Source organism: Xenopus laevis, chromosome 2L, assembly GCF_017654675.1.
Source record: "Xenopus laevis strain J_2021 chromosome 2L, Xenopus_laevis_v10.1, whole genome shotgun sequence".
In the NCBI taxonomy this organism is placed as follows: Eukaryota; Metazoa; Chordata; class Amphibia; order Anura; family Pipidae; genus Xenopus; species Xenopus laevis.
In genome coordinates, this window is record NC_054373.1 from 114,741,503 (window position 1) to 114,885,681 (window position 144,179).

Consider the following 144,179-nt stretch of genomic DNA (forward strand, 5'->3'; position numbering starts at 1 on the left):
CTTTCCAGCTTTCAAATGGGGGTCAACTGACCCCATCTAAAAAAACAAAATGCTCTGTAAAACTACAAATCTATTGTTATAGCTACTTTTTATTACTCATCTTTCTATTCAGGTCCTCTTAGGCTTGCCATGCCACCTGTTCGTTTTTTACCTGAATAGTTTGGTTTTTGTAAGGCCTGTTCGAGTCTGAACTTTCTGTTCGTTTTTCAACCTTATGAAACCCAAACAATAATCTGCCCGATACTGTACATGAAAAGCATTTAAATACTAAGATATTGACCTTTCTTATTATTACAGAAAAAAAAGCAAATCAATCAAAAATAAGAATGTTTTTTTCTAAATTAGCATTGCTATATTTCAGAGCTTTCTGGATAACTGATTTCTGTATAAAAGATCTCATATATGTAATTCAAGGATTGGGCTTAATCATCAAGCAGAATATAGATAGAGAACTGGGCACCAACACTTTAAAACATTGCGAAAACTGGATAGAAATGTAGCCAGTTGCATCTAAGTGATTCAATAACCTCGCCCTGGTGTCATAACTCCACGAAAATCATTGTAACCACCTCTGATGTCATCATGCCTGTTCCTACATCACTGCCATACCCCCAGTGTTATTTTCCCCGCCCCCCATGTTCAGGTTTAGCCATCAGCAAAGGTGGCAACTCTACGTCCTCTCCTATACATATTCCAGTCTCTTATTCACATCAATGCATGGTTACTAGGGTAATTTGGACCCTAGAAACCAGATTTCTGAGATTACAACCTGGAGAGCATCTAAAGAAAAAGCTAAATAACTAAAATAAACATAAATAGAGAATGAAAAACAATTGTAAATTGTCTCAGAATATCACTCTCTATATCACATAATTTAAAGGTGGACAATTTGCAGAGGTAACGTTTTTCCACTATTACACAAAAGCCCCAACCACTCTGTATTATAGACCCTGGATGTATTTATTTTGGGAGAGTTCTGCTCCACTTATCCACTCACTTGTGGCTTTGCTGTCATTCGAAAACAGTAGTGACTAGTTCCTATCCCTGGAAAGAACCGTCCCTAGTGAATAGGAAATAGATTATTCCTATGGGAGTGAGCTAGGTACCAGGAAAATATAGGAATTAGTCCAGTCTATAATGACAAAGCTAAATGCCATCCAGTACAAGGACCTTCAAAGTAAGGTCACAAATAAGGATAGAATCTAGTCTGTTTTAATAGAGCTGGCTATTTCCCATCCTTATAAAGGCCCTCACAATATATTAACCTTTTGGTATTTTAAATAGATAGAAAACTAATTCGCAACTCATTAAAGGACATATTTCTGCTATTTTTAGAGATAGTACTTAGTTATTCATATATAAGATGTGTGAAATACATCATCTGTGTTAGACTGTTTTACTGTTACTTCATATGAGGTCCAGTAAAGGGATAGAAACTAGTCTGTTCATATAAGAACAAGCTAATTCCCATCCTGTCTAAGGACCGTCTCTAACAGTACAGGAACCATCTGTATTAGGAAAATAATTGACAGGTCCAGTAAAGGGATAGAAACTAGTCCATTCATATACAAACAAGCTAATTCCCATCCTGTCTAAGGACCTTCTCTAACAGTACAGGAACCATCTGTATTAGGAAAATACTTGACAGGTCCAGTAAAGGGATAGAAACTAGTCAGTTCAAAAAAGAACAAACTAATTCCTATCCTGTCTAAGGACCTTCTCTAACAGTACAGGAACCATTTGTATTAGGCAATTACCTGATAGGTCCAGTAAAGGGATAGAAACTAGTCAGTTCATATATGAACAAGGAATTTCCTATCCTGGCTAACGGAGCAATTGACAGACATCATAGGACTGCTCCTCAATACCAGGGTTTAGCAGTCTACTAAAAATATCCAATTCCAGGTTCCCTCTGCCCAGTTACGACCTAAGTCTATTGGTCCATACAAAAAAGTCCTGTCAAGGTTCGTTTAGAGCTGCCAAGGGATAGATACTAGCTATTCCAAGACACCAACTATAGGGTCCAGAGGCAGCCCTTTGGGGGTAACGTAAAAACCTGCCTATGATCTGGTGTTTTTATGTTGTTTCCATTACCACTACTCTATATGAGCAGACAGCTATGGTACTGGTTCACTTATATTGCTATCCAGTGGCAGAACTACCGGGGGAGCAGGGGGTTCGAGCGGGCCAGGGCCCACACCCCCTCAGGGCCCCCGACAGCCCGCACGCCACTAAAATGCAGTCCGAAAATTGCGTATGGAGGGGGATGGGGGGCACGGCTGCGCGTCATGTACCAGGGCCCGCCCCCTCTATTTACGTTACTGTTGCTATCCCTGAATTTGCAAGTAGGTATGGCCTGTTTCCCCTGTTCCTTACCTGGCCACACAGTGGAAGCCATTAGTCTGGCTATTTAATTTTTACATGATTTTCTAGTAGACTTAAGGTATGAAGATCCAAATTACAGAAAGATCCATTATCCAGAAAACCCTAGGTCCCGAGCATTCTGGATAACAGGTCCCATACCTGTACTATCAACTAAGGCTTACTTTGACAAGTGTAACATTGTGCAGGGTCTATTTCAAGCCAAGTAGATAAAGTTAAATTTATCTGTTATCCAGTACAGGTATGGGAACTGTTATCCAGAATGCTCAGGACCTGGGATTTTATGGATAACAGATCTTTCCGTAATTTGGATCTGCATATCTTAAGTCTACCAGAAAATCATGTAAACATTAAATAAAGCCAATAGTCTGGCCTTGGATCAAGTACAAGGTACTTTAACTGCACGCTGTATGCAAATTAGCCAATGCTAGCGTAACTTCGAACTGCTGATCGTATTTTCGCTAGCGCAACTTCACAAGTGTTCGGTACCCTGTGCACAACTTCAGATCTTCGTGAATTAGCGTTGTCCAGGCGAATTTACTCCTGGTGAAGTGTTGCGATGTGCGTGAAGCCAGCGCTGGAGAATTTTTGCAGGTAAATAAATTTGCCCCTATGTAGGTAGAACTTGAAAGCCCTGACAGGGTCCAGAGAGTGCAGTGCTACTTCTTTGGGATTAGCCAGAGATGGGCATAACATTGGAATAGTAATTTGCTGGTTTAGATGGAAAGTTGAAACTACCTTTGGTAGAAATTAAGGTACTGTGCAAAGGACTGCTCTATCATGGTGGAAAGTGAGGAAGGGTGATCTGAAGGATAGAGCACTGAACCCCCCTTTGATGAAGCGATTGCCAGTAGGAAAACTGTCTTCTTACTGATCCATTGAAGTGGGATTGAAGCCATCGGTTCAAATGGAGAATGTTGTGGTGCTCTTAAAGCAGGAGATTAAAATGGTGGCCTATGACGCGCAGGGACCCTCACTCACTGTCAGACTACTGTGAAGAAGGATCCCCGAGTCCATAGCAGGACCTCACCTCTTCCGCCCCAAATGAGATGAAATGTGCTCTGCTCCACATTAAAGCACATTATTCTGACCATTTTATAGATTTAGGCAATAATACATGTTTTATGGGCCAGTTTCATGTCTGAGAGACGACCATAAATCCCGCACCCGAGAGCTGCTGTGTGCTAAAGGTAAAACATAGATATTCTGTTTCATATGAGTTTTCTGATGAGTCTCTTATCAGATTGGTTATGGGATCCGTTATCTGGAAACCCATTCTCCAGAAAGTTTTGAATTATGGAAAGACTGTTTCCCATAGACTCCATTTTATACAAATAATCCAGATTTTTTTAATGGATTACTTTTCTCTGTAAAAATAAAACCTTGTACTTGATCCAAACTAAGATATAATTAATCCTTATTGGAAGCAAAACCAGCCTACTGGATTTATTTAATGTTTACATGGTTTTCTAGTAGGTATTAAGATTCAAATTGTTATCCAGTACAGGAATGGGACCTGTTATCCAGTACAGGTATGGGAACTGTTATCCAGAATGCTCAGGACCTGGGATTTTATGGATAACAGATCTTTCCGTAATTTGGATCTGCATATCTTAAGTCTACCAGAAAATCATGTAAACATTAAATAAAGCCAATAGTCTGGCCTTGGATCAAGTACAAGGTACTGTTTTATTACTACAGACAAAAAGCAAATTATTTTTTAAAATGTGCATTATTTAAATAAAATTGAGTCTATGGGAGATGCCCTTGCTATAATTCAAAGCTTTCTGGATAATTCTGAATACATTTCTCTCTGCAAAATGGAAATTTAAAAGATATCGTAAGATTTGCTTGAAGGTACTTTCTCTGCTGGTTTATTTCGAAATTATCTGTGATGCCAACTAATGGGCTAGCAAGGGGTTATTCTCGTTACTATGTTTTTCAGTATTTTTATTGGATTTGCAACATATTAAGTTACAATCCTTTTGATTAAAGTGCGTTAACATAAGAATTGTTATCAGTGTAAGATGTTGCAATAAGTTCAGTGTTGGCTAAAAGAAATGGCTGTAATCTAAACAAAATAAAATGTAACAAAATGAGTAAATCAAAATACCATAATAATGCTAACAGTAGGAAACTATAGGCATGGGCCTGGGGTTTTCTGGATAACTGATCTTTCTGTAATTTGGATCTTCAAACCTTAAGGCTACTAAAAAAGCATGTAAACATTAAATAAACCCAACAGGCTGGTTTTGCTTCCAATAAGGATTAATTATTTGTTATTCGGGATCAAGTACAAGGTACTGTTTTATTATTACAGAGAAAAAGGTACGCATTTTAAAAATTTGGATTATTTGGATAAAATTGAGTCTATGGGAGATGGCCTTTCCATAATTTGGAGCTTTCTAGATGATAGGTTTCCAGATAACAGATCCCATACTTGTATTTAAAAGTAGCAATAACAATACATTTGTAGCCTTACAGAGCATTTGATTTTAGATGGGGGTCAGTGACCCACATTTGAAAGCTGTGAGAAGGCAAATAAGTCTGGGCCTAGGGCGGCAGAATTTTAGGGGGGCAGCATGCAGCCCAACCAAACCCACATTGGTTCAGAAGGAAGCACTGGGAATTTGCAGGAGATACAATAGTTTTTAAAATGCCATGTGCACCAATCACCAGTACTCCAGACCCGATGCTAAAAATTTCTGCATGTGCACAAAGGAAGGGGATAGGGGTGATGAGCGGCAGTGGGCCCAGGGGCACCTGCTTTGTAAATCCGGCCCTGGCAGTTCTTACTGTGCTATATACAGTGACACAATGCTGGTGCCCCTCCAGCAGTTTGTATTAGGTGTAGGGATGGGCGAATTTGACCCGTTTCGTCAAAAATTTGCCGCCAGTGAAATGTCGCAGACGCCCATTAAAGTCTATGGGTGTCAAAAAATTTTTGTCGCACGGCGAAATTGTGTTGGAATGGAAATAATATTTCTTGTGCTAGGGGTGATGTTACCAGTTCAGATACACAGCAGCCCTAATGCAGTAAAGGTCCATGTTTCCTTGTGAAGCTCCATATGTCTTATCTTGACCAGCCTTTTCCTTGGTTCCTTGGTGCAACCCGAGCTCCACATTCTCCACTTGTACAGGGCCGCTGGTGCTTTCTGTGAAACGTGTCAATCATGTGCATGAAGGCTTATGTCTTGAGTTGGGAGAGGGTTAGAGACTACTTTGGAGTCTTAAAATATAATAACATGTATTGAAAATGTTTACTGAAACTCATGTTTCTGCATTCCAGGTATTTCAGATCTTGGAGGACCATCACCTGGAGTTAGTATCCTTCTTTCGTGAGACTGGCTTTCATGAACTAATTGCTCATGACTCCGAGTAAGCCCTCTAAAACATCCCTTCATACTACAGCTCCCATGCCCTCAAACTCAGTTGGAATGGGAAGAATTTGACCACCAATTAGTTTCTAATACAGGAAGTTGCCAAGCAGCTTGGCCTAAAAGATGAGCCACTTCCAATTTTTGCAGCACTCTTAGGTAAGTAGATGAAGTAGCAGCAGTGTGAAGAACACGTCTGGTAGTGCTCTAGACCACAAGCTTCCAATTTAAGTCAATGGGAAATTGCAACAAATTCTTCAGCCTTTCGATTAGCCTAAATAATGAAATAGATCCTATACACATACTAGCCTATTTTAATGGAACAGTCATTGATGTGTACCCTCTTTATGGACCCAGCATTTTGCCGCTTGAGTGTTTTCAGTGCTGTGAACATACACCAAACCATTCCAAATTGCCATCCCCACCCAATTAATTTCTTTAGAAATTGCTTGTGCCTGTAAATACATTATTGCATTAGCTAGCACTTGCAAGCTGTTCCCATAAGAATGAATTGACAAACATTTTGCTCAACAAAACCTTTGGTGTTCCATTACACTTATAGGAGGGAAAAGATATCATGTTATCTCACATACATTCACTTTATCCTTTCCCTTCAGTTTTCTTAGTCTATAATTTGCCTTCATCTCCCTTGTGCAGCTAAGTTTTACTAGGGATGCACCAAATCCACTATTTTGGATTCACGAAGGATTCGGCAGAATACCGAACCCGCATATGCAAATTAGGGGTGGGATGGGGAAAAATATTTTACTTCCTTGTTTTGTGACAAAAAGTCTAGGGCACCCTGTCGGCTTGGCCCGGCCCTGGGTACAGGGGGTTCTGCATTTAGCGTAGGAAGTGTAACTTTAGTACACATATGTCACATATAAAACAAAAAGTTTGATCCTGTTGTGGCACTTCCACATATTCCTGCACTAGCAGGGAGGATATGGTAGTTGTATGCTCCAGTATCTGAAATAACATTTTTTTCTATCATATTCTTGCATACCAGTTTAGTTATTACCACATTTGACTTTACATGTCTAGCGGCAGGCTGTGCCCTTACATATGTTGTCAGGGTCGGGCTGGAGGTCCGGGGCCTATCGGGATTACTGTCTCAGTGCCCTGCCCCTGCCGTACCCCCCCCCTAGTGTTAGCAGCTGTCAATGAGCTTTTGTGAGACACATAGGTAGAGAGGTTTTTCTGCTCACAGTGAAAGCTGCAGGGGTCTGTTCTGAAGCACTCACTGAAGCACTTAGTTACTCATGTCCAGAGAGAGCCGCTGACTAAAGGTGGCCGTACAGTATAAGAGGTCGCCAAACGAGCGGATCTTAACCCGATATGCCCACTAACAGCTGGGCTATATCAGGTTAATCCAAACATTCAGCCCTGGGGCCAAACGATCAGATTACAATGCTGTGAATGAGCGCTGATGGGTCACAGGACCGCATCAACTAGCTCGATCTATATCTGCCCGATTTTTGGCCTATCGATTGGGGGGACCCGTTGGGAGCCCCCACACACGGGCAGATAAAATGCCGAATCGGTCTAAAGGATCCATATCAGAAGGTTTAATCTGGCCGTGTTTGGCCACCTTAACTCAGAGTTGGAGAACTGAAAAGCAGGAAGTTGGGTTCTGTTCTATTCTGTACGACATCCAATCAATCCAGCCTTTATACATTACATTTTGGGCTAACTATATTGAAAACATTTTTTTATTTTGCACAGTCTATCTATTTTCCCAGTGTTTTAATTTCACACAGAACTGTTCCTTTAATATATTTGCTCACAATATTACCCCAAAGCTGTCTGAAGAAAAAAAAAACACACATTTGAACTGCAGATGCTTAAAAAAAAAAAAAGCTTAGGTGCTTTAGGTGATCCATGTGAAGCGGACTTCTGGTTCAGCACACAGAGGAATTCAAGCGGCCGTCACCTTTTCACATTCTGTTATGAAGCACTTTGGAAGTCACATTGAAGCTCAAGATTTAAAAAGAAAACCAAAGGGGAGAGTAAGCCTGACTTATATAGAAGTTTGGGGGAAATTAAGTGTTAAGATAACTTGGTGTTACCTGGTGTAGGGGCAATGATCCTCTCCTTAAATAGAAGTCCCTCTCCCATGTTCTATTACTTGACTGGGCACTCCACATTTTCCGTCAGCTCACGAAACACCAAGGCAACAGTTTCTATACCATTTATTGTTCCCAAGTTGTCCATTACATGATTCTCCATTAAGGGAGACTTTCAGTGCATGGCAGAAAAGCAAAGCTGTTTATGGTTAATGAATATAATATTATTATATCTGCGTCAGTATGTCTTGCACCGTAATTGTGTGAGAGTAATGGTAAAAAAAAAAAAAAAGCTCAGCTCCAACAACAATCTTGTAGCTGCATCTGGGTGTCTAAATATTGAATACAGTCTACCTGACATTAATTCACTGTGATCCCCCCTCACCCCACAGAAATTCAGAGGCAGTGATCCCTTCAATCATCCAGCGATACAATGAACTGCCCTACAACCTGAGGTAGACGTTACAACCTGTACTAAACCTACAATACAAGTTGGCAAACCCGGGGATTAAGTTGCAGGTCCTCTCAAGAGTCGGCGGCCATCCACTAGACCCCATTAGCACTTTCCCATGTTTGAATTTGCCGCTTCCTAATCCGCAGTGGAGTGGTCACATGGTAGGATCACATGGTCATGACGTCAGGTCCTTTCCGAGAATAGGAACTAGCCGCTACCATTCCAAAACTAGCTATGAACAGAACGCTCGTCACTTCCTGCTCTCTGTGTGCGTCTCTAAAACTATCCCCTGTCTATTTGGGAAATCCTCTAAGTCTATTCAATGATATTTATCTCAGCTGGGGAGCACAGAGGAATATTACACAGAGAACATCCATCCATAAGAAATACAAAACTTTATTGACAAGCGTTTGAAGGAACAGTGACAGGCCGGCTGCTGGTGTAGGCCGTCATACATGTAATAAGACGGGAGAAGGCGCGGGCTGTGTTGGCCGCCGGAGACGGCAGTGGCGTTCCTCTCGCAAGTTATCCGTGTTCCCGCCAAGATGAGCCTGTGTGGGAAGGAACTGTCCAACCTACTGGGTATAATGACGGAGGAGGCGTGCAGTAACACATTCGAGGGCCTTTCAGCCGCCTTCCATCACTACTTCTCCAAAGCAGACCATTTCCGTGTGGGTTCCGTGCTAGTCATGCTTCTGCAGCAGCCAGACCTACTGCCCAGTGTCCCGCAGCGCCTCACCGCGCTTTACCTGCTCTGGGAGATGTACCGCACCGAGCCGCTTGCCGCAAACCCCTTCGCTGCAGTCTTCGCCCACCTGCTCAACCCACCGCCTCCTTCTGTAGAGGAGATAGAGAGACCCCTGTCAGGTAATTGTTGCAGGAAGGTGTTGGGAGCTGTAGTTGAACCCCAAGCTGGAGGCCAGTGTATCCGCTTTACCTCAGTGTAGCTGTCATTGGCCAGTGAGACAATTGTTAGTTACACAGTGATATTCGGAGGCAAGTTGTTAGTGCTCTTCCTGTTCTGTTTTTTTTTTTTTTGTTTTATTTGTAGCTATTTAGCTTTTTGTTCAGTGGCTCTCCAGTTTGGAATTTCAGCAGCTCTCTGGTTGCTAGGGTCCAATTTAGCCTAGCAACCAGGCAGTGGTGTGACCAGGAGAAGGGCCAATTTATACAGAAGAAACACCTTGCTGAATTCAGAGGCCCCAACAACTAGATAGTATTTTAAGTTGTAAGATACTCATAGGCAGACGAAGAGAACTTAAAAAAGAAAAGAAAGCTAAATGAAAAGTTACAGACAATAGGTTATTCTATAGCAAAAGTTAGATAAGGGTCAGGGGTGTCATATAGGAACATGTACAGCTGGAAAGATGGAAGGCATCCCTAGTCCAGAATTTGGCTAACAGACAGGCTTGGGACATAGGTAGGGTTGCCACCTGGCCTGTATTTTACCGGCCTGGCCGGTAAAAATGATTGCTGATCCCAATCTTATTAATAGGGAAAAAAAGATAAATCTATAGGAAGGCCAGTATTTTTTTCCAGAAAAGGTGGCAACCCTAGACATAGGTAATCTACCCACCTCTAGTTTCTACTATCAGAACATTCCGTGGTCACTATAGGCACACACAGCCTGCAAACACTTTTGTAGATGGGCTAATACATCCATGTTGTACCCTATAAGGGAGCTAGCACACTGGCAGATTTGGGGAGATTTAGTTGCCTGGTGACTAATCGCCTCTTCTGCGGGGCGACAATCTATAATGAGAAAACAGCAGCACCAATGCATTCACGGTGCTTCGATTTCCGAATCGCCCGAAGTTGCCTCACGAGGCAACTAAATCTCCCTGTATCTGCCCGTGTGCTAGCTCCCTAATAAAAGACAGCCTTGCATTAATTCCGCTTCATTATACAATAATAAACCCATTGTATTATATTGTGCAATGAAGCCGCATGAATCGCTTAAATTCATTTAAATCTGTTTAACAACATATCTAATTATTGAAGCTAAGGAGACTGGGAGATGTGTTGATACTTACCAGGAACAACAACAACATCATACATTGATATAGAGCATCTCAAGTTACTCAGAACTTTACATTAATTTGTAACATGCAAGGGTCTTAAAATAATTAAGAGTAAAAATAGGTTCAGAGGGCCCAACTGGAAATAAATAACCTAAGAAGCACATTTCTGTGTGTATCCTGCTTTACTTTTTTTGTCATCCTTTTTGTTTATAAAGTTCTTTGGTGGGGTTGTTACTTTTGTAACATTTGACATTCGTATGAATGAATGTGTTATTGTGGTCATTTATTATGGCGCTGTCTCCCTGGTGGACTCAAAGAAATCGATGATGGTTGAGCCTGTGAAATTGGTCTATTGAATTGTCTATCGATTTCCTTCAGATAAAATTTTACCATTATATTTAGGGAACATGGAATTGGAATTTGCATTGTGCAGTTTGTTACATCATTGATGTATACCTATGTACTGGAGGTTGGCTGAATATTGAACAAATAGCTGCACCTTGCATTTTTAATATAATTTTACTGTTTAGATTTCATATTGCTTTTTTTTGCATTAATGATTAAGGGTGCAAATAATTGTGGAGATCAGTATACAAAATACGTGTTTATACATACATCTATATATATATTTATTTGTTTTACAGGATTTCTGCCGCCAATTACTCCACCAGAAAAATTTTTCCTCTCACAGTTGATGTTGGCACCTCCAAGGGAGCTATTTAAAAAGACACCCCGCCAGATTGCTGTGATGGATGTGACCAGTTTGGCTCAGCCAGTGGACATCAGTGGACTACAGCTAGCTCTTGCCGGTAAGGCATTCGAGAACATTCAAAATTAACATATCGAGGTTGAAACTGTCTTATGACAGCTCAACGTGTTAAATGCGGAGTATTAAACAAAAAATGGGATGTTCTTTTCTTTAGCACTGGAAATAAGTTTCATGCCAGTGATGATAACTTCTGAAATTAAAAAAATCTAGTAAACGTTGTCACTCGATGGAGCAGTTAAAATGACACTTGAGCCTAGTACTGCCCTGTGCTTTTTTTTTTTGTCTTTATTGTTTTGCAGCCATCTGTCATGTTCTGAAATTACCATTTTTTGGGGATTAACTCATTTGCAGCTTAATCGATGCAGACATATCTAATTAAGAAGAGACTTAAAGGGGATAAAAACATTAAAGCAAAAACTGTTAAAGCACTTTCCAACTGTCTAATACTTCTAAAAACCTCTTTTTTTAAAATCATGTTTAATTTTGGTACAGGTAAGAACTCTCTCTCCTTAGTGTCTTTGAGGCCTATTTATTATGCTGTGTAAAAGGAATCTCCCCCCAAAAAACAGTGTAAAAACCTGTGTAACATAAACTGTGAATATTTCAAGGTTTGTCTGTTGTCCGAACACGACACCATTTTGCTACACCGCTTCAGATCTCGTGTAATCCGTTAAAATCAGTGGGGAAATTCAAGCACCAAACAAGTTCCGGCAGAAGATGCAATGGAAGCCGCTGTATTTTGCCATAGTTTTTTGAAGCAGCTGCTTACAGTTACAACTGGATTTGTACACAGTCGTTGAAATTTACAAGAAAACTCGATAGTAAGCCATTTTTTTACATGGTGATATGTGGCAGTTTTGACACTTGTTTTTACACAGCATAATAAATTAGCAACTTAGTGTGTCATCATCATCATCGGTAGCAGGAAGTAGCCATTTCTTATGACTGACAAGTGATCTGCCCAAATATTTGGGGTTTCTCATCTAGTAGGAAAGCTGTGGCTAGTTGCTATGGAGGTATTCAAGTTCACTAACTGACCGATTTTCCCATCTACATGTTGATGCAGTCCTTGTTCTGATGGCCAGCATAGCAGCAATTATAATCCAATCTTGGCCCTTGGACCAATTGTTTGGATCAGCCTGAAATTGCCCCGCTCAAGGTGGGAATATCTGTGAAAGATCCGCTCAGTTGGTGACTTCACTATACAAGTGGATCTTGTAATGTATGGCCAGCATATGACAGAAGCAAGCTATTTACCATTCTGCATATTAATTGTGATGGTTGCTTTTGTGCTTTCCATGTTAAAAGGACAGCATACACATATTTTCAACCTTGCTGAAAATGAATTCGGACTTCTGCCTGTTCTCCACTCTCCTCTATAAAAGTGTCATTTGTTCAAAGGAAGATGATAAAACTGTACAGGTATAAGATGTGATTATGCAGGGACCAGGGGTTTCTGAATAAGGGATATATCAGTAGTTGCCATCACTTTAAGGCTGATAAAAATCCATTAAATAAACTCAATAGGATTGTTTTGCCACCAATCTGGATTTTTGCAACTTGTTGCATTGCAACATATTCTCTTTGTAATGTTATATTGGACATATAAAAATACCTAATTATGTTCTAAGTAAATGTTGATTACAGGTTTTCAATGGAGATAGGTTCAATCTCATGTTCTAGTAAAACCACTAGAAAAATGATTTGACAAATATTTTTTTTTTCTTTCCCTCCAGAGCGCCAGTCTGAGCTCCCAACACAAAGCAAAGCCAGCTTCCCCAGTATTCTAAGTGATCCGGACCCAGATTCTTCCAATTCTGGCTTTGACAGTTCTGTTGCATCACAAATAATAGAAGCTTTAGTCAGTGGTCCAAAACCGCCAATTGAAAGTAAGGGTTTTGTTTTTTAAGTTTGTATTTGTGCCCAAAAACAAGGTTTTGATATTTAGTAAAGTAGAGTAATAATTGGTGAAAAATGTATCTACATTTTGAAAAACAAGTGTAATCAGATGGATTGTCTCCTAAGCTTCTCTCATAAAGTGGCAGGTCTCTCATGCATTATGTCCATGATTCAAGATATCTGTATAAAAGAGCATTTTGATCAAAGATATCACAGATCCTATCCAATATCTATAGTTTTATACCACTGCAGAATCTGCAGGAAATTCTAGTTTTTTGAGGGTAGTTTCAGTAAAAATAGGCCCAGTTATTTACAACAGTAAAGGGGGAATTTAAATACACCCCACTGAAGAATATATCTACATAGATAGTGGCTGAGAAGTTATCAGCTCACTTCTCTCCCCCAATCTTGTCCACTTATGTGTTTTTAAGTTGTATGTTATTTTATGGATATGATCCAGCTTCATTGAAGTGGATTCTCAATGATGTGTCTTTGTGGCGAAAATGTTTTTAGTGGGACTAATAAAAGTTGAGTTTTAAATTATTTAACACTACGGCACCTGAACTAGTTAACTGGAGGGCTGCAGGAGAGATACAAAGGTTACTACGTACTTCTCTTTGCAACTCCTCAATTGATACATTTATTAGTTTCAGTAAAAACTAAAAAATTTTGGGATAACAAAAACGCAAATTTCTAGAGATCTATTATGTCCAGAAGCTGAAAATAGCTCAAATCTGAAAATGCTCCAGCTAATATCTGCCAAGGTCATGTAGAAGTCAATGGCAGAGGTAACTTCAACCATTTGAAGATGTTTTTAGCCTTCATGATTTTCAGGGTTTTTTTTCCGGTGGTTTGCGCTTAAAAACTTCAATCAATGCAAGCTTTTTTTCGCCGATAACTTGAGCAATATGATTCTTTGAGTTTCCCCCCCGATTGCATTGATTCAAGTTTTTTACATTTTGTTTTTTTCATAAATAAGAAAACATTTGAGTTGTGAGTTTGTTTGAGGTAGAAAAAACCTCACAAACTCGACCTTTGATACATAACCCCCTTAATATAGCAGCATAAAACTGGACATTGCTATTTAGAAGTGTGCATAAATACAATAGAATAGAATAATGGGGGGAAAAAAGTAAACCCAGTATATCAAATCCCTTAATAGAGATTTTAAAGTTGTTTCTATAAGCAATTTGTATGAATTCACAAACAAATGTATATATACTTGTCTTTAATTGATGTTTCTAGGCCACTTTCGTCCAGAGTTTATCCGTCCCCCACCTCCACTTCATGTTTGTGAGGATGAGTTAGCTTGGCTCAATCTTATTGAACCAGATCATGCTGTTAAATGGGACCGATCCATGTGCGTGAAGAACAGCACTGGAGTGGAAATTAAGAGGATTATGGCTAAGGCTTTTAAAAGCCCACTTTCTTCCCCTCAGCAAACTCAGGTAAAGAGTTATAAAATAAAGATAATAACATAAACAGTGTAAGATAATATGTAGTTGTATTTTGCAGCTGTATGTGTTCTAATGGGGTACTGCCAAAAATAACAAAACATCAGTGTCTAAATAGAAGAGTGGGATTGACAGGAGACTTTACAGACAGGGGCATGCAGCTTGTTTCAACTGGTAGTCCGTACTGGTCTATAATCCAGAAGGATAGAGTGAGAGATTTTACCAATTAAAAATAAGAAATAAGACTGTTAAATACAAGAATGGCAGTGAATGGTAGAAGAACATGCTTTCAGTCTAAATTTCATATAGAAATGTCCACCAGCTACCTGTAGGTGGGATTCTTTAACGTCCACTTTAAAGCAATATAAGAGAGAGAGACGAGAGACTCGAGTCTAAGAGCCGAAACGTTGAATAAACCCATTTTTTTCATCACAAAAGACCTATGAGTGCGTATTTCTTTGATATATGTTCCAGCACCTAGGCATTTCCATTGTTTTCTGAGTGCACCTATCCAGTAGTTTGTATATCAGTGAAAAATATATGTGGAATAATATACTCCATACTGTAAAATTCCATGAGTGTGTTCATATGAAGACATATGGTTGTAGTTAGATAGTTAGAGTGCATTTATATATATATATATATATATATATATATATATATATATATATATATATATATATATATATATATATATATATATATATATATATATATATATATACACACACACAGGTTATGAAATGGGGTATTTATCACATGACTTAAGACCAGAAGTTTTCTCCCTGTGATTTGCTACTTTGTATATGCAAATAATGGTCCTAATTTGTCCATATATTTTGTGGTAAATTTGGTATTCGGCCAAATCCTAAAATTGTGGATTCAATGCATCCCCCTAAACTGTTTAACTTTGGGGGTTATTTAATAAATACATTTAAAATAAAAAAGCTTGACCAAACTCCCATGCCTGATTTTGCCTTATTTATTAATTAAAAACTCAAATAAATCGGGAAAAAAACGGATAAAATCGCATGAAAACCCGAATTGTATTCTTTCTCAGACTTTTTTTCCCGAGTCGCTTGTTTTTTGGGGGGATTTGCCCAAAAACCCTGAACTTATCACATTATTGGGCTAAACCCAGTGAAAATCACGATATGTTCAAATTGGGATAGGCAAATACAAGAGTCCTCTGCACTCAACCCATTATCAATATATTTAAGACAGAGACATTTTGTGCATACTGCTACTGAAAAATGCCTTACCCTTTAAACAAAACAGGGATTGTTTGTCCATATATTGCAATATATTTAAGCTGGCCAACTACGTCAAAGTCATCCCATATCTGGCCAGTCCTACGCTTAATTTTCATCTGATTCATTAAGAATTCAATTGCTTATACATTTTGCAAAGGGACTAAGTTTTACCTGCAACTTACTAGCTGCTTTCAAAGTAAAACTCCCAAACTTGGCTGCCCTTTTATTAGACACCAGTGGGATCACCTGACTATAGCTGGGAAGGGTGGGATAGGGACATCTCCCATTGACTTATACGTGACCTCGACAGGTCTGAGATGGCGGATTTTCGGATTCGGGCTTTTTGCACCATCGGTGTATAATAAATCTTGAAAAAAAAAAATTCCCCCCACAAAAAATTTTTTTTTTGTTTTTTTTTTTTTATTGCCCCAAAAAACCTGACCAGATTCATGTTTAGTAAATAACCCCCTTGATGTTAACATAGGGGTCTTATCTTGCTAATATATGTCAGACTAGTATATTTCAGTTAAATAAGTCTGTTTTGTACAGTATGTTGTCTTTCTGGCATTTGACAGGGGTCCTGTCATATATTATCTAAGTGACATTTTGTTTGCCATATACTCCCTCATACTTTTATATATATTTTGTTAAATTCTGTTAATTTTTTTTCTTTACATTCCTTCTACTAGCTTCTCGGGGAAATAGAAAAAGACCCTAAGTTGGTGTATCACATTGGCCTCACTCCTGCCAAGCTTCCAGATTTGGTAGAAAACAATCCATTGGTTGCTATTGAAATGCTGCTCAAGTTAATGCAATCAAGTCAAATAACTGAATACTTCTCAGTGCTTGTCAACATGGATATGTCTTTACATTCCATGGAAGTTGTCAATAGGTGAGTCCTTGCAGATTTCTCCTCCTGATGAAACACACATAACATGGTGAATGGAATATAGTGAGCCTGCAAGCAAAACTACATATTGAGGGGCCTGATTTATCCAAAGCTTGGTGGAAAAAATGTAATATTTTGTGCCTGAAAAGATGCAATTTTTTTTTTTACCAAGTTAAATTTCCCATAGACACGCACAAACACATAGACGCAGGCTAAAGTGCATGTTGCTTCTCTATAACAAAGTTTGAGTGTCCCAAACTATTTTACTCTGCTATGTAAGCCTTAAACTAAAAACCTTAATGAAGTAACAAAGTATTTTACTTATGAATCATTCTTGTCATTGATTAGTTCATTAGTTGATTAAAGAGCAATTTAAGACCCAGGATGGTAATAGATCATTGTGTTACTGTGCAGCCAGTGCTGTTTAGTCTCATGTGCACCCAGAACTTTTGGCTCCCTGTAGTCAGGGGTGCTTCGCCAATGAGGCAAGTTGAGGCTGTCGCCTCAGGCGGCAGCGCCCCACTAGGCACCAGGGGCAGCAAAAATGCTGCTCCTGGTACTTTAAGAGCGAATTTCCAGGGGAGGGGGGGGCAGCAGCAACTGCTGCCTCAGGCGGCGGATGGGCCAAGATCGCCCCTGCCTGTAGTGTGGCCTCTCCACCTCTTGTTCTTTTTTCAATGAGGTGGCACACAATGTAGCCCCCCCCCCCCCCGATGAAGTCGGGGAAAGCTGAGGAGAAACCCGTTAGTATTAGGGAAGCAGCATATCACCTATATCGTCTTGTTCCTTCATCTATTTGATCTTCTATAAACAAATTAATATTTTTTTTCTTTTAAGACTAACAACAGCAGTGGATCTTCCTCCTGAGTTCATTCACCTTTACATCTCAAACTGTATATCCACATGTGAGCAGATTAAGGACAAGTATATGCAGGTAAGGAACATGCAAAACACAACATACGGTCCGTCCAGTTAAAGGTCCCTTCAGTTCTGATGTTGAAGAGGGCGGAATGGTTTAATACATTTTTAATAATGACAAGCCCATGCAAAGGTCCCAGCAGCTATAGTTCTGGGGTGAGTACTGTATTGAGGGAATGGTTTTTCTGCAAGTGACAATAAGTGACTTGTGGACACTACCATAATAAATGGAAAAAGGAGGCATCCAGCTATGGATATGGTTTTTTTCCTTCCCAGTTTTTTTCTATTTGTGGGTAACTGTGGTATCTTGGAGTTGTTGTGGAATTTTTACAGTTTAGCCCCTAATGGAGTAAAAAAGAAAGTAGATACTATCTATTGTCTAATCCCAGTCCAATAGGGCCAGTGTTGATGGGGGTGTATGTAAAAGCTGTCGGATTTATGCTCCTATAGTCCTCCAGGGATATAAAATTCTCAGCCACGATGAGTAAGTCCCTCTTGGATTTAAATAAATACTTACTCAAATCGAGCCTGGCCCCGAAGTTCCCCCTGGGCCTGACTTGAACCAAACAGATTCTCTCAGGAAATTAACCAGGCAGCTTTATTTGAGGTATACATTAATACAGAGTATTACAATACAGAGTATTAAATAATAGCTCACACGCCCTGAAAGCTCGTGAGGACGTTGGGGGACAATAAGCAATACAACAGATGACTATTTAACCATTTCTTCTTCCATGGGGCTGATCCAGAGGCATCCAATCATCATTCTTGGTTTAACATAACTATGTCACTATTTCCATCTAGGGACAGACTCACAGTCTCAGTACAATAGCCAAATAAGGTGTAACTACTGTGTCAGCACAGTGTCCAGAATGGTATCTATGCTGTAGTTTCTGAGACGATGTGTCTTGCTTGGCCTTGCACTATACTTGTGACATGAGACAACAGATGTATTCCTTGTTCTGTGCAAACATTCTACATTCTAATAAAAGAATGGCCTTTAACCTTGTGCTTCTTCTACAACACAGCAATTCTGTAACTAGTGTTGTGTTCTATAATCTTTGTTCTTTGATAATAACCACTTAAGGCTTAAATCTAAAATCCTGATATCTACAAAAGCGTCTCTCTCATTGAGTGCTGTGCATATATGTTTCCCCTAACATACCCACATGCACCAACAGTGGGCTCCCAGTGTGGGGGGCACAGCACATGATGGGGGTAAATCCAGGGTTTGGAACATATACTGCTATGTATAAGATTCTCAGTTGTTATTCCCTCTCTTTAGATCAGATAGATTAAGTCAGATGATCTAGCACTGGCACTCTTATCTCTTCATATATTAAAGTGGCCCCGTCACCCAGACATAAAAAGCTGTATAATAAAACTCCTTTTCAAATTAAATAAGAACCCCAATTTCTTTTTTTTTTTTATTAATACCTTCATAGCTGTTGTAAACTCATTTAAAAATCTCAGCATTCAATCAAATATTGCCTGCCCCTCTTCTGTGCCTTAGGCATAGAGGCGGGGCAGTCAATTACTTTCACTTTCCATTCAGCACTTCCTAGATGTCACTGCTCTCCCCATATTCCCCCCTCGCTCATAACCATTTAATTGTGTAGCCAGGGCATGGGGATGGACATCAGGTCCCCCATTCTGGTGCACAAACAAGATTTTGAGATGATACAAGGCTTGCCTTAATAGCAGTGTCCACAAAATGGCTCCTGCCTCCATGCTATAATTATGAATTCCCAGACAGAAGGAAACAAGATTCAAATAATTTTTACAGTGTAATTAAAGTTCATTTTGCTTGACTAATGTGATTAAAAAGGATTTGGAATATTTTTTTTGGGTGACGGGTTCCCTTTAACCCTTTAAGTGCCAAGAACGTAGCTCCTACGTTCTTTTAAAAAAGGCTTTAAGTGCCAAGAACGTAGGAGCTACGTTCTTTACTAAGTCAGCGCTCCCTCTGCACGCGCAGCAAAAACAGCGTGCAGAGAGGAGCGATCAGCGCCACAACCCCCTAGGCAACGAGCTTACCTGCAGCAGATCGCCGATCCTCGCCGACACCCTTCTCCAGGAGCGACACAGACGCAGCAACAGCTTCCTTGTCGCAGGACCCGGACCTCACGTGTTCCAGCGCCGCCCACGCACTTCCTGCTGCTCTGACTCATCGATCCTGGACCCTACAGCTCTGAAAAGGACCCCCTTCATCTAGATTCGGTAAGTGCCCCCTTTTTTTTACTTATTTAGTACATTTACAAGCATTTACATGTACACAATGCACATATTAGTAAAAGTAGGTTTTTTTTTTTTTTTTTACTTTTCTGATTTTTTTGATTTTTCACACTTTGGCACTTATTTACACACTCACATACACATATGCACAAATGTATACACTTTTTAGAGCTGTAAATCCATGCATACACAAACACACACTTATAGGGGTTTTTTGTACTTTTTTTTTTTTTAGCTCTTCATTTTCAAGTTTCCCTCTTGTTATTTCCCCAAAAAACGTTAGATTTCATAGCGTGACTACTGGATCAAGCATTCTGACCACTAACCACGCTGTCATTTTGTTATTTCGTTGATTTTCCTAATTGTATTTGATTTTTTGTGATTTTTATTGCAGTTTTATGCTTGCATTGTTTTTCCTTGTGTCATTTTTTAGCATCGCTTACACTTTGATCATTTGGGGTAGAAACACATTTTTAGCAATTCTGTGTTCGTCAGAATGTGTACTTTCCAAAAATATATGGTTTTGGGGGGTCTTTGTACTGTTAGGGGGTCTTACGGCACATTATATGCAGTCAGTATGCTATGTTCACAGAAGGCGAATTGACAGCCGAGAAAATTCTTATGCACTATTTTCATTTGGCCCACCTGCTTTGGTATATCTATGCATAATGGGCATCAAACTGTTCAGTAGACCCTTGGCGTCAATATTTATGGTGTTTTCTAATTGTATGTAAGAAATTGGGTGAGATAAATGCGACCAACTGCAATATTTTTAGGCGATTTTCAGAAATATCATAAAAACTGCTGCCTTTAGCGTTGCTTTGCAGTATGTACGTTTGGAGTAGAAAGACAGTTTTAGCAAATTTTTATTCGGCAGAATGTGTACTTTCCAAAAATATATGGTTTTGGGGGGTCTTTGTACTGTTAGGGGGTCTTACGGCACATTATATGCAGTCAGTGTGCTATGTTCACAGAAGGCGAATTGACAGCCGAGAAAATTCTTATGCACTGTTTTCATTTGGGGTCCGCACGTGCCCACCTGCTTTGGTATATCTATGCATATTGGGCATCATACTGTTCAGTAGACCCTTGGCGTCAATATTTATGGTGTTTTCTAATTGTATGTAAGAAATTGGGTGAGATAAATGCGACCAACTGCAATATTTTTAGGCGATTTTCAGAAATATCATAAAAACTGCTGCCTTTAGCGTTGCTTTGCAGTATGTACGTTTGGAGTAGAAAGACAGTTTTAGCTAATTTTTATTCGGCACAATGTGTACTTTCCAAAAATATATGGTTTTGGGGGGTCTTTGTACTGTTAGGGGGTCTTACAGCACATTATATGCAGTCAGTGTGCTATGTTCACAGAAGGCGAATTGACAGCCGAGAAAATTCTTATGCACTGTTTTCATTTGGGGTCCGCACATGCCCACCTGCTTTGGTATATCTATGCATATTGGGCATCATACTGTTCAGTAGACCCTTGACATCAATATTTAGGGTGTTTTCCATTTGTATGTAAGAAATTGGGTGAGATAAGTGCGACCAACTGCAATATTTATAGGCGATTTTCAGAAATATCATAAAAACCGCTGCCTTTAGCGTTGCTTTGCAGTATGTACGTTTGGAGTAGAAAGACAGTTTTAGCAAATTTTTATCTGGCAGGATGTGTACTTTCCAAAAATATATTGTTTTGGGGGTCTTTGTACTGTATGGGGGTCTTACAGCACATTATATGCAGTCAGAGTGCTATGTTCACAGAAGGCGAATTGACAGCCGAGGAAATTCTTATGCACTGTTTTCATTTGGGGTCCGCACGTGCCCACCTGCTTTGGTATATCTATGCATATTGGGCATCATACTGTTCAGTAGACCCTTGGCGTCAATATTTATGGTATTTTCTAATTGTATGTAAGAAATTGGGTGAGATAAATGCAACCAACTGCAATATTTTTAGGCAATTTTCAGAAATATCATAAAAACCGCTGCCTTTAACGTTGCTTTGCAGTATGTACGTTTGGAGTAGAAAGACAGTTTTAGCAAATTTTTATTCGGCAGAATGTGTACTTTCCAAAAATATATAGTTTTGGGGGGTTTTTGTACTGTTAGGGGGTCTTACAGCAAATTATATGCAGTCAGTGTGCTATGTTCACAGAAGGCGAATTGACAGCCGAGAAAGTTCTTATGCACTGTTTTCATTTGGGGTCCGCACGTGCCCACCTGCTTTGGTATATCTATGCATATTGGGCATCAAACTGTTCAGTAGACTCTTGAAGTCAATATTTAGGGTGTTTTCCATTTGTATGTAAGAAATTGGGTTGGATAAGTGCGACCAACTGCAATATTTTTAGGCGATTTTCAGAAATATCATAAAAACCACTGCATTTAGCATTGCTTTGCAGTATGTACGTTTGGAGTAGAAAGACAGTTTTAGCAAATTTTTATTCGGTAGAATGTGTACTTTCCAAAAATATATGGTTTTCTGGGGTGAACGTAATTTTTTGTACCTTTGCCTGTCACAAAATCCTGTATATGTGCTGATTTTGCAGTATCTGGAATTACAGAACTCGTACGGGGTGTCTTCTTTCTGGGGCCCCTATATGCCACATACTTAGGTGTACCTATGCATATTGGGTATCATACTGTTCAGCGGACCCAGACTTTCAAGTTTAGGGAGTTTTATCTTGGTATATAATGATATGTAGGAGATACAATGCTTTAGAGTTGGAGTATTGAGGAGATTTTTGTAAATGTCATAAAAACTGCGAAATGTAGGAAAGCTTTGCTGCTTGGTAATTTGGAGTAGAAAGACATGCATACCCATTTTAGATTCGTCAGAATGTGTACTTTCCAAAAGTATATGGTTTTCTGGGGTGAACATGCATTTTTGTACTTTTGCCCCTCATAAAATGCTGTAAATGTGCTGATTTTGCAGTATTTGGAATTACAGAACTGTCTTCGTTCTGGGACCCCTATACGCTACATACTTAGGTGTACTTATGCATATTGGGCATCAAACTATTCAGCGGACCCTGGCTTTCATATTTAGTGTGTTTTATATTGGTATATAATGATATGTGGGAGATACGATGCTTCAGAGTTGCAATATTGAGATGATTTTTGGTAATGTCATAAAAATTGCCAAATGTAGGAACGCTTTACGGCTTGGTACTTTGGAGTAGAAAGACATGCATACCCATATTAGATTCGTCAGAATGTGTACTTTCCAAAAATATATGGTTTTCTGGGGTGAACATGCATTTTTGTATTTTTGCCCCTTGAGAAATGCTGTAAATGTGCTGATTTTGCAGTATTTGGAATTCCAGAACTGATAACTTGTATGGGGTGTCTTCGTTTTGGGGCCCCGATACGCCACATACTTGAGTGTACCTATGCATATTGGGCATCAAACTGTTCAGCGAACCCTGGGCTTTCATATTTAGTGTGTTTTATCTTGGTATATAATGATGTGTGGGAGATACGATGCTTCAGAGTTGCAATATCGAGATGATATTCGGTAATGTCATAAAAATTGCCAAATGTAGGAACGCTTTACGGCTTGGTACTTTGGAGTAGAAAGACATGTATACCCATATTAGATTCGTCAGAATGTGTACTTTCCAAAAATATATGGTTTTCTGGGGTGAACATGCATTTTTGTATTTTTGCCCCTTGAGAAATGCTGTAAATGTGCTGATTTTGCAGTATTTGGAATTCCAGAACTGATAACTCATATGGGGTGTCTTCGTTCTGGGGCCCCTATACGCCACATACTTAGGTGTACCTATGCATATTGGGCATCAAACTGTTCAGCGAACCCTGGGCTTTCATATTTAGTGTGTTTTATCTTGGTATATAATGATATGTGGGAGATACGATGCTTCAGAATTGCAATATTGAGATGATTTTCAGTAATGTCATAAAAATTGGCAAATGTAGGAGCGCTTTACGGCTTGGTACTTTGGAGTAGAAAGACATGCATACCCATATTAGATTCGTCAGAATGTGTACTTTCCAAAAATATATGGTTTTCTGGGGTGAACATGCATTTTTGTATTTTTGCCCCTTGAGAAATGCTGTAAATGTGCTGATTTTGCAGTATTTGGAATTCCAGAACTGATAACTCATATGGGGTGTCTTCGTTTTGGGGCCCCGATACGCCACATACTTAGGTGTACCTATGCATATTGGGCATCAAACTGTTCAGCGAACCCTGGGCTTTCATATTTAGTGTGTTTTATCTTGGTATATAATGATATGTGGAAGATACGATGCTTCAGAGTTGCAATATTGAGATGATTTTCGGTAATGTCATAAAAATTGGCAAATGTAGGAGCGCTTTACGGCTTGGTACTTTGGAGTAGAAAGACATGCATACCCATATTAGATTCGTCAGAATGTGTACTTTCCAAAAATATATGGTTTTCTGGGGTGAACATGCATTTTTGTACTTTTGCCCCTTGAGAAATGCTGTAAATGTGCTGATTTTGCAGTATTTGGAATTCCAGAACTGATAACTCATATGGGGTGTCTTCGTTTTGGGGCCCCGATACGCCATATACTTAGGTGTACCTATGCATATTGGGCATCAAACTGTTCAGTGAACCCTGGGCTTTCATATTTAGTGTGTTTTATCTTGGTATATAATGATATGTGGGAGATACGATGCTTCAGAGTTGCAATATTGAGATGATATTCGGTAATGTCATAAAAATTGCCAAATGTAGGAACGCTTTACGGCTTGGTACTTTGGAGTAGAAACACATGCATACCCATATTAGATTCGTCAGAATGTGTACTTTCCAAAAATATATGGTTTTCTGGGGTGAACATGCATTTTTGTATTTTTGCCCCTTGAGAAATGCTGTAAATGTGCTGATTTTGCAGTATTTGGAATTCCAGAACTGATAACTCATATGGGGTGTCTTCGTTCTGGGGCCCCTATACGCCACATACTTAGGTGTACCTATGCATATTGGGCATCAAACTGTTCAGCGAACCCTGGGCTTTCATATTTAGTGTGTTTTATCTTGGTATATAATGATATGTGGGAGATACGATGCTTCAGAGTTGCAATATTGAGATGATTTTCGGTAATGTCATAAAAATTGGCAAATGTAGGAGCGCTTTACGGCTTGGTACTTTGGAGTAGAAAGACATGCATACCCATATTAGATTCGTCAGAATGTGTACTTTCCAAAATTATATGGTTTTCTGGGGTGAACATGCATTTTTGTATTTTTGCCCCTTGAGAAATGCTGTAAATGTGCTGATTTTGCAGTATTTGGAATTCCAGAACTGATAACTCATATGGGGTGTCTTCGTTCTGGGGCCCCTATACGCCACATACTTAGGTGTACCTATGCATATTGGGCATCAAACTGTTCAGCGAACCCTGGGCTTTCATATTTAGTGTGTTTTATCTTGGTATATAATGATATGTGGGAGATACGATGCTTCAGAGTTGCAATATTGAGATGATTTTCGGTAATGTCATAAAAATTGGCAAATGTAGGAGCGCTTTACGGCTTGGTACTTTGGAGTAGAAAGACATGCATACCCATATTAGATTCGTCAGAATGTGTACTTTCCAAAAATATATGGTTTTCTGGGGTGAACATGCATTTTTGTACTTTTGCCCCTTGAGAAATGCTGTAAATGTGCTGATTTTGCAGTATTTGGAATTCCAGAACTGATAACTCATATGGGGTGTCTTCATTCTGGGGCCCCTATACGCCACATACTTAGGTGTACCTATGCATATTGGGCATCAAACTGTTCAGCGAACCCTGGGCTTTCATATTTAGTGTGTTTTATCTTGGTATATAATGATATGTGGGAGATACGATGCTTCAGAGTTGCAATATTGAGATGATTTTCGGTAATGTCATAAAAATTGGCAAATGTAGGAGCGCTTTACGGCTTGGTACTTTGGAGTAGAAAGACATGCATACCCATATTAGATTCGTCAGAATGTGTACTTTCCAAAAATATATGGTTTTCTGGGGTGAACATGCATTTTTGTACTTTTGCCCCTTGAGAAATGCTGTAAATGTGCTGATTTTGCAGTATTTGGAATTCCAGAACTGATAACTCATATGGGGTGTCTTCGTTTTGGGGCCCCTATACGCCACATACTTAGGTGTACCTATGCATATTGGGCATCAAACTGTTCAGCGAACCCTGGGCTTTCATATTTAGGGTGTTGTATCTTGGTATATAATGATATGTGGTAGATACGATGCTGTAGACTGGACACTTTGAGGTAATTTTTCAAAAATGTAACACATTTTTATAAAAACTGCTAACTTTAGGAAAGAATTGCAACTTGGTAGTTTGGAGTACAAATATATATTTACCCATTTTGAACTCGTTAGAATCTGTTCTTTCTAATAAGGGGTAGTTTTTTAGGGTAAACCTACTGTTAGTGGAATGTTTGGTCTTGAAATCAGATGTATGCAGTTTTGTAGAGCAGTGCTTTGGAAATTTGGTAGTTTACTGCTTCGAAGTTTTTGATCTATAGAAGTAAGAAATCTCCATAAAACTATATATATTTGGTATTGGCGCGTTCAGGAGACACAGAACTTTCCAAATCTGCCATGTTCTCATGCATAAAATAAATTATGCTTCTGATATATGTGTTTTTATCATGTGAAACTGTTTTTTTTTTTTGTTTTTTTTTTATACATTTAGAACCCCATATCTTTTTACTGGAGTGGAATGACAACAAAATACTAGCATATTTTGAAAGCTTAGGTTGTCCTGAGAAAAACGATACCTTGTTTTCGTGGGTAAACTAAAAGACCCCCCCAGGCAAGTCCCCTAAAGTGAAAGAGCAAAAAATGTTCAAAAACGGTCTGGCAATAGAAGTTTCAACTAGGCCAAATTGGCTGGCAGCGAAAGGGTTAAAATAGGTCCAAATTTGATCAAATAAGAGTTTATGGTCGCTGATGGTGACTGACCCAGGGTTGCTTACAATTGATGCAATTCAATTTGATTGTGTAGCTCAAAAGATTCATTAAATATTGTTCAGTCTCCTAGGATTAGTTACCCAAAACAGTAGTGCTTTGGGTTGCTGAATCTCCATTATCTTTCTCATTTGGAAACCCACTTATTTTGGAGTTATAGCAAGTTGAAGGCTACCCTTTCCTGGATATCATGCATAGCCACTAAAACCTACAGAAAAGGCAGAGGCAAGCAGTTTATTTGCAGGGAATGAGAAAAGAGTGCGTCATTAAAGGGACTTGGTCATGATTCTGCATCTAAAGAAGAGGGAAATTGTTATACAGTATGGTTACAGAAGGAAGGGGGGGGATCCATCATGGTTGTTTTGCCTCTGACTTTTGTAAAGTAAATGTTCTGTGGATCCCTTAGTTGAAAAGCTTCATCTTAATCCCCTTGCTTTGGGAATGGTATGTTTAGCAGGCAAGTGCCCACCTACCTTTGCTCATACACTATAGGAATGGTTTCCCATAAATATTATCATGATTTCCTTTCCTTTTTTTTTTTTGCAACATTTTGCTTTCAAAGCTCTAGAAAGACTTACCTTCTGTGCTGACTTTCCAAGTAAATATATTTGATGCGGATGGTACTTTGTTTTTAATGATTTCCTTTGCTGTAACCTCCAGATGTATAGTAAATATTTGTGTGAGTAGAGCTACAATTCACCTGCCCTGCTTATAATAGCTGTTCATGTATGAGTATGCCGATTTCTTTATTTCTGTGTGTATCTTTTACAGAATCGGTTGGTGCGACTAGTTTGTGTTTTCCTCCAGTCGTTGATTCGAAACAAGATAATCAACGTGCAGGACTTGTTCATAGAGGTGCAGGCTTTCTGTATAGAGTTCAGCAGAATCCGGGAAGCAGCCGGCTTGTTCAGGTTGTTGAAAACATTGGACACTGGAGAAAACCCTTCAGAGGCAAAGCCTTCAAAATAAGATGTTGCATTCTCGTTACCTTTGTAAAGGAACTGCTTTCTGTAGCTGGAGTCTTGTAAATTACAGTTTTTTTAATTTTTAGTTGTACGCATTTTGATGTACTGTCCTCAGGGCATGGTGTATTGCTACAGCATAGAAGCATTTTATGCCCATTAAATAGTTTTTTCAATTGTATACACGTTAGCACAATCCCAAAAATACTTCTAAATATTTAAATTTGTAAATATTCTGTGACTATTTGTTGGCTGGTTTGATCTACATTTCCATAACTAATAAGTGTTGGAATAAAAGATGATCTTCTGATGCCCTTACAGAACTATGGAAGTGCTCTCCTGCCAGAAAGGAACAATGTTATTTGCAGGCAAATCATTGCACTTCTTAAAGCTATGCTCAAAGTTTTGACTTTTTTTTTTTTTTTTTCTTTAATGGATACTTGCTTGAAGGTATCCGGCCATTGCTGATTTTACATTTGCTGGACTGTTTGGGGCACAATAGGTATGAAGGGCCATGCCTGAATCTTGTAGGCTGCTGTCATTTCACTCTGCGAGCTGACGCCCTATTGTACAGGTATTGAAAAGATTGTTTAAAAAAAGAAAATTACGAGCTGAAAAAAAGTTTATTCATGTGGTATGACATTGGTCTGTTTTCTTTTGCCCCACTAGGAATTTTTCTCATGGGTAAGTGGATCCATTCTGCCCCAAGTACTTACCCACAGACACAGTTTCATGGGAGTTATATGTAGCAGTCACAGTTTGTACTACAGGTGAACAGTGACTGCTGCCTGCCAATTGGTTGCCACAGGCTATAAGACCTCCTTGGAAAATGACTTAATTCTCCTAATTTCTGCTCCCAAGCTGTTCTCTTCAGTGTTCTTACATAGAGGTACATTTATACTGTGCTGATTGTGTGCGTGGTGTAAATCCGTATCAATAATAAATCTGTCGTTTAGGGTCTGCAAGTAGAAACTGATAACTCACCACACAAGGGAAGAGGCCCAGCTGCACTGCCCTGAGCACTTAGATGTGTAAGACTGTGGACACAAACTCTTCACTTTGATTTTATCTGCCTGGTGGAAGATTGCTTTCATTGAGTGCCTGCTCCAAAAGTTTTTTATGGTGGTGTAAAACAGGGTCGAAAGAGCTTTGGCCACTAGGGGAAGCTATTGCTCCACAAACTGCTTGTGCAGGCTTCTAGTCTAGTAGCCATACATATCAAGATTTATTGGGCTGAATTTGACCCTACTACATTGTGGGTATATTTATTTCAGCATGAGTAGTGGGTGGTAGATTTGTCCTGCAAATCACAATTTGTCTGTGTTACAAATGAGCTTATGGGCCCAGAAGCACACTGCAGTGTTGGGTTAACAATCTGAGTGCTTTCTTCAAGAAAGCAATTCCCTGTCTGGCTTCTGGCTGCCAACGTACCAGATAAGGATTGGTTGGCATTATACCCCCAATATGTAATAAAAGCAAGCAATAGCTTTTGATTATAACAGTCCTTTTCAGCCTGGCAATACTTTGCTTTTTAGGGAGGAGACTTTTTCCCAAATCCAACCCGGATCAATGTAATATTTCTCCATTGCTCTTTCTAGGACTTCAGGTTCACACTATGCTGGATCTTTTCCTTCCTATATACAGGTATGGGATCTGTTATTTGGAAACCCATTATCCCTAAATATATAAATTACATGATGGCCATCTCCATTGACTATTTCAAGCAAATCATTTTAAGCAAATTCACATTTTGAAAAATGTCCTTTTTAATAATAAAACAGAACATTGTAGTCAACCTCAACTCAGATATAATTAATCCTTATTGGAAACAAAACAATCCGATTGGGTTTATTTAATATTTAAAAACCTTTTTTTTTTTTTAGTAGACTTAATGTATGAAGATCCAAATTACAGAAAGGCCCCTTACCTGGAAAACCCCTGGTGTCGAGCATTCTGGATAACAGGTCCTATATCTGTACTATCTCTGCTAAATTCATTTTAGCACTTCTCTTCTCCAATCTGCATCAATCATGGGCTTTTAACCCATATTAACCCCTTCAAAGCCCTAGTCTTCTGCATTCTAATCCTCTTCTCTCCCAGTCAACCCATCTGAGAACTGCTGGTTATCTTTTGTATGAAATATAGATGAAATCTTCAGTAGCTTCTCTCCTAGAATGTACCAGAGTGAGGGAAAGAGTTGATTCAAAATTCTGGGAAGAGACCTATGCAGCATATCTGGAGGTAGCAATGGTTTGCAGGTCAGCAAACTGCACATATACATGCCATTGTGAATAACACAAACCTCACATCATCAACCACTACAACAAGTGAAATCTAAATATATGCCAGCCAACTCAGGGGAATATTTGTTTTCAGTTTTTAAACCATGACCACATTACTACGGCTATTTTATGAATCTTATGCCAAAAGAGGACAATGGCACACAGGCATTTTTGAGCAATTTGTTGCTCCATGGGTGTAGCACAAACATAGGGCGGCCATCAGAATTCAAGTGACCCCATACTACTATTAAGGACCCAGTTATTACTCCAATGCCAAGGTGCACAGGGTGGGGTGAATTTAAGCATTTTAAAAAATGTGTTTTTTTGAAATCACCCATTTATTTTTAATGGAGTCCGGAAATATTTAACTGATTGACGCTTATCAAAGTAGATGAATGTATCAATTTGTTAGAATGTGACCGCTTTGAGCAGCTAAACCAGCCTAAAACAAAGGACCAGTAAACCATCTGAAACAATATACCAGCACAGAGGTGCCTGTGCGTTCCCAGCTGGCTGACAAGCTTACATTTTGCAAAACTGTCCGACTGCATTCATCAGATGACCAAAATCCAAAGAATCCTTTAACCATATACACAAAATCTCTCACCTTCTGTAATGTTATGTATTCCATGAATCCAGCTGCTTACAATTTGCTGCATATACTTTTTGTAGCTCGCTCCTATAACACAGAAGCTATAGGACAAATAGGGTCACAAAGGCACCCTACGCATTTCAAGGGGAACTTTTAAGACAACTGCGGCTTAATAGCTGCTTGTTGCTTTAAAATTAAAACAGAGAATAATAACAGTATGACAACCAGTCATCAATCTCAGTCCTGTAACATTGTTGTTAAAGGACCAGTAACACCAAAAACTGAAAGTGTTTTAAAGTACTGAAAATATCATGTAGTGTTGCCCTGCGCTGGTAAAACTGATGTGTTTGCTTCAGAAACACTATTATAGTTCATATCAACAAGCTGCTGAGTAGCAATGGCGGAAATTGAAATACGGCTATATGGCACAGGATAAATAATGGATAACAGATAACATTATGTTCTACATAGCTTATCTGCTATCTGCTGTGTAACTTGAGCCTTTTCTCCTTTGAATAGCTGCCCCCATTGCTACACAGCAGCTTATTTATAGAAACAATAGTAGTGGTTCTGAAGCAAAAACAGCAGTTTTACTAGTGCAGGGCAACATTACATTATATTTATTACTTTAAAAGAATTTCATTTTTTGATATTACTGGTCCTTTAAGTCCACCATACTGCCACTCTATACATTTTAAGCTTGGTTGGAAAATCAGCACTGCTGGCAACAAACGGCCAATCAGAGCAATTGGTGATCTTACTGCAACAGAGCTGATCAGATGATACTTGGACAATTTGATTTGCTCCAGTTAATACATGGTTTACTCGATTTGGGTTAAATACCTTCCAATATAACATAACAGAAACATATGTCCTACTAGTATTAGTGATAATTTTATTGATACATAAATAATAGTTTTATAAGAAAACGTCATGTAAAAGCATCTTGATTGAGTATGAGCTAAAGCCTTTGGAATGTGACCACCTGTCAGTGAAAGACAACACTAATGTTAAAGGGATGCTCTCTTAAAGATCAACTCATATGTTGTAGACAATCGCAGAATGATTTGACTTTTACAGCTTCTCTTGCTACATGGTATTTAATGGGATGATAGGCTACAGATCAATGCAACCATATAAATATATGTATATAGCATTTCTTTTGCTAATTAGCTACCATCCTTTATGTCATTTTCACCTTATGAAAAGTGCCAAATAGAACAGCCAATTTGCAGCATAATTACATCACTATTGTCTACAGCATACCAAGGGTTAATTTTAAGGCCAAGTGTCCCTTGCACAAGTCAAATTATTTTTACATTTCGGAAGTGAAACTAAAGATTGAAATCATCCACGTCCTATTGTCAATGAAACACAGATGGAGCTGTGAAGAGGCTCCTAAGAACAGCACTGCAGTCATTTAACTGAAAGGCAAGACCTGGGCTGACTGGGTTCACAAGATTGAGACAGTTCCTGCTTCCAGTTACATGGAACATCAATTCCAGCTAGGGGTACCCCAAATCCATCCATATATCAAATGCTCCACAAATGATTCTGCCCAAATACACACTACAAAACATATAATCCAAACCAATTTTGTAGATTCTCATGAGAGAAATCAAAATATTGCATCCTATGCAATATTCTGCCATGCTATTTATTATACAGTGCTGCCAAGTATGTTAATGCTTTATAAACACATTTATAATAAGAATAATGTGACGCTAAAGGTCAGATTTATCAAGGGTCAAATAATAGATTAGAATTCGAAGTTTCAAAATTCACACATTCGAATTTTAATCCTTTATTCGAACATTTGAATGTATGAGTTATCACACCTCGACAATGCAAAGAATCCTAATTCGTATATTCGGCACCTAAAACTTGCCAGGTTCATGTACAAGTGAATGGCAGAGTTCCATTTGGAGATGTTAATAGCCTTCCTCACAAAGTTATTATTTTGGGAGAAAAATTAATTCGAATTTTCGGGTCGGAACCATTCGATCGAATATTAGACATTCAAATTTTTTCTTAAATTACCTCCCAGATGAATTGTGATTATATTTGAATTAATACATTATATTCGAAATCCGACCTTTGATAAATGAGCCTCTAAGGGTTTGCTTTCAGTTTGGCCATATGCTGGATTCGGGGCATCCCTGGTTCCATTTGTTGCGATAAAAGTAAAACAAATAATGAATAGGTCATTACAGGTGTACATATTTTTATAACTAATAACTATAAGTGTGGTAATATGAAGGATACGGATGATTTTTTTTTTTCTTTATGAAGCCGACCATTAAAAGCCCAACAAGAAGATTAAAAATGTGACATTTAAACAGAAGGATACTCAAAGCAACCATTACATTTGCTTTAGAATTGTGCTTTCTCCTTTGTATTACTATCTTTGCCCTCATCCAGAATACAGACTTTAACTGTAAATGGGAAATAAAAAAAGATTCAGCAGCTTTTGGTAAAATGGTAAGAGTAAACAGTGAGCCCATTGCAGTTAGTAATGCATATCCTCTTAACAGCTGTGAAATCGTGCAACTTCTGCTGAGTTTTAGCCTAGAAAATAAATGTGCTGTTACACGGATTCCTGAGCCAGATCCCAGAGAAAGGAACTTGTTCATCACTGCTCTTGTACAGGTTCCTGAGCCAGACTGAAGAAGGTTGAACTTGTTCATCGCTGCTGTCGTACGGATTCCTGAGCTGGACACAAGCCAATGTCTAGTGCTGCCATACAGATACCTGAGATGGAATTTCCAGTCATAGAAAATGTTATGTACCATATCCCTGTAAAGCGAAATCCATCGATGATCATCTCCCTTTTTCATTATCTGTACCCCTTCTCTAATAAGTGCCCACTTTTCTTGCGTCTCATAGAGTAAAGTGAGAGAAGTTCAAATCCATAATGAAGAATGGAAGATAAACAAAACAGAGATTTGCTTTACTGACATGAAGTGGAGAACAAAGCGTAAAGAGATCCACTATGATCCATTTACGTCTGTGTTTGGGCCTGTCGGCATGAAACGTCACATGACCCAATCAGAACTTGTGTTGACCAGTTTCCTATTAAAGGTCAAGATTCCAATTCTGCACAAGAAAAGGGCCTTAATCTTGTAAACGGCAGCAGACTAGGATCTCCTCAATTTTAAATTAAGACCTAATGGTTTAAATAAACCTCTGACATAAAAGAGTTCCAACAGTCGGTTGGTGTGTCCTCCAAAGGGCAAGCTAATGAGAGTCTTGCGTGTGTGTTGCTGCTGCATTGTCATTGCCCGGATCATCTGCAGGAAGAAAGACATGGAGAACCGATTTATGGTCATTCAAAATAAACTTACAGTTTACATACAGTTATGCCCATAAATCTTTGGACGGAGACAACTTTTTTCTAATTTCCGTACATTACCACAATGAATTTTAAATGAAACAACTCAGATGCAGTTGAACTGCAGACTTTCAGCTTTAATTCAGTGGGTTGGAAAAAAGGCTTTAGTTCCTCACATTTTTATGCAATCACTTCATTTCAGGGGCTCAAAAGAAATTGGACAATTGACTCAAAGGCTATTTCATGGGCAGGTGTGGGCAATTCCTTCATGATGTCATAATCAATGAAGCAGATAAAAGCCCTGGAGTTGATTTGGGGGGGGTGCTTGTATGTGTGACAACATGCGGTCAAAGGAGCTCTCCATGCAGGTGAAACAAGCCATCCTTAAGATGCAAAAACAGAAAAAACCCATCCAAGAAATTGCAAAATCTACAGTTTGCTCCTGAGAAAGAAAGAAAAAGACCTGGACGTCCACAGAAGACAACGGTGGTAGATGATTGCAGAATCAGTTCCATGGTGAAGAGAAACCCCTTCACAACAGCCAAACAAGTAAACACCACTCTCCAGGAGATAGGTGTATCGATATTCTAGTCTACCATAAAGAGAAGACTGCATGAAAGTAAATACAGAGGGTGCACTGCAAGGTGCAACCACTCATATGCATCAAGAATAGAAAGGCTAGATTGGACTTTAAAAAAAAAACATCTAAAAAAGGCAGCACAGTTCTGGAAAACATTCTTTGGACAGATGAAACCAAGATCAACCTCTACCAGAATGATGGCAAGAAAAAAGTATGGAGAAGGCGTGGAACAGCTCATAATCCAAAGCATACCACATCATCTGTAAACCATGGTGGAGGCAGTGTGATGGCTTGGGCGTGCATGGCTGCCAGTGGCACTGGGACACTAGTGTTTATCCATGATGTGACACAGGACAGAAGCAGCCAAATGAATTCTGAGGTGTTCAGAGACACTGTCTGCTCAAATCCAGCTAAATGCAGTCAAATTGATTGGGAGGTGTTTCATAATACAGATGGCAATGACCCAAAACATACAGCCAAAGCAACCCAGGAGTTTATTAAAACAAAGAAGTGAAATATTATTGAAGTCAGTCACCTGATCTGAACCCAATTGAGCTGCATTTCACTTGTTGAAGACTAAACTTCAGATAGAAAGTCCCACAAACAAACAGCAACTGAAAGCCGCTGCAGTAAAGGCCTGGCAGAGAATTAAAAAGGAGGAAACCCAGAATCCAACTATTAGAAATTAACATTTTATTTTCAGTTTTTTAATTTGTCCAATTACTTTTAAGCCCCTGAAATGAAGCAATTGTTTTAAAAAAAAGGCTTTAGTCCCTCGCATTTTTTATGCAATCTTTTTGTTCAACCCACCGAATTAAAGCTGAAAGTCTGCAGTTCAACTGCATCTGAGTTGTTTCATTTAAAATTCATTGTGGTACAGAAACAAAATTAGAAAAAAGTTGTCTCTGTCCATAGATTTATGCACCTAACTGTATATTAACAACCCCCATTACTTATAGGTATATTTTTTTTTAGAATACTTCAGTCACTGAGTGTTTACATTTTTATAGTTCCTATCCATGTGCACAGAGGTTCTAAAAAAACCCCATAGACCTTTGGCATAGTCACCTAGCAATGCTGTTGTTTCCCCAGCATCATCCTTCACACTGTTACTTTGTTGTAATGAGCTGCCTGTTGAAGAGGAAGGCAGGTTGTTTCCTTCACTCCTGCTCTCCTCTTGGGTAATGCTCACAGTCCCAATGGAAAGGCTGCTGCCAGCAATGGAGTCAGGCACATGAATATCCAGAGTCTCTTCAGGCTCCACCTTTTAGGAAAGATTGGAGAAAGGAATAGTCACTTCATCATATGTTGATTCAGTACATGCTAACAGCTCAGATATGAAATGTTCTATTTCAGATTGAAAAATCTAGCAAATTAGTCTCATGAAATAAAGGTATAACAAATGAGAGATCAAAGGCACTTTATTATATAATTATACAAATGGCCTCTCAGTGTAGGGATAAATCATAGGCATTCCTGTTAGAGGAAATTCTTACTGTACTACTTTACTATAGACGTACTAGTTTCCCATTTTATTACACTCTCTGTATGTCACTATAAATAAGGTAGCACTACTCTATGATCAATACTGCTTCTTCCAAATGACTCAACTACTCAACAAAAATCATGGTGACAGTACAGGAAATGAAAATGAATTCAGGCAGGGACATACAAGTATATTACTAATGCAAACTACTTCCCATTGGAGTGTTCTAATCACAGGTGACAACATAGTTGGCAGGCACTTAAAGGGAAATACTCCAGTCCAGGCTTGTAAATTCAAAATCTTTTTGTTGAAGCAAAGGCATACTCAGCATTATAAGTTTCTTGCTGTAACACATGATCCTATGACTAAGTGCTAGTTTCTGCTTGAAACGTATAAGGCATTTATTAGATTTTATCTGCTGTAGGATCAAGGCAGTGCTCCTGGGTCCTCCATTATGCTGGCGAGCTATACATTTATATACAGGATATCCCTGACACATTCCTTGTTCATATCTTCTAATTCATTGTGCCATAGTTATTCCAATGAAACTCCTACCATAGGTATCAGAAGGAGCATTGCATTTTGCCTGGAGAGAATGACGGTGGGATTAAGATGAGGATTTAAGACTTCACATAAGAATGGCACGTTATTCTAACAGCATTGTTGATGAATCAATATATACATAATGTTGATGAATCAATATACACATAATTCCTGTGTGTTGGGTGATGATAGATACATAGATAAAATACAGACATTATGAACACTCGGCTTACAGTGAGCGTTGTGTAATAGTTTTATCATCGTATTCCCTTACCCAAAACCCAAGAGCTTTGATGACATCTAGTTTACACATAGGACATGTTCTGTGTTCAATGAGCCATGGATCTATACAGAGCCTATGGAAAATATGCCTAGGAGGAAAAACAAGAAACAATGAAGTTAGTACTGTCCATATCCGGTGCTTTATGAAAGCATTCAAACCCTTGACCAATTTCCAGAATTTACTGAATGAAAATATCCTACCCTAATATTTTGTTCTCTGAGATATTTTTATTTCAAGAAGTAATCCCTTATATATGTAATAAAGGCACAAAATGTGCCAGAGGTGCAGTAACACGTAGAAACAAATTTATTGTTTTATTAAAGGGGTGGTTCACCTTTAAGTCAACTGTTAGTATGTTACAGAATGGACGATTTTACAAACCTTTTCAATTGATCTTCATTTTTATTTTTTATAGTTTTTTTAATTACTTGCGTTTTTCTTGTGGCTCTTTCCTGCTTTCAGATGGGGGTCACTGACCCCATCTAAAAAGCAAATGCTCTGTAAGGCTACAAATGTATTGTTATTGCTACATTTTAGTACTCATCTTTCTATTTAGGCATCTCCCATTCATATTCCAGTCTGTTGTTCAAATCAGGGCATGGTTGCTAGGGTGATTTGGACCCTAGCAATTAGCTTGCTGCAATTGCAGACTGGCTATCTGCTGAATAAAAAGCCAAATAACTCAAAAACCACAAATAATAAAAAATGAAAACCAACTGCAAATTGTCTCAGAATATCACTCTCTACAAAATACAAAAAGATAATTTAAAGGTGAACAACCCCTTTAACAGGTGGCCATTAATTGCTAAAAGCTATGATAGATAGATAGAAGTAGCAAACTCTAATGACTCTAATGAGCATATATTTGTGTGATTTCTCATATGCTAAAAGTAGCGTTTAGTCTGAAGCAATGTGTAAAGAGATGGAAACATATAGGAAAGGTCTAGTTCAATTCCTCAGTGGGTCCAGATTCCGTTCTCCCATGGATAGAACAGACACCAAATTATGAACCAGTGCTAAACAGCTTGAGGATAAACAATACAAAAACAAAATAACCTAATATAGTGCAGTAGTCCAAGCTCTATTGCACACCTTTCTGTGATTCACAATTAGGGGAAGTGCTCTTTTTCCTTCACCTTTTGGGTTTATTTACCCTTTACCAATCTTCTTAATTGAATTGTTGAGTGTAAAAATAAAAACTGGGTAAATAGATAGGCTGTGCAAAATAAAAAATGTTTTAAAATATAGTTAGCTTTTTAGTTCTCTTGGTTTCCACTGATTGGTTACCAGGCAGTAAAAAATCAGAGATTTGAGGGGGCACATGGGTCATGACTATTGCTTTTGAATCTGAGCTGAATGCTGAGGATCGATTGCAAAGTCACTGAACAGATATGTCCCATGTGCCCCCCCTTCAAGTTTCTGACTAACTCAGAGTTAAAGAGCTGAAAAGCAGGAAGAAGTGTTCTGGCTGTTATATTAGACATCCAGTCACTCCAGCCTTTATACATTTCATTTTTGGCTAACTATATCAGAATCATTTTTTATTTTGCACAAACTGTCTATTTACCCAGTTTTTATTTTTACACTGAACTGCTCCTTTAAACAGTCACACCTTATAGGGTTTGAGATTGGATACTCATTAAAGGGATACTGTCATGGGAAAAAACATTTTTTCAAAATGAATCAGTTAATAGTGCTGCTCCAGCAGAATTCTGCATTGAAATCCATTTCTCAAAAGAGCAAACAGATTTTTTTTATATTCAATTTTGAAATCTAACATGGGGATAGACATGTTGTCAATTTCCCAGCTTCCCCAAGTCTTGTGACTTGTGCTCAATAAAACTTCAATCACTCTTTACTGCTGTACTGCAAGTTGGAGTGATATCACCCCCCTCCCTTTCCCCCCCCAGCAGCCAAACAAAAGAACAATGGGAAGGTAACAAGAGAACAGCTGCCTGGTAGATCTAATAGTAAAAACTCAGGTCCCACTGAGACACATTCATTTACATTGAGAAGGAAAAACAGCAGCCTGCCAGAAAGCATTTCTCTCCTAAAGTGCAGGCACAAGTCACATGACCAGGGGCAGCTGGGAAATTGACAATATGTCTAGCCCCATGTCAGATTTCAAATTGAATATAAAAAAATCTGTTTGCTCTTTTGAGAAATGGATTTCTCTGCAGAATTCTGCTGGAGTAGCACTATTGAATGATGCGTTTTGAAAAAAACACGTTTTCCGATGACAGGATCCCTTTAAGATTTAAAATTCTGCAAGCCTTGATATATTTTTTTTCCTCCAATGTTCAGCCACCAGTTTCTGTCATTAGAAGCTTTGCACCTCTAATAACCGGCTGCCTCCCTCCCCCCTTTACTCGGCATGGAAGAAGCGGAGTGGGTATATCACTAATAAGGTTACGGATTCCTTTGCATTCTGTTCGCTTTGAGGCTTTGCGCACACACACACTAGAAAGAAACCACCGGGGGCTGCACATTGGAGAAAGAAAAATATATCAAGACTTGCAGAATTTTAAGCCTTTGTGAGTATCCAATCTCTAACCCTAGAAGGTGTCACTGTTTAAAAGGATTGATAAAAGGTATATAAACCCAAAAGGTGAAGGAAATAGAGCACTTCCCTTAATTGTGAATCACATAAAGGTGTGCAATAGAATACTATTCTAATATTAGGCTATTTTGGTTTTGTATAGTCTATCCTCAAGCGGTTTAGTGCTGGTTCATCACGTAATTTGGTTTAATGTGTAAAGAGAGTACAAACAGTAAATATCAAGCTACCTACTTGCATGGCAGAATGCGAACAAGGTCTTTGGTTTTGTAATTTTCAATGCACACGGCACAGTTCTCCGCATCAATGTCAATACCCTTGGATAAAGGAAGAAAAGGAAAACATTGTGTCAATATAGATTGCATCATCACTATCATTTCAGCCTTACTAATGGGATGAGTCGCATCCTGAGCCATTTAGCTGGCAATTCCATAAGCAGACAAGTTGGGAATGGTTCTGGCTGGAATGTGAGCAATCCTGAGGTGTCAGCACCAAACTCTCATTCTCACATCACAAAGCCAAATTTAAGGTTAAATTGTTTATTGCTAGTTTTAACGTCCCTGAGGAATGTATATTTTCAGCACATACAAATGTGACTTTTGGGAATCGGATGTTACTAGGCATTGGCATATAGAAGCTGTGTTAAGGGGTTTCAAAAGGCAGCAGATTAGCTGACCAATAAGCCCACAGAGAAATGGGCAGATGTGAGAGTAAAAAGATAGGAGAAAATGTAATTTTATGTCGGTATCAGAGATTATAACTGCTTTCACCTTTATACAGTGAAACCTCAATTTTACACACCCTTATTTTAAATGTTCCCTCATTATACATTTTTTTTCTTGTGATTTGACAAAAGACTGGGAGGGGGGAGGAAGTTCTATCGTATACATGTATGAACACAGCACAGAATCATGTTTATGTAAAAGAAAACTAAAGGTTTATAAAGAATTCAGTTAGACATCTATGATGTTTTGGGCTTCTGTATATATACAGCCATGTGAAAAAGTTTGGAAACCCCTCCCTGCATAATAATTTACTCCACTTTCAACAAAAAAAAGATATTTCATTTCCCAGGAACATCTGATGACTGGGGTGTTTTCTGAACAAAGATATTTAGTGAAGCATTATACAGTTGTATGAAATTAAATCAAATGTGAAAAACTGGCTGTGCAAAAATGTGGGTACCCTTGTAATTGTGCTAATTTGAATGCATGTAACTGTTCAGTACTGATTACTGGCAACACCAAATTGGTTGGATTATCTTGTTAAGCCTTGAACTTCATAGGCAGGTGTGTCCAATCATGAGAAAAGTTCTTTCAGGTGACCAATTGCAAGTTGTACTTCTGTTTGACTCTCCTCTGAAGAGTGACAGCATGGGATCCTCAAAGCAACACTCAAAAGATTGAGATAGATTTTTGTAGCCTTCCCCTAAACCATGATACTGAACAGAGGTTTAAAGTAGAAGTAAAACTTAACTAAAGAAGTAGCTAGAAATGTTGTACATTATATTATTGGGAAGATCTGTGTCTCCAAAGATGCCCCTTTTCTGCTGATTCACTGTGCTGCTGTCACTTACTGAACTTAGGGACCCACTCACAATATACAGTACACATAGAATAGACATGTCACAATATAAGGCTGATTAGTAATTAATACAGATAATTACTACATGGCAGCACAGAAACCAGTGCAATTAGCATCAGCATTTAATAATCAGCCCTGTACCATCAGCTTATATTACAGGCCAACATCATTTTCTGCTTGATAATTTGTGATGACCCCTAAGCTTAGCTTCTCAACAGCTGCTCAGAGCCGACTGAGCATGTGAGTGTCACAGACACTTTCCAAGATGGTGATCCTCTGTGACAAGTTTGAAGTCCTGGATCATTGCTGCTATTGAGAAGATGAAACTTTAGGGAGTATATAAAATATAGCATTTTTAGCCATATTCAATTTTAGGGTTTAGTTCTCCTAAACTATCCGTTTCAACTGTAAGGTATTTCACAGGCACAGTTACTGTAAAACCCATGTCTGGCAGGCCAAGAAAAATACAGGAGTGGCATATGCGGAGGATTGTTAGAATGGTTACAGACAACCCAAAGATCACATGCGAAGACCTGCAAGAACATCTTGCTGCAGATGGTGTATCTGTTCATCATTCTACAATTCAGTGCAATTTGCACTAAGAACATCTGTATGGCAGGGTGATGAGAAAGAAGCCCTTTCTGCACTTTTTTGAATGCAAAAGCTCATTTAGAAAAGCTGCAGTCATTTTGATACAAAGTGCTTTGGACTGATGAGACAAAAATTTAGTTATTTGGTCATAACAAAAAGTACTTTGCATGGCGGAAGAAGAACACCACATTCCAAGAAAAACACCTTCTACCTACTGTCAAATTTGGTGGAGGTTCCATCATGCTCTGGGGCTGTGTGTCTAGTTCAGGTACTGGGGCCCTTGTTTAAAGTCAAGGGTCGGATGAATTCAACCCAATATTCTTCAGTATAATGTTCAAGCATCAGTCACAAAGTTGACGTTACGCAGGGGTTGGATATTCCAACAAGACAATGACCCTAAACACACTTGGAAATCTACAATGGCATTTATGCAGAGGGAGAAGTACAATATTCTAGAATGGCTGCCACAGTCCCTCGACTTGAATATCATTGATATTCTATGGGATGATTTAAAGCAGGCTGTCCATGCTCGGCAGCCATCAAATTTAACTGAACTGGAGAGATTTTGTATGGACTAATGGTCAAAAATACCACCATCCAGAATCCACACACTCATGAAAGGCTATAGGAGGCGTCTAGTGGCTGTAACATTTGCAAAGGGAGGCTCAACTAAGTATTGATGTAATATCTCTGTTGGGGTGCCGAAATTTATGCACCTGTCTAATTTTGTTATGATGCATATTGCAATTTTTCTATTAATCCAATAAACTTTATGTCACTGCTGAAATACTACTGTTTACATAAAGCATATTATATATTAAAAGGAAGTTGCTACTTTGAAAGCTCAGCCAATGATAAACAAAACTCCAAATAATTAAGAGGGGTTCCCAAAAAAAATATAAAAAAGCTACGAATTATGGAAAGGCTGTCTACATGGCTGTCTACATAGACTCCATTATAATCAAATAATCCAAATTTTAAAAAATTATTTACTTTTTCCTCTGTACTTTTTTCCCAAGTACCTTGTACTTGATCCAAACTAAGATATAATTAATCCTTACTGGAGCCAACCCAGCCTATTAGGTTAACATGATTTTCTAGTAGACTTAAGGTGTAAAGATCCAAATTACAGAAAGATCTGTTAACCCGAAAAACCCCAGGTCCCGAGCATTCTGGATAACTGGTCCCATACCTGTATATATATCAGACTAGTCAACCCAAGAACAAATGATTAGCCAAATTTAAACAGCTAAACAACAAGGCTCATTCTTCCATTGGGTCAAACAAGCAGAACAGAAGATAGGAGATTGGTGCCACCTACATGTGCCAATAGGAGACACCACCACACTAGCTCCCACTGTCAGCAAAACAACTGACCTGACCTTGTAAAAGTGGAATTCCACCTGGATTGCCTTTATCTAGATCCCCTGCAGGCTTAGTCAGAATGAGTGAGAACCAACTAATTCAGCTTGCCTGGCTTTGGAACGTTCAAAGTATCAATAGCAAGTACACCCTTGTTTAGGCTAGGGCCACACGGCGCGATTTTGCCGCGATTCTGCGCTGGGCGAGTTGCGAGTCGCTGCGGTTTTTAAGCCGAAATAGCTTTGTTAACTTTGGCGCTGGCGTCAATGCAAATCGCGGCGAAATCGCTGCGCTAATTCACACGCGGCGATTCTTTTTCTACTGTCGCCCGGAAACGCCCAGCGAGGCAACTTCGGGCGACAATAGAAAACGAATCGCCGCGTGTGAATTAGCGCAGCGATTTCGCCGCGATTTGCATTGACGCCAGCGCCAAAGTTAACAAAGCTATTTCGGCTTAAAAACCGCAGCGACTCGCAACTCGCAACTCGCCCAGCGCAGAATCGCGGCAAAATCGCGCCGTGTGGCCCTAGCCTTACACAACATGACGTTTTGTTTTGTCCATAATGCACCATGTGGTGCCCTGAGGCTTTGCAGTGCTGCCTGCATGGCTCAGCTATGCACAATAAGTTGGTAGGAAAGTGCAGCATCCAAGTCCAAAAGGAAGTACAGTGTACAGCAGATGGCTCTCTAAGGTGACCTAGCAGACACTTTGTAGGATCTAAAGAGGAGCCAAATACACCAGTTAAGACTTTTACCTGTTTAAAAGGGAACCATTGTGAAAATGAAAATTTAATATAAGCTTCCTCGTACTAAAATAAGAAACTTTCTAAATACCATCTATTAAATATTTTGCATTGCTTCTGAAATAATCAAGTTTATATTCACTTTTCCTCTCTCAGCATCTGTTTCTCCTCATTCTGTTTTCATTGGGTTTTTTTTTTTTACACAGCATAATAAATATGCCCTTATATGTATCGTCTGCGCACTTCCTGGATTCAGTTAACTAATAACTCTCAATTGAGCCAACAGTCTGAAATTATCAGATTAAACTTTAAATATCTCAGAAACCTCTTAAAATAGAAAATGAACGTAAATGGCAAAAATGCTCGAAGAAGCAATTGAGTAAGCTTACATCAATTCATTTTTTGGCTTTAAAGGGTCTTGTCTGGAACAAAAAAAGAATTTGTCTTAAATGTTGGATCACCAATTAATTTACATCGGGGATAAACAATTCGGAGGCTTGTTACAGCTGAACTGCACTTTTCAAAGACAGCACCAGACCAATGGAAATTTTCTTTAAAAGCCTTTATTTGAAGGGCTTTATTCAGACGCAATACAGCAACGTTTCAGGCTTACATTATCCTTTCCTCAAGCTCTGTAAGCCTGAAACATTGCTGGATTGAGTCTGAATAAAGCCTTTCAAATAAAGGCTTTTTAAGAAAATTTCCATTGGTCTGGTGCTGTCTATTTGAAAAGTGTTCCTGAATTTTGGCTGCAAGTGGCTGCCTGGAACGCGCACCTAACAAGACTATCTCTGGATGGTGAGTGCTGACTTCTTATCCTGTGTACAGCTGAACTGCACCCCAAAGAACACATTCTGCTGAACAGGCACATTCATCTGCTTTCCTAAATGCACTAAAACCTCCCTACACAGTTAGCAACAACACAAAGCTTTTTAACGCGCATAAATTTTACCCTCATAGTGGCTCAGGCTAAACTATAGGGGCTTCAGATGCAAAGGGTACCAACGTGAAGACATTTTAAAACAAACTGAAAAGCAGGATGAACAAGAAAACAATATAAACGTGTTGTTACCTTTTCGCCTTTCTTCACCCTGTGAAGCTGCAATTGGCTGATGGCTTTTTTTGTCTCTTTTCTGTTGCTCTTTAACAAAAAGGGTAAAAAAGGAAATGATCAACTAATTTCAGCGTGTTACCTTACATAAGCACATGTATTAGCCTCTGACTAAACATCATTTTAAGCAAAGTTTTACTTACAAATACAGTAGACCCCCCATTTTACATCCCCTGATTTTAAGTTCTCTCATTTTACATTATTGTTTTGTGGTCCCACCTATATATTATGCATAATACATTTCCCTAATTTTACATTTTCCTGGATTTCACATATTTTTTTCTGGTCCCCTGAAAAATGTAAAATGTGGGTTCTACTGTACACATTTCTGAGTGGGTTTCAAACATAAGTGTTTAAGGGGTTGTTTACCTAAAAGGAGGCAGTATACCTCTCCTGTCTCTACACTGGTTCAGTGAATAAGAGCTTGTTCTGAACATGCTCTTTGCACATTGTTTTACTTTGGAAATACTTGCTACACAGCTTATTTATATAAACAATAATAGTGTTTCTGAAGCAAACACAGCAGTTTTACCAGTGCACGGCAACACTGCATTATATTTGTATTACTTTAAAGGGGTGGTTCACCTTTAAGTTATAGAATGTCAAAGTCTACGCAACTTTTCAATTAGCCTCCGTTATTTATTTGTTATAGTTTTTTTAATTATATGACTTCTTCTTCTGACTTATTTCAGCTTTCAAATGTGGGTCACTGATCCCATCTAAAACAAATGCTCTGCAAGGCTACAAATGTATTGCTATATTTTATTATTCATCTTTCTATTAAGGCCTCTCCTATTTATATTCCAGTCTCTTAATCAAATGTGCATGGTTGATAAAAAATGAAAACCAAATTGAAAATTGTCTCAGAGCATCACTTTCTACGTCATACTAAAAACAGGTGAACAAATTTAAGGACTTGGAGAATGAAAGTAAAGAATGTTTCAAACAGGGTTTTGAAATACATGAGGCACGGGCAAACCTCCTCACATGTTTTAAATGAAAACCCAAGCAGTCTAGTGGTGTGCGGGTCGAGACATTATTAACATGCACCAACCCTAACCTGCCCTCTCCAAACCCACAGCCAGCCCAGCCGGCCATTGCCCCTCTATTTATAGACCCATACCTGCCCCGCAGTGACGTCACAAAAGGGGCAGGGGCTGGAGCAAGTCTATAAATTTTGGTTCTGGAAGCCACCAGTGTTAGGTCGCGGGCGGGAGAGCAGGAGATGAGCTCAATTTGTGACCCGAAGGTTTTGTGCAGCAGCCAGCCGGAGCCCGACTTGAGGTCCGCTAGGGTTACCACCTGGCCGGTATTTAACCGGCATTGCCGGTAAAACACCTGCCAAGGCCGGTATTACAAATTTACCGGCAATGTAGCTGCCGGTAAATTTGTAATACCCCTAAAAAAGGCCCTTGGCCCACCCCCAGTCCGATCAAAAGGTACCTTTTTCACTGCCTTCTGCCCATCGTGTGCCGTGGCTCCACCCCCTTTCACAACATGGCCCGCCCTTTTTGTTCCCACCACCGGCCCACTGCGTGCCGTGGCTCCATCCCCTTTGACGTTACAGTGCGCCCCTTTTGTTCCCGCCCCCACCACTGGCCGGTGAAAATTTTGTAAAAAGGTGGCAACCCTAAGGCCTGCCCTTTTTGTTCCCACCACTGGCCCACTGCGTGCCGTGGCTCCATCCCCTTTGACGTTATAGTGCGCCCCTTTTGTTCCCGCCCCCACCACTGGCCGATGAAAATTTTGTAAAAAGGTGGCAACCCTAAAGCCCGCACATCACGAAAGCAGTCCTAGCATTCAGCTGTTTTGTATTACTGTTGTCAATTGTAAACTTGTTAAAAAGTAGAAGACTGAAGGAACCAGTAATGTAAAAATAATGACCAGGTGTTCATCAACCTGGCCGAGCTTTCCTCCCTTAAAATTGCAGTTATATTCCAGCTGCAGGACTACTTCAACTGATCATCTGGTACTACCACACAACCACCAACACTGCAAACCAAGAGAAATGTATGGTCCCAGCCAGTACAATAACCAATTATAACCAACTTCTTTACAAAACATCAGAATTTTAATATAATCTGTCTGCACACATGGAGTATATGAAATCCTCCTCAGCACCCTTGCTGCTAGAGGAAGAATACCGTATTTTACCTGATTGCCACACTGTGCACCAGTGTACAGGAACCTCTGGATGTAGTAAAAAATAAGCCAGGCCAACGAGATGATCATCATAGTTATGAATGCAATGGCAACAAATACCACTGACTGCCCACTGATGAATTCCTGGACATGGCGGGTACCCACTGTTATAACCATTTTTACTGGTATATCTCTTCTCAAGGGTTCCATGATCTCCATTCCTTTTGGATAGCTCACCATAATCACCACTGTATTCCCTGTTCCTGGAGGAAGAGAACAGACATATATACGCTTTAGTTTACAGCATTTTCAGTTCACTGTTTACTAGGCACACTTTTTGAGGAGCAGTCCAATCTCCAGGTAATTTTATTTTAAAAAGCACTTACGTATCCCGTTACAGATAGGCATCTCATTATATATACATTCTTTGTGAGTGGTTTGTCTTCTAATGTAGCCCTCTGAAAATGCTGATGCATCTTGTTCATCTGAGCTTAATGTAAGCAGAGCAATTCATGCACCCAGCACTAACAGCTAATTCTAGCAACCAGTTTCTGGATTACAACATCTATCCAAACATTATATTCTCTACCTCATTTAATGAATTTATGACCTAATATCTAAACATTTCATAAGTTCTGCAATGAAGTTGCAAAGAAACTAAACCTAAAGGCATAGTATCTGTTTCTTATAGCATAGTGATTTCTAGTATGCAAAACATGCCATCTATTGCAGAAAAAAACATAAAATTCTGCTTGCTGATGCTTGGTTCCCAGTGTGACATCACAAAAATGAATGTAGAGGTGGAGCTCTATTCCCTCAGCTAAACATGTGACATATTTGCATTCCTGCATCACAGCCCGCATCTTTTGCTGGGCCTGACCAAATGTTGGACCGCAAATAGGTCTTGAACAAGGCATTTAAAGACCTATACTAGGTGAGTCTGGGACCTCCCATAGCTTCTTAACCTTAAAGGGAATTTGGCACAGGTATGGGACCTGTTATCCAGAATGCTCAGGACCTGGGGTTGTTCATATAATGGATCTTTCTGTAATATGAATGAATCTTCATACCTTAAGTCTACTAGAATGTCATGCAAATATTAAATAAACCCAATAGGCTGGTTTTGCTTCCAATAAGGATTAATAATATCTTAGTTTGGATCAAGTACAAGGTACTGTTTAAAAATTTCGATTATTTTGATAAAAAGGAGTCTATGGGCGATGAGCTTTCTGTAATTTGGAGCTCTCCAGATAACAGATCCCATACCCGTAGTTAACAGCTAGATAGCTGAAGGTTTAAATTGTATAACCCTGAGAGAGAAGCATAATCCACTGCCAAAATATTCTACCTGCAAGCACTGGGAATAAGAGCAAGCAAAACCCATCAGAAGTTGGATTATTTGTGCCTGGTTATTTTCAGCTTGTGTGCTAGAAGCATTTTCATGTTAATACAGCAGATAGAAACTACCAACTAGACAAAAGAAATCTAACCTATATTTCCGCTTTGAACAGGGCTGCTGACTGGCAGAAAATGGCAAAAAAAAAAAAAAGCTGAGCAATTGTTTCTGGTGTGTTGTCTGTAGTAAAAATGTGAAGAAAAAGAGAACCAGGCTTATAAGTCATAAGACAAAATCACAAACGATAATTATAAAGGATTCCACTTCTGAATTGCAGACATTCATATTTTACGATGCATAGAATGATATTCTGGAACAGTTTGCAGTTGGTCTTCATTTTTTATTAGTGTTTTTTTTTTTAATTATTTAGCTTTTTGTTCATCAGCTCTTCAGTTTGGAATTTAAGCAGCTATTTAGTTGCTAGGGTCCAAATAACCTTAGCAATCAGGCAGTGATTTCAACAAAAGACTGGAAGAGGAATAGGAGACGGCCTGAATAAAAAGATCAGTAACAAAAAGTAACAATAACAATAAAAGTGTATCCTCACAGAGCAATTGTTGGGTGCTGGGGCCAGTGACCACCATTTGCAAGCTGGAAAGAGCCAGAAAAATAAGGTAAATAATTCAAAAACTCAAAATTGAAGACTAACAAAGTTAACACAAAGGTGAACTACCTGTTTAGGGTTCAATATTTGTCTCAGTGTCCCAATTAAATTGTTACTTTCAGTCCACAGACAGTAGCGTTCTCCCTGCTATTTTCTACATTGTACATTCTGCTAGATAATATAAACAACTGAAACGTTGCTAAGAATAGGACATGCTATAACATACTAAAAGTTTACTTAAAGGGATCCTGTCATCGGAAAACATGTTTTTTTCAAAATAGTTAATAGTGCTACTCCAGCAGAATTCTGCACTGAAATCCATTTCTCAAAAGAGCAAACAGATTTTTTTTATATTCAATTTTGAAATCTGACATGGGGCTAGATATTTTGTCAATTTCCCAGTTGCCCCTGGTCATGTTACTTGTGCCTGCACTTTAGGAGAGAAATGCTTTCTGGCAGGCTGCTGTTTTTCCTTCTCAATGTAACTGAATGTGTCTCAGTGGGACATGGGTTTTTACTATTGAGTGTTGTTCTTAGATCTACCAGGCGGCTGTTATCTTGTGTTAGGGAGCTGCTATCTGGTTACCTTCCCATTGTTCTTTTGTTTGGCTGCTGGGGGGAAAAGGGAGGGGGTGATATCACTCCAACTTGCAGTACAGCAGTAAAGAGAGCACAAGTCACATGACTTGGGAAGCTGGGAAATTGACAATATGTCTAGGCCAATATCAGATTTCAAAACTGAATATAAAAAAATCTGTTTGCTCTTTTGAGAAATGGATTTCAGTGCAGAATTCTGCTGGAGCAGCACTATTAACTGATTCATTTTGAAAAAAATTTTTTTCCCCATGACAGTATCCCTTTAAAGCTGCACTATCCCATTAGATTAGGTGAGAATATATTGCAGATAGCAAGTGTGGTCTGTGTTTTCCATCTGAAAACAGAAAATTGCAGATGGTGGAAACTGATTTACAATCAGTCTTGCAAACTGTTTAGTAGAAAGTGATGCTGCCAAAACGGTGCAGTTAATTGCATGCAAGCTATTGGTGCATGAAAACAGTCGTTTGAAAATGTAAAGTTTACGTTAAAATGTCCCCCTATTTCAAGATAAAATAGATGGCCAACACTAAATTATACATAGAAAAATGTGTACCAGTGATATTTATGGTTACTAGTGATCCATCACTTAATTACCAGTTTTGACTTCAAAATATTAAACTGTAATCAGATGTCAGACTGGTGTACAGTTCTAACAAATATGTAGTTAATGTCTCCAGTTCCAGTTGTTGGAACACAGACCATGGAGCTATATTTACAGAGATCAGGTGAGCCTCTCACGGAAGAATGCTCTTGCATTCATTTGGCCTCTAGCCTTTGAGAGCTGGAGACAAGTTCCTTGTGCAATGCTGCTTTAATAATACAACCCTAGTGTTTCTAATACAGCTGCCAGCATTCTTTCACCACTGATGTATGTGTATGCTTTGTACCTGCACTACCTGTAAAGAAAAAATAGTAAATGTGAAAACAAAGCCAATCGATCTGCTATTACCTGATTTTATATATATATATATATATATATTTATATTTATATTTATATATATCTATATCAGGTAATAGCAGATCGATTGGCTTTGTTTATATATATATATATATATATATATATATATATATATATATATATATATATATATATATATATATAGATAGATAGATAGATAGATAGATAGATAGATAGATACACACATACCTCACAACATTTTGGAATTAGAAAGAGGGACAAAAAGATTTGCCACTTTGCACAGCCTTTTGTGGCCACATACCCCTAATTACCAATTTAACAAAATAACTGACTTTGGCACAAATCCTGCATGTAGAGAGACAGAATTTCTGGTTATTTTAAGAGTGAACTCTGTTCATTTTACTAAATTTAGCAAGTTATTAAAGTTTGAACACATTCCTGTGGTTTTATGTGTTATTACAGTTTTGCTAAAGAAGGTGAATTGCCCTTTAAGCTGCAAATCACAGTTTCCCCGAGACTTGCTTATCTTAAATAGTTACAATTGCTTCTTGGCTTTTCTTTCATTTTTACAAAAGTATCTATAAGTGCACCTGCTATGTATTGAAAAAAAACTGCAACAAATTATATTGAAATGTGACAAGATTACTATTTCATCTACAATGTAACAAGCCAACCAGTTCAGGAAATCTTTGTCTCAATGTTTCTAAAACTTAACTGTTAATCTAAGTGCCAATAAAACCTTTCTAGCGCAGCCATACACACACTCAAAGCATATTACCCTCATAGCTGTGTCGGACTATGTCCTTAAAATTACTAATAGTTAAAAACCAAGGCATAGAGTGGCCAGGTGGTGGATAGAGACCATCTTAGTATAATCTCTAATCGTTAGTGATTCGTATTCATAATGGCTACATTCGGGTTAACTTTCCCCAGTATATTTATCGGCAGTAACCTCCCTTCCCTCCGTGCTAATTCTGCCTGCCTAAAATGGGAAGAGTGGGAGCTATCCCCACCACCTTCCACCTACACCGCCCAACGCGTTTCGCTGTCAAGACAGCTTCATCAGGGGCATAAGTGAGGACCGTGCCGCTGTTCAGGGTTTAAATAGGTAGGGAACCGGTGTCTTTTTTCCTCCGCCCGAGGTTCAGAGTGCTTTGCTGAGGTCATTTCCGGTTTCTGCTACTCTTGTTTAACATTATTGGCCGAAGTTCGGAGATCTGGCTTCACTCCTATCTTGTTTAGGTGCGGTTTGCCCTTATTTTGATGATTTTAGTTGGACCGCTATTAGTTGTATGTATTCTCAATACGTCGGACAGTTTATCCAGCCTCTACTTCCGAATGTCTCGCAAGCACCTTCATTTATATATTTATTTTGCCTCTATTCGACCTCAATTAATGAATTATAAAATTTAAAAATGAACGTATCAAATTAAATTTTATAAAATAAATTAATTTTAAATTAATATTTATGTACTTTCTTATATTTATTGAAAATGAAATGTATGGTACCCCAAATTTACTTAAACTGAATATACATTCCTGTACATACTATGTAAAATGTATTATAAGAATGGTGTGAAGGTAAATCCTTCGTTTAGTCCAAAGGGGGCTTTACTTTTTAACCAATATATCCACTGCACTTCACATTGTAGCAGTTTATTAATGTCCCCTATTCTTGTGGTGGCTTTAATATGTTCCATGCCAATGAACTTCATCGCCAATGTATTGCCATTATGGAATTGATTAATATGATTAGCCACTGACGTGTTCCTTTTATGTAGTACATCACCCACCCTAGGACTCTACATCTGAGTTCCCTTTTGGTTTTTCCGACAGTTTTTGCCACACTCACATTTCATTAAATATATAACCCCTGCCGTTTATGTATTGTCTTATCTCATAATTTTTAATATCAGATCTACTTTCATCCATAACCCGTTTTATTGACCCAGGGGCATGCTTTACACGTTCCACATTTATAGCATCCCTTAATTTTATTGGAGAGCCAGGTAGATTTGCCTATATTGCTGTAGTGACTCCGAGTCAGTCTATCTTTCAGGGTTTTACTACGCCTGAAGGTGACTGCTGGACTTGTGCCGATCACTTTTTTAAAGTCATCATCTTGTTCTAGGATGTGCCAATGTTTGTTATGTTTGTTACTCTGATGACTTTTGAATGTTCCATACTTTTTTTCTCATCTCTGGTTTGGCTTCTTGGGATAAGTAATGTACTTCTATCCACTTCAAGGGCTTTTTTGTAAGCCTTTTTTAAGGAATTGTGGTTATAGCCTCTCTGTTTGAACCTGAGATATAGCTTTTTGGCTTCCCCTTTAAAGTCTTCTAGGGTACTGCACAATCTCCTTACTCTTAAATATTGACCTGTTGATATTCCTTTGATGGTATTTCGAGGGTCTTGACTTTTAGCATGTAAGAGATTGATATTGTTGTCATTGATTTTACTTACAAATTCATAGAATTTTTCTCTGGTACCAGACCATATCGGTATAATGTCGTCAATGTAGTTTAGCCACATTGGGATATTTTGCGTATATTCAGTGAGTCAGTGAGTTTCTTATCAGTTATATATATCTTACTAACGTGTGGGGAAAATATTTAAGACAAATTTTCTTGCTCTATATGTTATTTTGAAGGAGAAAAGGAGAACTAAAAGCAAACACAATAGATAAACATCAGTCATATGACAGTAAAGATTTGCACGTGTTGTTACTGAATACAAGATAACAATTCTTGCCTAATCCTTTGTAGAAGTTTAGTTTAGTTACTAAATCAAATAGAAAAAAACAGTTACAAAAGTTACAACCCTGCAAAGTGATTTTGCTACAAATTCCCCAGGTTCAGGGATTATTAGAATCCTAACAACATAATGGGCACATTTTTATATTTCTGAAATATTGCCCAAACAAGTAGATGAGTGATCCCTTGCTAGCTTGATCCTCGTGTAAACAGAATACAAAGTAAACTATTCATTCTGGGTGAAAATATGCTATGCTACCAGAACTTATTCTGATTCAGTTATGTAACACAAAGTAAACAGAATAACATCTCCAGCAATGGAAACATTAAAGGGACAGTAAAATGGTTTATAGATATGTTAATATAATCTATTGCATCATTATTTGGTGCCTATTGCATTTCTTTCACTTCAGAGTTCCATAACCTGTATAAAAACATTTGGTCTTTGGCCTCATACCTTCATATAGCCATGGAACTTCTTGGCTGTTATCCAGTAATCTGGATAAGGGATCTTTCAGTAATTTGGATCTTCATACCGTAGTCTACTAGGAAATCATTAAAAACTAAATAAACCAAATAGTCTGGTTTTGCTTCCAATAAGGATTATTATATCTTAGTTTGGATCAAATACAAGGTATTATTTTATTATTATGGAGAAAAGGGAAATCATTTTTAAAAAATTTGGATAAAATGGAGTCTGTGGAAGACTGCCTTTCTGGATAACAGGTTTCCGGATAACATCCTATACCCCCTCCTGGGGACCGAAACGTCGGATTGTGATGTGAGAAATAAAAGTCAGAGAGAGTCTCAGTCTCTCAGTCTCTCTCTCTCTCTCTCTCTCTCTCTCTCTCTCTCTCCTCTCTCTCTCTCTCTCTCTCTCTCTCTCTCTCTCTCTCTCTCTCTCTCTCTCTCTCTCTCTCTCTCTCTCTCTCTCTCTCTCTCTCTCTCTCTCTCTCTCTCTCTCTCTCTCTCTCTCTCTCTCTCTCTCTCTCTCTCTCTCTCTCTCTCTCTCTCTCTCTCTCTCTCTCTCTCTCTCTCTCTCTCTCTCGTAAAATATAAGGATATTATAAGTTACCGAGGACTTTTATGACCATATAAAAGTACGAGCCCGAAGGCTGAGTGTTTTTATACAGGTCACGGAACTCCGAGGTAACAAATAATATCCTTATATTTTGCAACAGGGGGTACTTTATTTATTATAATACACAAGTTTCAGTGAGTCATGTGACAGAAATGACATCAGAACTCACCGTTTATAAGGATATCATTTACTAGATATTCATGGATTTTGTGTATTATATGTGTATATATAAAATCACACACATACGGAAGCAATGCACTTGATGGATAGTCCTTTTTCCAAGCCAAATTAAATACGTATCTTTGATGTGAGACACGGAACCATGTAAATATTTGATCAAATGCCGGTTTGACCAGAAAGTAGTAGAGTTCACTGTGTGTGTCTGTGCAGCTGCAGTACAGAAATCTATCCATATCAGTAGCAAAGAAGTTGACATTCGGTTATCTAAAACTACCATTTAATACTGTGAAATGGCCCATCAAACAAATAAAGGCTTTGCACATGCTTAAGTCTGATCAGCTAAGATGCACACCATGATAATTGATACACGCATAAAGAATATGAGCAGGAACATTGCTTCACATTCCATTTATATAAACAGGTTGTTGCATATTTATTTTGCAGGAGAGATCTCTTTCACATTAGGACACTAAACCCAATTGTAATTTAAGTAAAGCTGACATGTAGACCCAGATAAATTAGAGCAGTGATCCCCAACCAGTAGCTCGCGAGCAACATGTTGCTCTCTAACCCCCTTGGATGTTGCTCCCAGTGGCCTCAAAGCAGGCCACTTTGAATTCCAGGCTTGGAAGTAAGTTTTGGTTGTATAAAAAACAGGTGTACTGCCAAATAGAGCCTCAATGTAGGTTGACAATCCACATAGGGACTACCAAATGGCCAATCACAGCACTTATTTGGCACCCCAAGAACATTTTTCATGCATGTTTTGCTCCCCAACTCCTTTTACTTCTGAATGTTGCTCACGGGTTCAAAAGGTTGGGGATTAGAGCAATATACTGCAATGGCAATGTGCAAATCATCAGCGTGGGTCTGCCATGTTACAAAGGTGGGTCACGGATTCATATCCTTAATAATTTCCATAGGAAGTACATTATCACACAAAAATATACATTTAACAGTCACACTCTAGGGTCAACTTTGTCAGGATGGAGCCAATTATACAGTTTATACGTTTTTGGAGCATGGGAGGAAACCGTAATGAACTGTTCCGTAGGCAGAAACCCAGACAGATATTGCACTACAAAGTCTTTAAATAATTAAATCTCCAGCCATAACTTTCATAATACAGGTACAGTATGGGACCTATTATCCAGAATCCTTGGGACCTGGGGTTTTCTGGATAACGGATCTTTCTATAATTTGGATCTTTATACCTTAAGTCTACTAGAAAATCATGTAAACATTAAATAAATCCAAAGGGCTTGTTTTGCTTACAATAATGATTAATTATATATTAGTTTGGATCAAGTGCAATGTACTGTTTTATTATTATAGAGAAATTATGTGATTATTTGATTATAATTCTGAACTTTCTGGATAATGGATCCCATACCTGTACTGAATGGCATATCAATATTTGATTTGAAATGCCAGGGGGCCAGATGGACAAACATTGAATGTGTGATCATGTGCATGCATAGTCATCTTCCCAATTGTTTTTGTTTGTTGGGCTTGATAGTCTGAACTGCAGGAAGTGGACAGTACTCCACTTCCTTATCTGTCAGTTCACCCACACTCACTATCATGTTGTATCAGCAGATGATATTTTCAGAGATCTCATAACATACCCTTGACCTGGCATACATGTCCAGGAGGTCAGTCTGAAGGTCAGTTTTGGTCAGATTCTGGCCATCTCTTTGCTGTCCTAAATATTTTGAGTCCTAAGCAAATGTGGGAGCTAAAGCGAGTACAAACAAAATGTCCAAAAAAAAAACAAAACAACTGCCTTATAGCAAACTGCTATGTTGAGATATCACGGTGACCTGAATGTTATTTACAGCAAACCAAAACAGCTTGATCGCATGATGAACAATGAGCATTAGGAAGAGATCACTGTAATTGGGCAGTGACCTTACAATGTCAGCAAAACACATGTGGAGTGTGTCCGCATCACTGCTTGTGCCTTTTGAGGGCAAAAACTACACAGTGAAAATTATAAGTGGGGTAGGGAGAGACTATGAACAAAGGAAATTGTGGCAAATTCATTTAAGCCTTTCATGTGCTAAACAACCCACAGTCACAGTCCTTGTAAAAAGTGATTTTCAGACAGTATGTGCAGTGTGACATTTGAGGTTCAATGAGGCACATAAGCAACAGCAGTAGTTGGCTGGTTTAACACACGCACACAAAAACCAGTTATAATCTTCCCCAGATTATTTCTAGTAAAACCAAAGGTTTAACTAGATTTGTTTTAACAATAAAAGCAAAATACTCCATGTTGCTCACAGCAGTATGCAGTTAGCTTTGAAGATAACCTCTCTCTGCCTATGAAAAGGCACAGAAATATAGAGACTATATATTTTTACATGTTAATTGGCCCTGAGACGTTCATTATCAAGCACCCTGGGTTTGTGCTCACACAGAATGGCCATAAACAATAAAAGCAATCAATTTCAGCACAAACAGACCAGCAGGAAATCAATTCCATTACTGGATATATTATGAATTAATTTATTATTGCAACAATTAATTGAAAAACACTCCAGCAGGGATTTCATAAAACACTCATTACAAAGGCTGATAAACGTACATTTGGGTTTCTGTTGTCGAATTCCATACTTGACTGGTGTTTAGCAGAGAGGCTAAATCTATAATAAATAGATGCCTCCACGGAAGGATTCCTCCTTTTTAATACTAATAAAAAAGAACATCAGTGCTATAAGTGATTTTCTGTGCTGTTATTTCATGACATATCTCTATATTGGAGTATCATTATTTCCCTATTTTAATTTATATATGGAAACAATGATAATTTTAAAGAGAGGAAGGTGGGATGAGAAGATTATATTGCTGTTGTTATATCTGAAATAATACTCGTAATAATATTCAGTAATTCTTCTTATACAATTACCCTTATGATATAGGCATATTTCATACCAGGTGTATTGCAAGTGGACTGTAACATTTCAGCCCAAAATAGATGGCACTTACTACACATATGGGATAGTTCCTCGTAGTGTGGCATTAGCCTTATAGTGTTTGGCATGGAAAAGGGACTTTGACATAAAGTGCCATAAACTAGTCTTCTTATCAATTTAATAAGGTGTTTCCATTAAGAAGGTTTCCACCAACTGCTAATGCAAATATAGGATGCAGAAATCCAAAACGAATTAGTTCACCAGCCACAACTAAAATTCCCTAGAATCTATTACACTTTTCCTTTCTTTGAGGACAAAGATAAAATAAATCAAACAAACTACAAAACTGCATTAATTTGCTTAAAATGAAGAAACCCTTGAGGCGGAATAACGAGGCTAAATGAGCTGTTGTGGTAGCATCTGTTACAAGCTCTCTACAAGGCAAGAAACATTAAGTGTTCCATTTTAAAGGAAGAGGAGAGGGAGGTCACATGATGTTCTGCAACAGTCAGAGAAAAAAGAAGTGCTAAACACAGGGACAGTACATACAACAAAAAATACAGAATCGTTTAATTTATCAGTTGCAAATCTGAGAATTGCTTTTATTTTTGTACCTGAAGCTGAATGAAAAGATACTAATCACTGATTGGTTGCCATGGGTTATTACCCATTTGCTCATTATTGATAAACTGCCCTTAAGGGGACATACACATTTACCTTCTTCAACAGGCTAGGTCACCAAAAGGTCTTTGCACAAATTTTGCCACCCAGTTTATTATAGATAAAAACCACTATTTTCAAAGAAAAAACTACCATACTCTTAGAATTGTAAGGGATCTTATGCGCATGAGTTTTTATGCCTTTACAGAGCATACAAAATTATATTTATTATATTTATATGCTTTTATTAACTCATCTTAGTGCATTTTTGGGCGTTCCAAATGTCTTTTAAACACAAGTCAAGCAAAGATGCCCCAGTAGCTCCCCCTCTTCTTTCCTAAAAAAACTGCAGCATGTTGCGTCTAAAAAAACCTGAATGCAATGAATCACAACACTAATGTTCATGAATACAGGAAGAATATAATGGAATGGAATCAATTAGCCCATGTGTTTATGTGTGCTCAAACCTGCATCTCAAAAGCGAGTCAATTACAAAAAAAAAAAAAAACACCCATGGTAAAAGCCTTTCTCGGCCTGCAGATAAACGCAGGGCAAAAATCAGCCCCTCCACTGGCATCAGCCTTCTGTGACTGCACCTAGAGTGCTTCTATGGGTGCTATAAGTGTCCACTACCATAAGTGCTCTTACACACGGGCGTATTTGTATGCATTTGATGTGTTTGAGTCCCAGGTTTGAGCACACTTAAAAGCATCAGCTAACTCATTCCATTATTTTCTGCCTGTTCTGCATTTGTGTTTTATCACATTTTTTAGATGCAACTTGCTGCATTTTCTTGCGCTTGATGTGTATGCTAAAGACAATGGAATAAAAGCTAGTGCTTAGAACTGACAAAAACATGATTGCTTCTAAAGAAAGAAAATATGCACATAAAACAAGTTACATGTTTTTCCAGCCTCAGCATATTTTTGTAAACATATAAAAATATGCCAATGGACCTTATTTATTGCAATTATATAAATGGGTCAAAACGAAACAACTGCAGGTGAACTGCACACTTTGCAATTTACTCCTTTTTTCTTTCTCTAAGGAGAAAAAAAGGTTTTACAGGAAAGTGCTTGCCATTAACATTTTCAAACCCCTGTCAATAAATACAGAAGAGTTTATTCAACAGGTATTCCCAGGTAGTTTGTTCAATTGATTTGTTGTTCTGCTGTACAGTGCTGGGTACACAGGTAATGCTATATATATATATATATATATATATATATATATATATATATATATATATATATATATATCTCAAATGCCCCCACGTTCATATTTCCAGCATAGGGTAAGAATAAGACTCTCAATCATTATGTCCCACAGGAAGATTAGTAGTTGCTACTTGTAGCTGGCTATAATAGGCTGCATTTTGTTTCCATAGGTATAATAGACAACTTTGGACCAAGAAAACAAAGAAAGCTATTTCTATCTTAACAGGTGCACATCTATCTCAAAAGCCAAGAATAGTAGACAACACCGACAAAAGAGAGCCCTATTGTCTCTAAAAAACATTAAATTACATCTTCGTCACTATCCAAGAATTTAGGTCAGACGCCTCCCAGATTCCAGATGTTTCCTCGGTCCTTTGTTCTCTGATATAAAATGCTTTGTTTACGGCCTCATGGAAGCAAGCCAAACACTTACTAAATGCCACACTGCAGATGAATATTCTCTCATTACAATGCCAAACAAACCAAGTAGAGAGAGCAAAATAAGCCAGAAAACAGTGGATGAAAAACCAGTAGGATGGTCATCTGGAATTTTGGGGGAAGATCTGCCCTATTAAACAGGGGCGTTTATACAAGCAGCCTTTTAAGATAAATGAGATAAACTGTCAAAACCAAAAGATCAAACAGACATCAGCCCCAAAAAAAACAAAAAAACAGGTCTGGGTAATGCAACCAGTAACAGGTTTGTTTATTTTGCTGCTTATCAGGGCAGAGCAAACGGCATCAAATAAACTAAAACAAGCATTAATGACAGGGATAAACTGACACTCGTTATGGCCCCTGGCAACAAACCCCCAAACAATAGGAGTGTTGTGCGTGACATTTGTTACCACAAGCAGATGAGACTAACCACTGAAATTTGTGTTGTAAAACAGAGGTACAAGAACACATCACATGACAACAGCCCCACTAAATACCTGTGGGATTGTAGCCATAAAATACATGGGCTCAACTGAATTTTCTCATAGATATTTTTTACAATAGATTACAGGAGAAATGCTTCAGTCTTATCACTCTCTGCTAGCACCTGATCTGATCAACAACCCAAAAAACGAATCTTTGTTTTAAAGCCAAAAGACATTTCCTACAAATATAATGTTGTCACTGCAACTTCTCCCAAGACAAACTACAGCAATTCAATTGCCACTAATCACACAGTCCCACAACTCTAAACCCTTAAAGGAGAACTAAAGAAATAGCTAGAAATGTTGTACATTATGTTTTGTGCTTCTGTGCCAGCCCAAGGGAACCACAGTTCTTTAGTAGAGAAGATCTGTGTCTCCAAAGATGCCCCAGTAGCTCCCCCTCTTCTTTCCTGCTGATTCACTGCACATGTTCTGTGTTACGGTCACTTACTTAGCTTAGGGACCACTCACAATATACAGTACACATAGAATAGAAATGTCACAATATAAGGCTTATTACTAATTAATACAGATAATAACTATGTGGCAGCACATAAACCAGTGCAATTAGCATCAGAATTTAATAATCAGCCTGTAGCATCAGCTTATATTAAAGACCAACCTCATTTTCTGTTGGGTAATTTGTGACGACCCCTAAGGTTAGCTTCTCAACAAATGCTCAGTGCCCACTGAGCATGTTAGTGTCACAGACACTTTCCAAGATGGTGACCCCCTGTGATGTCCTGGATCACTGCTGCTATTGAGAAGCTGAAACTTTAGGCTGGTGCAATAAGTTCAGTATGTAAAATATGGCATTTTTAACCACATTAATGGTTAGGGTTTAGTTGTCCATTAAGAACATTTCTCCTCTAGTAAAGGTGTGTGCAGGAAATGTATCTGATCATATTCTTCAGATAACCTGTTGTTGCACAAGCAGAAAATATGTGCGTGCTTTACATGGTGTAATACTGTTCTATTTAGAATGTCAGTGGCAGATGCCACTCAAACAACAAATCGAGTGTTCCTAATGAGCTATAAAGGCTTTTGTTCTTAGTCGGTCACAGACATACAACATGAATGTAGAGTTTTAAGAGAGTTACAACAAAAGGGGTAGCTCCCCACCTGCAACAATATGGTGTCTGTGCGACTCTTAAAACTCTACATTCATATTGCAATAACGAGTGCCGACCGTCTAGGGAGATCAGAACCACCAAAGCAGGGGAATCATAGGAGAGGTGAGAAGTGTGGCATCTACACATTCTGCACAGACATACAACAACCAGCATTACTTAAATACTGGGAGCTATACCTCCACAGGAGCTTGAAACGTACAGCTGTTAACATTTAAAAAATGTGCTTTCTTTTTGTAAAAAGACACACCAAGGATATTTGTGCCGGAAGATCTTACTACTTTTAATTTGGGGATTTCCAATATTTACATAAAATGTAAAAAATTACAAACACACAGTATACTAATACAGAAAACATAAACAGCAAAGCACCACTAGACATAAATATGGGATAAATTTGTTCTAGTCTCCTACAAAAGGGGGCACAAATATAATAAACCACAATATTCTTAATTAACAATAATCCAAGGTATATTGAGATATATATATATATATATACACACACACACACATTTTTTTTGTAGTTTCTGGGAATAGGGAGGCAACCATTTGGCTGTCACTCTGGATGACAGAGGAAAGTACATTATAATGAGACCTACCCATATGACTAATTCATATGGGTTCATATGATAAAACTGACTGTACCGTGCTGAATAATAGGTCATGATGGATATATTGTCCTTACTGGAGTTATGTTTGCTTAATGATTGCTATCAATACTTTGCCTGTATGTATGAAATACACGAAAAGGCAGCTTTGCTTTGCTTTACTTTTGTCCTTGGCATTCAATTCATTTAGAAGATGGATAACAGATGTGTGTTCATTTATATTAAACCCATGTTTATGTATTTTCTGCACTCTAAGCAAGTTACATGAAGTAGATTAAGCAAGTAATCTGTATTATGTAGAATTGTCTAACATGACAGCCTCCAGCATCCCTTGTTTTTTTTTTTTTTTTTGAAAGCTTGGAGCTGTATTTAAACAACAGATGGTTGTGGCTGGATTCCCTAGTGTAAAGTGACTGCTATACTACCCCATTCACATCTGTTAAAAAAGGGACAGTATTGGATTATATTAAACTCATATTAAACTCAATGTTAAAATCAGATTGCGTTACAACTGTAGGGAAACGGTTAGGTAAAACATGAGATTGCTTGGAAAAATGTGGTAAAAGTCGAAGTCAACATGGATAAATGGACAAGACCTTCACATAGAACCTCACTTGTTCTTACTAGAAAGTCCCTGGTCCCTCCACTCCCCCCATGGTGAATGTTGCGATTGTAACAGAAGTGGAACTCACCTGAAGACAATGGTATTTGTAATATGAAGACAAATATAAAAAAGAATAGCAACATTCTGGGATTAGAAGTAAAGAGTATACAGATTCAACATAGTTCCAGTTTCCTAACCTCTGTGTCTGGCCACCCTATAGTGCTAAATGTAATATCAACATGAGAGGTAGAATTGGGGTACATGCTGCTCTGTCTTAAATGGTCCTGGAACAACAGGCAGTTAGAATAACCATGGTTTCGCACACATACAACTTTTTGATGAGCTAACTATGGCTCCAGCAAAAACTTTTGTACAAAAAGTGCAAAAAGTATGAAAAGTTCTAGTATAGAACAAACAAACCATAACAAAAACAAGGGAATGGACAGGACAGGCCCTTTAGCTGGCTAGCAAGCTTTGACTTAAACAGAATCTTAAATAGAACTAAGTTGGTGTCTGCAAAATGGCAGTTTAAAAAATTGAATTCCGGAGAAGAAAGTTAGGAGTTAAGCGGTTCTAGAATCAATAATTCCAGAACTACAGCTGGGTTCTTAAATATGTGATCGTGCCATTAGATAGATAGATAGATAGATAGATGGCTGGTTCTGGTCCCTTTCTGCAGAATGGTGGAGTCAAGAGAAGCATGTAAAAGATTAGAAATGTGGAGGTGACCAGCAGAACAGCATGAGTAAAGGTGGCCATACACGGGCAGATAAAGCTGCCGATATTGGTCGTTTGGACCGATTTGACAGCTTATCTGCCCGTGTATGGGGGCTTCCGACGGGTCATCCCGATCGATATCTGGCCACGATATAGATCGGGAAGGTTGGATTTTTACCCGACGACCCGTCGGAGCCGCTTGGCGCATTGTAATTCGATCGTTCGGCCATACGGCCGAACACTCGAATTACCCCCGATATAGCCACGCAGTTTAGTGGCATATCGGGGAAAGATCCGCTCGTTTGGCAACTATGGCCACCTTAACACACAGAAGTGAACAGGAAGGAGGGAATGAGAGCTGTAAGGAAATAGATGTGAAAATGAGACTGTGAGATCTTAGGATCATTGTTCAGTGGCTGGAGAGTGGGGGTGACATGAATGACATGAGGGGACAGTGACCCTGGTATCAGATCACACACAGCAAAACAATTTCAGGCCTCTGTCAGTATAGTGCAGTACTTATCCCATCTGCCACTTACCCAGGTGAGACATGGACACGGTGGCATTGCCACTCTTAGCCTCATTGTAGATGACCACAGCTGATGCCCCCCTATTGGCTGCGTTAAACACTTTCTCCTTGAAGGTACAGCCGCCCCGAGCTACCAGCGCGATCCACGGTTGAGTCCACTCCGAGTCCGGCCCCGCGGCTGCTGCTGCTGACGTGCCTGGAACAATATACTGGGTGTCCGGGTGACAGCCTTCCAGTTGCCACGGATCCCGAGGGTATCCCACGAAGCCCTTCACGCTCTCCTTGGGTGAGCTGTCCCCATAGCGACCGCTCTCCGTGCTGCCCGTCACCGAGCTATTAGTCAGCGGCTCGGTATACTCGGTGCGCACCAGAGCAGTGAACCACTCCAGGGAGCGAGCCGAGGAGCCGTGGGTCAGAGCGCACAGCGCCGAGTATAGGCACAGCCATCGGAGCATCCCACCCTGGCGGCAGCCCTTTAAGAAGACGGATAAAACGATAGCAGCTAAACACCGCACAGTGACAGGCTGCCTGGGTAGTGTCGCGCCAGCAGATAATGCCCTCGGTATTGTCCCTGTCAGCTGGAAGCTCTATAGCAGTTTGGCACCAGCCGCTGCCTCCACTAATATCCTCGTTACAAGCTCTTGGCAGGCAGCTGCAGTGGTTTTGCCCAGTTTAACCTCTGTACCTTGTGGGTGACCCGGCAAGAAGAATGTACCCTGTGTGTGGGTATATATGTGTTGTCAGTGCCAGCTCTCTGTGCCCAGGAACATAGCCTCCCCCTCCCTCAGCTTCCCTTAACAGCGAGACTCCTCCCCTTCCTCCTTCTAAAAGCACAGCCTCTTCCTTCACAAGTGCCGGCATGGTAGCGGCTAGTTCCTATCCTAGGAAAGGACCTGACGTCACGGTCAAGTGATCCTACCATGTGACCCATCCACTGCGGCTTACCTATTCGTGAGCGGCAAATTCAAACATGGGAAAGTGCTAATGGGGTCTAGTGGATGGCCGCCGACTCTTGACAGGACCTGCAACTTAATCCCCGGGTTTGCCAACTTGTATTGTAGGTTTAGTACAGGTTGTAACCTCTACCTCAGGTTGTAGGGCAGTTCATTGTGTCGCTGGATGATTGAAGGGATCACTGCCTCTGAATTTCTGTGGGGTGAGGGGGGATCACAGTGAATTAATGTCAGGTAGACTCTATTCAATATTTAGACCCAAATGCAGCTACAAGATTGTTGTTGGAGCTGAGCTTTTTTTTTTACTGTTACTCTCGCACAATTACGGTGCAAGACATACTGACACAGCTATAATAATATTATATTCATTAACCACAAACAGCTTTGCTTTTCTGCCATGCACTGAAAGTCTCCCTTAATGGAGAATCATGTAATGGACAACTTGGGAACAATAAATGGTATAGAAACTGTTGCCTTGGTGTTTCGTGAGCTGACGGAAAATGTGGAGTGCCCAGTCAAGTAATAGAACATGGGATAACGGCCATGAGAGGGACTTCTATTTAAAGGGATACTGTCATGGGGAAAATAATTTTTTATCAAAATAAATCAGTTAATAGTGCTGCTCCAGCAGAATTCTGCACTGAAATCCATTTCTCAAAAGAGCAAACAGATTTTTTTATATTCAATTTTGAAATCTGACATGGGGCTAGACATATTGTCAATTTCCCAGCTGCCCCAAGTCATGTGACTTGTGCTCTGATAAACTTCAATCACTCTTTACTGCTGTACAGCAAATTGGAGTGATATCACCCCCCTCCCTTTCACCCCCAGCAGCCAAACAAAAGAACAATGGAAAGGTAACCAGATAGCTTCCTAACACAAGATAACAACTGCCTGGTAGATCTAAGAACAACACTCAATAGTTTAATACCCATGTCCCACTGAGACACATTCAGTTACATTGAGAAGGAAAAACAGCAGCCTGCCAGAAAGCATTTTTCTCCTAAAGTGCAGGCACAAGTCACATGACCAGGGGCAGCTGGGAAATTGACAAAATGTCTAGCCCCATCTCAGATTTCAAAATTGAATATAAAAAAATCTGTTTGCTCTTTTGAGAAATGGATTCAGTGCAGAATTCTGCTGGAGTAGCACTATTAACTGATGCGTTTTGAAAAAAACATGTTTTCTGATGACAGGATCCCTTTAAGGAGAGGATCATTGCCCCTAAACCTTTTTAAAGGACCAGTAACACCAAGTTATCTTAACACTTAATTCCCCCCAAACTGCTATATAAGTCAGGCTTACTCTCCCATTTGGTTTTCTTTTTAAAGCTTGTGCTTCAATCTGACTTCCAAAGTGCTTCATAACAGAATGTGAAAAGGTGACGGCCGCTTGAATTCCTCTGTGTGCTGAACCAGAAGTCCGCTTCACATGGATGACCTAAAGCGCCTAAGCTTTTTTTTTTTTTTTTAAGCATCTGCAGTTCATATATATATATATAATAAAGGAACAGTTCAGTGTGAAATTAAAACACTGGGTAAATGGATAAGACTGTGCAAAATAAAATAAAAAATTTCAATATAGTTAGCCCAAAATGTAATGTATAAAGGCTGGAGTGATTGGATGTCGAACAGAATAGAACAGAGCCCAACTTCCTGCTTTTCAGCTCTCCAACTCTGAATTAAGGTGGCCAAACACGGGCAGATTAAAGCTGCTGATACGGGTCCTTTAGACCGATTTGGCATCTTATCTGCCCGTGTGTGGGGGCTCCCAACGGGTCCCCCCAATCGATATCAGGCCAAAAATCAGCCTGATATAGATCGAGCAAGTTGATGCGGTCCTGTGACCCGTCAGCGCCCATTCACAGCATTGTAATCTGATCGCTTGGCCCCAGGGCCGAATGTTCTAATTAACCTGATATCGCCCAGCAGTTAGTGGGCATATCAGATTAAGATACGCTCATTTGGCGACCTCTAATAGTGTACGGTCACCTTTAGTCAGCGACTCTCTCTGGACATGATATGGTTCCTTAGACCGATTCGGTATCTTATCTGCCCGTGTGGGGGCTCCCAACGGGTCCCCCCAATCGATAGGCCAAAAATCGGGCAGATATAGATCGAGCTAGTTGATGCGGTCCTGTGACCCATCAGCGCCCATTCACAGCATTGTAATCTGATCATTTGGCCCCAGAGCCGAATGTTCAGATTAACCTTATATCGCCCAGCCGTTAGTGGGCATATCGGGTTAAGATCTGCTCGTTTGGCGACCTCTAATACTGTACGGCCACCTTTAGTCAGCGACTCTCTCTGGACATGAGTAACTAAGTGCTTCAGTGAGTGCTTCAGAACAGACCTCTGCAGCTTATGTGTCCCTATGTGTCTCTCAAAAGCTCACTGACAGCTGCTAACACTGGGGGGGGTACGGCAGGGGCAGGACCCTAAGAGTAATCCCGATGGGCCCCGGACTCCCAGCCCCACCCTGACAACATATGTAAGGGCACAGCCTGCCGCTATACATGTAAAGTCAAATGTGGTAATAACTAAGCTGGTATGCAAGAATATGATAGAAAAAAATGTTATTTCAGATACTGGAGCATACAACTACCAGCATCCTCCCTGCTAGTGCAGGAATATGTGGAAGTGCCACAACAGGATCAAACTTTTTGTTTTATATGTGACATTTGATACTAAAGTTACACTTCCTACGCTAAATGCAGAACCCCCTGTACCCACTCAGTGGGGCCCCCGTTACTGCCTCAGAGATCTCTGTATGTGTAGCCATTGCTAAACTACCCAGCAGTCCGCGTGGATTCAGAGGTAAGTGCAGCAGATCCATACACGGGGAACAGGGGGGCATATTTAGATGACACAAAGGGCAATTTCGGGTGTTTTGTCACCCATCATTTATAGTAGCTTGGGTAGTGGGGCTATCGCTCCCAAAATTGCCCCACTGCCTACCACTCTAATTGCTTTGGGAGCTGCTTGTCATGAAACTGTTCCAAATGACATCTGTGTGACAAGCAGGAATGGGGGGGGTAATTTTAGGCAACTTGGCATTACATTCCTACAATAAATACACTATGATTGTATAAGATACATTGTGCTCTCTGGGTATTACTTTCTAACGTGAAATTTCTGCAATTGTACACGGGGACTGCAGCCTGTTGAGAGGCACTGAACATATATTCAAATAAACTCAGTATTAATTGGATACAGATACCTAGATATTACACTTATACAGGGTATCACCTGAAAATGGGTTTCTGATGGCAGCCCTGACCCCCAATCAACTAACACATGTGGGTGTCAAAGTGCCTAAAATCTCCCCATATGCCATCTCTAATGGGAGTGAGACCATAAAAACTTATAGTTCTAAGGAAATTTTTTTCTGCCTCTGCTGTAAATGGCAATGGTCATTTGCCAACTGTCATTTTCTAACAGTCGCAATCATCCTAGCAAGAGTCAGAGGCCTCAGCACTAGAGTGGGTGACAGTTCAGAGCGGCTTAAGTAGAAAGACAAGTAGCACAAATCAGAAGGATAAATGTCTGCCCTTAGGATTCCTGGCATTAAGGGTGCAGGGGCACTGATCAGAACACAGCTGGTTATGGGAAGCAGGCACACTAGGTACATGCAGGGGGAAAGGGAAATCAATAGGAATATGGAGAATGACCCCTGTATTAATATAACCAATGATTGATAGAGCATGATGGGATCTGTAGTGCTGTTACAAGACCACCCTGATCATGACATTATAAGCAATACAAATGCTACCTACCTCTTATGGTCAACCTTATAGTGCATCATGGGAGATGATGAAGGCCCTTTCCACATGCCAGTGATAAAAGCCTACATCCTGATCGCCCAACATTTTTTGTTAGCTAAATAGCACACGCAATAGCAGGAAGGCTCCCTCACTTCCAATTACAGCCTTATAGTGAGTGCATTATGGGATCTGTAGTTTATGCATTGGCATACTATTTTTAATCCTAGTGTAGAAGGATAAAGAGCTGACTGCCATTTAGGGCATCTGGGGCTCTAGAAGTGTCAGGGTCCACAGCCCCAATTATGCTCCTGCTCACAATCTCTTATTATTTCTCCCCAAAAAGTGAAATATTCAATTTGCGAGAGACCGATTTGAGAGAGAAAGCGATTGTGAGAGAGACAGCAAAAGAAGAAGAAGAGAGAGAAGCAAAGAGAAGAGAAGACAAAGAAGACCTTGAGTGACCCCCGCCAGAGATTAATAACATCTTCTCATTTGGGATCCTCTGGACAAAGGTACTGGTCCTGTATTTCCCCCTCTATAATATGCGCTTGCAACAGTAAGGTTATCTTAACCCTTCGCTGTAGGAGTTGCCATGCTGCTCATTATAGATGTAGCTATAGCTGTTCTTCTTTAGTCTCACCTTTGTGAGTTGGGGGATTTATCTTTAGTCTGTCCCTGCAGTCCCCCTTGGTTGGTCCCAATCCACTATTGTCCCTGAAATTCAATGTACAGTCCCCACCCCAGCAATGTACTTTATCCCACTAGTATAAACTGGACTGTATGCTTTTCTATTCCAGGGCACCCATAACATGGGACTCCCTTGGAAAATTTCCAGGGTGGGGCAAATTATGTATTATGTAATTTAAGGCAGGTGAGCAGCCAATTGGAGCATTTGAATAGTTCCAGTTCAACAGGTTCAGTAGAAGCACAAAAAAAGGGGCATAATATCATGGCAGATAAATCATATTAGTAAACGTGCTTGTTCCTATGTGCTGTCCCTATACATACCTCTCCACATTAACTCTAACCTTCCCAAATCTCTATTTTATATTGCAGGGGTGTCGGAGATGGGCTTGTGTTCAAGCAAGTACCGCCTTTACATAAAAGGCTATCGCCAGGTAAGGCTGCTCTCTAAAGTGGCTGCTGACAAAATTACCCAAGGGGTTAAAGGGACTACTAACCCAATAGATATATATCAACATCATTTATTTATATAGCACTGTCAAGATACACAGTGCTTTATATAGAAATATAACAGGGTTTAGCTTAGTGTTTGCCCTGAGGGTTACATTTCCCATATTTAGTGTTAGAACTTATTAATGAGAGTTGCCATGTTATTTGCTCTTTCTATAGAGATCACTGTAACAGCTCCCCTAGTGGAAATAAATACATATTGTTTTGCTTATTGGCCTATGGGAAGAAATTGTCACTTTCATTATTACTGGGGATTAAACACAAACTGCTGGAAACCTTAATGTCTTCTTTTTTCTTACATTTCTCTAGGACTCACAGTGGATCTACAGGAAGGAGGAGGGGATCTGTGAGATGACGGATTTGGAGCGCATGATGAAGGAAATCATAGGCGAAATCAAATGGACAAGCTATGATTACTGTATGGCCAGAGACTGCCTGGAATTCACCAGGTGGTAGAAAATCAGATTGATGGCTGAGGTCCGGCAGGACAAGAGGAAGGCCAAAGCCCAACTGAAATCCCTCTACAAACAACTAGAGGAGATAAACCAGGCAATTTTCAGGAAGTTCATCGATACATATCCAGGTGCAGTATCTAATGAATATATTTGTTCAATTATTACTATTTTGTAATGAGGCTGATGTATTGAAAGCCAATGCTGCGATTTTGTGTAAAACAACCACAAAAAGAACATATAAAGCCTGCACAGCTGAACCACAAAAATAACATATAAATCCTGCACAGCTGAAACCTATTGAGATGCCATAGAAACTAATAGGAAGTGTATCTTCATCATTTTGGCAAGGAATTGTGATTGGGATCAAATGGCTTGAAAATGCAGAGAAACCTGCAATTTGAAACTTGTCTCATAATCACAGAGGAGAATAGTACATTAGAACATTAGTAATGTTAATTTGCATAACTGCCATATTTCTGATTAAAATCCCCCAAAATGTTATAGAATTTCTACAGAGATATCACTTGCTAAGGTAAAACCCTTGGGTACAAGTTTAACATAGAGAGCCCACCAGCCACTAGCACCGTCGCAGTTTACACAGTACCACGTATCGATGCCCCTCTGTAGATCTTCATGACACAGAGGTGAGTGAGCCATTCTCAATTTCACCAGCGGTGCCTCCACTCCAATACACCATGATTCCACCAGTGGTGCTCCCCCTTACACCTAAAATATGGTTCCATAGACAGGAGCACCCTTAGGCCACTTGGTAGACCCTGCATTCCTTTTCAATCATCCATCAAACTGCAGAAGCCAGGTCTGCAGGCTGCCTGTGGTCCAATGGAATGACGAGGAATGCAGGATTCACTTTGTAGCTTAATGGTGCTTATGTATATACAGCCATATTCCCTTCTATTTTAGTTCCCTCCACCACAATTCCAACCACAGTGTCCCTTATTTCCCCAATTATTTCTACTGTAATTCCACCAGCGGTGCCACACTTACACCTAAAATATGTTTCCATAGACAGGAGCACCCTCAAGCCACTTGGTAGACCCTGCATTCCTTTTTACTCCATCCCTCAGACTGCAGAAGCTGGGTCTGCAGGCTGCCTTGGGTCCAATGGAATGGAGAGGAATGCAGTGTTCACCTAGCAGCTTAAAGGCGCTCCCATATATATGTAGCCATATTCCCCTCTGTTTCAATTCCCTCCACCGTAATTTCACCAGCGCTGCCCCCCTTACACCTAAAATATGGTTTCATAGACAAGAGCACCCTTAAGCTGAAGCTGGGTATTGCAGGCTGCCTGAAGTCCAATGGAATGGAGAGGAATGCAGTGTTCGCCATGTAGCTTAAAGGTGCTCGTGTGTATGCTGCCATATTATCTTCTTTTTCCATTCCCTCCATCGCAATTCCAACCACAGTGTCCCTTCTTTCCCCCTAAATATGGTTACATAGACAGAAGCACCTTTAAGCCACTCGGTAGACCGTGCATTCCTGTCCACTCCATCCCTCAGACTGCAGAAGCCAGGTCTACAGGCTGCCTGGGGTCCAATAGAATGGAATGTAGTGTTCACCATGTAGCTTAAAGGTGCTCATGTGTATGCTGCTTTATTCCCTTCTGTTTCCCTCACCCTGCTTCTCTTGATTTAATTTGGCGCATTGATCCTGGGAGCAAATCCGATCGCCGTTAAGTGGTCAGGAAGGAATGTTTCCCTTTAGTAAGCAGATTGTCCCAAGCTTGCCAGAGGTTTTTTGCCTTCCTCTGGATCAAATAGCGCAGTTTATCTAATTATTATCAATAAAAATGTGACTTACACAGATTTAACATCAAGTTGCTTTGTGTGTGTCTTTATTCTGGGTATTGGTCACATTTGGGAGGGGTAACCTATAGATGGGGTGGGTGGGGTGAGAATGGAACAAATAAGAAACGCTAAAAAGTTACAGAAGAATGAAAGTGAAATCTACTCATGTTCTTGTTTTATGAGAAACCCAGTCAGTGGAAACCAAGTGAGCTTCAAAGCAGGAAGTAGTTTTCTGTTCTGTTAAAAATGCAGTCACTCCAGTCTTTATACATTACATTTTTGGCTAACTAACCATATTAGAAACATGTTTTTTTGCACAGCCTATTTACCCAGTTTTTATTTTTATACTGAACAATTCCTTTAAGCTCAGCATAGCAGAGGAATTCAAGCTGCCGTCACCTTTCTGCTATGGAGCACTTTGGAAGTCAGATTCAAGCTCAAGATTTAAAAAAAAATTTGAGTAAATCTGACCTAGTACTATAGCTATTTGAGGATGAATTGAGTGTTAAAAAATTTTGGTGTTACTATTCCTTTAAAGATAAGTTCTGTCATCCCAATGTCTTTACTATAGAGACTTGACAGGGCTGGTAAATACTTGTAGGCTGCAGCTATGTATTTCAATAAGTGGGGAGAAGTTATTGTAGAAAGGGTTACTACACAGGACAGGATATGGTTAAAATTTAGCTGCAAAAGGGAGAAGAAGGCAAGTTATAGACTAAGAAAACTGAAGGGAAAGGAGAAAGTAAATGTATGTGCGCACTTTGTGGAGAACGTGAGATAACATGATATCTTTTCCCTCCTATAAGTAAAATGGAACACCAAAGGTTTTGTTGAGCAAAATGTTTGTCAATTCATTCTTATGGGAACAGCTTGCAAGTGCTAGCTAATGCAATAATGTATTTACAGGCACAAGCAATTTCTACAGAAATGAATTGGGTGGGGGTGGCAATTTGGAGTGGTTTGGTGTATGTTCACAGCACTGAAAACACTCAAGCGGCAAAATGCTGTGTCCATAAAGAGGGTACACATCAATGACTGTTCCATTAAAAGAGGCTAGTATGTGTATAGGATCTTTTTAATTATTTCAGCTAATCTAAAGGCTGAAGAATTTTTTGCAATTTGCCATTGAAACTTGTGGTCTAGGGCACTACCAGACATGTTCTTCACACTGCTGCTACTTCATCTACTTACCTAAAAGAGCTGCACAAATTGGAAAGTGGCTCATTTTTTAGGCCAAACTGCTTGGCAACTTCCTGCATTAGAAACTGATTGGTGGTCAAATTCTTCCCATTCCAACTGGGTTTGAGGGCATGTGAGCTGAAGTATGAAGGGATGTTACAGAGGGTTTACTCAGAGTCATGAGAAATTAGTCCATGAAAACTATTCTCATGAAATAAGTATACTACCTCCAGGTGATGGTCCTCCAAGCTCTGAAATACCTGAAATGCAGAAACGGAGTTTCAGTAAACATATTCAATACATGTTATTATATGTTAAGACTAGGAAGTAGTCTCTGACCCTCTCCCAACTCAAGACATAAACCTTCATGCACATGATTGACACGTTTCCCAGAAATTACCAGCGGCCTGTACAAGTGGAGAATGTGGAGCTCGGATGGCACCAAGGAAAAGGCTGGTCAAGATGAGACATATGGAGCTTCACAAGGAAACATGGGCATTTACTGCATTAGGGCTGCTGTGTATCTGAACTGATAACATCACACCTAGCATGAGAAACATTATTTCTATTCCAACACTTTTTTATTAAATTTTCAATAAATTTTTATTATTTTTCCAAGAAAATAGAAAATGCGTTGTCAATTGTTACAGACATATAGCATTATAACATTGCAGTCAAAAAATATAGCATATAGTAGTATACAAAGGGAATGTAAGCAGTTTTCATTTTGAGTCTTATAATAGTATACATCAGTTCCAACAGACGGGTCATGTAACATAAAAAAATATGTTGTAAATAACAGTTGACCAGTATGTACAACAAGCAGATCTAACCAAAATCACTTTTGTTAAGTAGAGAAAAAAAGAAAATATGTAAAAGAAAAATAACCATAGCGAGAAGGTGGTTTACAGCACCATCCTATCACTCCCATTTATTATTATGACAGAAATACTCAATGTTATATCTGGGTGGTTAGAGTGTCAGCAAGCGAGGAGGGAGGGTTCCCCCATATCTATCCAGGGTTGCCAGATTTTCAAAAACTTGGGAACTTTGTCCAGAGCAATACTGGTTAACTTTTAGGTTACCATTATCCAGTCTTTTTTGGGTTTGAGTAGGTTAAAGTTTATTTGTGGAGATTTCCAAGACCTTGCTAGGACCAGTCTAGCAGCCAAAAATATGTGGTTAATTATCTTCCTCTGTGCCATTGTTACATTTTGTGGTGGGGCACCCATCAGCGCCTCATAAGGATCCTTTAGTAAATTCACATTTAGAACACCAAAAATTAAGTTATACACCCTAATCCAATACCTAGTTGCACAAGGACATTTCCACCATATGTGCGCCATATCCCCAGGCGTGTTGCATCCCCTAAAACAGCCATTATTGAGATTCGGGTACATAAGTGCTAATCTGCTGGGAGTGAGTTACCAACGAAAGAGAACTTTGTAACCAGAGTCTAGCAAAATTGTATTATTAGAGCATCTTCTTAGGTTATCCTATAGTTTACTCCACTGTTTATCTGTCAAGGATCTCCCTAGTTCTTTTTCCCATGACTGAACATATCTTATGTCCACTAAGGGTGTAGGGGAGTTTATATGTCTGTATACATTCTGTAACAAAGTGTAAAAGTTGGTTTGCTCAAAAATATTCTGATTCTGGAAGGCCATGTCTTTCATGTAAATAGTCAAAGGAAGCAGGACCCCTAACGGTGAGTAGGTCTTTCACCCTTATGAGATTACGGTCCCTCCACCACTGGAATGGGCAGCACTGGATACCAGAGGATGGTCGTATAGAGCGTAGATCCATGTCAGAAAATTGTGGAGGGTTTTTGGGCCCCCTCTACCAATAGAATTAATCTTCGTATAGCATCTGTGGGTTGCCTGCCTCTAACAAACCCCACTTGATCTCTGTTAAAGAGGTATGGCAAGATTTTACTGAGACGGGTGGCTAGGACTTTGGCCATAATTTTGATATCTAGGTTCAAAATAGAGATCGGGCGGTAATTTTTGCAATCTGTTGAGTCTGCGTCCGGTTTAGGGATGGGAATAATTGTAGCCATTAAAGTTTGGGTTGGTAACTTATCATCTTTAAGCAGTTGGTTGAACATTGTGGCTAGATGTGGGGTGAGGATGTGGGAGAATTTCTTGTAATATAATGCCGGAAAACCATCTGGCCCAGGTGATTTGGGAAGTTTCAATAGTTTAATAGCTGTCTGGATTTCCTCCTCTGTTATCTCAGCATTTAAAGATTGAAGTTGAGAGGGGGTTAGGGGTGGTAGTGTGATATCCTGAAAAAATGAATCCAATTTGTGGCTTGATATAATTTTTTATAAAAAATGTAAAATTCTCTCAAAATACTCTGTAGCGCATTGGTAGTAAACCCATTCGAAGTTTTACGTTTGGGGATTGGGGTAAAATCGATGCGATTTTGAAGTCATCTCGCAAAAAGGCGACTAGGTTTGTTGGTATGATAGTATAATCTTTGTTGAGACTATTTCCAAGCTTTCTCTGCCTTATGTGTGAGGACTAGATCTAACGTTATATGAGTTTGGTTGATCTGAATTCTTAGGTCTATGTTGGGATTGTCCATTTGACGTACCATTAAATCATTAAATTGTGTGGTCAGAGTAGTGATCTCTAAATTTCGTGCCTTTTTCCGCTGTAATCCCCACTGGATCAGTAGCCCCCCAAACCATAGCAGAAGAAGGAATGGTAGATGTGTTTTCCTGAAAGTATGTGTTGAGGGAGGTTTCTAAGCGTTTCTATAGGTCTGGCACTTTTAAAAGAGATTTGTTCATTCACCACCTTGCCAGGCTTTTGGGTATATGTAGCAGAGTGAGTTTATATAGTATGGGCGAGTGATCTGACCAAGATATGTTCAAAATTCTGGAGGACTGGGGCATCGATAACAAACTTTGTGAAGACCATACACGATCAATCCTAGTATAGAGGTTATGGGGCGAGAAAAAGTGGGTAAATTGCCTAACTCCTGGGTGGAGCTCTCTCCAAATCTCCACCCAGCCTTCTGTGCTGCATAATTTGCCAATTTTCGTACCCTCTGTTGAAATGTGGGGGTGGTAGAGATCAGGAGGTGTTGAAATTGTTTGTCTATCCCAGTACCTGTCTAGGATTTCATTGGTATCTCCCCCAATGATTAAGTGGCCTTCCCCCCAGTGTGACAGAAAGCCCACCAACCGTTCAAAAAACAAGAATTGTCCCGAGTTTGGGGCATAGTAAGAGACTATGGTCATTTTTATCTCATCCATAGAAATTTTTAAAGCAATATATCTACCCTCCGGGTCTTCAAAGGTCTCTAATACCTGTAGGTGTAAACCTTTCCTCAAATAGATTGCGACCCCTTTAGTTTTCGTAGTGCTATTAGCCATATAGACCATCGGGTAATTCTTGTGCACGAACTTGGGGTAGGAGGTTGTTGAAAAGTGGGTTTCTTGGAGGAGTAGTATATCTATTCGGAGAGAGTTGTAATACTGAAAAGCTTTTCTTCTTTTTCCTGGGGAGTTAAAAACTTGAACATTATGGGATAGGATTTTCAAATCCATTGTTAATGTAAGGATCAAATATCAAACATGTATAAAATAAGGCAATCAGCCCACAAAGGCTGCACGGATCATACTGACTTTTGTAGAATGTGAAAACCACCCTCTCAATGAAATAAAACATCTTAACAAAATAGTAGAACATGAGAACGAAATAGTAAAGTAAAATACACAATAATTTGTGAAATACTGTCAGTGGAACCGTCCACTGTTTAGTGAGTTTCACCCCTCAGTCCCTACAGCCAGTTAGGGAAGGAGGAACAAAACTATTGGGGGACAACAAGATAAACCTGAGGGGCTAACCCTGGAAGGAAGTGAACAATGAATAAAGCTTACCCTGGAGAACCTTCAAACAATTGTATTGTTTATTTTAATGTACACAACATGTTTCGAGTCCAAGGACTCTTCATCAGGTGCTTATTACACAGTGCAGAAAAACAGAAGAATAAATACATCCCCAAATCCCATCATGTGATGTCAGCTCCACCCTCTGGCCAGACCATAATATTATCCAATACATCTTAAAGAGTACTGCCATCTTGTGGCCTACTCCAAAAACACACCTTTTTACCATATTAGTGTAAAAGTATACATAGTAATTTCATATTAGTCATAATACAGTGTACACATTGTTTCAAAAGGAAGTGGTTTCCTACCCTTTGCAGATATAGTATCTTTAACTGACGTAAATACAGTGTTGCAGTTCAACTCTGCAGAGAAGAAACAAGCTTATATTAGTAACATATTCATATTACAAGAAACATTTTATACTAAAGGCATCATTCAATCCCCATGGTTCCATTGCATTAAGTGTATGTATCCACTTGGCTTCAGTTTGTAATAGTAGCTTTTTTCTGTCACCACCTCGTTTCGGTATTTTCACCTCCTCAAGTACTTGCCACCTTAAACTGGCACTGTTATGTCTAAAGTCGTGGAAATGTTTACCCACTGGGGTGTGAGTTTTAACATCAGCGGGATTGTAATTTGTAATGGAGCGTTTATGTTCTCCAATTCTAACCCGCACTTTTCTCTTAGTCTGGCCAACATATATTTTGCCACATGGGCATTTAAGCCCATATACTACAGACTCTGTGTTGCATGTGCTGTACTGTTTGATAGCAATTTTATTTCCTTTTAAGGGATGTGTTACAAAAGGACCCTTTATAATTGAATTGCAATTACTGCAGTTAAGGCAAGGGAATGTCCCATATTTTGGTGGACCAAGGAACCTCGTATCTGATTTTGATTTTAATATATCGGATTTCACTAATTTGTCAGCAATGTTCGTACCCCTTTTATATGAAAAGATGGGTTGATCCTTACAAATTTCATGTAATGTTTGGTCTCTCCGTAATATAGGCCAATATTTATTTACCACACGTTGTATGCTTTTACTTGTTGGGCCATAAGTCGATACAAGTGGTATCCGCTCATTTTTTTGTTGTTTAGTAGAGATGGTTTGTTTAGGTCTAAGTAGTGTCTCTCTCTCAATTTCTAACACCATATCCCTTGTATAAGTCAATTCCTGTTCATTATAGCCCCTCTCACAAAATTTCTTAATAAGTTTATTGGTGTTAGTGATATACTTCTGGTCATCAGAAGTAATCCTTCTGATTCTTAAAAATTGACCTTTTGGGATCCCATGTAATGTCCCAGGGGTATGGTAACTTTTTTTATGCAGTAGGTTATTACATTCAGTGGGTTTAGTATAAAGGTCTGTCTCCAGTCTGCCCTTATTGTTAATCACCTTCACATCAAGATAATGTATTGATTCAATGCTGTATTCAGCGGTAAATTTAATAGTTTTGTGTTGAGTATTTATGAATTGTAGGAATTCTTGTAATTCAGTTTCCTTTCCACTCCAGATCAAAAAAACATCGTCCACAAATCTCAAATAACATTTGATATGATCTTTAAATACATTATTAAGTATCAGACTCTGTTCCAAATAGTGCATAAAGATGTTAGCATAGCTAGGTGCGAGGTTATTACCCATCGCGGTCCCTTGTACTTGAATATAAAATTCATTGTTGAAACGGAAATAATTTTTCTTAAGTACTAGGGACAATAGTTCTAGCAGAAAGTAAATCATTGCATGTGGCAATTTGGTGGTCAGGAGTGCTTGTTCCACATAATGAATTCCTTCGTCATGTGGAATCGATGTGTAAAGCGATTGCACATCTATGCTGCAAAGTATCCAGCTAGAGTTAATATTAGAAAATTCTGACAGTCTTTGTAAGAAATCAGTGGTATCCTTTAGGCACTGGAAGGAAGTGAACTACTATGGGCAAGCATAGTTGGGAGTATTAGGGGTTGATGTTCCACCCTTGTTAACTCAATGGTGCTACATAGTCAAGGATGAATGTGTTAGCATGTCGCAAACAAGTTTTACCTTGTTTTGTCCAGAGAACTTCTCCCACCAACCGACATCACAAAGCAGTCACATCCATTGAAGATTGGGGTGGGGAGGTAGTTATTTAGGATGCCTCAGTAAAACAAAGTGGTGGGTATCTAGTAAAATGGGTGTGAATGATGCATAGCCCAACCAACCATCCAGGTTACTGTCCCAAGCATAATCATGACACCAGAGATGTCTTCTCAGATCTTCAAGTAGGTGATGTTCTCTGCCTTGGTGAACCCGTTGCTCTCTCCCAAATAGGGCTGACTCGACGAGGTGGAGCGGGTCTGGGTGATTTTCTTGGGCTGTCCGTGTGGCGTGGTGACAGGCCGAGGCGGGATAGTAGCTCTGTTCCTGAGTGTAGATAGCCAATTTGGTGACTTTGGCCATTGTAGGAAAAGGATACTTTCACTGGAAATAGCCATCGGTACCTTATCTTCAGTTGTTGCAGAGCTTTAGTCAATGCTTTACGCTTCTGGAGCGTTATGGGAGCAAGGTCAGAGTAGAGTTGGAATTGGGTGCCCTGATGTTCTAGACGTTCTTTCTGACGTGCGGCCTGTAGTATCGCTACTTGAGTCTGGTGCTAATGGAGACGTAATATGATGTCTCTAGGCGGGTCACCATCCCTTAGGGGCCGCAAGGCACGGTGAATCCGTTCGCATTCTAACCGTTCAGCAGGTAAATTAGATTGATGTAAAAATACTGTCTATGGCAGAAGAGAGGTCCGTTACCGTTTCTGGGATGCCTCTTATGCGCAAGTTGTTGCGCCAGGATCTGTTATCTGCACCTCAGTTTTGTCCCAAACCTCTTGTAGTTGTCCTTGAAGCTCCTGAATGTCGTTCTCGTGAGCATCTAAGACAGTTGTATTATCGTCAACTTTGTGCTCTAGAACGTCGGTTCTTTGCCCCAAGTCAAGTAGTTGTTTAGCAATGTCCGCTAAAATTCTGCTGCCCTAGGCCCAGGCCTTTCTGGCCTTTCCACAAATCCGGGCCTGTGAACTGCTCATATTAGAGTTGTCCTGATAGGTTTCCCTGTCTCCAGCTGTAATCTGCCTTCCCTATGCTCCCTGTATGTGCCATACTCTGCCTGCTCTATGCCTGCTGTGTGTGCCATACTCTGCCTGCCCTATGCGTGTTGGAGCTGTGTGTCATACTCTTCTTGTAATGTTCTCACCATAAAACCCAACTACAACTGCTACGGATATGGAGAAATGTTTTGTGCAACAAAGTATGCCCTTGTATTTCAAAGTCTTGTAAGTCTAGTGATTGTGAATTCCACTTGGGGTTGTTTGCCTTAAAGGGGTTGTTCGCCTTTAACTTAACTTTTAGTATATTATAGAATGGCTTATTCTAAGCAACTTTTCAACTGGCCTTTATTTTTTATAGTTTTTTAATTATTTGCCTTCTTCTTCTGACCCTTTACAGCTTTCAAATGGGTTTACTGACCCCACGTAAAAACAAATGCTCTGCAAGACTACACATTTATATTTATTGCCACTTTTTATTACTCCTCTTTCTATTCAGGTCTCTCCTATGCATATTCCAGTCTCTTCTCTCCGGGGGACTAGGGTTTTCCTGATAATTCCGTAATTTGGATCTTCATACCTTAAAGGGGACCCGTCACCCAAAAAAATTATTTCAAATCCTATTTTATCATGTTAGTCAAGCAAAATGAACTTTAATTGCACTGAATAAATTATTTGAATCTTGTTTCCATCAGTCTGGGAATTCATAATTATAACAAGCAGGCAGGAGCCATTTTGTGGGACACTGTTATTAAGACAAGTCTTGTATCATCTCAGAATCTTGTTTGTGCACCAGAATGGGGCACATGATGTCCATCCCCATGCCCTAGTTACACAATGAAACAGTGAAGAGAACGGGGGAATGTGGGGGAGAGCAGTGACATGTAGGAAGTGCTGAATGGAAAGTGAAAGTAATTGCTTGCCCCGCCTCTATGCCTAGGCATAGAGGAGGGGCAGGCAATATTTGATTGACAGATGATATTTTTAAATGAGTTTACAACAGCTATGAATGCTTTAATAAAAAAAAAGAAATTGGATTTCATATTTAATTTGAAAAGGACTTGTATTATACAGATTTTTATGTCTGGGTGACGGGTCCACTTTAAGTCGTCTAGAAAATCATGTAAACATTGAATAAACCCAATAGGCTGGTTTTTCTTCAAATAAGGATTATTATATCTTTGTTTGGATCAAGTACATGGTACTTTTTATTATTACAGAGAAAAAGGAAATTATTTTTAAAAATGTGGATTATTTGGATAAAATGGAGCCTATGGGAGAAAGTCATTCCGAAATTTGGAACTTTCAGAATAATGGGTTCCTGGATAACGGATCCAATACCTGTACAAGTTTCTGCTATAGGTTGTTTCCCATCACCCAGTATATTTTCATCCAATTATCTGTCTATATTGCACTTTAGTACTTGTAATGTACTTTACTGAATTATATCCCCTCGCAAGTGTCTTCCCCCCCCAAGATAAAACCGACACAATAACAGTCTGCCCTCATAATTTAAATTTTCAACCAGTTTAGTTACATATCTTTGCATTTTCTCCAATTATTTATATCCTTCTTAAAGGGGTGGTTCATCTTTAACTTAACTTTTGGTGTGTTATAGAATGACTAATTCTAAGCAACTTCTCAGTGGGTTTTCATTGTTTTTTTTTTAACTTATTTGCCTAGCTTTCAAATATGGGTCACTGACCCCATCTAAAATCAAATGCTCTGTAAGGCTACAAATGTATTGTTATTGCTACTTTTTATTACGGGTATGGGATCCGTTATCTGTAAACCTATCATCTAGAAAGCTCCAAATTACAGAAAGGCCATCTCCGATAGACTCCATTTTATCCAAATAATCCAAATTTTTAAAATGATTTCCTTTTTCTCTGTAATAATAAAACAGTACCTTGTACTTGACCCCAACTAATATATAATTAATCCTTATTGGAAACAAGACAGCCTATTGTGTTTATTTAATGTTTACATGATTTTCAAGTAGCCTTAAGGTTTGAAGATTCAAATTACGGAAAGATCCAGAAAACCCCGGCCCCCAGCATTCTGGATAGCAGTTCCCATACCTATAGTTTCCTACTGTTAGCATTATGGTATTTTGATTTACTCCTTTTCTTACATTTTATTTTGTTTAGATTACAACCATTTCTTTTAGCCAACACTGAACTGACTGCAACATCTTACACTGATAACAATTCTTATGTTAACGCACTTTAATCAAAAGGATTGTAACTTAATATGTTGCAAAACCAATAAAAATACTGAAAAAACAAGAGAATTACCCCTTGCTAGTCCATTACTTGGCATCAGAGATAATCTCGAAATAAGACAGCAGAGAAAGTGCCTTCAAGCAAACCTTACGATATCTTTTAAATTTCAATTATGCAGAGAGAAATGTATTCAGGTGTGGGATCCATTATGGTGAAATCCGTTATCCAGAAAGCTCTGAATTACGGCAAGGGCATCTCCCATAGACTCCGTTTTATTTAAATAATGCAAATTTTAAAAAATAATTAGCTTTTCCTCTGTAGTAATACAACTACCTTGTACTTGATCCAAACTAAGATATAATTAATCCTTATTGGAAGCAAAACCAGCCTATTGGCTTTATTTAATGTCTACATGATTTTCTAGTAGACTTAAGATATGCAGATCCAAATTACAGAAAGATGTATTATCCAGAAAACCCCAGGTCCTGAGCATTTTGCATAAAAGTTCCCATACCTGTTCTGGTTAATAGGTCCCAAGCATTCTGGATAATAGGTCCCATAATAAATGTTATAAAACAGCAATCCAGAAGGCAAAGAAAGGAAATGAAGAGAGCATTGCGACTAAGACTAACCCCAAAAAGTTTTTTAAGTATATTAATAGTAAAAAGATGCACGTTATTTGAAGGCTTGTTAAGGGATCATGTTCAAAATGTCCTAGTGAATGGCATTATTAGCAGCAATCAGCACGGCTTTATGAAGGAAAGGTCATGTAAGGCAAATTTAATTGCTTTTTATGGTGAGGTAAGTAAGATACTGGACAGTGGGGAGGCAGTAGATGTCAACTATTTGGATTTTGCCAAAGCATTTGATACCGTGCCCCACAAATGAATGCTTTCTAAACTAAGGTCTGTTGGGCTTAATGAAGTCGTTTGCATGTGGATAGGAAACTGGCTACAGGATCGGGTACAGAGGGTGGTTGTTAATGGTACATTCTCTACTTGGAGTATGGTTCTTAGTGTGGTCCATCAGGGCTCAGTATTGGGTCCACTTTTATTTAACTTATTCATTAATGCCGTAGGGGAGGGTATTATAAGTACTGGATCAATGTTTGCAGTATACTATCCAGCCCAATTAATTCCATCCAGGATGTGGCACTTGCAACAGGATCTTGACAAACTGGCAATCTGGGCAGCTAAGTGGCAAATGAGATTCAATGTTGATAAATGTAAAGTCATGCACCTGGGATGTAAAAATATCCACTTATACCCTTAATGGGACTGCACTAGGCAAATCCATAATGGAGACGGAGCTTAGCGTCTTTTTATATAAAAACTTGGCTGTAGCAAACAATGCAAGTCAGCAGCATCAAGGGCAATTTAGGTCTTGAGCTGTATTAAAAGGGGCATAGAGTCACGGGAGGAGGGGGTCATTCTTCCACTTTATAGCGCACTGGTAAGGCCCCATCTAGAATATGCTGTACAGTTTTGGTCTCCAGCACACAAACAGGACATTATTGCATTAGAGAGGGTACAGAGAAGGTCAACTAAGCTGGTAAAAGGTATGGAAAATCTTAACTATTAGGTAAGACTGGCCAAGTTGGGGATGTTCACACTGGAGAAGAGGCGCTTAAATCGATACTGACACAATCCTTTCAAAATCATAGGAACGTGTCAGTATCAGGTATCAGTCAGCCTTAGTTGATAGTACAGGTATGGGACCTGATATCCAGAATGCTCGGGACCTGCGATTTTCCGGATAATGGATCTTTCTGTAATTTGGATCTTCATACCTTAAGTCTACTAGAAAATCATGTAAAAATTGAATAGCCAGACTAATGGCTTCCACTGATCACCTTTCCAGGTAAGGTACAGGGGAAACAGGTCATACCTACTTGCAAATTCAGGGATAGCAATATAAGTGAACCAGTACCATAGCTATCTGCTCATCTAGAGTAGCGTTTATGGAAACAACATAAAAACACCAGATCATAGGCAGGATGTTATGTTACCCCCAAAGGGTTGCCTCTGGACCCTATAGTTTTTTTTTTTTAACAATTCGTTTTTATTAAGCAAAAATGTGTACATATTATCACAGAGCATAGCAAATGAGCAATCATTTGTTGTACAACATATGAACTGTAGGTAACATGTCAACCCCAGACAAATAATAAAAGAAAAAAAGAAAAACAATAACGGTGCAGTGTAATCCATCACATCTTCCATATACATGTACATATTCGTCCTACCCATGACAAGACATTGTACCAACAGAATTCCAGAACAGAAGCTATATTGATCATTCAATGTGAGACGGGAATCCGAAAATAGTAGCCAATGAGTCCTAGGTAGGTTCAAAATCTATCCAAGATGCCCATATTTTATCGAATTTTTGTGGGCACCCTCTCCTAATATACGTAAGTCTGTAAAGAGGGATGGCTTTGTCGATCAGTGTCTCCCAAGTTACCAGTATGGGACCCTCAGCAGATTTCCAATGGATTGCTATAGTTTTTTTTGCATACATACACAGTAATATAATCAACATTCTCTGAGCTCTACCACATGAAAGATCCTCCACCTGGTTAAGTAAGATTACTAGTGGGTCCAATGGGACGACTAAGCCTGTCCTATCCCGTATATGATTCACCACGTTCCCCCAAAAGCATTGCGCCCTAGCACAGGTCCACACCATATGAAAGAAATCTGCTGGAGAGTATCGGCATCTTGGACATTCTTGCCCAATCTCCGGGTTCATTAAGTGCAACCTATGAGGTGTAAGATAAATCCTATGTAGAAACTTCAACTGAGTTAGTCTGTCCCTGCTACAAATAATCCCCTCAAAGGTAGCCTCTAGTACGTCCTCCCATTGTTCTGTTGAAAGGTGTGGGATATCTCCCTGACATTTGCTATACAGTTTAGGTAGAAAGGTACTACCTGCTAGCAGTAATCTATTGTAAAAGGTTGAGAGGGGTTTCTTAAGATCCTCAGTACGTCCCAAGATTTCCACTCCTCTCGGAGATACATCAATAGTTTGGGTAACAAACTGGGATCCCACTGCATGTCGCAGTTGCAGGTATCTAAAAAACATGTTATTAGGGAGAGAGAAAGAGTGTCTTAGTTCTGGAAAGGTTAAAAGAGTGCCTTCCGGCATAATATCCAAGATATATTTAATATCATAACGCGACCATAACTGAGAGTCTGGAATAGTCTTAAGATGTGGAAGCTTGGGGTTAGACCATAGTGGAGTATACTGTGAGCAATGTGGATGAGGTTTAGGGAAGAGTTGGCACACCATTCTCCAAGCTCCAACTATTGCTGTCATTGGTGGGGTCACCCTCCCTACAGAGGCAATGCCCCTGTACAATAGGTTCTTAAGATTTTCCTGAGATCCCACAATTTGCGCCTCTAGCATAGTAGCTACATTGGTAGGCGAAGGCGACATCCATCTCCATGCCACCACCATTTGCGCTGCCAGATAATACATATACAAATTAGGTGCTGCCAACCCCCCTCTAGTAATTGGTAGTTGCAGGGTTTGCAGTGAAATCCTAGGCTGCTCCCCATTCCAAAAAAAGGTTAACATAAGCCCCTTAATCCTATTGAAAATGGAACGGGGGATCACTACAGGGGACTGGCGGAAAACATATGTCAACTTTGGGAGAACTACCATTTTAAATAAATTGATTCTGCCTGCCAAGGTAAGTGGAAGACGTTTCCAATTCTCTATTCTAGCCCCCAAGTATTCCAGGATGGGATTAATATTCAAATCCATAAATTTCGCCAGATCCAGATGTATCCAAATCCCCAAATACTTGAACGAATCCACCCATAGCAATTCCACTGATTGAGTAGGCTGAGTAGAGGGGACGGGGTCTATCGGGAAGATCGCAGATTTTGACCAATTTATTTTAAGGCCAGAAAAAAATGTATGCGTGTCAATAATATCTAGGGCATTCTTCAAAGATTGGTCAGGATCCGCTAAATACAAAAGAGTGTCATCTGCATATAGGAAAATCAGTTCCGTTCTATCACCCAGTTGTAATCCTTTAACTCTTGGTGAGGCCTTCATACGGCACGCCAACGGCTCCATCGCCAGGGCAAATAACAGGGGTGACAGCGGACATCCCTGCCTGGTACCCCTACTTATCGAGAAGAAGCTAGAAAGTTTGGAGTTAGTGCGAACTTTTGCTATTGGGAGAGTATAGAGTGCCCGGACCCAAGATAGGAATGTTCTGTCGACACCCATTTTCTGCAAGGTAGCCCATAAGTATTCCCATTCTACAGAGTCAAAGGCTTTTTCGTTATCCAGGGAGACCACTATTCTACTACCCGGGTTGTCATGTGTGACAGAAAGATTTGTGAAGAGTCGCCTGAGATTAGTATCAGTCGACCTGCCAGGCATAAAACCTGTTTGGTCTGGAGAAATCACCTCCTCTAAGTGTCGGGACAGTCTCATGGCAAGTATTTTCGCTAAGATCTTCGCATCCACATTGATAAGGGATATGGGCCTATAGGAGGCACAGTTTAGTGGGTCCTTCCCTGCCTTAGGTATAAGAACTATCAAGGTTTCTCTCATGGACTTCGGGGGGGGGGTCCCCTTGGGTTATCCCATTATATAACGTTTTTAAAATGGGCGCTAGTCGTTTGGCATGCTTTTTGTACCATTCCGCCGGCAGCCCATCCAAACCCGGTGTTTCTGGACCCTATAGTTGGTGTCTTGGAGCAACTAAAAGAAATGTGAATAACAGTATTCATCCATTGGCAGCTCTAAACAAACCTTGACAGACTTAGAATTTCAAGGATTTTGTATGGACCAATAAACTTAGGTCATAACTGGGCAAAGGGAACCTGGAATTGGATATTTTTAGTAGACTGCTAAACCCTGGTACCTAGGAGCAGTCCTATGGTGTATGTCAATGGCTCTGTTAGAAAAGGTCCTTAGACAGGATAGGAATTACCTAGAATTAACCTAGTTTCTATGACTTTACTGGACCTGTTAGGTATTTGCCTAATACAAATGATTCCTGTACTGTTAGAGAAGGTCCTTAGACAGGATAGGAATTAGCTTGTTCTTATATGAACTGACTAGTTTCTATCCCTTTACTTGACCTGTCAGGTAATTTCCCATTACAGATGGTTCTTGTACTGTTAGAGAAGGTTCTTAGATAGGATAGGAATTAGCTTGTTCTTGTATGAACTGACTAGTTTTTATCCCTTTACTGGACCTGTCAGGTAATTGCCTAATACAGATTGTCCTTGTACTGTTATAGAAGGTCCTTAGATAGGATAGGAATTAGTTTGTTCTTATACGAACTGGCTAGTTTCTATCCCTTTACTGGACCTGTCAGGAATTTACCCAATACAGATGGTTCCTGTACTGTTAGAGAAGGTCCTTAGATAGGATAGGAATTAGTTTGTTCTTATACGAACTGGCTAGTTTCTATCCCTTTACTGGACCTGTCAGGAATTTACCCAATACAGATGGTTCCTGTACTGTTAGAGAAGGTCCTTAGACAGGATAGGAATTAGCTTGTTGTGAACTGACTAGTTTCCATCCCTTTACTGGACCTGTCAGGTATTTGCCTAATACAGATGGTTCCTGTACTGTTAGAGAAGGTCCTTAGACAGGCTAGGAATTAGCTTGTTATTATGAGAACTGTCTAGTTTCCAGTGGCATAACTACCGGGGGAGCGGAGGTTGCAATTGCACCAGGGCCCACTCCTCCACGGGGCTCGCCGGAGATCTTGCTGCAGTGCGGTTGTCCCACCAAAAATTGCGGTGGTAAGTAATCCACGCATCTAGAGGGGTGGGGGAAGGGCTGGGTGAACATCCTGCGCCGTGGCCCGGAAGACTCTAGTTACATTACTGCTAGTTTCTATCCCTTTATCTGGACCTGTCAGGTTTTTGCATAATACAGATGGTCCCTGTACTGTTAGAGAAGGTCCTTAGACAGGATGGGAATTAGCTTGTTCTTATATGAACTGACTAGTTTCTACCTGTCAGGTATTTGCCTAATACAGATGGTCCTTGTACTGTTAGAGAAGGTCCTTAGATAGGATATGAATTAGTTTGTTCTTATATGAACTGACTAGTTTATATCCCTTTACTGGACCTGTCAGGTATTTATCCAATACAGATGGTTCCTGTACTGTTAGAGAAGGTCCTTAGACAGGATAGGAATTAGCTTGTTCTTATATGAACTGTCTAGTTTCCAATTGCTTAAGTACCGGGGGAGCAGGGGGTGTAATTGCACCAGGGTCTGCTCCCCCTCAGGGCCCGCCGGAGATCACGATGCAGTGCGGTAGTCTCGCCAAAAATTGCGGTGGTAAGTAATCCGTGCATCTAGAGGGGTGGGGGAGGGGCCTGGGTGCACATCCTGCGCCCTGGCCCAGAAGACTCTAGTTACGTTACTGCTAGTTTCTATCCCTTTACTGGACCTATCAGTTTTTGCCTAATTAAGATGGTCCCTGTACTGTTAGAGAAGGTCCTTAGACAGGATAGGAATTAGCTTGTTGTTATATGAACTGACTAGTTTCTACCTGCCAAGTAATTGCCTAATACAGATGGTCCCTGTACTGTCCATAGACAGGATGAGAATTAGCTTGTATAAACTGACTAGTTTCTATCCCTTTACTGGACCTCATATGAAATAGCAGTAAAACAATCTAACACAGATGATGAATTTCACACATTATATATGAATAACTAAGTACTATCTCTAAAAATGGCAGAAATATGTCCTTTAATGAGTTGCAAATAGTTTTCTATCTATTTAACATACCATAAGGTTAATATATTGTGAGGTCCTTTATAGGGATAAGAAATAGCCAGCTCTATTAGAACAGACTAAAATCTATCCTTATTTGGGACCTTACTTTGAAGGTCATTTTACTGGATGGCATTTAGCATTGTCATTATAGACTGGATTAATTTCTAAACTTTCCTGGTACCTCACCACTAGAGGCATAAGGTCCTTTCTAGGGATAGAAACTAGCTCACTGCCATATGAATCATCTATTTCCTTTCCACTAGAGGGAACTAGTTAAGGGAATTTTCTGTTGTCATTTTTATTAACACGTATTTAAAAGATGCCCAAATTGGTTAGCGCCGTGAGACAAATGGGTGTATACAATAAACATATAATCTACAGTCTGGTCATTTCCCAATGGGACCAGACTGTAAATTATATCCTTATAAACGGCGCGTTCTGACGACAGAACGCGCCGTTTATAAACTTAAAGGGACAGCACTCGCAGCTGCTGCCATCGCCTCTACCCGATCTTCCCACCACTATAGCTTTCGGCTCTGCATTTGCTTACCTCCCACAACGCGCTCCACCCCCTCCCTTCGGCTTCTCTTTCCTTCATAGCAGATCTCACTCCAGTAAAAAATCTGCAGCTGCCTCACTAGCGTTTCTCTTCTCCATTTTCACTCCCTATCTGAAGTCTCGCTCCCCCTCCCTCACCCTTCCAAAGTCTCGCTCCACCTCCCGTCCACTCTCTGAAGACTCGCTCCGCCTCCTTCCCTTGCCTTCACCCGTCTGTGATGCAGTGAAAGAAAATGTCACACAGTGCGGGAGCTAGCCTTCAGAGTGGATGGGAGGCGGAGCGAGACTTAGATAATGTAAAGGGAGGGTGAGAGAGACTCCAGGTAGTGTATACAAAGGGGAGGAGACTTTGGTAATGCAGAGGGGGGGGGGCGCAAAAATGGAGAGGAATCCTGTGAAGAAAAAAAGGAAACAACTACATCCCAGCTGCAACACACATGTGACATGACCATAGCAAGAAGAAATAAAGGTACCCAGCTAAATATACTAAAGTATGGCATAATTTAAAAAGCAAAGAACTCGTCAGAAAGTACAAACTGAACCCAGAAATTGTAGATTATAATGAATAATGTACCCCCCACTGAAAATTTATAAAGATATTAATAGTCACCTCGGAGTTATGTGACCTGTATAAAAGCACTCGGCCTGCGGCCTCGTGCTTTTATATGGTCACATAACTCCTCGGTAACATAATATCTTTATAAATTACAGTAGGGGGTACATTATCCACTATATAAATGACATTCATTTATCAACTTTTATCAAAAATGTGTCTCTCTGCAGTAACCAATATCAACCAATCAGGTATGACTCTTGTTTGACTGCTAGAAAAATTAAACAAAAAAATGTGATTGGTTGTTATGGAGTTACTGCCCAGGTGCAAACTTGTACAGTGGTCATAAATGAACCTATCACAATAAGGCAACCCTGACACAAAAATATCTGCACCTTCTCATATCACTCACAGCTAATAAAGGGGATTTCAATCCTAATATAACAGTTTGCCCAATGAACACAAAGGTAATTTTAAAGGGGAACTCCACACAAACATACCTTAAGCTTTTTGAAAAGTAAACATAATTTCAAGCAACTTTGCAATATACATCAATTAAACAAAATGCAGACGTTTCCTGATTTTCCTGATTTTTAATGGTTTCTGACAGTTCCCTAAGCCTAGCCCCCTGCTCTCCTGCTGATCTTTCTGAGTACTTTGCTGAGCTGTCTGACTACTGTTACTTTGTATCAGCAGCCATCTGTCCTTAGCCTGCATCCTCCAAACCCCACAATTCCCTGCACGCATAAGGAACGGAACACCACAGTGCAATGCATTGTGGGTTATGTAGTCTGTAAGCTGTGGAGAAGTTGTTACAATTTGTAACATCAGTGTTTATTCCCTCCTTCCCTGCCAGGATTTCAAATGATGCAGAAAGCGAAGAACTGTTAAAAAGCTGAATTTCAGCATAGAAACTTTCATTTATTCATACTTTTTAAAGAAACAGGTAACTGTGATGGGTATATTAGGAGTTTCTGTGTTATGTGGGCCTCTTTATCAAATTTTGGTTTGGAAGCTGGGGTTCCTCTTTAAACATGTTTCCAAGAAGAATGGTTTACAAATGTTCAATGACTTTAAATTTACTAGTAAATAAAAAGGCAATTAAAAATAATATCTGTCCTTGGTATTGTGTCCACTGCTGGTTCTGACTGCAAATTCCATTGAAATAATGCAGCAGTATATACAGATGTACAAAGAACACTCCATTAACTGTGATACAACATTTAGTTTTGATTGCACAGGTGGCTCATATGTGCCCACAGAATATGAGAGCAGTGATATAGAAGATTGTTAAACCTAACAGGATGTGGGTGTGTAAATGATGAACAATCACAGCAAATAAATAGGGATGGGTGAATTTGAGCCGTTTCGTCAAAAATTCGCCGCTGGCGAATTGTCGCTGACGCCCATTAAAGTCTATGGGCATCAAAAAATTTTATTGCACTGTGAATTTATTTTGATGCGTGTCTTTTTTTTTTTTTACGCACGCTGCCATACAAGTCTATGGGCATCATTTCCACAGCGAAACAAGGCAAAAAACTTCGCCCATCCCTACAAATAAAAACATAATATTAAAGTAAATATACTGCAATTATTCATCATCTGTCCCCCTAGCATGGAAATTAATATTACTGTACTCTGCATAAGTAAACAGACTTATAACAACAACATAACTGTTACCGGCAAATTTAAATGTTCATGGAAGGCATCACAATTGTCTATTTATGTGAAAATAATCAGGGGTAAAATTCTGCAAAAATATAGAGTTTTGTTTTTAGTGAAACCTTCTCCCAAGCTCCCCTCCCTGCTCCCTTCCCACACTGCCTGTGAAAAGCATCCCAAAATGTGTACCTAGTTAAAAAATATATATATATATATACAGAGCTGCAGACCGGGCTTAGCAGGCTCCATCTAACGTCCTTTAAGAAGCTCTTCTGTCAGATCGCTGACACTGAGCCAGCAGGAGCATGAACAGTTGAAACTAATCTCAGACCTAGCCTCATTTGCATATGCTCCTGCTGGCAACTCTAACAGATGAGAATCTGAACAAAACCAAATTTCAGGCAGCCCAACAGTCCCAACTGATATCCATAGATGTCAACCCCCCTGGTTTCCCTGGGAGTTACCTGTTTTAAGGCCCCTTCCCCAGCCAACTGTGACTATATACCATCCCCCCCCGGCTTTTTGGAGTCCCCTGGTTTACAATTCTTTGGCACTGGACATGACACAACTTCCCCCAAATGGAATTCGTAGATTGATATCTCTGGGTATTAGTGGGTTCATGCATGTGTCATTTCTAGTGTATGTTGCATTAGCAGATGAGGAAATGAAGAGGAGCCTCAGCTCTTCATGAACTTCTCTTGTTCCAGTTGTTTGAGCTATCTGCCTGAAAGATCAGAATAGTAAGGCATTCATATAGTTTATGCCTCCTTGTATATTATACAACTGTTTGGCCCACAGGATGACAGGTCAGATAATGTACCTTGTTGGTCCATGTATGGCTGTTTTAAACCACCTAGAGTGGTCCATTTGGAGGCAGCAAAATGCCATTAACTCAGTAGATAGGTAGAAGACATTATCTTTACCAAACTTTCCATAATTATATAGAGCAGTATATTTACTTAAAACAAAGGTATCTGCAGAAAATTGTACCCAGGTTTCACTTAAACTGCATAGGAACATTGAAGTCACTATAAAAGGTGTCCCTGTTTCTGTAGAGCAAGGGAGGCAAGTGATTAATTTCTTAATATTCACCATAATATTTCCTTTAACCTTTTAGTATAGATAATTCTAAAGCAACTAGGCTTGCTGAGTAATCATTGAAGCTTTTTCACTACTCATCCGAGCAGCTTCTTCAGTTCAACTGAATTGGAACTGAAGAAGCCTTCTCGATGAGTAGTGAAACGTCTTCAATGATTACTCAGCAAGTCAAGTTGTTTTAGAATTACCTATATTAGATATACCATGACCTGGCTGCCACTCTGGGCCAAGTCAGCGGCTATTGGCAAACATATGATATCAATTGTAAATGAGGGAATATCTTGTTGAACAATGACAACATTGAGTTTTGGATGTGGCCCTCCCCTGATACATCTGTTATCCAATTTTGTGCCCAGGCGTGACCCTGATTCATAGAAATTAAATGTGCTACAACAAGACAATGTATCTGTCTCCAAACACACCACAAGTTTATTAACTAATGAGCACTGAATTGTTTATTCTGCACAGTTGTGTTTTACAGGGTAGGTACAGCTCTAAATTAGGTATGCAATTCTACTAATGTGTTGCCCAAAAGGCAGGCAATAAAACAGGACAGAGCCATCTGCTACCCACAGAGTTGTGTGCTAATGCCCTATTTACAAAAGATGCTCCTATTTATAAAAGAGGCCCACCTATGCACTTTGTAAATAAATTCACTAAATGCAGTAAAAAAACATCTGGTCTTATTATTTATATCACTTTGTCTCTCACCATTATGCTTAACCCCTCCCCCACAAAAGTTATGCGTTCTGTGCTACCAATACATGGCTTAGTCTGTAGATTATGTACATGTCCAGTTTTAATTGGATGGAGTGACAACTCTAGTAGAGGTGTTAATAATGCTCTTATTATTTCCTTTAAAAGGTCAGAATGCCAACTTTGTATAACACATTTGAATGTTACAGTATCACTTGAGCTCATTCACTTTACAATAACGTTTTACTGAAATATGCAACTAAAAAACAAAAATGTACCAAGTTTTAATGTGTTGCTCTGTATAACTTACCTGGGTATTAATTGTTTATTTTCAAATGTACAGCAAAACACCCCCAATGTTGCAGGTAAGGGTAACAAATCAAAGGAGGTGCTTTCTTGTGCTCTAGGTCTCCCCAACTCTTAGCATTAACAACAGCTCTCCTACAATTGACACACATAATGGCCACTGAATTCCACACAATGGCAATGTTGACTGAACACTGTGAAATATGTGTTAATTCCCCTTAATAATGTATTTTCTTAATTTCTAAAAAAAAAAAAGGCATTCCACCAGTCATGCCCCAACCACCAGTATAATAACAAAAGGAAGAAACAAGACTTAATTTTGCAATTACTGTTTCTTTAATGCCTTGTCTTTCAAATCTCAGAACTCTATCATAAAACAGATAATAAATTACAGATTAATACATTCAATTTTTTAATTAACTGTTTACAGCCAGAGGCACAAAATATATTTCCAAAACTCTCTTTATGGAAGAAGTAACTTAGGACTTAATATTATCTAATGCCCTTCATATACATAACATGTAAATGCAAATGGCAATGTAGTGGCCACATTGGGTGTAAGTCATCATTAGGCCACCAGCTTTGATTGATGGTGTTGCCAAACTACATATGGACATCCCAGGCCTGCTGGGCAATAAGGCCAAAATAAAGCAGCGGATGCATGCATCCATACATCTAAGTAATTCGCAAATATATGCACTCAGGAATTTATTAATCGATCTGAGACAGACTAGGCAGTACTACAGAAAAATATGATGTCAAACAAACATGTGGTCATAGGTTTCTTTCAGCAAGCAGGTGCCTACATGGTGGTCATATTATACATATAAGTAATGTATGTCAATGTATAGTTATACTGAACCTGACCTTACATGTTCTAGTTTGGAATTGGGCTGGGATATATTTTCAGCATAGAAGCATATTTAGCCAAGAACAGTGAAATCATTTCGAAGCACACTGGAAGCCTCAGCAATTCTGCAATTGATAGCTAAAAAGTCAAAAGTACAAGCTGAATACGGAAGAATACGGAGTTAAGGAACAGTAATACTTACAAGAGAAATAGTGACTTTGTAGAAAGCAAGATGAATGGCAGATGAGGAAACTTTTAGGGTGTACATTTTCTAAATTATTTACAGAATACATTTTTGGTCAGTTCATTTAACCACTAGATCATTATTGCTTGTTCATCTACCATCACATCAATCAAATAAGCAAAAGCTTGTAATTAATCTAATAATGATCTTTTGATCAAAATAAAGTCTATCCATAAATGTAGGATACGACTTATGCATTTAGAGGCAATATGCAAGCAACATCTGGCCACTGTCTATTCAGAATGGCCACATAATTGCATTTGAAAATACCAATTATGAATTCTGAAAACAATATAAATATATCTGCAACTATATTGAGCTATATCGGGAGAGGAAGTCGTATGTAGCACCAACTTGCCTTAAGAAATACAAATATGTAGAGAAGTACAGATACGGGGTGCAGATTAATCTTTTCCTGTATACTTCACTGAACATTGACAGGGTAGGTGAAGCTAAAATATACTTCTTTTAATTGGCATGTTTTTTCTCCCGTTTAAGGTAACATGGACATCGATATCCTCCATGCTTTATAATACTGAAGAAGATCTCACACAGGCTAAGATTGGTAGTAATCTTCCATCTTAATTGTGAAAGTCTTGCCATAACAATCTGTTACGTGCACATGCTCTGTCTTCATTTTCATTAGCAGCCAGCCAGAATTCTGAGATAATTTCCTCATTACAGGATGCCTGCAAAGAACACAGCAGTAAAACAAAAACCTCATCTGGTAGAAAATAGTTGTCTCTAACATCTCTGGCAAATATACTAGCATTAGGTATTGAAAGGCACCATTTTATTTTTGCAGCAGTATTATGGGTGTTCAAGGTGTGCAATGTGTTTGATGTGGTATGCACAATTATAATAGACTTAAAGGGATACCGTCATGGGAAAAAAACTTTTTTCAAAATGAATCAGTTAAAAGTGCTGCTCCAGCAGAATTCTGCACTGAAATCCATTCCTCAAAAGAGCAAACAGATTTTCTTATATTCAATTTTGAAACGTGTCAGAGGCAGTCACAGTAATGTCAGAGCATTTGCAATGCTCCTGCCCCCCCCCCATTATATACAGTGTATTGAACCCACCTTGAATGAGCAACCTACAGTAGACTTACTTTTGACATGGTGAATGGAGATGGGTACATTGTAAATAAGCACCAAGAAATACATGATCTTAGTTCCCACAGATAACTGGATTCACACTTACTTGCATCACTGCCACCACCAATAATTAATTTCTGATTGTATTTACAACTTCTACAGAGATTTTCCACCATATGCATAGTTCAAAAACCTCTCTGCAACACCTTATATTAGCACTTCACCATATGAACAGAGAGCTGACAACTAGGAATATGAGAGGGAGAAAAACTGGATTGCTGGCTCCTTACAGAATGTGTACATTCCTCAATACCTCTTTCTGCTCTTGGTACTTACCCAGTTTGCTTTCATTTTCTTCCACTTCTTACCAGTCAGCTGCAATCATACTATTTGATTTCTTTTTTCCTTTTTCTGCTGTATAGTTTCCCCCATGTACTAATATTCCATATATCACCCCTTTGCATATTTTTATAGCGCTTATCTCCATTTCCTGTTTTACCACTACTTTTAAGCTTGGAATAACTTTGCAGAAATACAATATAGAGGTAAAGCATACTTAAAGAGAACTAAAAATGGTTAAAAATGATATATTTTACAGACTGGACTTATTGCACCAGTCTAAAGTTTCAGCTTGTCAATAGCAGCAATGATTGAGAACTCCAAACTTGTGATCCAAAATTGAAGAAGGAAAAGTAACTCCAGCAGAATTACTGCAAATAAACAAATTTGGGTACAATATCCATTATCAAGTGTACCCAAAACATGTCATGTTTGCCACCACTATATATACACACACTCACAACATATTGTGTGCAGTCCCTAAGCTCAGTAAGTGAGTCGGGGGGGGGGGGGGTCACTGACTCTGTAAATTGTTCTAAATTATTACAAAGTTGACACATCTCATTTCTTCTTGATATTTTTCTGATGGTATAATGGACTCATATCAACAAAACGGTTGCAAAGAGGGCAGACCAAACATGGAGTAGTTTCCCCGTTACGCTCAAGAAATGGAATCCATAGGTTGTAATTAAAACAAAGGGCAAAACCTATGTTCTGCAAAAGTCCTATTCATTGAACTCCTGTTCATAATTAGGTAATTTTCCTCTCAAGTTCTGTAAGCCAGGTTTCTAGGTTGTCTTCTAAACCATATGTACCATTGTCTATATTACAAGATATAATTCTCAGCAGCATTAGAGAATGTGTCAGCTATAATACCTGCTTAGGAATGTATAATTTAATATACCACACTGAAACAGTGTAAGCCCACACTCTTCATTGTTAAAATGTAAATTATACACTGGGGCAGGATCAGTATTACCTGGAAAACAATGCTTTTTTTGCAAAGTCTGCTTCTTCTGGCGGCACAATTACCATCTGGCCTGTCAGGGTCAGGGCCGCAGTTTGAGGATCATGCTCTTCAGTGATGCTCCTTCATTGAGTAGAAAAACAGCAAACAGAGCTCTTATATACTATAATTGTAGATAGGAAAGAGAAATAAAGAGCTTAGCCTTACCTGACTAAATGGCATTAAGCTTATTTGCCATTAGTTATCATTGATTTTATAGCTTTGCCAGAGGTTCCCTATGTCTTGGCTTGTGCCCTCATTTATTGGTTTAATTTGCCATTTCATTTTATGCAAACAATCTGGACCAAAAATAACAATCCGTTTATATTCTAGTGAATCATTGGGTAAGGTATATGCTGTTGACATCAACCTAACACAGTGCTGTGCAACTACTACATGTACTGGGCCGTTTGTCATTCCACATGTTCAAAGGTTGGATTATATTGAAATATTCAAATACACACATTCAAATAACTAGGGAGCCTTTGAATAGGCTTAAAATTCCCTTGGGTGGCCATATTTGCCAAACAGGACTCCAGTTAGACAACCATGACTTAGTATACTGATGCATCCCAGTAAGACTATTGTTAAAGGTGGGGAGAAAGGTGTCTCTTTCACATTGGTGTATCAAAGTTTTCTGACAAACATCTAAGTAGAATAATACATACTTGCACAAGTCAGCATCCGGATCAGAGAATGTCAGCGAGGCTACTGGATTTTTTAGCAAATCAGAGATAAAGCTGGCCTTTTGGTTGGCATAAATATAAGGGTCACCTGTACCATTATCCATTGGGCCATCACTGGTGAGTAGAACATGTCCAAAGGGTACTCCTGCAATCTGGTAAAGATCAGCTGGTTAAATAATGTGGCACATCAAACTCATACAAAACAAAAGGCATATGTTAATTACCAGAATTAAATTAAAGTAAAATCTTTTCAATAACCACAATTACACTGAAACATTATGGATTTATAAAAAAAAAATGTATTCCATTGAGAAGCTTCATTTCTTCATTAAGTAAAGCTTCTTAAACATAGGCCAATACTGTAAACATTTATAGGATTATATAATAAAATGCACTTAGTTTGCCCAGGTGCAGTAGCCCATATCAACCAACCAGCAGGTAGCATTTACTGGTCACTGGTTTAAAAGCAAACATCTTATTGGATGCTATGGGTTACTGCTCCTGGCAAAACAGTGCCTTTTATTACATTTGGGGGTTAGTATTTTAGCATTATGATGGGGCAGAGAAGATGAAGAAAAAAAAGTGGAAGATTTCTGTTTAATGTTAGATTCCTTTGTTGCATTGGCTTTGTGGGATGATGGAAAGGTATTGTATTTAAAGGGAATACAGCAAAGACATGTCTTCTGCTCATAACAGTAATTGTTCTTTGACATTGCTGACAAGATTGGCTCATGGCCCTACAAATACTGGAACCAAAATGCTCCCTGCACTATTGCGCTTTATGGCATGGCTACTATATCCCCCCCCCCAGTGATAGGAAAGAAACAAAAGCAGTAAGATGATACCCAGTTTAAAGTTAATGCAAGATTCTACTTAATAACCTAGAAACAGCAAAAGTCATCAACGAAGACATCAAATAAGAAGGACTGAACATGATTTTTAATTTATGTATGGTTCCTTGCACTACAAGACTCACAGACAGAGTGGATACTCCTGACATATAATATTCAGTACAGGTACTTTTATTTTATGGCAGCTTGTCTATTCATCAGCAAAGAAAGCTGAACATATAAAGCAAAGAATTCGGTTAATGCCACACTGTGTAATTAAAAATGTAATAATTATCTTAGCACTAAATATATATAATTAATACATTACACTTACCTATAAACTGCATGAATTTACTATATGCTTTATAGTAAACAAGACAATTACATTCATGTTTCTGAGAACCAAAAACGGTCTGCAACTGTTACGTGGGACATTTAACCCCAAAGAATGACAAGTCCCAAAGAAGGGGCATGCTTGTTTACTTGTGAGTTATCGATTTGGGAATGTGTCATTCAACAGGTAAGGAGACTCAAAGCTGAAATAACCTCAGTAAATGACTGAAAGCACTGCCTGTGTGTTGCTGAGGTTCAAATGGATATGGTGAGTTCAGTATTTCAATGAATGCAGCTGGTCTGTACATAAGTTTATGGGGCCCCATAGATTCAGATGGAAAGTAAATGACCTCCATTGTACTAAACTAGGGTATTGAGATATTCTGCAAATTAACGGCTGGATGGCAAGCAAACCCAGAACTCTCATTTCTTGGAAGAGACTGCAGTGGTGGGTGTATTGTATAGGGAATGATGGTGTCAGAACAGTTATATATCTCATTGAGCTGCAGTTGAACTACAACCTTTTAATCTCAAGCCACAGCTGGAGGACTGCATGTTGCACATCTTTTGCTCATTTAAATGCCATATGTGTATTTCCCCAGCCCTAATCCTGGCTCCTAAATACACTTACCGACTCCTGTGTGGACATTGTGGCTAGGAAACCCCATTTGCTGTGGTGTGCAAGGACCCTGGCATTCTTGGCCATTTTCTGATGGAGGGCCATTGCTGCTTGAGATGGGGGAGAGGGGCTCTCTGTGGCCACATTACTTTCTCTCTTGTATGAGAACATTCTGGAGGAAGAAGAGATCTGCTTGGATCTGTCTGACGCAGGCCTGGACTTCATGTCTCTGCTTTCCTCTTTGAAAGAGGCTGGGTAGCTTTGTTTCCATATGCTGATGGTATCCTCCAGCAGGGCTGGCAGCACATCTTCTGTGGAAGAACTGTCCAGTTCCTCCTCCACCTCGTTGGTTACGGACCAAGACACCGAGTTAACAATGACATAGCTGTGGGAACAGGGCAGCCAGACGCAGGCGAACGCCCAGAGCAAGCAGACAAGGGCAGCTGATCCGCTGGGAAAGAAGTACACAGACATTTTGAGGCTGCCATAGGATGCTGGAATCTGCATTTCGATAGTCGAGCAGAAGCCCAGACAGTATTTGTCGTTTTACAGTGCTCCGAGCGCCCTCTTGTGATACAAAGCGGTATTTGATTTTGCCTCGGCTATAGATCATTTCCCCGAATGTGTGTTTAGCGGATTAGAACATTCCACGAATATTCCATTTGTACTCAATCACTAAAGACACTTTGGAATTATACATTTAGTGAGGATGGGGAAATAAGTAAATTCATTCATTCACAAGAACACATGCGTTCAGCCAGGGGCGCTATAGCTACAGAGGAAGCAGACCCTGAGTCTGCAGATGGCCCAGGAGATTTAGGGGCCATGTGAGGCCCTAATTAATGAAGAAATAAAGTCACGTGCACACCTGAGCCCTTCAATGTACACAGACCCTGGGAAGCAGGCCTGGACTGGAAGTCAAAATATGCCCTGCCATTCCAAGTACACAGAGGCCCACTACCAGCCCACTATATGGTAACTGTCTGTGGAACCATACAGCAGCACCTCTGGCATTTGCCAGAACCCACAGATTGCCAGTCCGGGCCTGGTGGAAAGACGGCACTTCCACACCTGATACAGGAAAATAAATAGGTACCGGCACTCGAGGCAATTCAAACGGGACAAGCCCACATTGGGCATATCAGGCGCCCCTAGGCCTGCTGCCGTTCGTCACCCCTTTCTCCTCCCCTTCATTTGTGCACATGCACACATTTTCTTCATCAGGTTGGGGGCACTGGGGATTGGAACATGTGAAATTTAAAAAAACGATTCTATCTCATGATCAGCCCCAGAGCTTCCAAACAAATGCGGGTGTGGTTAGACTTCATGCCGCCCCCTAAAATCCTGCCGCCCTAGGCCCGGGCCTTGGTGGCGTTCCTACAAATCCGGGCCTGACTGTAAAACAGACAGTTATTGGGGAGTTTTGAGTTATTTAGCTTTTTATTCAACAGCTCCCCAGTTTGCAATTTCAGCAATCTGGTTGCTAGGGTCCAAATTAACCTAGCACTCATGCATTGATTTGAATTTGAGCCAGGAATATGAATAGGAGAGGGCCTGAATAGAATGATGAGTAATAAAAAGTAGCAATAACAATACATTTTTAGCTTTCTAGAGAATTTTTTTTAGATGGGGCTCAGTGCTGGAAAGAGTCAGAAGAAAAGGGAAAATAATTTTTTTAAAAAACTATAAAAAATAATGAATATCAATTGAAAAGTTGCTTAGAATTAGCCATTCTACATAGTAAAAAGTTGTTCTGTTTTACCAATACATATTAAAATAGCTCATTAATTAGGGCGATTCAAACAGGGGACAAGCCCCTTGCGTGTTTATTTGCGTCACAATGTTTTGGGGGCGTTTCCCCTTCGTCAACAGGGGACAAGCCCCTTGCGTGTTTATTTGTTTCACAACAATTTGGGGGCATTCCCCCTACATTACCTGAAGAAGGGGGAACGCCCCCGAAACTTTGTGATGCAAATAAACACGCAAGGGGCTTGTCCCCTGTTTGAATCGCCCTAATTAATGAGCTATTTTAATATGTATTGGTAAAACAGAACAACTTTTGCATATTTGGGGGCCTTACATTTTTACATGAATCACCACAGCAGTTGTATTGGGAATCATTAAGCAGCACAGGTGCATCTGCTCTTTCATTTGTGTGTACAAAAGACCATTCCACATAAGGTTATAAAGTCCATTGCAGTTCAGCCAGATCCTTACAGATTGCCCTGTTAACCACAGCATTATAAGGAGAACATTTTATTGCACCTGAGCCACCTGCCTTATGCAAATGATGCGTCTTGTTCATGTTATTAAAAGGGCAGAAAGATAATACAGGAAGGAAGTAGTATACACAGGGCAGCATGCAGCCTTTATTAATATGAGCTCATGGAACAGGACTTGTGCTAAACTTACACTAAACTACACTTAAACTAGCACTTTAAAAAATAAACAGGTTTCTGGTTCTGCTGAGCAGGGGAGCAGAAGTTAAAGGGGTTATTCACCTTTAAGTTAACTTTTACAATGTAGAATGGCTAATTCTAAGCAACTTTTCAATTGATATTCATTATTTTTTATAGTTTTTTAAAAAAATTATTTTCCCTTTTCTTCTGACTCTTTCCAGCACTGACCCCCATCTAAAAAACAAATTCTCTAGAAAGCTAAAAATGTATTGTTATTGATACTTTTTATTACTCATCATTCTATTCAGGCCCTCTCCTATTCATATTCCTGGCTCAAATTCAAATCAATGCATGATTGCTAGGTTAATTTGGACCCTAGCAACCAGATTGCTGAAATTGCAAACTGGGGAGCTGTTGAATAAAAAGCAAAATAACTCAAAACTCCCCAATAACTGTCTGTTTTACAGTCAGGCCCGGATTTGTAGGAATGCCACCAAGGCCCGGGCCTATGGCGGCAGAATTTTAGGGGGCGGCATGAAGTCTAACCACACCCGCATTTGTTTGGAAGCTCTGGGGCTGATCATGAGATAGAATCGTTTTTTTAAATTTCACATGTTCCAATCCACAGTGCCCCCAACCTGATGATGAAAATGTGTGCATGTGCACAAATGAAGGGGAGGAGAAAGGGGTGACGAACGGCAGCAGGCCTAGGGGCGCCCGATATGTAAATCTGGCCCTGTATACAGTAACCAGCTTAATACCATGCAAGTGCCTTACCGGGTCAGAAAATACACACATTAGTGTTTTCTGTCCAAAATCTGTCCACCACTACCTTGCACCTGGCATAAGTAAAGTTAATGGGAAATATAAGGCAGCACTTTCATTTCTGTAGAAATTCCTGTGTTAACATGGTCGGACTAGGCCTGCGGGACACCGGGTAAAAACCTAGTGGACTCTGGCCCAGACCTACATCCGCAGGTGCCATGGGGCAACTCTGGGGAGGGCGGCTCAGGGCGCTAGGCAGATACCGCTCGTGCCTGTCCATCCCTAGTTCTGGGCCTTCTGTATCGCCCGAGGCAGCAGGCCATAGAAGCAAGGGAGCTATTATCACTACATAACCTTTAGAATTCCCTGGGTCAGTTACATCACTCTGGGGAGTTCTTGTGGAGCAGATTCTGTTTTTAAGCCTATATTTTACACACATACAATACATATACTTAGGGCACTACTTATGGAATATAACAAACTTTTAAAGGGCCAGTAATATCAAAAAAATAAAAGGGTTTTATTTGCAATAAATATATTTCTTTTGTTACCCAGCAATGGTAAAAATGTTATGTTTGCTTCAGAAACACTACTACAGTTGGACAAAAAGGTACATGTTTACACAACAGACTGTGTAGATTATACTGGGTGTTGTTTTACACAGAAGCAGGGGTGTAACTACAGAGGAGCTGCAGGGGGCCCAGGAGGTATAGGGGCCCATGAGGCCCTAATTCATATACAATGCCTATAAATATTGGTAAAACAAGTCAACTTCTAGGCATTTTGGGGGCCTGGAAAATAATTGGCTGTGGGGCCCAGTACCATAGAGTTATGCCACTGCACAGAAGGATAAACAAAGGTCAAATGCCATACATAACTCTCTAAATAACCATCACCTTTTTTACATTACTGGTCCTTTAAACTCAACAATTTGCCTTGAAAAGCAAATCTTGTTAGAACCCATGATGTCCAGCGTTTGTATGCTCATTTCCTTCTACGTTTGAACTCTGTATAATTCAGATTTAAAAGTTGGAGTTGGCTAATAAATAAATGTATCATATGCAGCACCCCTAATAATAGACAATGTCAAACTGGGGGTTCTGGGACCCACCGGGGCTGCTTCTTCAGTGGCCCCCACACCCTCCCTGGTCCCCCACCCGCAATCCCCCCGGAACCCTGCCCCAGCCGCCACTGCAATGGTCCCGTGTTAAAAAAATGGGACAAAATGTATTCAAAGACACATTGCATTGGCACAGTTTTGTAAGTCCTTCATGCTTATCTTATATAGAAAACAATAAAGCTCTGTATTCACTGCTTTTCCTTTGGAGCCCTACTAAATTTTCATCACTGAACCTTACGCTGATTTCTAAAGGTTCTCTGTAGATCGTCTGTCTGCCATTGATTTAGCAACAACTACCTGACACTCTAGAACAGTGCTGTCCAACTTCTGTGGTACCGAGGGCCAAAATTTTTCCTATGTGGTGGAGGGCCGATAATAGAAGTCAGTGTTGGCCACTCCCCCTTTTAATTGAGAGTCCAATTAGGGCATTAGGTAGAGGCCCTGGCCCAGCCACTCGCCAGTAATATACAATTTGAAAAAGATTGATGCCAATACCTTGTCTGCTACAAATGGGGGTTCCCAATCTTTATTCCATGGTGCTCATGACACTTCACAGTGATCAAACATTTCAGGACCGCATGTCCCTTCCTCACTGACTTCCTCACTCCCCCTTTTAAACCACACCCACTGTAAACCACATCCATATCCATATTAACAGTGGTAGCACACCAAAAAACCAAATGGTTGGTGCACACTGCACGGAAATCCCTCATCACTCATATGTGAAAAATTAGAGTCATGTTAACACATACCCTTAAATCCATATGCCTCATCCTCCCCTGTGGATAATACAACAACCCCCCAACACATGATTAAACACATTAGGGGCCCTAACAACAATTTCCAAATGCTAACAAACCCCTAACAGGCTTACATTCCACAGGTAGCGTAGGGCAAGCAGAGAATGGCACACACAAGCAGCACTGGGCAAGCAGAGGATGGCACACACAAGCAGCACTGGACAAGCAGAGAATGGCACACCCAAGCAGCACTGGGCAAGCAGAGAATGGCACACACAAGCAGCACCGGGCAAGCAGAAAATGGCACAAACAGGCAGCACTGGGCAAGCAGAGAACGGCACACACAAGCAGCACTGAGTAAGCAGGGAATGGCACACACAAGCAGCACTGGGCAAGCAGAGAATGGCACACAGAAGCAGCACTGAGTAAGCAGAGAATGGCACACACAAGCAGCATTGGGCAAGCAGAGAATGACACACAGAAGCAGCACTGAGTAAGCAGAGAATGGCACACACAAGCAGCACTGAGTAAGCAGAGAATGGCACACACAAGCAGCACTGGGCAAGCAGAGAATGGCACACAGAAGCAGCACTGGCAAACAGAGAATGGCACACACAAGCAGCACTGAGTAAGCAGAGAATGGCACACACAGGCAGCACTGAGTAATCAGGGAATGGCACACATAAGCAGCACTGGGCAAGCAGAGAATGGCACACAGAAGCAGCACTGAGTAAGCAGAGAATGGCACATACAAGCAGCATTGGGCAAGCAGAGAATGGCACACACAAGCAGCACTGAGTAAGCAGAGAATGGCACACACAAGCAGCACTGAGTAAGCAGAGAATGGCACACACAAGCAGCACTGAGTAAGCAGAGAATGGCACACACAAGCAGCACTGGCCAAACAGAGAATGGCACACACAAGCAGCACTGAGTAAGCAGAGAATGGCACACACAAGCAGCACTGGGCAAACAGAGAATGGCACACACAAGCAGCACTGCGTAAGCAGAGAATGGAACACACAGGCAGCACTGAGTAAGCAGAGAATGGCACACACAGGCAGCAATGAGTAAGCAGAGAATGGCACACACAGGGAGGGAAGGCAGAACAGAGCAGGAGACAGGGAAACCTATCATTCAAATATGTACTACATACAGTGACACAGTGCTGGTGCCCTATTAGCATTTTGAAGAAGGTGTGAACAATGTGGGCAGTTTCAGTCTGGATCTCAAGTGTGAACAGTACAGGCTTTAAGGATATAAACATTAGAGGTGTCACAAGTGTGAACAATACAGGAGGATCACAGGTGTGAACAATACAGGGGATTAAAGTCTGAAATTGAGGTTTAAACAATGCAAGGGTCAGTAAATCTCTATAGTGATACCTTTTAATGTTTACATATTGTAAGCAGACACAGCAAGTGGGGGGCCATGGAAGGGGGTCGCGGGCCACATGCGGCCCGTGGGCCGCCAGTTGGACAGCCCTGCTCTAGAGGGAAAACGAAATTCTGGGTTCAGGAAAACTGTTATTCATTACTTATGATAGCATGTGATCTCCTATCCAGAAACCCATAATGCAGAAGGATAATCCAGAAAAATAATCTACATTTTAAAAAATTATTTCTATAATAATAAACAGTGCCTTGTACTTGATGGTAACTAAGATGCTTGAATCTATACTGGTGGCAAAACCACCCCATTGGGATTATTTCATGTTTAAATGTTTCTTAGTAAAACCCCAGGTCCCAAGCATTCCACATAATACATACATGTAGCAGCCAAAGCTGACAACACTATTTTGAATGGTAGTAGACACATTATAATAAACTTCCAATTTCCCAGGTGCCCACCCTTAACACTTCAATAAATAATACATTTGAGTGGCAGACTCCTCGTTTAATTATCTTAAAGAACATATACATGTTTCTCACTTTTTTTTTATTGTTTTGTCTTTAGTTTCAATTTACCTTTCTATTAAAAGTAAATTGATGCCAATACAGTGGGCTCCTTACCCAGTGACAAAAAAGAAAAACTTACACTCGCACACCCTGGCCGTCCGAAACGTTGCATCCGCAAATAAACGAGCAAGGTCAAATCCTGCTAGAATTATCCATGTTGTGCTGGTGTGTCTTGTATCTACACTCCTTACCCAGTGCCCAGCCCTGACAGGTTGCATTGCTCCAAATGCATTACAAGAGTACTGTTGCCATGATAAAATGACACTCCTGATGCAGTAAAAGATAGTTAGGGGTTTCACCTGGTTCACATTATACTGATCTAGCTGAAAAACATGATGCCAATATCATTAAAGGGCTGACAGAGCACTCTTGCTGGGAGAAACAAGTGTTTTTTAAAAGAATGCCCCCTGCCTGTGCTAGGCTGCCTGCACCAGGTGCCCTTTAAAGGAAAAATATGCCTGCTACAATCTTTTTAAAATGAGGTCATTCAACTGAACCTATGTATCTTTTAGTAGTGATCCCCAACCAGTGGCTTGTGAGCTACTAGGATGTTGCTTCCAGTGGCTTCAAAACAGGTGCTTTTTTTGAAGTCCTGGCTTGGAGGCAAGTTTTGGAGGCAAATGTACTGCCAAACAGAACCTCCTGTAGGCAGCTAGTTCACATTTATTTGGCAACCTCAGGAACGGATATCATTCTTGTGTGGTTCCTCAACTCTTTAGGGTAGGACTACACTGACGTTTTTGGTGCGATCCAACTGGCTGCGACGGAAATAAGGTAAGTGAATGCATTGTCGGATGAAGCTGCAGCGTTGATCCGACGCAACGCGACTGATGGATGCAGCCGACAGTCGTGTCACGTCGGATCAACGATGCGACTTCATCCGACAATGCATTCACTTACCTTATTTCTGTTGCATGCGATTTGTCACATGCGTTTTGTCGCAGCACGTTGGATCACGCCGAAAACGTCCATGTAGTCATACCCTTTTGAATGTGGCTCATGGGTAAAAAAATTTTGGAGACGCCCACCTTGTAGGATATAGCACAATTATTATTTATATATTTTTATATAGGAGTAGTTTGTCAATATATATATTCAATTTTCTTCATGGTTCTAACCCACAACAGCTAAACAGATGTTTGCTTTCATTAATCATCCTAATATGGAGCAGCCAAATCTAAAATCATTTTTTTCCAAAATCTCCATTCCTGGGCAACCTGTACATCATGATAAACTTGATATTCTTTTAATATTTATGTGTGTGTGTGTGGTTGAGCTTAAGGTAAATGACATTTTGAGTAAAATACTGCATTTGGAGCTTTTTAACAATTAGAAAACAATATTTTCATATTTCAATATTTAACAAATTTTCAGTTTATTACTCACTCACAGGATGTGAACCCTTGAAGGGGGAATACACCAATAGTCATTAGAATCACAGCTGATGGAAAATGATAATGAAGGAAGGTCCCTGCATTTGTGAATCAGATTATTTTGCAATTGCTCACACACAAGGTACAGTATTTATCACTAGGATTATATGAAGACAGCTGCTAATGGTGTGAGTTTGGATTATATTGGGGTGTAATTTAACCCCTCAGGAGCTATTGCAATTCATATTATTATACGATTATGCAACACAAGGATAAATATGGGATGTAGGGCCCATTTACTTAGCTCGAGTGAAGGAATAGAATAAAAAAAACTTCGAATTTCAAATGTTTTTTTTGGCTACTTCGACCGTAGAATTGGCTACTTCCACCTTTGACTTCGAATCGAACGATTAAAACTAAAAATCGTTCGAATATTCGACCATTCGATAGTCGAAGTACTGTCTCTTTAAAAAAAACTTCGACCCCCTACTTCGTCACCTAAAACCTACTGAAACTCAATGTTAGCCTATGGGGAAGGTCCCCATAGGCTTTCTAAGGTTTTTTTTGGTCGCAGAAAAATAATTCGATCGATTGATTAAAATGCTTTGAATCGTTCGATCGAACTAATTGCAGGAGATACTTCGAATTCGATATTCGAAGTCGAAAGGATTTACCTTCGGCAGTCGAATATTGAGGGTTAATTAACCCTCGATATTCGACCCTATGTAAATCTGCCCCGTAGTGTTAAGACCACTATATAATCTAAAAGTATAGTGGCTCACACATACAAGGGAAGTATTCATTAAATTCAAAGGATTTTATTTTGAGGGTCGAATTTGAGGGTTTATTAACCCTCGAAATTTGACCCTTGATAAATCGCCCCCGGAGTGTATACGTATACATATATTGTCCATTATCCAGAAAGCTCTGAATTATGAGACAGCCATCTCTCATACACTCCTTTATAAGCAAATGTTTTTTTTGTTTTATTTTTAAAGATTTCGTGTTTTTCTGTAATGATAAAACAGTAGTAGTAGCAAAACAATTTAGCTGGTTTATTTTATTTAATTGGTTTTAGTAGACTTAAGTTATGGTGATGATAAGTTATGATAACCCCCTTATCTGGAAAACCCTAGGTCTCAAGCATTCTGAATATAGATTAACATTAACAAACATATATATGTGTATATATATAATTTTTTTATATTGTCTTTTTAATGTTTATGCATAATTGTATAGGACTGCTTACCCAGGAGTGCCCCGTAGTTCAAATTATTTTCTTTCTCCAGTTTGCTAGCTGCTGGGGGCGCCCAGGGCATGGCCAATGCTGAATACATTTCACTGAGATGTTTGGGGGTGAATGCTACCTGTTAGGGGTATGTTATCTTGAGGACATTTAGAGCCTGCAGAAGGGAAGAACATTCAGTTGAAGAGGCTGGGGGGGGGGGCTAAGAGATTTTGCTGTATGAAAGAAGAGAAAAGTGTTAAGGCTCCTTCTGACAGAAGCAGAACCAAGAACATGATACACTATATTCTCTCCATGGCAGGGGCACCTGCTTCTTTCTATAAATTGCTTCTCGGAAAAATGTGTGCAATCTTTTCTTTCATCCCAGCATACATCACCCTTATTTAAGATTCAATAACCAGAGCTAGTTATTCATAGGCGACAGAGAGTGCATACCCAGCATGCACTGGAACACATGAGTCAAACTTTCCATTACAGAAGACACATTTAGTAACAATAAAACTACAAATTATGAAAAAATCTGCATCAGTAAAAATCTAGTGGTTTATTACGTGGAAAGTGTATTCCTTTGGAGCTTTCTAAATCTAAATTATTTATAACTGCAATCAAGAGTAAGCCTATTTTCATTATATTGATTCCTGCACTTGTGGTTCTCCATATATTATCTAAGTAGCCAGAGCACTTAGCCTAGGTGTTGATTTCCTTGTCCCACTTACATTTCTAGCATAGTTTTATTCAATTACCTTTACACATTAGCTTAAGTTTTACTGTGGGTATTGTGTGGGCTGAGGGTAGGCACTGCATGTGGGCTATATGATCAGCTGTTTATGGATGGAAAGATAGGCTCCTTCCTCTTGTTTGACTCCTTCACCAACCTTAGATAACATCATTTCCTTCCAGTTTTATGGAGGCATTGGGTAGCTGAACAGGTTGAGGATAAAGCTGTAATGGTCTGAATGGGTAAAAATTTGAGTTGCATGCCTGTGGGTGAATGTATCCAAAGAGCTATCTGGAGAAGTTAGTCATTCAAATCTGTCCCTTCCCCAGTGAAGCTCTTAATCTAATTTTCCTATCAAACTCACTGATGCACTTGCCCACACATACAAGCTATGGTCAGTGTTAAGAGAAGCCAATGTGGCACACCAAGGAACCTCCAACCATTTTGACCATTTTATATAAAATCATAGATAATCATTAATCCTACTCTCAAATTAGTATATTGGATCATCAACATACATATGTTCCTACGGCTTATTATTCTCAAGGTAAAAAGCATTTTGTGTGCCAAACTCCTTGCAAAGACCAGCTTGCTTCATGTTCTCATAGCTCATTAATCACGAGCAATTGGATCATGTGCATTTTTCTTTTTGTATTGTCCCTTTTTATTATTTCCTCTTTTCAATTAAGAAAAGGCAAGAAAGGACAAGAAAGCCTGGGATAAATTTGATTTGACAAATTATATGACATAAAGCCACTTTGACACTTCCTGGTGCCAACAGGCCTATGCCAAGTATAAGATCCCTATGCAGCCATGACTTACCTTTCCTCTAACATTTGCAATCACACTTTACATATAAAATTCCTCATAAAATAGGAGGATGGCTGTGTCAGATGAGAATGTAAAGTAAGCAAGAGTTGCTCGTTATTCTCTAAATTAAGTGGCTGCTGGCTACTCAGAACAATAAGAGGTGACCATACAATTATTCGTACCTCCAGGTTGAGAAAAAAAAATCCTGTCAGTTATGGACCACAGTGTGTTGTGCAGGTCCATGGCCAATGGTATTTCACTGATTTAGATGCTGATGCGATCAGTGGCCAATTTGCCAAATGTTCAAATTTGACTGACCCATCAGATGGGCTGGCAAATGTGGTAAAGATTTGTTGATCTGTACAGGTTACCTGGATCTTCTAATGTATGACCAGTAATAATCTTGCTTAAGCTGCCATTACCTCAGGCTATCCAACCTTCATTATTACCTCATAGTATGTTGCAATGCTCTAGTAAGCAGGTTCATGATCTGGCAGCTTAGGGTTTATGTTTAGTAATAAAACAGTCCAGGTATTGCATTAGCAGCAGCAGCACTTTTTTATAGCTATACAGAGAGATTCCATAACACTATGCCAGCAGAGTTTTTTCTCTGTAGTATGTGTTGCTTAAGAAAACTGTAAGGTTTACTGGTCCTTTAATTATTAAAGGGGAACTATTGCTAAAATTAAAATTTAATAAAAGCTCCCTCATACTGAAGTAGGAAACTTTCTAAATACAATCAATTAAAATTCTGCATTGTTTCTGAAATAATCAAGTTTATATTCACTATTCCTCTCTCAGCATCTGTTTCTCTTCTTTCTGTCTTCATGCAGCAGTTGGGTGTCAGATAGTCATTGAGAGTTAGATCCAATATATCTTATATGGGGGGATCCTTTCTTAGTAGATGAATTAGAGATCACTCAAATAACTAATTCTAGTACAAACTAAATCTAACAAAATAACTGCCTTTTGCACAAATCCTGCATGTAGAGAGACATGCTGTTTGGTGATTTTAATAGAGTGAGCTCTAATACATCTTCTAGCCAAAAGGTGCCCCCCCCATAAGATATATTGGATCTAACTGTCAATGAATATCTGACACCCAAAGCCTGTTTGAAGACAGAATGAGGAGAAACAGATGCTGAGAGAGAATTAGTGAACATAAACTTACAGAATTTTTAATTGATTGTATTTAAAAAGTTTCCTATTTCAGTATGATGAAGCTAATATTACATTTTCATTCGCGATAGTTCCCCTTTAACATTGACCGTGTCTGTTTGTATCTGCACTGACCTACTAGGAAATGAAAAAATGCTTTGGGCTATGATATCACATTAATCATGCTATAATGCATACCCTTTCTCCATCTTTCTTAGTCTTTCTTATCGAAAAGAAAACAAATTATTTCACCATTAGATCATCAGAGGTAGCTTCAGATTTTCCAAAACAGAATTATCATTCCTCCTTTATCAGTCATCATCCTTAGAAGTCTCCATAATCATTAAGAATGTAATTTACCCCTTCTTCAAAATGCTCTGTTACAGGCAAAAAGGGGTCATTTACAACCCACTGGGAAGTGTGCAAAGTGCAAAAAAATAGATGCAATACTATAGAAAAATTGCTGCAGGCCATCTAACTTACGTCTATAGCAAGTAAGGAGAGAACTGGACTACGCCCCCCAGACTGTGCACCTCTGGCACCCCTTAGTGTTCTTATAATCTTTCCAGGGGAATCATAAATTACCCCCTAAAGTCTCTCTTATTCTTAAATTAGGTCTATTCTTAATCTTTTCCATTCAGGGTCATAACTTGGAATTATAAAATACATGATAAGCAAATGTCAAAAATATGAAGGGAATGACCTCTTTTGGCTACCTAGAAGATCATATATAAAGTAGAATGAGCGTTACTTTATGGTGTAAATTTTGTCTGGACAACAGAGTATCCAGCTGCTGCATATAAATAACAGTGTAATCAAGGTTATTGACCTGCAGATGGAGTATATCAAAGGATGCATCCAGAGAGTGATGCCAACTGAAGGAACAACTAACAAAACTGAAACTGTAAATTTATTTTGTAAGCCAACTCTCAAATGCCCTGAATGAATGAATCTGAATACATCTGTCTTCTGAACAAGTTTTTCATTTTCCACTAGAGGTCCCTAGTAGTATGTAGACAGCAGCTGCATCATTGATCAGTGTCACATAGCCCAGTGAGATTAATAGCTCATCTTGTATCTTTTAAAGTCATTATTTTCTACATGATGTCACTTTTATTGTCACCATGCTGGTTATCCTCTAACATATGAAACATTTAGGGCAGTTGTTAGTAACCATTAATTAGGGTCATGCATGAAAATAATTTATTTAATCACTCGTCAAACACATTTTATAAATACCTGCATTGAAAAAAAAAGAATAAACGAACGAAATTACAAAATTTCATAAACAATTAGCAAAATAGCATAATAATATCGGCTTCCTTTAGCAATATCGATGTTTTAATCTTTCATCATGACCCACTGAAATAATACATTTGCATTTCATCCCTGGGTTACATAATTTGTGACCTCTTAGGGTAGGACTACACAGACGTTTTCGGCATTATCCTACGCGTTGCGACAAAACGCATGCGACAAATCACATGCGACGGAAATAAGGTAAGTGAATGCATTGGCGGATGAAGTCGCAGCGCTGATCAGACGCGACACGACTGATGCAGACGCTGCACGCTGCGTCTGCATCCGATAGTCGTGTCGCATTGGATCAACGCTGCAACTTCAGCCAACATTTTTACCTCTATTCTTATTTCCATCGCATGCAATTTGTCTCATGCGTTTTGTCCGATCGCGCCGAAAACATCTGTGTAGTTCTATCCTTACTGGCAGGTGTCATAAAGAGCTGAATAAAGTCTGCTAAGATCTTGTTTTGTTTGTTTCTTTATACAATGGTCATTACTATCGATAAAGAAACTAGATAAACCTGTTGTACAATTTAGCCTCTCAGAGCAATCCTCTATGCTATATCCCTTCAGATACACCGTAATATTTTAATGGTCAATTGTTGGGTTACTGGGTACATATAAAGCTTCTTAATACTTGTTAGAATGATACCCTGGTATAAGGTTGTCACCTCACCCCTTTAAACCCGAACACAAATGAAATACACAGCCTGTTTAAGGGGATTAGGTGGCAACCAGTATTAAGAAGCTTTATATGTACCCAGTAACCCAACAATTGACCATTAAAATATTACGGTGTGTCTGAAGGGATATAGCATGGAGGATTGCTCTGAGAAGCCAAATTGTATAACAGGGTTTTAGCTCGTTTTACAACAATCAAAAATATGTTAGAATTTGGGAACCCAAAAAGGTGACATTGACAGGAGGATATTGTCAGAATGTCTGTAATAAGGTTCATCTAAGTGGGCCTATGCTTACTGTATAACCAGGTTACAGTGGTGCTTTATAGGAATTAGCAAGGTATGGATTAATTAAATATGTCATAGAGATTACATTGTTCTATCATAGTTCTTTAAACTGCTAGTAGGGTGGCTTTAATGACAATGCAATGCAACCTGTTATCCAGAATGCTCAGGACCTGGGGGTTTTTGGATAACAGATCATTTGTTAATTTGTATCTCCATACCTTTAGTCTACTATAAAATTATTTTTGTAAACATTAATTAAACCCAATAGCATTGCTTTACTTCCAATAAAGATTAATTGTATCTTGTAATGCTTTTCCATGCTTGCCTGTGATGTTAAATGGGTTTTCACATATTTTTAGTATTACAAAAAAAGGAAATCATTTTCAAAATGTTAATTATTTGATTGAAATGGGGTCTATGGGACATGGCCATCCTGTAGTTGCGAGATTTCTGGATTATGGGTTTCCAGATAACAGATCCCATACCTGTATAGCTAAGGCAGAGGCCAATCATATCTTGAACATATGGCAAACCATTGTTAGTGCTTGTGAAAATTTTTTTCTTTAAGAACAGTATTATTAAGATGAACATGACTTTTCTGTTGTATGAGGCTGGCTTTTGTTAAATGGAAGTGTGTGTGTATACTGTACATTACAATTTACAAGAAAAGAAGAAATCTGCACTCATAAGTCTTTTGTGATGAAAAAATGGGTTTGTTCAACGTTTCGGCTCTTAGACTCGGCCGTCATCAGGAAGGGGCTCGAGTCTAAGGTTGAATAAACCCATTTTTTTCATCACAAAAGACCTATGAGTGTGGATTTCTTTGCTCTATTGATATTGATATATGTTCCAGCACCTAGACATTTCCATTGTTTTCTGAGTGCACCTATCGAGTAGTTTGTTTATATATATTTATATATATATATATATATATATATATATATATATATATATATATATATATATATACACACACAAAAATTCAAGAAGATCCGCACTCACAGGTCTTATTCATATAAATAAAAAATTTTATATTGCAAATCTTACAGCCTAACGTTTCGGCCTCCTCAGAGGCCTTTCTCAAAGCACCGAAACGTTAGGCTGTAAGGTTTGCAATAAAAACATTTTTATTTATATGAATAAGACCTGTGAGTGCGGATCTTCTTGGATTTTTGTGGATAATATTTTTGATACTGCACCCAGGCATATGAACTTTTCATTCAAGAGTGCCGGCTTTCCGTGGTGTTGTGTGTGTATATATATATATATATATATATATATATATATATATATATATATATATATATATATATAATACACAAAAGCTACAAATATCCTGTCAATTATTTCCTTATAAATGGTGACTACTGATGTCATCAGTTATAAACGGTGAGTAGTGATGTCATTTTTGTCACATGACTCACTAAATCTTGTGTATTAAAATGAATAAAGTACCCCTTGTTGGAAAATATGAGGATATTAGAAGTAACCTTAGGAGTTCTTTGACCTGTATAAAAGCACAGGTTTATACAGGTTCCTTGACCTGTATAAAAGCACAACCTAAATCTTGTGTATTAAAATGAATAAAGTACCCCTGTTGGAAAATATGATGATATTAGAAGTAACCACGGAGTTCCTTGATCTGTATAAAAGCACTCGGCCTGGTCATGGAACTCCTTGTGACTTATAATATCCTTATATTTTACAATAGGGGGTACTTTATTCACATATAGGCTGAACATATCTGCTAGTAATAATTTTTCATTGTTGCATCAGCTAGTTTGTGATCAAGAACTGACACAGCTTCAGCTCCCAAATATCTTGGATTACAGCTTCAACTCCCAAATTATATTGCAGCCTGCAGATCAAAAACCTGTCTATATTAGGAATTACATTTTACTTTAAAGTAAAGGTGTCAAAAAGCATTAAACTCAACCAGTGATTGATAAAAAAAAAAAGACAACTAGTTCCTATGAAGAATGTCAAATCTGCTGCTATATAAGCATGTCATGCATAACGGTAGCAGGTACAGATGGCATATTTATGATACTTTTCCACTGGAACAAATTGTCCAAGAATGAAAACTGAAAGGCTTGTTACTCTTCAAGAATTATATTCCAGGAATATGTTTCACTGATTTCTAAAAATGCATTTATATCATACATATAGATAGGTTTATAAAAAAAAACGGTGTGTTTTGATGCAGACTGATCTCTATTGAATGGTTTATTTGGCCTATGTAGGCCCAAGGAGTTAATAGCTTCCCAGATGCAGCAGCATTCAAACCCCAGGATTAGAGAAACATTCAAGGTTCAGATTTCATATTAGATGGTAAAAAAAAAGACGGAAAGGAAAAGGAGAAACATCTGTTTGTCTGTTGATTAGATTACCAACTGTTCTCAGATCCTTTTGTAGCAGACTTATTTCAACTTTTGGAGGTGAAAGGATTGATGTCAGTTTGCTGTTGAATTCAGAATTGAAGCACCGCAAATGCTTAATGATCGCACATTTCTCTGGAATAAAGCAAATATTTAACCCTTCAGTTGCCAAGCGCGGTTGCATGGTAGAATCTACTTTTCCGATTTCATGACAACAGTACACATTTTTTTATGAAATATAGGGGCATGTTTATCTCTGGAGATGTCGTCCACTGCAACCAATCAGCAATTCGGTTTAAACAGTCTCCTACAAGTTAGAAAACAAAAATCAGATTTATCTCCAATGTTAGTAAATATGCCCTCTAGTATAGCCTGATATTAAAAACAATTATTCAACCCCTCCCCCGCCATTTATTGCTTACCTTGCTTCCCTCTTGCAGTCACAATTGGAGGCTGGGTGGGGCATTTGACTGGGTTTCCAGGGCCCACCAGGTCTGCAACCACAAGACCACCCTTGCAGCATCTAGGGCACCTTCTACCGTCTGCCCTCGATCTCACCCTTCTATCTGCTTGCATCACATCAGTTTTAGCTCAACTAACAATCAGAGGGAGCGGCAAGGGAGGGTCCGCAGTGCCATGGGGAGCAGAACTGGGTCGGCTGGGCCTGTGAATGACATTGCCCCCCTCCTGGTTTTTCTCCTGGTGTCCCGCCAGACCACCATTCTGAGCTCCCACAGGCAGAGTATGGCACACATACGTAGCATAAAGAAGGGCAGTCACAGGCAGCGTAGAGCAGGAGACAGGGAAGGGCAAGTTTATACTGATAAACACTGATAAATATCACTGGTGATGTTGCCCATAACAACCAATCAGATCTTTGTTTTCCAACTTTTTAGTGACTATTAAAATCGAACTGCTCATTGGTTACCATGGGCAACATCGCCAGTGATATTTATCTCCAGTGTTAATAAACAGTTAAGCCACAAATGTATTTATTAATACTGGAGTCAAACATCACTAGGCACAACATCACTGGTGTTGTTTATCTTCAGCGTTAATAAATATGCCACAAAATATGTACTGTACAGGTATGAGACCTGTTATCCAGAATGCTCGGGAGCAACAGGATGGGTTTCCTTCCAGGATTAATCATATCTTAGCTTGGATCGAGTACAAAGTACTGTTTTTAATAAAAGGAGAATTTATCAAGTTGTGTGTAAATTTACGCAGATTTGCCACCATTATTTTACATTGCTTCTGGCGGAAGTCACTCTAAGAAAAAATTTGTAAAAATGTATGCTCTTTTGTTACGTCTTTTTTTTATATGGTGAAGATGAGTGGTGTATTATCCTGCTGTTTTTACACAGCATAATAAATATGCCCCCAAATGTCCCACAATCATGCCTAGGCTCATGTTGTATGGTCATCTATCCTGACAATGGGAGCCTATGCAAGGTTGAGCTTTATGACAGTAAAAATGGTTCCGAAGATTTCTTCAACATTTCTGAACAGTGATTTCCGTCACTGCTAGTGTCTGCTATAGGCAGGCTGTTTCCCATGCTCTTATATGGGAAGCAATGAAGGATGATTAAGGGTGTTTTGATTGCCACAGGTCTCCTGAGGTGCACTTCAGCTGTCAAAACACTCCATGTGTCATTATATTGACTGCAGCTGAGCAAATCTTTTTAGAAAAGTGTTCCTATTGATGCTGGATAACCCTGGAGCTACTACCATCTTGGAGTAGCTCCAGGGTTCCCATGGTGGGTTGTGTCAGCAGGTGCACCAGACTTGCACCCAGCGAATTGTACGTAAATTTAATAACTTTTACTATGGAAATCTTTGATACAATTTACACAGAATCCAATCCAATTGTTGGAGATGCAACTCTGTGCTTGCCCACAATGACCTTGAAATGGTAGGAAAATGTTGCATTGACGCATGGTGAATAGGATCCAAAATTGACCATTACACACTATACTTGTAGTCAGGGCTGGTCCTATCAAATGTGGGGCCCAATTGGGACCATGTTGGCGGGGCCCCTAGACAAAGTGTTGCTGGCTACTGACACACCAAGTATTTAGGAAAATAAGGGCATACAGGCACAAAATAGAAAGGAAAGGGGCAGACAAGGTAACATAATAGGGGCACACAGGGTAAGAGAGAGAGGGAGGAAATAGGAGCGTGGACTGGGCCAATTAGTTTGGGGCTGGGCCGATTCAGCTTGGGAGCAGGCTTGGTTGGATTGGGGGCAGGCAGGGCCTATCAAGGTTGGAGGAAAGCTGGGCCTATGAGAGTTGGGGGCAGGCTAGACCTATGGATTTGGGGATGGGCTGGACTCTCAAAGTTGGGGGCAGGCCAGGCAGCATCATGTGCTGAGGGAAATATTATCTGTGCTGCCCTATGGTGCGGGGCCCCCCAGAGGTGCGGGGCCCAATTGGGCCCAATTGGTCCAATTGGCCTAAGGCCGGCCCTGCTTGTAGTCATAAATGAACACTAATCTATTCCCAGGCTAATATTTCTATAAAACAAACAAAAGAGTGCATGTGAACTAATCTTGGGAATTGAACTTTCAGGTAGCTTTCATTCCATCTCCCCACTGTTGGATTCCAGTGTGTTTTATTAAACACAAACTGTCTAGACACTGGCAATAATCTCAAAGGTAAGCAAGCTTATAGAAGGGACTCCTAATTGAATGTGTTTGCATCTTTTCAGAATACTTCATTGGCATGTGCATTTCATACCACACAATTTGCAAAAGAGACAAAAAAATAGTTTTGCTTATTTGTGCCCGTAAAAAGTTAATTGCACCATGAAGTCTGATTTTTATCATGACTGGGGGTCATTTATCAACACTGGGCAAATTTGCCCACGGCAGTAACCTATGCAACCAATCAAATTGCTGCATTCATTGTTCTACTTGCAGCTGGCTTTAAAAGGCTAATTACTAATTGGTTGCTATAGGTAACTGCCCATTTGCAAATTTGCCCAGTGTTGATAAATGAGCCCCACTGTCTGACCATCTTTTTTTCATAGCCTCTATTGTTTTTATATAATTTTTTGTGATTTTACTGCATTTTGTATTATTTAATTACCTACTTTTGTCAATAAAAAAACTTGCAATATGATCATTTTGGGGTCTACAGTATACATGCCACACCTTTTTGTAATCCTTTGCATATTAGGTATGAAACTGTTCTGAAGACCCCTGGTATTCATATCATATATATTAATCTCATACATTTAAATTGGTATCTAAAGACGTGGAAGATAACATCAGACAGAGAAGTACATCGCCCAATTTCATAAAGTATCATAAGTATACATAATATCACCAGGGAATAAAGTATTTTATTTGATGCATATTAAATACATATCCAATCATATTCAGCAGAAGGTAGTACAATTAGCATAAAATGCTTACATTTACTGTATATACAAATATACCACAATAGAAAGCAGCACCGCTTATAATGTATAAAACTTCCTTACCCAAATATAAAATTATTCATGCACATTCAACTATTGCTAAACAGACTGCATGTACATTGATTATTTCAGATTAATCATAAGTAAACATATTCATCTTTACGTATAACCAATTTATATTGCTGTTTATTAATGGAAAGATGTCTTTACCCTTTTTGAATTCTCTAGTATGTGTATTTTCTAAAATGATATGGTTTTCTGAGGTTAGCATACTGTAAGGAGCTCTTGCAACAAATAGTATGCTGTTTTTGTAGTAGCCAAAGCTCGTATGTTCCATGAAAATATGGATATTCTACTTTAATTTTGGGCTCTTTAAACGCCACATACTTTGTTAATTCAATGTATATTGGCATCAATCTGTTCATAAGACTCCTGGCATTCAACGCTATGATGTTTCATTGTTGTTGAAGAACATGTAGGAAATAAAGCTTCTGAGACACTACTATAGTTTACATAAACAAGCTGCTCTGTAGCCATGGGGGCCGCCATTCAAAGCTGGAAAAGGAGAAAAGGCACAGGATAAAGAGCTGATAGCAGATAAGGTCTGTAGTGTAGAATTGGAATCTACAGAGTTGATCTTTTGTACTTTGTATTATGTGCTTGAATGGCGGCCCCCATGATTACACAACAGCTTGTTTATATAAACTATAGTAGTGTTTCTGAAGCAAACACACCAATTTTATCAGTGGAAGGCAACAGTACATTATATTGTTGTTCTTTTAAACCACTTTCATAGTATAAGGATGATATCTAAAAGTGTGGACTTTCAGGCTTAAAACTGATATTCTTGAATAAAAAGCATATTCTACTGCTGGCAGATATTATATATATATATATATATATATATATATATATATATATATATATATATATATATATATATATATATATATATATATATACATATATATATATATTTTTTTTTTTTTTTTTTTTTGGGAGTTTTACTTTGAAAGCAGCAAGTAAGTTGCAGGTAAAACTTAGTCCCTTTTGTAAAATGTAGAATGAAGCAATAGAATTCTTAATGAATCAGATAAAATTGAGCGTAGGACTGGCCAGATATGGGATGACTTTGACGTAGTTGGCCAGCTTAAATATATTGCAATATATGGACAAACAATCCCTGTTTTGTTTAAAGGGTAAGGCATTTTTCAGTAGCAGTATGCACAAAATGTCGCTGTCTTAAATATATTGATAATGGGTTGAGTGCAGAGGACTCTTGTATTTGTCTATAAATATATCTATATATATATATATATATATATATATATATATATATATATATATATATATATAAACACGCATACTGTGCTGCCTTGTGTAAAGAACTGCTTTTCTGCATTCTTTCTCTTTTAAGTCAGATATGGAGTTGGGAGGCTCAGAAAATGTTACAGACCGGAACAAATCATATTTGCTTTTTTAAAGAGAATTGTATATCAAAGGGAGTGAGCTGACCCTACAGTCTTCTCCTCACACTCTAATTTATATTGAAGTACTATTGAAGTACTAAATTTCCAATTTTCCAAAACCCTGGGAGCAATCTGATATTATTACACCCACTGTAAACGGGGATGTGGGAGCTTGAGGGAAGAGTTCAATTAAAGCATTTCTGCATGCCCTCTTTCAAGGATTAGACCTCTGCTTGTTGAATGTTACCCAGATGTTATGGTTTCCATCACTCATTGCCTGCAGTTTGTATTGTTTTAGAGGCACGTAGAAGAATGCCCTTTTTGAACTTCAAAATCATCATGCTGTAAAACCCTCATTAGAAAAACAGGACATGCTGGGGTGGTTTTGTAAAATGGTTTATTTATGCATTTCATTACCAGATTCATGTTTTTCAAAGGACAGATCAGTATTTATAGATATAAATATGCAGTTAAGAGCTGCAGGATGTTTTTGTTTAAAGGAACACCAATTCCCTATTTCACTGTTTTTATTGTGCAATATATAGAAGTACTAACTATCTTTCTAATTTTCATATTCCATTTCTGTAATGGAAATATTAAAGGAGATGTAAAAGTAAAATCTATGGTGCGAAACACATTTTGCAATATTTCGTTTTGCCTGCCTTATATTTAAGTTCATTATTGTTCTCACTATCACCTGCGTCCATGCGCATCAACATTTTTACTCAATAGAAATATATATATTCCCTTAGAGAATATTTGTTTTATCTGTGTAACCCTATCTTGGTATCTCTCAGCTGGGCCCTCACATTGTTGTGTGGAGGAAGAGAGTGGTGTTGTGCAACTGTACCTCTTAACAATCAGAAGTTAAAGATGCCAGAGGTTCTTGAACAAATAACAAAGTTTTATATGCATACAAGAAATTATAGAACAAATGTTGTTAGGGAGCTGAAGGTTTGCAGCAATATTCAGTAGCAGAGCTAATGTACACTGGAAACTTTGTGGAGACTATCTGTGAGACTACAGATATTCGCATACAAAAAGAGGGGGTTGATCAAGGCATATATTACTTGGTCCACTGTTTCATTAGTAATTTATTATTAGTAATTTTCAAAAACAGGTTTTTAGTTACAAAGCTTTGGTCATAAAACTGCCAAGGGACCCTACCATGTCAAGGTAAACTCCTTATGGTGGTCCTATTTTGCTTCCTGTAAAGATATACTTTTATGGAATACGAGCTAGTTGTCAGGATCCACTCCATTAGAAACCTCAGGGAATAAGTCAAACCTGAGTCCCTTTCTAAACAGATGTCCCTTTACTGTAAGGCCAGTATTCCTTTCGGAGTACTACCTCCAGTTCTCAATCCTACGATGGAGCTACGTGCTGCTTAGTGGTGTAACAATGACACAACAGGTTCCCCAACTTCACTAAAGGGATGGTTCCTTTAGGGTACTCTTCTTTACTGGGCCCTTGTTCTCCCAAGCTCCCCAACAGATATACACCCCATTCAGCAGTTGGCGGCCAAAGTATAGGAGAAAAGAGTTCCCAGTTATTATATTAAACTTGAACAGTTAGGGGCAAATTCATCAAGGGTCGAATATCGAGGGTTAATTAACCCTCAATATTCGACTGGGAATGAAAATCCTTCGACTTCGAATATCGAAGTCGAAGGATTTTGTGCAAATAGTTTGATCGTATGATCGAAGGAATAATCGTTCAATTGAACGATTAAATCCTTCGAATTGAACGATTCGAAGGATTTTAATCCAACGATCGAAGGATTATCCTTCGACCAAAAAAAGTTAGGCAAGCCTATGTGGACCTTCCTCTTTTTTTCTTAAAGAGACAGTACTTCGACTATCGAATGGTCGAATAGTCTAACGATTTTTAGTTCGAATCCTTCGATTCGAAGTCGTAGTCGAAGGTCGAAGTAGCCCATTCGATGGTCGAAGTAGCCAAAAAAAAACTTCGAAATTCAAAGTATTTTTTCTTCTATTCCTTCACTCGAAGTTTATGAATTCGCACCTAAATGTTACTTCCTGAGCCAATAGAAACTATCCTACCCAGGTATCTGGGTTTCAGGTGCCATAGATGGAAAATAGATTGTAGTGGATTTCCCAAGCCATAGGGGAATTTAACCCTATTGGTTCATACATCTGTATCACTAATTCATGACATATACTAAATTTAAGCATTAGCAATTAATTGACATAGTGTATAAAATACTTTCAAGTTTATATATCCAATAGGATTGGTCTGTCTCCAATAAGAATTAAATATAACTTGGTTAGGATCAAATACAAAGTACTGTTTTAATATTAACAGAGAAAACGGAAATACTTTCTAAAATTTTGTATTATTTTTATAAAATGGAGTCTATGGGAGATGGCCTTCTTGTAATTTGGAGCTTTCTGGAAAATGGGTTTCCAGAAAATGAATCTATACCTAGACATTCACTTATGACAGGAAATACAATTTTTTCATCCCTAGCGGCATTGATTATGGTTCCCGTCAAAGCACCCTGTATGCTGTGACCCCTCAAATAAACTCACAACTGGAATGCTTGCTTATTCATGAAACACCCCAAATGTAAAAAAAAACAGATTGAGTGTAATCAGTGAAAAAAACTTGAATACTCAAATTGATCGAGTTATAGGCAAAAGAACCTTGAAAACCTTGAATTGATCGAGTTTTCAAGCGAAACCACAGTAAAAACCGTGAAAATTATGAAGGCAAAAAACATCTTCAAATGATTGAAAGGACCTGTGCCATTGACTTCTAAATGACCTTGACAGGTTTTAGCTGGAGTATTATCGGATTTGGGCTTTTAGCCCAATATTAAATCTCGCAAAATTGGAGGTTTTTTTATCCTAAAATAATTGTCTTTTTAGTGAAACTACCCTCATAAAACTCAAATTTTTTGGGAAAAACACAACTCAACCTTCAATAAACAATCCCCTAAAATTCAAGAGGGGACCAGGCAAGCAATAGGGCATTTATTTGTCCTTCTGACAAAAGACTGACAAATTACTTATTGGGATACTGAAACCTCAAAAACACACCTAGGTCCATCTAAGTTTGTATGTTCCCCTATGCTTGGGTTTCCTCTGGGTTCTTCCATTCCCTCCCACACTTAAAAAATGTACAGGCAGGTAAGGGTTAGGGCACACAGTGTCAGGGTCCTTACCCGAAGCAGCACCGGCAGGCGAGGCTCTCCCTTCCAGCGTCGCATCCAAGATGGCGGTGTCCAGGATCCCCACGTGGGCACAGAGACACCGGTGTGATGACGTCTTTGATCTTTGCCTGGACATTTGACAAAGTTTCTGCCTGATCCCAAACTGTACCACTGTAACACTTGGGCTTCCTCCTCGGTCTGGACTACTCCCGCTGGGAGCTGATAGGCTCCCGTGACACACACAGGCAGATTCGGGGAGATTAGTCGCCCGTCGACAAATGTCCTCTTCTTCGGGCCGACTAATCTCCCCGAACTGCCTCCCCTGCCTTCCCAGCGGCTAAAATGTAAATCGCCTTAGCAACTACCCTTGGCGTTCCACAGGTGAATTCTGCACAAGTGTGTGTCTACTGTGTGCCTACTGCCCACGCAAAAATATGGTTTAAAGCCTTATTATTTTATGCTAAGAAATGTATAATTCTGCACTGGATGGGACCTACCCCTCCCACAGGGGACTCCTGGATAAAGCTAGTTAACGAGTTAATACCCATGATTAAGCTCACACATGAAGCCAGAGGTACGGCCTGTAAATTTGAAAAGATATGGAGTTATAGGCATTCAACCAAGGAACGACATGGCAAACGAATAAGTTGTATGCAAATATAGTATAAGTACGCATAACCTGTAAATGAGGGAACACATATGTGGCATATTGTAAAGCAAATACAGAGACACGAGATTGTAATAGTATTGTTTATTGTTTGTGAATGTTTAATGTTCATGAAAATAAATAAATCATTACCTTTAAAAAAACAATGTAAATCGTCGGCGGGATGGCACTCGGAGTGATTCGTTTTCCAAAGTCATCTGAAGTTTCCTCGTTAGGCAACTTCGGAAAACGAATGGATCTGAACGCCATCCCACCTGCAATTTACATTTTAGGTGGCGGGAAGGCAGGGTAGGCAGTTCAAGGGGATTAGTCACCTCGAAGAAGAGGAGATTTGTCGACGGTTGACTAATCTCCCCGAATCTGCCTGTGTGCCCTGATGCTAATAGACTGCTCATGAAATTGATAGCAGTTGTGTTTGTATAGGATTGGGCCTGAGCTTGTAACCTTGCATGGACTAATTTGAACAATGAATAACCAAGCACTAATGTTAATAATGTATAATATGCTGTTTATGATGCTTAATCCTCTACAGTGTGGGCAACAAAACTTTGGAAAATATCTTTGCATAAAACATTTGAATTACATAAGCACTGGCAAATGTAGGAGAAGGCCATTCTGGCACAAATGATTTACCTTCAGAGATTCACAGTGGCACCACTTGAAAAAAAATGTTCCGATATTTGTTTGTCTGCTTTGAAGGTTATAAATAAAATGTGGGCTGCAAATGTCATGTTTGCCATTACCCATAATCTTTGCAGAATATAGGTGGCCATAGATGCTAAGATCCGCTCGTTTGGCAACATCGATCAGGATCTTTCCCCGATATGCCATTAACAGGCATGGCTATATTGGGGGTAATCTGATTGTTCGGCCGTATGGCTGAACAATCAGATTACGATGTGCCTTGGGCTCCGGTGGGATCGGTCGGATCAAAATCAAACCTGACCGATCGACCAAACGACCGATCTCCGCCGGACGAAAGATGTTGGCACACGCCACACACAATCCGAAAATCGTACGAATCCTCAATTCGTACGATCGGATCTGTGTGTCTATGGCCACCTTATGTTGGCGCTATGTAAATAAAGAATGATAAATATAATCTCAAGAACCTGAGACGTGAGACGTGAAGAACAAGACTGTCAGAGAATTCTGAGAGATGGTGCAATTCAACATGTTTTTGGAACTTTGCACACTGCCATGCACAAAGAAAAAATTCTGCTGGTCTATGTGCTCCCCAACAAATCACAGAGACCTACATTTGCCCCATGAATTCCATGAATTCATTCGGGATGGGCAAGGGAAGCATGTAGGTGCCCCCCTCCCATAATTTTATGCACCATTCAGATACACAAGTGAGGGAGTGCAGGTGGCACAGGCTGCAGTGGGGCCCTTTGTTTACTGTCTGACTAATGAACACTAAAGGACACATTTTGACAGCCCTTGCACTTGCCATTTTGTGCACTTGCATCCAGGGTGTCTTTAAATAAGGGATATAAATGATGGGTATTTCTATAAATCAAGTATACTTCAGGGATTTTCAAATCCCTAATTTCCTAATGCATTGCATCAGGCATGTAAACTATAGTTTGTGATTGCACAATATTTACGAGTCATGTAGTTAAAGTATCAAGGTGAAGAGCAGGAATGCTGTTCCTTAGTAAGGACAATTAGCAGGTTCCAGCATCAGTGATGTGAATTTGAATGTGAACTGGAGCAGGAGAAGTCAGAAAAGATGAAAACGGGAATTTGTACGAAAGGAAGGTTTTGAATTCAGCTTTGAATTCAACGGCTAAGCAGAATGGAAGGCTACTGTGATTCTCAATGCTGCATAGAAACCTCTTTTGTGTACAGTATACAAGGGATTAATCCAGCCCTTTACAGCTCCATGAAAAGACACAGACAATGAGAGTGAATAAAGTTTTCAATCTTTTAAATCTAAACAACATCATTCAAATATTCAAATCTGTGTAATTTGCTTGTAAAGATTAACTAGCGTTTGACATCTGCAAATGAATTTTTTATTTTCTATCCACAATGCATGGTTTCATTAATCACTAGTTGTGTTTTGAGATTAAGGATCACATAAAAAAGAATAAAACAAAAAATGGAAGTTTGCTTCTGCCTCACTGAATATCTTTGTGCATAAATATCATTTAACAAATAAAATCAATTGTCATTTCACTTGTAACAAAAAACAAATAGCTTCTGCACTTTTTGTGAGAACATTTGTAAGCTATGCCATAGAGTGTAGCAGTAGCTTCATTAAACTATCTTTCTTACTATTTCCTCTCACATTCAGATTTATCAATTATGTCACACATCTACTTTGCCAGCTGCCATTTTTGTTGTTCACGTCTTCCCATTTTGCTGTACCACCACTGATGTCATTGATGCCATTGATGTGTTCTGTTTGTCTGATAATCTCACAATTTGTCCCAAATTTATAACAACTTTGTTTGCATACTAACGCCTTTTGTTTGAAAAACACTTTTATACTCTGCATTTGAAACCTCTCTAACCTCAAAATTGTGAATACTGCCTTCTAGACACAGTTTTATGCCATGATTCTGTACAGACATCTTAATATTCAGGAGAATGTTATGCCCCCTCTTCGGTTCATTTAGATCTGGCTGACAGTAATTACCTCGTGCCATATTCCCACCCACCAAATTGCACTCCCAAGACATTGTCACATGCACATCTGCCTGCAAGATAAGCAGAGCTAGTAGACTATGTTTATGGAGGCAAAGAAAACCCATCAACAAAGCCATAATTATATAGTCAGAGACAGAAAAAAAGAAAGAGAGAGAAAGAAAGAAAGAAAGAAAGAAAGAAAGAAAGAAAGAAAGAAAGAAAGAAAGAAAGAAAGAAAGAAAGAAAGAAAGAAAGAAAGAAAGAAAGAAAGAGTAGGCGAACCATGTTAGCTTCATTCATACACAACCAGTTATTTATCTAAAGGTAGTTGATGGGATATATGTGTTGGTAAATAACACACTAGGTGAAATTGCAATCAGAGAGCAGAAGAAGGAATGTATATTTACAATGAGAAGAAGTTACATACGACTCCTATACACAACTTGCTAACATTACATCATTATTAATGTCCTGCAAATTTTCAGACTCATTATTAATTCTGCTTCCATAGTGCCTGAATGGAATGCAATATGTGCTATGATTTAAGACTCATTTGTCTTAAAAGTCTTGTTTGTTAAGTATGTCTCGTCTTCGCAAATTAATCTTCAGCTTTGCTTTTTCCCTTGAGGCTGCATCAATTCATAGAAACCTAATCCAATTTCTTACAGATCTGTGTGCCAAAGAAATCCGAGTCAACCCAGACATGGTAGCAATATTCTTTCCTTTAGAACAAAAGAGGCAATATTCAGGCTAACATGCAAAATGTGATGCATCCCATTGTAACATCTGCCAAACAGCCCTCTCACATTTCCTCTACAGAAACTGATGACTGCAACTTAAAATAAAGAGGGAAATAGAAATTCAGTACACTTAAATATAACATTATTACACCTAAACATTTTATTATTCAACCCATTAAGGGTTGTCTAAGTTTTAATTGCTTACAATAACAATTTCTCTTCAAGTGGCAGTGCTTTATTTAGGTCTGGTGCCACCCTAGGCACCAGCCCCCAAGTTGTGGAAGTGTTGGACACGGGTGTGTGTTATGTCACTTCCAGTTACAAGTGAAGGCACTTCAACCACAGCTGTACACAATACACTTATCCCCTCAATTCCATCACCTGTTTCCCTGTCTTATAAACTGTATTTGACCACACTCAACTATTTGTATTTAATATCTATGGCTTAAATATTAGTGATTTGAATAATTACACATTTTTTTTAGTTTATCATCAATTCGCCCAAAAAGTGTTTAGTACTGCAGACAGTAGTGTTGATGGAGTATTTTATTTTCTATTCTGATCTGGTATAGGATCATCTGTAAGGACAAACAACCAAACTGATGGTTGGTGATCCTGCTCTAATTTTAGATGCAGAATATTGTAACTGTACTAATCCACATGCAGTCAGGTGCAGGTTAAACCCCAGCATTTTGTCATTGCTTTGAATGTCTTTAATATTCTTACCAGCTTCTGGGCTTTTTGCCAAACTGCAGGCCAACCCTTGCTGTGTGCTATACCATTTATAGAAGTGATCCTCTATTATTATGGCTTTGTGGCTGTAGACCTAGGGTCTAAACTGAGATCATTCTCATTAATCATGTAGCTTATATATTGCCATGCAGTGTTATTTAATGAGAGGCTTCCACGGAGCATAGTGTCCCAAATAGTCTTAAATAACCAGGTTGTTTTCCAGTGTGCTGTATAAATCGTTAAAACTGATGCTTTCTGCAGAAAATAGATATGAAAATAAATGAATATATATTTACTAGTTTGGGTCATATAGTGTATGAAGAATCAGAAGCATGTGACATTGTACTATGCATTTTTGTTCAAATCACAGGGGCAATAGGATAGGGATGCGCCAAATTCAGAATTAAAGGCTGAATCCCTGCACTGTTTGAAGTATTTTTTTCATCGAATCCTGAGTATCTGCATGAACTGAATCTGAAATGAAGATTTGGTTCATAGATGATGCAAATTCTTATTCTCAAATTTGTATGTGCAAATTATACTTCGGATTCATTTCTGTATTTAGCCAGATGCTTTGTGGAGGATTCTGTATTCTGGCCTATCCAAAAATAATGGATCTGGCACATTCCTAAAATAAACAAAATAAATAAAACATTGGTGGACATATACATGTGTACAAAAGCCCAGGTCATGGCTGTAGAACTACTAAAGATTCAGATCAGCGCTGACATCCAGAGCTAGACCTTCATTAGCCAACTCCCATAACATTGGTCAGCACTTTCCATTTGTCTCTTTCATGATCTCTGAAATTCTCCCAACATGAGTTGCTGCCTTCGAATCTGCACGTGTTCTGGCTGATGGCAATAAGCTCAGATTTTTCAAAAGCTGAGCAAGGAAACAAGTATACAAGAATACTGTAAACATTGTAACCTGAATATGACCTAAAATTGGTTCAGTGGAATCACAGGGAATTTGATGACATGATTAAATTTAGTGTGCATGGCCTTGTAAAGGGTTTCTCTATGACAAGTTATAGGCCCTACCTTCACCAGAACTTTCTGTGTTCCATCAGTGTAGCTCTCCTTCTCCTATTCTTTAGAGGAAACGCACATGTGCAGTGCAGTGACGCAGTTTTAAAGTACTGGTGCAGATGCCCTTCAAGTACATTCTACCTGCTGGGTTACGTAGCAATATATGTTGAAACAAAAATTATTAACTTGCACCAAGTATTTTCTAAACCGCAGCAAGTAATAGCATAATAACAATTTATGCCATCAATTAGAAAAAAGATCATCAACTCTTCAGCCATGAGTTGCTCAATCATTACCTATTACTTTAAAAAAAAACCTTACATTTGAATTCTGAAGAGCATTCTAATATAAGTTTTATATATCATTATCACCATTTGATATTGGAAAGCGGTGGTTGCTATGCTCTGTCTCATTTTATAAGTATATATATATATATATATATATATATATATATATATATATATATATATATATACTGTCTTTCACTTATTACTATTTTTATTATTAACAGGTTTTTATATAATCCTAACATTTTCTTCAGCTTTGTACAATAAATTAGTATCCACATTGAACATCTGACCAGTTTCAGACTGGGGGTACTAAAGGCCCACCAGAAAACATGATATCAAGGATATCAGTCCTGGGCAGAGGAGTATACCTTACAAGTCACAGTTATGGTTTGGGTATAATATATTTAAAAATAATATATAATAATAATTTATATTATTCAGTCGGAAAAATGTACATGAAATGCATATAACATCTGTACATTTGGAAAACAGTCCACTGTTTTCACACTCTTCTTTTCCCATCTGTCGCTCTCTTGTCTATGATAACTTTTTTTTCTGCTAAAAGAAAGAATTTTACTGCACTAAGCAAATTGAAATTGGCACATCTACAGAAACATAATGACTATTCTAATTATTAACAGACACCTGGAGATGAATTATATACTGTTTAGTGAATCTAATAACTAATAACATAGCTAGATATAATAGAGATATAAACTGTAAAATATTACTATGGAATGTCTGTGGGTTTAATGAATAGGGCTAGCTCTTATTCAATCATCAATAAATGAAATATACCAGCATTTGAAAAACAAATCCACACAATGACAAGCTCTAATTTATTTGTCAAGCAACTTCTACATATTCTATTAGGGGGCATATTCATTCACTGTCAAACTTGTGTGATGAATATAAAACACAGGGGCCAGTCCATTTATTGAGCTTTTATGGAATGGCGTCTCCAAGATTGTGTGACTGGGCACTAATCACTAGTGAGGCCTGAGTGTGCAAATAGGAAAATTTGTCTAAATTTTTAGTTTTCATACAGCTCAAACAGGTTTTTTTTCCAAAATCAAGAGTCATGCTGTTACCATATTAGCATAACTGATGTCCCCCACCAAACAAAACTCATGCATTGCCTTTTCTCAAGGTTGTTTAAAATGAAGCAGTTTGGCATAACTAACGCAAGGAAATCATTTAAACCTAAATACAGTGGCATAACCAATGAGGAAGTAGACCTCACACTCTGGAAGGGCTCTCAGGTGACCCATGATGTCAGATGTGAAATTTACATAAAATCCTCTAGAATTTTTTTTCTGCAGGGGCCCTCAATGTTATGCCATGCTATGCCGGCATAAAAAAAAAAGGACGTTGGCGTAAAAAAACCGGACGCCAGCATCAAAAATAAGATGCTGATGCCTTTTTGTGAATTTTTCGTTGTTTCAGGAATTTTGCGGGAAATTCACGAATTTTTCGGCGAAGCGAAACGCCCCAAATTCGCCGATCACTAATCTTCACCATTGCCCCGACCCCATTGTAGTAAATAGAACATTTTAATTAGATCTCACGTGCCATTTGTCTGGATGGAGCTTTTCAAATCCCTTTCCCTGCTTTATGGATGACCCATTTTAAATAATGTTTTTTATGGGTGTAATACATAATGAAAATGGGTAATTTGTCTGCTAATCTCTAATATACCACAATATTTTATGATACTGGTTGGTGCTTTTCTGTGGTCTTTCAGGATAATATTGGATATCTCAGTTTCCTTTAGTCAGACCCCTGATTTTGGACTTGTACCTTCATATACATATACAGAATTAAAACAATGATACATTTTCCACGGCATCTTCCTTTTAATATATGCATCTTGGTGTTTTTTTCCTTTTACATGGTTTTTATTGTTTTTCCAAGTTAAACAAGCAGAAACTTTGACAAAAGATGAAGGCTGAACAGTGAAGTTCATTCAGTTACAAAACAGTAGGTGGAGCCATCTTGATTGTTCAAGAGATTAATACACATGATTAATACACATGAGTTACAGCAATCATACACCAATCATACAACCAAACTACTAAACTACCGAACCTTAAAGAATATTACAAGATTCTAAAATACTACACATGTAATACAATGAATAAACATAAAGAATACAAAGACATTTTCATTGAACCTTTATGGATTATCTTAATATTGTAGCAAGTCCAAAGTATGTGATTTGGAGATGGTGTCAATTTGATCCCAGAATATTGACCACATTTCAGTAAATGATCTTTTAAGGTGCGGTTCTGCTGATTTTATCCTTATTGCTTCTTGCCAACAAAGTTGGTTTAGAAGAGATAGGCTGTCAGTCATTGAAGGAGTGGACTCGGACAGCCAATTTAAGAACAATAGTTTTTTTGTTGCAGCTGTTAACAGCAAAATTAGGTTGGTGTTTTTTTAGCAGCTCTATAAAGTGAAAGAGAGAGAGATAATTTCTGACTGTACAAAGCAGATTTTTACTTTGCCTGGAAACAAGCTCTTTTTAGCCCATAAAAAACCTCCTTTGGATATATATGGGAGCATGATATACACAATTTGAGCAGCTATTAAAACTATGAATAAATTATCATTTGTTTAGACTGTGCCAATTAAATGCACAAAGAATATATTAACCAATTTGCTGGATTCAACACTGTGATAGCTGTTACACTGGTATGCTTTTAAACAATTTAACAAATACATTCTTACAAGAAACAGCCACTCAGTTAATTTATTATCATATCATATTCCTTTGTCTCCAATTCTGATATATACTGTATAGGAATATATGGATAGGACTGTATAGGAAACATGCAAAAGCTGGAACCCCAAGCAGTATCCAGGAAGTTTAAGGCCTCCCTCAGCTCAATTCATGAAAAACTCTAAAGATTTATTTATTAACACTGAGCAAATGCCCACCTAGACGGTAATTGATGGCAACCAATCGAATATTATTTTAATAGCAATGGCACACAAGGAGAGTAGAAAGGCAGACACTCACAAAATAAACCCATGGAAATTCATAAACAGTACACCAAAAAAAGTGCCTGGTAGTTCCTAAAGACTTCTGGAGGAATATTCTATAGACTGACATAGGTACCGTTATATCAGGTTATTACTTATTATAAGAGGAAAATTTTATTACCTATTACAAAATAAACAATGTTTTTGTTTACTTGTGTATCTGCCTTTATACATCCCCAGTGACGTAACTAGAGGGGGGCGGGCCCTGACGCGGGACGCGCTGCCGGGCCCCCCCGCCCCCCTCCTTACACCCGGAACTGCGGGGAATTGTGGCGCGTGAGCTGCCTGGGGGGCCCTGAGGGGGTGCGGGCCCTGGCCCAATAGCACCCCCTGCTCCCCCGGTAGTTACGCCACTGTAACATCCCATTGTAATAAAGTCAAGACCATTTAAAAACAGTGCCATCAATAGTGTTGGAACCAATATGTTTCTTAAAGTTCATTATTTGCACAAGATAAAGTGACAACAGTGGGAATTAGGATTCAAAATGGGAAAATGAGAATTGCCAAATCATATTTAAAGATACCAAGTGGCAGATCATTTCACTAATCATTTCACTAATTACTAATGTGCCCAAATATTAGTGCTACAGCTAAGCGATTCCTTGTTTAAATGAGGCATGGAGAATAAGTCTAAACAGACTCCACTTCCTAAACGCAGTGTACACGTCCATCTAAAGGAGTGAATGATCCTGATCGCAAGCTAGCTACCTCGGAATGGATGTCAGGCTGAATGGTCAGCCTCCACAGATTTTCACCTCACCAAACCTGACCCTCATTGCAAAAAGTTTGGATACCCCTGATTTAGGATAAAGGAGCAGAGACATTACAAAAATCACTAGCACATCAGGAAGTGAAGTGGATCTGTACACTTGCCACAAGGTTTCAAGCAGTCATATATATAGCAAATTAAACATGTCATATTTTATCAATTTATATTTTGTCTTTAATATCTGCTACTATAAGGTATACATTCTATAATAATAAAGTCAGCTTACATTCTTTTTATTATACAGGTGTCCTGGCATTTTGTCTAAATGGATTGGTGGTTATGCCTTTAATTTTGATTGGATTTTATGTTCTGTTTTTTTTAATTAGTTAATTTATGTGTAAATACTTGTAGTGTGTGTAAAGGCTCCAGCTTACTTATTTAAGTGCCTGGTGGTACAAGAAACATGTAAGGTCCTGCTTATAGTATATCCACAAAAAGATACCTAATTTCTGTGGAATTTTATTTGAGTGCCTATTTATATTGTATATTTGATCAATTCGTTATGTTGCAGAAATGACTCACATTAAAGGTTATATAAATGTTGTATATTCTTTTTACCATATCCTGCTTTACAGAAATATTTCCCCTCTGCATTAATATTTTTGCTTTGAAGACATTAATGTGCATTCTTGGGCTCTTATTGGCTGCTTCATGAATATTATAGATTACATAAAAACACTTGAGCCTTAAGAACAATAGAAAGGGATCCTTTCTTTTAGATATTGGATCTAACATTCTTTGAGAAATTCTTTATGGAAAGCATCACTTTGATGAAGAGAACCATTTGAACTCCATTCTTCTGTATCAGCACCTGCAAACATCTACATTATAATTTTGTTCTAGGTTGATTCATTCAGACAGATTATAGCTGCCTTTTAGTAGATAATACTTTAGCGTTGAGCAATAATGTGTCTTCTTACACAGTTCTCTGCAAGGGTACACAAAGATCTTCATTTCAGTATAAAGCATCACTTTAAAGAGAATCAGGTCACAGGGGAAACTTTTCACTTACTGTAAAATGTTATGCAGGGTGATAGTGGTAATACAAAGCAAAATCTGTAAAAACGTTGACCTTTCTTTGGAATCATGTCCTGTTTCAATTTAATTTTTAACATGCCTTATATTAGGAAAATATACACCTATTATATTAATGCAGTGTTTATTATACTTGGTCTTGCTGTACTGCAGATATATGTTTTAAATCTAGAAGTTACTAATATAAAATGTAAGGGTTCCTAAAACATTCTTATCCTTAACTTACCAATGGCAGTCCAATGCTTAGGGGCCTATTTATTATGCTGTATAAAAAAATGGGCAAGATGCACATATCTTTATCTATACATGTGGACTAAGAGAACAGTTACAGGAGTTCATCACACACAGGAGGTATGAGAGTTGGGACAAATATAGCATACCACTGATGGAGGGAGAGAATTTCTACTACAGATGAGCTGATGGGGACTAGATCACTACCAGGGTCTTTAAGAAATCCTTTTTAATTGAAAACTTTAAAAAAATTCTCTGTTTGGAACAGTGATAGGATCAAATAATACACTGGGCCCCCAGGCAAACTAACTGTGGGTGGGAAGCCATCCCCATTTACAATCCTATGTATAGAGGGGCAGAGGGTATTTAATATATAAGAAGATGCTACCATGCTACCAACCACCCCCGCTTAATATGGAGCAGAGTGAAGATTCTTTATCAACCACTCTATGCATAGGATGGCACCCGCTTTGGAAAACTGAACTTAATTAATTCTCTTCAATTGTGCACATGGAATTGAGAAGAATTACTTGAGTAGTGGATAAGTGACCCTCTAAAATTCAGATGAGCTCTGGAGCAAGCATAGATACAACACAAATACTAAGGTTCTGATTTGGACACAGGTATATGTTAAGATATGCACTTTTACTAATAAGATGAAATGCATTGGTTTTTTTTTTTAAATGCATTGGGGCATTGCTTGCCTTTATCTTCTCTTCTACTGCCAGGGGCAATCCCAGTTAACAGGATAATATAATATAGGGCTGCTGTGCATAGATATAATTGGTTATTTTTCTGTATAAGTTCTAAAATGGTTTAGCTTCCTATATGCTCTCTGATCACAAATGTGTGGGAGGCTGTGATATTGGGTCTTGATTTACCTAATACAATTTTAAAACACACCTTACTACACCCGCTGCTGGCTTAAGAGCCTTTTTTACAAGATGGATGGGGAGGGTTTTATAATTATATGTGCATAATTAAAAATATCAATGTGCTAAAATAAAAAAAAAACATCAATATGATGAAAACACGCTAGAAAATATCACATCCAGATTCTGTTTGAGATCATTTTGCTGTTTGGTTGATAGCATATTATGGATAAAATTATCGTGCCCCTGGACTCTGACCCAGTCCTGGGCTTTTCTCTAACAGTACTGATATTGTGTCCTACAAATTTGGCCCTTATTACATCCCCAACCCCTTCACCCTCTACCATTTATACCAGACAGAAGAAAACCTTTTTATGATGATTGATGACGTATATAAATACAGATAGGCATAAGCTGCTAAAAATAGGTTTTTGTTCACTATATTGTCAGCAAGTTCTATCATTTTTATCAGTCTTGTTTAAGAAAATGTGACCTATGTCTGATATTTTGCTAACTTCGCTCTGGTTGGAAAGCTTCTAAGACCCCAGAGAAATGAATAAAATTCACAGTGCTGACACTGTTCATTCTAAGGCATTATAAAGCTAAGCTTGATATTTTGGCTGATTTTGCAATTTCAGAAGCCACAATAATGTTTCTTAATTGGTTAAAAAAAATATTTTGCCATCCCTTTGTAATAAAACCCTGCTTTTACATTGCATTACAAGATTAGAGATGCTTTGCTGGAGAGTGTGAGATTGAAAAAAGAAGGTGTTATTTAAAGCTTTACTCAGGGGGGGAGAGGGGAAATCATTATTCGCTCTTTGTGACTTAGTACAAAAATATGGTCAGCCTTGGCTGCAACCTAAGAATCAAGACGCACACAAAAGAGCCTAATAAATTATAATCAAGAGCATAATGATTGTCTTATTAAACAGCCGCATGAGTTGTATAAGGAAACAAATAATCATTGTCATTGTCATGCTAGCCCTGACCCATGCAATACATTATACAGAATGTGTCGTTAAAAGTATTTTTTCACTGATAAATACACATCCCATAATAGGTAAGAAGAAAATTTGTACTTATGGCTGGAATCATATGCATTTAGGAAGACATACTGCAGATGGTAGGCAATGCAGTATCAATAAACCATCTGCTAAATACGGAGAGGTATATAAAAGGTGGAAATGTTAGTTGTCACTTAACCATTCCAGGTGATAGATTATTATAATTGTTATAACGGAATTACTTACAGGCTCACTTATTTGCAACTTGTTTTATTTGTACTATGCAATGGAATTATAAGATAAATATAGTTATTGTCAGCCTATTATAAACTATATATCACAAGCAAATTTTAGCTAGGTGTTTTTTTTTAAAACTTTGAGAACTTTTTAAGTAAGCCATATCAGTAACTAGTAGGTGGGATATTTGTTGAAAGGAGCTTTCTTTGTATCCAACTGTATCCAACAACTTGGTGCAGGCTAAAATACATGTAATTGTATTCTATGGAGCAAACATGTAAACATTAAACGAACCCTATAGGCTGGTTTTGCTTCTAATAAGGATTAATTATATCTTAGTTTGGATCAAGTACAAGGTACTATTTTATTATGACAGAGAAAAGGGAAGTCATTTTTATAAATCTTGCATTATTTTGATGAAATGGAGTCTATGGGAGACAGCCTTTCCATTATTCAGAGCTTTGTGGATAACTGATTTCCAGATAACGGATCCCATACTTGTATTTTATTTTGTTGCGTCAACCACAGATTTAAAAAAGACTCGAAACAGGAATATTTATTGAACATTGCCGGTAGTGTAGCCTGCCCCTTTTACCAGGAACAATTAACTCTCTTTTAGATTCCAATAAGTAGTCAAGAAACTCCACAGTCCTCTCTGATTGTGGTGAGAAATATGTAAGTTTCAGTTGTACTGGGAGCATTGGTTTGAGGTGGTCTGGAGGAGAATACAATGCAATCCTTTACTATTCACTTCTACATCAATGAATCAGTTTATACAGTAGATCAATTTGCTAGTGCTGTCCGGCTGATCTATGTGGAGGTGTAATCATCTCAGCTTCTATGGCGTTATCATGCACCAGTATTGTGTTTGGATCAAGATGATTTAAAAACAAAGTAAAATCCTCCCCATCAGAGGAGGCTATTTAAAGCTGTCCCTTATACTTAAAGTATGGCAACATTAAAATATATGTTTTTTATATTGAGTAACTTTTTAATTTACTGTTTCATTCCCTCTTAAGTTTGGTCTGTTGTCGATAAATGCCATCTACTTTTTTGCCTCAGGAAATTTGTATTTCCTCTATCAACATATGCTGTACGAGCTTGGTTTACTCACCCAGATCCATATCAGAACAAATGCTTAGAAAGAAAGAACCATGCACATCCTTTATGTTAACTGAAGTGTATGGTTGCAAAACATGCTAATTTTCTCACAATCCACCTTTCAATGGATAGCAAAATCAAAACAAAAACTGCTGCTTACAAGAATATATCATAGACTATATTAAATGTGCCAAATACTCTAGTTGGGCAGATCTAGACTCCCCTCATCTGTGCAAACATACAAAATGATTAACTAGTACTCATCACTAGCACTACCTAGCCAGAAAAAACAAAGTTTAGTTGCTGTGTGTTACTACACTTGATGCAAACGCGCTCCCATGTGTTAAAAAAGATAATATAATGTAATCTTTAAAATATAAAGATATTATATGTTAACGTTGGAGTTATGGGTCACAGAACTCTTTCATGACTTTAAATATTCTTATTTTTAACAGCATCAGTGTATCCTTTATATAGTATAGTGTAGTAGAGATTATACATTATCCACACCAGTCCCTGTCCCAGTGGAGCTTACAATATAAGGTTTCTAGCACATATGATGGTCAATTCTGTTTAGAAGCCAATTAATTGCCAGGATTTTTTTGGGGTGGGGTTGTATATAATATATGTTACAGTTAAATGCACCATACAGGGATACAGTACGTATGTTGTATAGTCTAGAATATGCACAGATATTGTACATCATTCAGTGCAGCATATATACTGTAAAAAGTTTACCATAAAGAAACATGAAGATATACAATGCAGTCTGTTGCAAAAAAAACAACATAGTGTGCAACTTTCAAATATACATAAATAACAATTCTGTAAATAAACGTATCTGTAAATGTAATTGGTATTTTTAAATGTAATTGTAAATGTAATGTAAAAAGAGTATACATTATTCCTTTCTGTTCTTTGCACGATCTCTGGATCTGTCTCTTGAACAATGTTGCAGAAGTCAATTCTCTTCAAGGCCTGTAAATCATCTGGAGTCTGCTACATTGTTTCAGAAGTCTGAACTAGTTAGGCAATAAAACAGCCAGAGATATACTGCTTTCGACAGCAATTTCATTGACACATACCTTTTTAACCACTGAAATGTTTAATTTGTGTATATTGGACAGTTGCACAGGATTATATGTCATTACACAAAAACAGTTCCCATTTAAGAACACATCTTGATATTGTCTCTTTAAATAAAGGTGTAATCTTTTCTGTCCTCTTGAGAAATGTTGCTGTGAGAGCATGCAAGATTGAAATTAATCTTGAAATATGTGTCATGAAAAGGGCTAAGTTATTTAAAGATAAAGAATCCTCAGGGAGAGTTACTAGGTCACATCCATGTGCACTCACAGATTTTCTCAGTTCACTGACTGTGATTATCCACTCACAAGCTGCTTGAGCAAAAGACAAAGCGCAGCCTTTTGTGCTTAGGCCTTCCCCTAACTATTGACATAACCACTTGCTATCTACAGTATGTGCATAACCAAAGTCTGCAATATTCCAACTGTATGGCCTGAATTATATGTTTTTCTTCTTCTACTTCTTTTTTTTGTATTATTATTATTATTAATAATAATAATCAGAAGAAGAGGCAGATGCTCTAGGTAACACTAAGGGGGTTGTTTATCAAGGTCCGAAATGATCTCAATATTGGCTGCTACAAACTTCGATCTAAGCCGCTCTGGTTTTTAACGCTTATTTATTATTACATTTTCCCGAAAATGTGCTTTGCTCCGATTTTCAAGATTTTTTTGGCGGTTTCACTCGGATTTTTGCCCGAAACTTCGGGGTATGGCACGAGACCCAGTGCACATCAATAAAATCATTGGGACTTCTCCCATTGACTTATATGCAACCTTGACAGGTCTGAAATGCTGGGATTTCAGATTCTGATTTTACCAGCCTCGAGGTTTAATAAATCCTGAAAAATTTGTGAATTTTTAAAAGCCAGATTTTATTAAAAAAAAAATCACAAATTTTTCGTGATTTTTGCATTCGGGGCTTAGTAAATAATGCCCTAAGTAACAAGAAATATTCTACACAATATAAGCAGAACTATTTCTTTTTTATATTCCTCCCTATTATTGTACAGTATCACTCATCCTTTTTGTGGGGAAAACTTGTCTAGCAGGTGGGTAGAAATCTATTAAATCTGTGGAGAAACAAAATAATGGATGTTTTACTTTTTTACAAAAAATTATGTAACATTGCAGCCTCAAGATGCCCAGCAAAGTATATTGTATTTCTGTGCCTTAGCACCACCTCATGCAGTCCTTGATCCTCCCTTGGGGCACCTGCTCCTTTCCCCGTACCTCTTACGAAAGGTAAAATAATAAGGAGGAGCATAAGGACAAGATTTGTTTTAGATTATGAAGAATACGGCTGTGGGTCAGCTCCCTGTATAGTTTTAAACCTAGGTAACCATCACTGTAAACTGTGTTTTCTCTGTGTCTACTGTCTGCATGGAACATTTCAATGAGCAACTTGCAACACTGCACTCAATTAAACCAAAGAACACGATTCCCTGAAGGACCTCAAGATGTTAAAGGGAACAAGACTGTTCCCTTTAAGCTGTACTCTTGTGCGTGTGCACAATGTGTATTCAAGAAATGATTGTACTGTTGTATTGCCCCCCCCAACCGTGCAAAGAGAGAGTTCTCTAACTATTTTCCTATTAGTTTTCTAATCGGAACACTGGCCTGGGTTATCAAGTAGGTCATTACAATCCTTGGGGGTGCCCTAACATTTGGCACCTCTAGTTGGTTGGATATTTCCTTCTTCTTTAAAGTATATGGGAAACAACCATCACCTCTAAAATGCATATCACTGGTAATATACTACATAATTGTAAATATTGTCAGATATAGCATTATAGTAGTTGTACACTATGCCTGTATTTAAGTGATACATTGTCATTTTGATTTATTTTGCAATTAAATTTGTCTGTTTATTATAATGTGTGATGACTGTTCCAGGTGGGTGATATTTTTCCATTCATAATAATTTAAACACCTGGTGCCTGCTTGTTATTGCATCAGCCTGAATAATGAAAATGAGAAGGTGTTGATTTACACAATTGAAAATATATTTATAACCCTGGCTTTTTAATTGGCTGGTTTAAATTGTTGACATTGTAAGGTTCCCTATTAGCATAACTGATGTTGATAACTACTGTAATGTTTGTCCAATAAATTACACAATGTTTGCCAGACCAACCACATATTGAGAGATGGATAAGAAGTAAATATAAGGAGGTGTTTGAAATTAAAAAGAGATAGGGGCAGAAAGCTAAACTGATTGTTAGGTCTACTGCTGCCTGCAAAAACCTTATACCTCCCCTTATTCCCCTTTGTTTGTATGCATGACATGTTGCATAATTACCCATCCACTTTCTCATCCGCTCATGCTACACATACATTTTTTGAGGAACAAGGGGACCACTGATTTATGAGACTAACTGCATCTTGACTCAGTAAGGTATTTCAGAGAGCCCTCCTGACATTTCATGTAGGTTTATTGTGGAACTGTGTCTCATTTATGAGTTGTGTTATTTATTTTTCCTGTCCAGCTACTGTAACGTTTCCTTAGATTCCTTTCCTATATGTGTGACAGTGAGTTACCCTGCTTTCCTTTACTGCCTGTATCAAAAGAGTGTAAATAAACAAGCAATGGGAACAGGAAGCTTTGTATTTGAAAATCTAATGAAGTGTTAATGAACAACTGGTAACAATGAAAATAGCATCAGTTACCATCTGTCTCTATAGCAGAATAGGCAGCAGAGTTTTTTCCATGGCATTTGAATTCTGTGAATTAGAACCTGCCTGCATTCATACCCTGGATCAGATGATGATTAGGCAGCACTTTTCCCTTTTGAGCCACTGCAGGCTTTTGGAGTTCGACTTTACTCATTTTCTTATTAAGACCCTGTGCCACTATTGAAGCTCTTAAAAGGGTGGTTCACCTTTAAAGGGATACTGTCATGGGAAAATATTTTTTTTAAAATGCATTAGCAGAATTCTGCACTGAAATCCGTTTCTCAAAAGAGCAAACAGATTTTTTTATATTTAATTTTGAAATTTGACATGGGGCTAGACATATTGTCAGTTTCCCAGCTTCCCCCAGTCATGTGACTTCCCCCAGTCATGTGACTCTTTACTGCTGCACTGCAAATCTGAGTGATATCACCCTCTGTCAGGACTTACCAGTATAATCCAGACGTAGAAGAGGCTGGAGCAGAAGTTAATGAACCCACAAGCGCCTCACACAACCGCTACCCACCTGGAGTGGAACAGGGAGCAGGGTTGTGGAGAGTAGCCAGTGAGACGATCAGCGAAGTACAAGGGATTAGGCAAAGTCGTAGTCAGGAGATCCGAGGTCAAAAGGCAGGCAGCAATATTCGTAAACGATAAACAGGCAAGAAGGTCGAGACAGGCGGCAGTAATCAAAGTCCAGGTTCAGGCAAGGGTCAGTAATCGGGAATCCAAAGTTCGCTAGGGTTTCAGTCAAATAACCTAATAACCAGGCAATGCATGTTAATCTGGTTTGGGTTTAAATACAGAGGTTTTGGCGTCAAACTGGCGTCATTGCGCTGACGTTGCGGAACTGACGCCAGCACATCCGTCACAGGCGTTTCCGGCTACGTCCTTGCGCCCGCGACCGTCGCCGGCGCCTCCGCGCCCGCGACCGTCGCCAGCGTCCTGCGTCAGACGCGCATTAGCGCGTCCGCGCCTGCGCCGGACAGGACGCAAGCGTGCGTTCTCACATTGCCCCCCATCAAGGAGCGGCCTCAGGACGCGACCACCAGAAGGCTTACCAGGGTGAGTTCTATGGAATTTCTCCAGCAACTCAGGAGCGTGGATATTCGACGTTGGTTCCCAGGAATTTTCTTCTGGACCGTAACCCTTCCATCTC

The 144,179-nt window shown here is 39.0% G+C and overlaps 3 protein-coding genes across 3 annotated transcripts; 1 reads left to right on the forward strand and 2 right to left on the reverse strand.

Moving 5' to 3' along the window:
* The first annotated feature begins 8,489 nt into the window (after window positions 1-8,489).
* Window positions 8,490-28,607, forward strand: cnot11.L (CCR4-NOT transcription complex subunit 11 L homeolog). The gene is made up of 7 exons (XM_018247064.2): window positions 8,490-9,146; window positions 10,945-11,109; window positions 12,806-12,958; window positions 14,214-14,416; window positions 16,365-16,567; window positions 17,402-17,498; window positions 27,457-28,607. Exons 1-7 carry the CDS (start codon window positions 8,825-8,827, stop codon window positions 27,652-27,654), a joined length of 1,341 nt encoding a protein of 446 aa, XP_018102553.1. The 5' UTR covers window positions 8,490-8,824; the 3' UTR covers window positions 27,655-28,607.
* A 4,845-nt stretch (window positions 28,608-33,452) lies between these two features.
* rnf149.L (ring finger protein 149 L homeolog) lies at window positions 33,453-64,409 on the reverse strand. The gene is made up of 7 exons (NM_001091313.1): window positions 63,681-64,409; window positions 46,847-47,097; window positions 44,654-44,722; window positions 39,536-39,618; window positions 36,736-36,832; window positions 35,501-35,696; window positions 33,453-33,811 (listed from the first exon to the last, which is right to left on the reverse strand). The coding sequence occupies exons 1-7, from the start codon at window positions 64,123-64,125 to the stop codon at window positions 33,759-33,761; spliced, it is 1,194 nt and encodes a 397-aa protein (NP_001084782.1). The 5' UTR covers window positions 64,126-64,409; the 3' UTR covers window positions 33,453-33,758.
* A 29,764-nt stretch (window positions 64,410-94,173) lies between these two features.
* On the reverse strand, window positions 94,174-100,636 carry creg2.L (cellular repressor of E1A stimulated genes 2 L homeolog). Its single transcript, XM_018247065.2, has 4 exons — window positions 99,877-100,636; window positions 98,065-98,234; window positions 97,370-97,480; window positions 94,174-95,643 (listed from the first exon to the last, which is right to left on the reverse strand). The coding sequence occupies exons 1-4, from the start codon at window positions 100,369-100,371 to the stop codon at window positions 95,511-95,513; spliced, it is 909 nt and encodes a 302-aa protein (XP_018102554.1). The 5' UTR covers window positions 100,372-100,636; the 3' UTR covers window positions 94,174-95,510.
* Window positions 100,637-144,179: the final 43,543 nt, after the last annotated feature.

Bases quoted from the DNA above. Each gene is read 5' to 3' on its own strand.
- cnot11.L (XM_018247064.2), top strand. From the start codon at position 8,825: ATGAGCCTGTGTGGGAAGGAACTGTCCAACCTACTGGGTATAATGACG. The intron at 9,147-10,944 runs GTAATTGTTGCA...TTTGTTTTACAG, and splicing joins GATAGAGAGACCCCTGTCAG to GATTTCTGCCGCCAATTACT. The intron at 17,499-27,456 runs GTAAGGAACATG...TATCTTTTACAG, and splicing joins TTAAGGACAAGTATATGCAG to AATCGGTTGGTGCGACTAGT.
- rnf149.L (NM_001091313.1), bottom strand. From the start codon at position 64,125: ATGCTCCGATGGCTGTGCCTATACTCGGCGCTGTGCGCTCTGACCCAC. The intron at 47,098-63,680 runs GTAAGTGGCAGA...CTCTTCCTCCAG, and splicing joins CGTGTCCATGTCTCACCTGG to GAACAGGGAATACAGTGGTG. The intron at 35,697-36,735 runs GTAAGGGAATAC...CTTTCCTAAAAG, and splicing joins TCAAAGCTCTTGGGTTTTGG to GTGGAGCCTGAAGAGACTCT.
- creg2.L (XM_018247065.2), bottom strand. From the start codon at position 100,371: ATGCAGATTCCAGCATCCTATGGCAGCCTCAAAATGTCTGTGTACTTC. The intron at 97,481-98,064 runs GTATGTATTATT...TACTCAATGAAG, and splicing joins CCGGATGCTGACTTGTGCAA to GAGCATCACTGAAGAGCATG. The intron at 95,644-97,369 runs GTAATACTGATC...TGTTCTTTGCAG, and splicing joins AAAAAAGCATTGTTTTCCAG to GCATCCTGTAATGAGGAAAT.